This window comes from Labeo rohita, chromosome 18 (genome assembly GCF_022985175.1).
Source record: "Labeo rohita strain BAU-BD-2019 chromosome 18, IGBB_LRoh.1.0, whole genome shotgun sequence".
NCBI classification, from domain to species: domain Eukaryota; kingdom Metazoa; phylum Chordata; class Actinopteri; order Cypriniformes; family Cyprinidae; genus Labeo; species Labeo rohita.
In genome coordinates, this window is record NC_066886.1 from 11,770,416 (window position 1) to 11,895,412 (window position 124,997).

Here is a 124,997-nt window from a genome sequence, read left to right on the forward strand (position 1 = left end):
TATTCGACATTTTTGAGAGCAACATTCATTGCCCTTGAAGGTATCGGAAAGCCACGTTTGTGAAATGGACATTTGCAAATGTGGCGTTTGGGACGAGGGGTTGAGGAACGGCACGCCGAGCTGGATGGCGGTTGGGGATACTGATCAATTTTGGGGTGGGTTTGCTCAAAAAACGGCGCAACCTTAAGAGCAAATTTTTGTTCGTTCTGTTGTTTCCCAAGACGTTTTGCATTTCAGTTCAGATAAAACACTAACTTTTATGTTCAAATATTAGGTTTTGTTTTATTCTAATCTTGTCCCCCACCCCTTTTTTTCCACCCCCTTTAATTTTTCCTACCTTGAGTATGATACAGAAAGGTTCTGGTAATTGGTGCATGACCACTGGATAAGTTATAACAAGTCCAGATTTCATTTTAGAAGTCTTGTTTGTTCCAGCCTGTCGCTGCAGTGTTTCCCCTGTTTGTTTTTGAAGGGATGGCTAGGCACATGCACATGAAGCCGGGTTATATGAATTAAGACACACTTTTTATATCAAGTAAAAGATAGATAAAAGTTGTACAGTATCCTAACCTGGAAGTCCTCAATTGCAAACACTGGAGTGAACACTGCATTGAATACCAGGCTAGGAACCGGGGCAATTAATACAGTTATTATAATGAGATTGTCATAATTATCATTTTGTAATGACTTATAAGAAAATGGAATGAAAAAGGCTGTTGTAACCTTGTGGCTAATCTTCAGTGTTTGTAGATAGTGTTGTTCTTCGGAAGACACCAGTGTCTTCTTTTTCTCTTTTTGTAAGTCGATATTTTTGTTGCTGTTGTTCTTTGTATGTCTGTATTTCCGTTTTTTGCAAGGATAGGGTGAAGCAAAGCCAAACATCTCTGTGGATACATTGTACTGTTGCTAGTCCTGATCTCTAATTTTATTTGTTTTATTGTTTGTTTTGTTCTATTTTGCCAGTAAATAAATCTATCTTTTTCATACCCTCTGTGAATTTTCTCACTGCTCTTTATAAATTACAGCTGATGAGGATGTTGGCTTCATCTGGTTCCCTCTCCACGTTATCTGTGAGAATGACCTCGACCAGGACAGGGTGATTTTTGTGGAGCTGATTTTTGGCAAGGTAAAAAGGGTGTTGTTTTACACAACCATTGAGAATTTTATCCAAAGTATATTATAGACTTTTCATTAAAGTGAAGGAAAAGGATGTGATGTGTGGCCAAGTATTGACCCTTACTCAGAAATTGTGTTCTGCATTTAACCCATCCAAGTGCACACACAGAACAGTGGGCAGCCATATTGCTATTGCTGCGGCGCCCGGGGAGCAGTTGGGGGGTTCGGTGCCTTTCTGAAGGAAATCACCTCTGTTGCGTTATTGAGGGTATTGAGAGCGCTGGTTATTCAATCCCTCTCGGACCTGCGACTCTAACCATTATCTTAAAAAATCATATCAACTTGTGGAAAATGGGCATCCAATGACCCCTTTAACAACATTTATATACCTTATATGTGACCCTGGACCACAAAACCAGTCTTAAGTAGCACAGGTATATTTGTAGCAATAGCCAAATATACACTGTATGGGTCAAAATGACCGATTTTTCTTTTATGCCAGAAATCATTAGGATATTAAGTAAAGATCATTTTCCATGAACATATTTGGTAAATTTCCTACCATAAATATATCAAAACTTTGGTAATTTTTGGTTGGTAATATGCATTGCTAAGAACTTCATTTGAACAACTTTTAAGGGCATTTCAGTATTTTTATTTATTTATTCACTTATTAGGGTGGGGGGTGGTGTATTAAGCATTAAGGGACCCCCCCCTCATAAGACCCAACAAATATGCTTGGGGTGTCCCCTGGTTTTTCAATAAAAATATAATACTAAAAACAAAACTAGTGAAAATGAAATGAAAATATTCGATTGCTGTATTAAATTTAGACCTGCTCACGTTAAATCACATTTATTTTCTATGCGTTTTACAGCGTTGCGCATTATAACCAATCACACATGACTCTGTTGAGTTTAGAATGCAGTGTAGTCATTGCTAAACCCAGGTGTTTTGTTCAGATTGAACTGTCGAATTCCCTCATAAGCAACAAAGTGCAGATGTACGAAATATGTAAGTAAGAGATTTATGTATCATACAATGTATGGACAACTGCATTGATCATTTTCATTTTTTAAAATGAACGTTTAACGTTTTAGAATTAAAATATTCAAACATTTTTCACGCATTTGTGATTGTAGGTTAAATGCATTCATGTCCTGCATTGAACAGTGGGTACACGCATCTAAATGCCATTTCGGATGCAGTGTTTGTTTCCTCTATATTGAAAAGATGCCTTTTGTTGATAATGATTTCATTTGTGTGATAACAGCCTAAATGTCTTATTATTTTAAGTGATTTTATTGATTAAATATACGAATTTGACGCAAAAGATAATGCACACTTTCAGAAAAAAAGAATGGCTTTATAAAAGTTAAATGCCCACAAAAAGTAAAAATCACTTTAAACTTGTTTGAAAATATTAATTTCCTCAGCTAGATATTTAATTCTTCTTTGCTTAGTGATTGTTTGGTACACCTAATTCACTGATCATCGTAAAATAAGCTTTTTTATCTTAGAATTGGGTTTTCTCAATGATAACAAGGACAAGGCAAGGGTTAGGGTTAGTTTTTTATGGGGAGGGGGTCTGGTTAGGGGGATCCCCCCAGGAACTTTGGCACAATTCGAACACTGGTGTGAACTAACCTGTAAACCCCAAGCTCCGGCCACTGGTAGAGCCAATGTTGTTGTTTAGGATGCTCAAACAGTGGTTGTGCCGGTGTTTATATATTTCACGGAGCTCAATATATATATATAGCTGTCTATACTAGCTGTTTTTCCAAGACCAAAGTGTCTAGAAATTAACATCTCTCACGAATCTCTACCCTTCATGTGGAACTGACAGGCTTTAGTGAAAGAGGCACATTTACAGCTTACGACATTTCCAAACACGCCTTGTGTTTTCAGGCCAGAGCTGTCATGCAGCTATTACAGTTATCAAAAAATAGGAACGCATTAAAACAGGTCAAGTGTCAGCTTTGTTTACAGTATAACACGTCAGATTGTTCATGGCAACTACAAAATTAGGCAACAGCGTGTGGTTTAGTTGTCAAGATGAGTCATTACTACAGCATTTCAGTTGTCTCAGCAGCACAGACAAATGGTACACAGCTACACTGGTAGCAATGTTTTGTATAGAAGGTCTGCACGATTTGCTCAGTTATACCCAGACTGCGCGGCCATACTGGCAATACTCGGATGTAAACAACAGCATTGCATGCGTAATGCAATACTGAATATGTTGTTCTGCTAATTAATGCTGTCTAAACCACAGGAAAAAGCTGATGAATCATATAGAGAAGGACTTAGTAAGCAAGAAAGGACACAATATTTTGACAAACTAAAGTTATAATAAGTGGTAAACATATGTATGAGCAGAATTAATTAAAATATGAGCCAAATATTTCACCTACGTGACCGGAAATAAGAACAAACTTGAATGTTGCCAAGATTCTTGCCCTGGAAATCCTGGTTCAGTTTGGCCAACTACAAAGGCATTTTGTTCCTCACACAGTTTCTTACACTTTTCTTGATTTGTTATAACATTTGTCAGTCTACAGTACTCCAAAATTTTCGCAGTCTGACCAATTAGTACAGCACAAAACATGTCAATAAGTGACCATTTTCAGCAGCGGAAATCAGCAAAATATGCGAGTTTGGTTCAGTGGCGCCAAGACGAGGCATCGTGAAAACACTCTATATTGTCATTTTTGTTCAACATTATAGAAAACCGTAAAATCATGTCCAAATTTGTTCAAAACTCTTATCCAACAAAAAGTAAACATAAATGGTCAGACTGTATTATTATACCATTATACCATTCTATGAACATCACTTCAAAGGAGACACTATAAACTGCTTGTGGTGAAGCTGTGGGTGCTACCAATTCTAGAAACATTTCCTGTAGTGACACAATGAGTTTTCAGGCAGTTATTTAATGCTAACCTTCATTACAAAAGCATTTGTTTAACAAATCCAAATGTATTCCTTTAAACTGTGTTATTGTCAACATATTTAAATGTTCCAGTTTTCCTATTTAAGAACTTTCAATAGTCCAATTCATTTAATGAAAACCATAACCTATAATTATCTACAGTATTAACATCTCAAAATTGTCAGATCAACTTTTGTTTTCAGTTCTACAGGAACAAAACTATACTCTTACGATCTGTCAACAACACTCTCAGAGGTTATTAAATCATAAACGAATTAGAGATAAATTAATATTGGCTTGAATAAAGCTGATTTGCTAGTACTTAAGGTGACAAACACCTAAGTCTCGATTTATGAGTTTGTCTAGCAATCTCAGAGTTTGCTGGCAACTTGCGGATGACTGACAGCGGCGGGAAACCCGCCATCGAAGGCCGCATTCAGGACTTCATCCAGAGTGCTGGCTAAAACAAAATCCAGGTCAGCTCGCACATGGGCAGGTATCTCCTCCAGATCTTTCTCGTTGCGCTTGGGGATGATAATTCGTTTCAGATTGGCCCGATGAGCTGCCAAGACTTTATCTTTTATACCACCCACCTGTTGCGAGACAAGATATACCTTGTGAGATCACACAGTGTATGTCAGCAACTTCAGATGATGAATGGTTTTTAAATAAAATCAGTTTTCTGTGAGGTATGCGCTTGGGGCTGCTCACCGGGAGCACGAGTCCTCTCAGAGTGATCTCTCCAGTCATGGCCACATCAGAGCGCACCAGTCGCCCGCTCAACAGCGAGGCCAGGCACGTTACTATGGTAACACCGGCAGAGGGTCCGTCCTTAGTGACGGCACCTGCTGGGAAGTGCAAGTGGATATCGGTACCCTCCAGAGGATCAGCGCTGCCTACAACAACATCATTCAAACACACAAGTCAAATTGCTGTTTAACGTTCTTTGCCATCACAGGAATACGTTATATTTAAAGGGGTCATGAATGGCCTTTTTTATTATTTTGTACTGTTCTCTGAGGTCCCCTTATAATGTGTTACATTTAAGTAATAGGCTATTTTCGGTCCTGCTTTGACCTCCCTCATTAAAATGCTGTTTGAATAGGCGTGGCACATTGTAAACTCAGAAGTAATTGCCCACTGCTATGATTGGCTAATAGTTGTGCATGTTTGACAGCCTACATCCTTCATAGATGGATGGACAGCTGCTGTAATAACAATAATCTGTAATAACAGACAAAGCAATAGTGACCACATAATAAAACCAGTTACTCACACTTGTGTGGTGCGACATTACGACAGCGTCGTCTTTTAGTTTCAATCTTTCGGAAAAACCAGCAATGAATTGTTCCTTGTTTGTAAACAAATCAGCGGTAAAATGAAGTAAACAAAAGACCAAGTTCTTACAGACGTTATATAGAACTTCATTAAAATTTTTATCATCTTTAATGTTTGGTTTCTGCGTAGACCTGCGTTCGCCTCTCATTATTTACACTACATGCGTGAATAGGTGGGCGGGGCTAAACTTCCGTGGAGGTGGTGTTTAGCCACACCATTACATCATAAAATGGCACATTCCATATCCTGTCGTTTTGGCCGATTGGGTTCAATATAAGCTGTTTTTAGACTAAGTTTTGAGTTCTGAAACTTCAGGATGTTTCTATAGCACAATGACCTCTTATATGTCAAAAGATCAAGGGAATTTTGGTTTCTCAGTTCATGACCCCTTTAAAAATACATTACAATTTATTTTTAAATTGTAATAACATTCACAGAGACTTTTCAGTGTATGTCTGTAACTTACCATTAGTAAGGAAGTACGTTTTGGCATTGCTACGGAGCCAGCTGATAGCTAAATGGGCTGATTCCTTCATGACATCGCCCAGCTGTCCCGTCAAAGTCAACTGACCTTCTCCTTCCATACGACTGGCCTCCACAAACATGATCTCTCCACCCATCGGAGTCCATGCCAGCCCGATCGCCACACCTGGTAGGGTCAGTCGCTCTGAGACCTACAAACATAGACAGATCTGGTTACATACTTGTCATACATGTCGTTCCAAACCCTTAAAGGAGAAGTTCACTTCCAGAACAAAAATTTACAAATAATTTACTCACCCCCTTGTCATCCAAGACGTACATGTCTTTCTTTCTTCAGCCGTAAAGACATTATTTTTTGAGGGAAACATTTTAGGATTTTTCTCCATATAATAAACTGATATGGTGCCCCGATTTTGAACTTGTTTTGTTTATATAACAATTTTTTCCCTCAACTTCAAATATCATTTCAAAATCATCCTACATCGCTGCAGAAGTTCCGACCCAGTCTTTGCAAAGTGAACATGCAAAGAAGATCAAAAACCCTTAACAAAAATGGTAAAACAGCGATATAGGACGATTTTGAAGTTGAGGAAGAAAATACAATCAGTTTTTCGACATACCCTAACTGTCTTGAGCCAGAATACACAGAGGTCAGGGAGAGCAAGACAAGATGAGCATTTGACATTAAAAAGTATATAAATTTTATTATTTTTATGAAAAAAAAAAAAAACGGGGATTGTTAAAACTTAATTTTGAAAGTTCAAACTCGGGGCACCGTAGAAGTCCATTATATGGAGAAAAATCCTGAAATGTTTTCTTTAAAAAACAATTTTCAAATTGTTTGGAATGAAGAAAGAAAGACATGAATATCTTGGATGACAAGGGGGTGAGTACATTATCTGGAAATTGTTATTCTGGAAATGGACTTAACCTTTAAAAAGGAGTCCATGGGAAGAAAGCCTGATTTTATAAACATTTCTTTTAAAAACATGAACTTCTGTCTGTTTGTTAACTTGGTAAACAAACTGCAAAAAGTCAACTGCTAACAAGTTTTTGAGGAGAAGATGTGTGTGATAGTTCAGCAGAATTCAAAAAGGCTGACTTTGGCTGCCTCTGGTCTCTCCCTGACCTGTCCCCATAGGCATGGCAGGAATGCAGCCTCCATTACTGAGAAGAGAGAGTAATTCTCCTCTGAGAAACACAACAGCACACCACAGGGCCGGGGGCTAGCAGTCCGAAAGGTTTGTGCACAGATGAAGAACAATTCACTAGTAATAACAGAACCGCACTGAAAATGACATCTGCCTTCAATTTAAAAACTAACAGTGTTATACATTTTCTGAAGAAAATGTGAGTGGTGCTGGCTCATTCAAAAATTGTGTTGCGAATGTTGTGAATTTGGTGGTTGCTATGCGGTTGCTGAGATGTTCTGGGTGGTCGCAATAGCCTACACCCAAGTCATTATGATTTGCTGGTCTATTTGACTATATTTTAATCCTGTGTTGCAAAGCTGAATTTTAAGAAGTCATTACTCCAGACTTCAGTGTCACATGATCCTTCAGAAATCATTCTAATATGCTGACTTGTTGTTCAAGAAACATTTCTGATTATTGTCAAGGATGAAAAAAGATGCATGATGTGCTTTCTATACATTTTAGAAACATTTCCTGAATAGACACACAGCCTTCAGGCCTATTTGATACTAACCTCCATTTCAAAGATTGGCGGTCCAAGAATATCCTTAAGGGCGATGTGGTCAATAACAATTGGCATCTCTGGAGGTGCCGCTATCCCAGAATCCTGCTCCTTGTTCTCTGCATTCTGGTCTGAAAGATACAGAGATGTTTCAGGGGAAACTGATGAAAACACTGGTGGTGGTTTTTAGTCAATATATAAAAGCGATAGGTGATTGGCATTTCATAACCTAAAAGTAAGCTCCATTTAAGCGGAGATGAAACCATATTCAGAAAAGTGAATTACAAGACAGAATAAAGCTATAAAATTTGATCACGCTGGCACTTTCATTATCATGTCTATTTGAGGCTTTTCATTAAGGAAGGTGACAGACATTGAGGCCGGAGGGGAGAAAAGTGAAGAAAGAGAAAAGCGAGAAAGAGCTGTGAAATAATGGAGAATTATAGGCTGTAAAAAAAAATGCCACAGGGGTCCAGCTAAGGGGGAGAGAGCAGGTGCTATCTTCATTTTGGGAGGAAACAATAAGGTATTATAGGTTTTAATATCATACATAATAAAGAAAGCAGCTTCAGGGTGTATTTACTTTTAGCGTATATCCATGTGTCCTTTTTTTTTAATGTGAGCGTTGTGTTTTAGCCCCTGGCAAGACACACAATTATATACATACCCCTTGCTGCCCACAAGTCATGTGACTAGACTGTTAATGACATACAAAGGAGGGGCATCATGTTCTGAAGAACAAAGAAGGAAAGTGCATATGCCATTCTGAGGAAAATTGAGATATAAACTTTTTTTCACAGAATTGTGTAGTACAAACTTGCAGTTGTGAGAAAACTCAGAATTGCAAGATTTAAAATTCAAAATAAAGTCAGAATGGGAAGATATAAACTCACAATTCTGACTTTCTTTTTCTCAGAATTGTGAGTTATTGAGTCAGAATTGTGAGATAAAAACCCAGAATTGTGAGAACATATTAGTCTTTTTTTCCCCTCAGAATTGGACTTTATAATTGTGAGTTTCTATCTTACAATTCTGAGAGAAAAAGGCAGAATCACGAGAATAAAAGTCCAAATTGCGAGATACAAACTCACATTCATGAAAACAAGTCAGAATTGCAAGAAAAAGTAACTTCTCGCAATTGCAAGTTTATATCCCACTATTCTGACTTTATAAGTTTACATAACGCAATTCTGAGAAAAAGTTAGAATTGCAAAATCCAAACTTGCATTTGCAAAAAAGTCTGAATTATGAGAAAAAAAAGTCAGAATTGCGAGATATAAACTCAATTGCAAGAAAAAAGTGAGAATTGCAAGATACAAACTCACATTCGCAAAAAAGTCAGAATTGCGAGTTTATAGCAAGAAAAAATTAATTCCACGCAATTGTGAGTTTATATCACACTATTTGGTTTTTGAGTTCATATCACACAATTCTGAGAAAGTCAGAATTGCGAAATACAAACTCGCATTTGCAAAAAAATAAAAGAATTATGAGAAAAAAAGTCAGAATTGTGAGATATAAACTTGCTTTTGCAAAAAAAGTCAACATTGCAAGAAAAAAGTCAGAATTGCTAGACACAAACTCAGATTTGCAAAAAAGTCAGAATTGTGAGATATGAACTCAGAATTTATAGCCCACTATTCTGACTTTATAACTCGCAATTGTGAGTTTACATCAATTCTGAGAAAAAGTTTGCAATTACGAGAATTGCAAGATGTAAACTTGTAACTGCGAGAAAAAAAGTAAATCAGAATCAGATGGCTACATCTACAGTTGAACAACCAACTCTTTAATTTCACTGTAACTCAGGAGGTTAATGCAGACACTGAACCATAAGAAGACCGAGATGTACTGAATGTAGTGAAAGAGTGAAGATAACAGCAGGAAGCACATGCGACAGCTGTCATGATGTTCAGACTAAGAACAACACCTGCTGCAGCGAGCGGCAGATAGAGCCAGAGAGACTGAATGTAAAATAAAGCGCTCATACACTCGTTTCAAAGCTTTATTCTGGCCGCCAGGCAACATGAAGCGCAAAAGAAAACCCCTGACCCTCATCTCTCTAAATCTCATCGCACACATGGGCCGTGCAGGAGAGGACTGAGAAGCATAGTTGGACTAAATCAGAGTCTGAACAGAGCGTTAACTGGCCGTGCTATTACTTCGGTTACAGAGGAGCAGCTGCAGCGAGACGTGAAGGGGGGGGGTCTAAGGCCGTCTGTTAGCACGCTTTACCCTCCTCCACCCCTCAGGGGGCCTGTGCTTAGAGAGATTGATGACCAATATGTGCATGTGTGTGCTGAGGTTTTCAAAATGTGTGAGAATTGTTTTCCGACTGTACGTCTGATAATTTCTCAGCATGGGATCCCTATACACGCTCTTCAGTCTGAACACACTTCTAGAGTTAGTGTGTATTTGATTCAGTCTGTGTGGCACAGTGAGGGTAAGTATGTGTTATGGATTGTGCTGAAGTCAGCCGTCTGTATGTGGCAGGGAATGCTAAAGCCTTTCTGAGCCACTGTTGTCAGGAAGCAATACACGATACACATACAGAACAGCATTCCCCAATCGAATGCATCCTTAGAGTTTGCTACCCGATGCAAGACTAGTGGTCTATCATTATGGGGATTTTTAAGAACAATACAGATGCCAATATTTTAAAGAGAGGATGAGGCAAATAAATGAACAAATAAATAAAATAAAAAAAATCCAGTGATTAAATAATTAAATATATTTTTTAAATAAAATGTTTATATATTACATATATTAGATTTAATTAAACTCACTATAACTGTGTAAATATGTAGTATTGACAATTAAATAAATATTTAATAAATTATAATTAATTTAACTTAACCAATTTAATGTAATTATGGTATTTTATGAAGCAAAATGAATTATTTATTTTAACATTTTTGTAATAATTACTATAATATTACCTTATAGTTAATTTATTAGAATTTAATAGTTTTATTTTCTAAATCTAAATACTTTGCATTGACAAAATAACAACTGTTTTTATGTATTTACTGTATTAATATTTATTTTGATTGAATATTTATTTAATATTTATTTTTACAATTTAATCTCTTATTAAATATATATTTTGATAATACAATAACATAATTACCACGTTTATATATTTAATGTATTATTACAATTAATTACTATTTAATTTAATTGAAATAATTGCAACTTTATTTACATTTATTTGATTTTAAACATTTTCTATAGTTAATTTAATTTGTTAGAATTTAATTGTTTTATTATTTTAAAAAATTCAAATACTTTGCATTGATAATAAAATATTTATTTTAACATCTGTTATAAATTCAATATATTATATAAGCATTTAATATAATTTAATAATTTTAAATATATATTTATTCAATATATTTAGTTTAATATTTATTTAATAACTAATTTAATCTATTTTTTTCTAAATATATTTTTGATAATACAATAACATTATTACCATTTGTATATAATATATATAATATAATATATATATATATATATATATATATATATATATTTGATTTAATTTAAATAATTTTCATTTTATTTTAAACTCATATGAACAAATAGTTTTCGTATTGAAAGTTTTTGAATCAAGTTGAGATCAAGTTGAGTTGAGTTCTCAATGAAAGCAAAATACTCCTCAAAAAGTGTCATCCCAGCCAATCAGAACATACTTAAGATTTAATATGTAGCTATGTGTACACTTTTTTCATCCAATGACATTTCACTGTGGGCGGAGATCGCCATCGGGACATAACAAAAGCAAGCGCACACTGGGACAGTCTGTTTTATCTTTGCCCAAAGGCTATTACCATCAATCCTGAGTCTACGACTGAAGCCGAGCCGGGGGGAGCTGGTGTAATTCCAGCCGTAAACAACAATGAAGTGTGAGATGAAAAAGTCCCAGTTTTACCTGCATGTTGTTCAGTGGGGGACTCTGCTCTAGAGACCTTATGACCTTCAGCGACCTTCACAGCCACCGCTCGACAGATGGCCCCGATCTTCCTCTCCAAAGAGCGCACGCCTGCCTCCCGTGTGTACCTACAAACATGTTCACACACAAATCACTCTGTCATTACTGCCGGCACTGCTGGGCCGGGGCCACGTATTGATTGCTTTTTAGCAGATAATCATCCCAAAATTAGCAACCTCTGAGGTAATTAATTAGTTTGCTCTGCAAACATCTCTAATTGACAATCCCTGATGGACTACAGACATTTAGAAAAGAAGTTGGCAGTCTGTCATAAGATACGGTTTTGAAGGAGAGAGTGAGACAGCAGAGGATTAAGTTTACAGGAGGGGACCCGACTGGAAAGCCCCATCTGTGACCCAAGCTGGCCCTCTGTTTCACACCATAATCTCTCTTAGAGACGCTGGTTTCTCTTCTGGCCTGAATGGTACTCCCTCCAATATTCAGTATATGGATTTAAATGAAAAATGTTGTACAAACTTTTTTCAGCCTTAAGTGCTTTCTTTCATATACAGTATATATATATATATATATATATATATGTTTATTCAACATTTTTTTTTTCTGGTTCTTGTATCTGATTGGCTGAGAGTCTTTTCCAGGTGTGCGATATTCTAGTGATAACAGCACTCCACTGTTTGTATCAATCTGTTAGTGGTATTACTCACAGTGAGTGTCATGGTGGACACCCAAATCCACTGTAATATTATAAATAATACTGTTTTCATATTCATGGAATGTGGTTTTAAGAGTTTTTAAAGAGAGAATGTACTTGTTTCGACTTCAGATATTAATTGCTTGGACATTATTGGAGATGTGAGCTCAAGGGCGTCAGCGGCCATTTAGTGCTCATGAACCTGCCAACGGCAGCCTTACCTCTGCCAGTTCTTCTGGAATTCGCCCCTGGCTCTGATATCTCCATAGAGGTTAAACATGAAATATATTTCATTTTGGGTAAATCTAATGAGTCTCAATCTATTATTAGTTCAAGAGGAAATAGTTTTGGCTGAGGGCAAAGTCTCATCGCATTATATTTGACGGAAATTTAATGCTGTATAACAAAGCGCTGTTTATGTACTTTTGACTGAATTGCTTAGCAACTTTTATAATGGCTGTTGTTGTTTATTAAATATTATTCAAAAAGTGATATTTTATATAAATAGTATTTAGTATTGAGAAACTGTGTGTGTGTGTTCATGATGGTGATTTTAGTCACTGTTCCAGAGACCGAGATAAGACTGTTTTTATGAGTGAGTCAGCAGTAAAGACTTTTATATTGAAAGAGACTGAAACAGTTGTAAACAAGGAACTTATTTTTACTTTCAACAACACATTGTAAGACTCAGCCAACAAATGCACTGAGCAATACTGTTATTGGAAACCCCCATAACAGATAAAAACATAGTATGACAAAGACACTGCTTTCCTCAGCGGACATTCAAACTAATGTTTTATTGCAAATATGAGAATAAGCTGAAGAATGAACGCTGTATCAGATGCAGGTAATCACACTCGCTCAGTCCATCTCTCTCTCTCTCTCTCATAATACTCATAATGAGCTTTTTATACAGTAATACAATAAGCTTTCAATGAAGCAACTCAATGTTCCTTCGTTACTAGGTCTAAAGTGACATTTCCGAATTAGTAACAAAGGCTTGTTAAACCGTTAAAACTGAGATTTGAATTCTGTGGTGGAAGCAAATAGTTTGCACAAAAGAGGGTTGTTAAAAGACACTGTTTTCTCTTTTTTATTTACACACTTATGTCGTTGAGCTGTTGTATAAACGCAATATCACAGTCATAGCTGTGCGATATAGCTGTATATCAGCACGCTGTGATTACATGAGGCCTTGTGTTTACGCCCAAATCAAAGCCGTAAAACAATACAGGTAGCATGTTTACTTACAAATAGATGTGGATGGAGAGGTGGATTCATTTGTTAGTGTGTGAGATTAGTTCTTAATTGACAATGACTGCTCCTGTTTGGATACTTTAATCTTGTCCTAATGTCCTCCATGTTGTTTATAAAGTGCTGTTATCAGTCTGAAACCTCTTTAGAATAACAAAACGCAGAGTGTGTGTTTGTGTGTGTGTGTGTGCATACTTGCTGATGATATCCTTTGTGGTGTCCTGTGGGATCTGGAGCTGTTGCGGGGTCAGTCCGTGCTGCTCCAGCTGATGAGGGATCAGGTGCCGATGGGCGATTTCTACCTTCTCCTCCTGGGTGTATCCTAATGAGACACACATGCTGATATTCAGAACACAAATTACAATAAACTAATCAAGTATTCTACTACAAAACCATCTGCTCGGTTGTAGAATAGAGTTAATTGCATTCAAGTTAAAATAGTCAGGAATTAATCACTAAAATGTCAATGCTACGTCCTGCTGTCTTTTTTGTCCGGAATTGAACTCTGACCTGGCACCTGGAGGACCTCCATTCTGTCCAGTAAGGCAGGGGGGATGGTGGCCGTGGTGTTTGCTGTGGCGATGAAGAGGACTTGCGAGAGGTCAAACGGCACGTTGAGGTAATGGTCGGTAAAGCTGTGGTTCTGCTCCGGGTCCAGAACCTGATAAAGACCACAGTTTATTTGCACAGGTGTGCGAAGGTGTAGTTTATGGGGGGACTTGTTAAAAATACATTAACAGTTAAAATTCAGAATATTGCATAAGGAATGTTTTAACACAAAAGTTAGATTATAAGTGTGTATTTTCACCACATGTCAAATGGATTAGGCTCTAGCCTGAGAAGGTAACCATAGCAACAGTAGACTGCTCAAACCTCTTCTGTTAGAATCAACACTAGATGGTACATTAACAAAACTGTCATCATTTATTATTTTATTAAGGATTCACATATTATCATACAGTTCCAAACGAAGCAGTGTTTCCCCTGTGGATGGATAGAAAATTGAGCCTGATCTGAATTTTTTATGACAGACGAAAGTTTTGGCAACAGTGTGTAAACGTGATTGACACAACGTGAAATTGTATATATATATTTTTTAACGTGCGAAAATTTGACAAGAATTTCAGTGTGCAAGGTTTCTGTGCGTGACAAATTTTTAGGACAATGAATACAAAATAAAAGCATTTTCCTAAAAACTGTTTACACATGTGCAACAAATTCTGTGTCAGATGTAAGCAACAAATCAGATTGTTTGTGCCAGTGTAAACGCAGCCTTTGTTTCAAACCGCAAAACTCGCAAGCAGGTTTGACACAGTTCTGTGAATTTAAAAAGAACCAGTTTATAACAGTCATTTGTTTGTGAATCAGACATCAAAGCTTGTGTTGTTTTCGTTGTTGCATGAAGGAAATACTGTAAAGGTGTGGTCACATTTACCATTCTTTAGCAAATACTTGCAGCCATAATCGAGTCATTTTCACAAAGTATCCATTTCACTGGGAATTTCACTTGAGGGTTGGAAGATTTACCAAAGTTCTTGTTGGTTTTAAAGTAACCTCTGAGCTTTGCTAATGTGAACACGCCTTTAAGTTTTAATTAAATTTCACCACCTCACATGACTGTATTTGACAAAACTAAAAAAAAAAAAGTAAGCCTAAATGTTTAGTAAGTAATAACGCATCTTCTCCAAGATGCACGATTTGAGGTGTTATTCATATCTGTAGCACAAACTGTGCAAGAAGAGTTACAAGCTAGAGTTTACTATTCAGGGTTGAAAATTTAAAACAAGCTCACTACAGCTATAAACAACCACCTCAGAACAATTTATTTTGAAATGCTTCCCTAAATAAAGCATGCTTGCTCTCAGCGTCTGACAAACTAAATCACAGAGCTTTCTGCTGAGCTTGCCAGGTCACGTCCGCCCTGTGATGAACTTCCCTATATCTCCCTCTCTATCTGGAGTACAATGAAAAGGGTCACATGTTTTAGAGTACGAGATGAACGTCACTCCCCGGATGGTTTTTGAGTGGCGATCTTCTGATTACAGGATGCAGACTGCTGATCTCTGGCGAAATTGGAAAACACGTTTCTCGTCCTCTGCTGGATTGTTGTAAGAACTCATCACGCAAGGAAATAAGAGGATTACAATCACAGATATACAGATGTTCACAGCTTCATGAACAGCTGCACCACGGGAGATATCTGGATATTCATCTGAGCGAAAAACTGGCTCATGTGCATTCAAGTGAATGTAAATGGCGATGTATATGTGATACCAGTATTTCCCCTGCCATTATATCTGGCGCTATATAGAAAATAAAATTTAACTTGACCTTCAAGGGGGGCGGTTATTATACAGAGAGTAAAGTACCGAAAAAAAAAAATGGGTACCCCTGCCTCATCCATATTCCCCCCCACCCCCCAAAGCTGTGAACCTAGGGAAAACACTGTTCTTGTTGTTTTTGTTGTTGTTGTTTGGATACGGTGCACAGAAAGGACAACAAACCTATTACCTACTTCCTATGGTATGCATGCACTTACCTTGCTTGCAAACTGATCTTGCAGGCCACACACAAACAATTGCAAAAAAAAAAAAAAACACTGAAACATTTTCGTTCAGTATTGTGGCATATAATGTCATGCAGTGAGTCTGGGTAATTTCACGCTGGAACAGAGTAACCTGCCCTGACAGAAATATCTGTTTGTTTTGCACTATTCTGTCTCCAGCATATCACAATCCATTCATATTCATAAGGTCAATATTACCTTCAAACTTCAAGCTTTTTGAAACATTTTTAGGCTTAACAATCTATCATTCCATCCATTCTTTTATATCAGAAGCATTTCGTCCGAAAAGGCAAGGGAGGCAGTGACTCCTCAAAAAATTTGTAGTACTAAAATGAAACAACGCCTGTATTACATTATATAACATTAAAAAGTATAATTCAAATGTTTTTCTAAAGAAACATTGCCCAACAGCGCATAATATATTGTCATATTGTGTCATCTAAGGTGTAAATGTAATACTTTTTTTTGTTAACCTGGCAACACATCCCTTATTCCCCAAAAAAACCCAAACAAACAAAAAAACATGGTTACTATAGTTAAACCATGGTAACCACAAATGAACCATGGTTTTCCTACACTAACCAAAGTTAACCCATGGTATCTGTCGTAAAACCACCATTAATTTTCTTAAGGGATTTGTACTTGCTCTGAAAAAAATGATTCACGAACCATCATTTCAGATCAGGACATCAGATCGTGGATCGCGAATCATTCAATTTGTGAAATGATTCACGAACCCGATCCGAAGTTCCGATCTAAATCATATTATTCCCGAACCTGCTCCGGAAATCCTGATCTAAATCACATGATACGCGATTTGAAGTCCCAATCAGAATCAAGTGATTCACAAAGTTCCGATCTAAATCAAATAATTTGTGATACGCAAAGTTCCGATCTAAATCACATGATTCCCGAACCCGCTCTGAAGTCCTGATCTAAATCGAATGATTAGTGATACGCAAAGTTCCAATCTAAATCATATGATTCCCGAACCTGCTCCCGAAGTTCTGATCTAAATTAAATGATATACGATTTGAAGTCCCGATCTGAATCAAGTGATTCACAAAGTTTCGATCTAAATCATATAATTTGTGATACGCATAGTTCCGATCTAAATCATATGATTCCCGAACCTGCTCCCGGAGTCCTGATCTAAATCAAATGATACGCGATTTGAAGTCCTGATCTCAATCAAGTGATTTATGAAATTCCGATCTAAATCAAATAATTCGTGATACGCAAAGTTCTTATCTAAGTCAAATAATTTGCAAACTCGCTCCAAAGTCCCAATCTAGACCAAATGATTTGCGATACGTGATTTGAAATCCCGATCTGAATCAAATTATCCGCAATCTGTGAATAATTTTGCAATGCAATGGTTTAACTGATTCTCAGTTTCAAAAATCTCCACTGATCACAATAAGTGCTCTATAAAATCATTACAAGCAATGTCGAAATTTGAAAATGAATGGCTCTTTTAATTTGATCTGGTATTTGCTAGTGAAGCATTTGAAATTAATGATCAAAGTCACGAGTTTGAATCAACCGGAGGAGTTTCAGCGTAATTGACTCACTCAATTGAATCGGATCATCTGTTCCTCTTTTTGCATCTTCAGCCATGTTTACATGATACTCAGGGTTGCCAAGTCTTCACAACAAAACCCGCCCAACTGCTACTCAAATCTAGCCCATCTGCATTTCGAGGGGAGACCCCTAGTAAAATTCACGTTCCAGGGGGCAAAATACATGTGATTGGGGGCGCTTCAATACGCGAACATAAAAAACAATCCGCAGCAACAGTGTTAAAGTAGCCCAATTCTGCTGGAAAACCACGGACTTGGCAACACTGACGACACTGTCAGTACTACTGCTAGTTTTATGACATTAACTGTAACTTCAAATACTCTTCAAGTACCTCTTTTGGAATATTGCTATTTTCAAGGGTGTTCCAGGCCTTCAATTTCAAAAGGTCAAATTCAAGTACTTTAAGCAATTTAAGAACATTGTACGAACCTGCAGACCCCCTAAAGCGTGCATGAGTTTGGTGGGGAGTAATTAAGAATGAAAGGGAAAAAGTCACATGAGAGGAGGCAATGCCTCTATTGCGATATGATTGGATATGACCGGCTGTGATTGGTTCATTGGATAAATCCTGCCTCTTGTGCACGCTCCGGGTTTGCGAATAAGTCTGAATGAACAATATAATGGCGGTAATGGGAAGACTCATTTAAAAAAGCAAGTAATCAACTCACACACTTTGTTACATCAAAATAAGACTTAAAATGGCATGAAGTTATTACTTTGGAAGAAATATCAAAATACTTAAAAACACTAACTTGATGAGATTCATACTTGGCTTTAATAAATTAGAATATTGATTACATTGTAAACACTACAAGATTTCCTTGTAGTTTGAGACTTTGGTGAAATCAAGTAGCAGTTGTAACCTACATGTAGCTCCTCTTACCTCCAGCAGGGCAGCAGCAGGATCTCCCTGCAGGCTCTTCCCCAGTTTGTCCACCTCGTCCAATAAAAAGACAGGATTGTTTACCCCAACAGTCTTCAGTCCATTTATAATGCGACCAGGCATGCTACCTACGTACGTGCGCCTGAGGACGGAGACAAGAAGATAAAGTGGGAGGAGAAGAAAGTATAGAGAGGTAGAGATAAACGATGGAGTGACAAAAAAGATCGCTATCAATGCTCCGGTGGGCAGACAAAAGAAAAGATCACAATCATCCCACACTGCAACATGAAGCGCAACTGTTTTGACGCAGTCCCATTCAGGTCGCTGTTGGTTGTCTGTAGGTGTTACTGCTCCATGATGGACTGCGTAACAGGTTATAGCATGAATCACAAATGCAATTTGAAAATGAAAAAATAAGATGAGTAACTTCTTGATAATGTTGCTGGATGAGGCTTGAGTGCGTCTGATGTGGTTGAAAACACTAAAACTAGTATTTTGTCCTACTGAACTGACAAAAGACAGGATGCGAGGACAGACAGGATGGAATTGTGCACTAATCACAGTCATTAGGGGCTGTAAAACTGTCATTAAACTTTATACACTATACTGTAGTAAATTAATGCAGAGTCTTTTAAAGAGACGTGTAATGAACGAGACAATTGCAAAGAGTGTGTGGGAAAAGTCCAGACAGTGTAAGAGCTGTTTTTTTGTCTTAAGGACACATTTTCCATGTGTGAGGATGAGGATCTGATGTTAACCAATCGGAAACCACAGAGGCTCGCCCTGGCCTGCAGGGTGTCATGATTGTTATCACCTTCTAGTTTCTATAGTGACAAGAGATCAGAGGGAACATCAAAGAAGTCATCAGTGCAGGTCATGGTTTAAAGTTTCTCTCGTTATTGAAGAGGCACTACGTCACGTCTCGTTGGTGGGTTCATCATAGTCTGATACCTCAGTCTGACGCATCTGCACACATTTGCATTGCCGCATGCTTCACATGTTGGTTGTGACTCACCATTTGATGGCAAAACAACGCCTGATTTGCTATATTGAGTTTCAGCGTCTGAAGGATCTTGGATTAGTAACGTAACACCAGGGTTAATCACAGGAAAATCAGGGCTGGGTCACAAGGTTTTAGCAATGCACAGGAAATATTTGAAACAATCTTCACAGATTGTTGATGTTATATTGTACACACTATCATTTAAAGGTTTGGGGTTTAGTATGAATTTCTGGAAAGAAATGAATGCTTTTATTCAGCAAGGATGCAAAAATTTGATCAAATGTGAGAGTGAAGATTTTTTACATTATTACAAATAAAATCTATTTCAAATAAATATTGTTTTTTCCCCCTTAAAAAATCCTGAATAATGTATCAGTTTCCACAAAAATATTAAGCAGGTTTTCAATATTGCTAATAATAAAAAAATGTTTCTTAAGCACCAAATCAGCATAGTGACACTAAGGACTATAGAAGCCTTTTTCTTCCTGTATAAAAAAACAAAACCAAAAAAACTAAAGGTTATTGCGACCCCACAATTCTGACTTTTGTTTTCAGAGTTGTAATATAAACTTCAAATTCTGAGTTATAAAGTTTTGAGATACAAACTCATATTTGCAAGAAAAAGTCAGAATTTTGTTATAAACTCGCAGTTGAGAGAAAAAAATCCGAATTCTGATTTTCGAACTCTTAATTGCGAGTTTATATCAAAATTCTGACTTTTTCTTGCAAATATGAGTTTGTATCTCAAAACTCTGACTTTTTTCTTGCAACTGTGAGTCTTTATCTTGCAATTCTGACTTTTTTTTGGAACTGCAAGATTAAATCTTGCAATTTTGACTTTTTATTTGTTGCAAATATGAGTTTGGATCTTGCAATTCTGACTTTTTTTCTCAGAACTGCAAGTTTATCTCTTGCAATTAGGGCTGCACGATTAATAGTAAAGCTCCATCAGGTGCGTTCAGCTGGAGCGGCAATTAATACACAGAGCCGTAAATCACTGACAAGCTACGCCAAATCGCACTCATAATCGCAGATGAATCGCATTCGATTATGAGCGCGATTTGGCGTAGCTTGTCAGTGATTTACAGCTCTCTGTATTAATTGCCGCTCCAGCTGAACGCACGTGATGGAGCTTTACTACTAATCAAAGTACCGGCTTTACTGACTAAGCGCGCCTCATAAACACATTCGATTAATCGTGCAGCCCTACTTGCAATTCTGACTTTTTCTCACAAATGTAAGTTTGTATCTTGCAATTTTGACTTTTTCTCACAACTGCGAATTTATATTTTGCAATTCTGACTTTTTTTCTCACAAATGCAAGTTTGTATCTCGCAATTCTGAGAAAGAACTGAATCAATTCTCAGTACTATGAAATATAAACTCACAATTTTAAGTCATAAAGTACAATTTTGACAGAGGGAAAAAATATATAATCTTATAATCTTGCAATTCTGACTTTATAACTTGCAATTAGAAGTTCATATTGCGCAATTCTGGTTTCCACCACTGAATAAAAAATAAAAAAAGAGGTAAATTGTGACTTTTTAATGTCAGAATTCTGACTTCATTTCTCGCAATTCTTAGAAATAAAGTCAGAATTCTGACATAAAAAGTCACAATTACCTCTTTTTTATGTTTTATTTAGTGGTGGAAACTGGCTTCCATAATAGACTGTAAATTTGCCATCACAGGAATTAATTACATTTTAAAATACATTAAAATAGAAATAACAGTTGAAGAAAAATTCCCAATATTACTTCTTTACTGCATTTTTGATGAAACAAATGCAGCCTTGCTAGAGTCTTCATTTTTAAAAACATTTTTAAAAATTTTACCAACCCCAAATTTCAAACAGTAGTGTATATTTATGTGCAGTCAGGCTTTTGATTATCAGCCTGAAGTCTTGCCCACACAGCATATTCTGGCCAAGAACAGCCAACTTAAACAAGTAGGATCTGTCTGACCTGCATGTAAAATGACCAACCAGAGTTTCTACTTCAAAGCAGTCTGACACTGAGACTATGTATCATATAGCATACCTGTTTGAAGATCAGACATTGAGTGTGCTACCTTTATAATGACCTCTCACCTGTGGCCACGGATGTCAGACTGATCACAGACTCCCCCCAAGGCGATGCGATGGAACTCTCGACCCAGAGTGCGAGCGATGGAACGCCCAACGCTGGTCTTTCCCACACCAGGGGGTCCCACAAAACACAGTATGGGTCCCTTAAGGGTGCTCTTGAGCTGCCGCACAGCAAGATACTCTAGCACCCTTCTCTTCAGTTTCTCCATGGCATAGTGATCATTATCCAAGAGCACCCGCGCCGCACGGATGTCAAGGCAATCTGATTGGAAAACAATAAAAGACAACAGAGAGTTAAAATAACGCAGATTTACGCTACAATTCAGAAGCTTGGGGTAAGACATTAATATTTTTGTTTAGTAAGGACACATTAAATTAATCAAAGGTGACACTAAAGACATTTTTAATATTACAAAAGATTTTTATTTTAAATAAATGCTGTTCTTTTAATCTTTCTATTAATCAAAGTATCATGAAAAGCATATGAGATTATGTGACATCGAAGGCTGGAGTAATGACCGCTAAAAATCACAGGAATAAATTACATTTTAAAATATATTCAAACAGAAAACAGTAATTTTAAACTAAAATAATATTTTACAACAACATAACTTGTTTATTTTATTTTGATTAAATAAATGCAGCATATAATTGATGATAAATTGATGGCAAATTCGCAATATCACAGCACAGTTGCTGCAGCCCTTGATTGCACGCATGTTGTAAAAATTTTGCAAGGAATGTGAGTTTTTTTTATCAAAGACATATGCATTTCCACCGCCTGATGTAATAAGATACAGACATACGTGCAGCTGTCTCATAAAGTAAACCTAAACTGGGCACAGAATTTTCTTTATGGTTCTCACAAATCATGGATTGTCTATCCTGCATTTACAGGAGAACATTCTTGAAAGGCCAGAACTCTCTATTCCCAGCTTTCAAGCGTTGAACTAAACCTCTAAATCAGTTTTCTTCTAATGCAATCCCACCCTTGAGCGTGGAGCTTAAAAGACTGTGAAATGCACTTCATGTACATGAGACTTCCCCAACAGAATTCCAGCCTCAAGGTCTGTTACATATCTAGCAAGGGAAAATCAGAGATATGTGTGTGTGTGAGCACATTGAACCACATATGCATGTTTGCTTGATCCCTTCATGGACAGTCAGAGATCTTATTTCAAGGCAAGCTTTAGGATAGTAAGTAATGCATACACTTTTGAATGCTTTTCAGTATGCCAGTAAGTAGTTAGGAAATAGTTGCATTCCAGCAGCATATGGAATAATTATAAAACACAGAACATGCATGAATATAAAGGTATGTTTAATGCTTTTCAACATATGGTCAAACACTCTAGTTGTGCTTGGCAAGATAATTTGCTATACTTGAGTTCTCAGAGTCCTCCATGTGGCCATGGCAAGAATAACACATGTAAACAGTTTAAATCACTCTCCACCTCTGGACTGAGAGCCATTCATTTCACAAAATGTGGTCAAAGACTCCCTCTACTGGTAGCTCCCTAAAACTGTTCAGTCATCTAAAATGTAAATATTCAGTTAACTAAACTAAAAACATTCTATTAAACTTTTTTTCAACCAGTTTATCATATATATATAGAATCAGAAATATACATTACGGTGGATGGTAAAATATTGTTTTTTTTTAAAGTCTTTTTTAATCAAAAATACAGTAAATAGTAATATTGTGGAATATTATTAACATTTAAAATAACAGGTTTCTATTTGAATATATTTAAAAAAAAAAAAAAAGTAATTTATTCATGTGATGCCAAAGCTGAATTATCAGTCTCCATTACACAGTTTTCAGTGTCACATGATCCTTCAGAAATCATTTTAATATGCTGGTTTGGTGCTAAAGAAACATTTCTTATTATTATCAAATGTAAAAACAGCTCTGCTTCTTAATATTTTTTTGAAACCATATTTTTTCCCAGTATTATTTGAGCATAGAAAGTTCAAAACAGAATTTATTTGAAACAGAATTTTATTTTGTAACACTGAGACTTAATGCTCTTTTATAGAAATGTAATGCACTGATGCTGAATAAAATTATTAATATCTCAAAAAATTACTGACCACAAACTATCTTTAATATTTTAAAATGAATTATGCATGTACGGAATAATTAAATTACAGAAAAAAAATAAATAAATAAATAATCAGTGCTATACTTGGACTTATAGTAAATATATAATACTAATATTTGGTATTATATTATTTTATATTATATCAGGGATGCACCGAAATTAAAATTCTGGGTCAAATCCTAACCCAAAAATTCTAGATGCACTGAAACTGACACAGAAAATGCTTTTTAATAATTATTTATTTATTAAATAATATAATTTTCAGAGATTTTAATTTAACTCAATAATTTTAGTAATACTGAATTTAAAAATACATGCCAATAAAATAAATAGTTTTACTGAAAGTAAAACAATTAAATTGGACAGTAAATATTAATATTAAATATCAATATATTACTTTTATTTAGTTCTATGCAACAGAATCAGATTTAACTGATTTTTTTAGTGTCATTTTACCAGCGTTTCCCAGTTCAACTGTACTATGCCATATTACAGCAATTCATAAACCACAATTTTCAGCAGCCGAAATGTGGGTGCATCTCTAGTATTATATTTATATAAAATGTAAAATGTACTATAATATACTACTTTATGGTTTGATATAAATATGTTGAGCAATGCTATTTGTAAACATTCCCAAAACGTAAAAATGCATGTATGAAAAATACATTTTGTTCATTTTATTTATTTATTTTTCTTTTGTTTTCTTACCTGTAGTGCTTTTGCTCCAGGGAAGCTCTACCATCATCTCCAGGTAGTTGCGGGTGAGGGCATACTCGGGCATGGACTGTGGCATTTTTTTTAATCTGTAGGGATAAAAAGGAAACTTTCTTTAAGATGTTGGGTAGATGAGGAAGATCGGTTTGCCAGGGGCAGTAGAGGATTAGTTCATTTCCAGAACAAAAATTTACAAACAAAGTACTAACCTCTTGTCATTCAAGATGTTCATGTTTCTTTCTTCAGTCATAAAGAAATTATGTTTTTTGAGGAAAACATTACAGGATTTCTCTCCATGTAATGGACTTCTATGGTGCCCCCAAATGTAAACTTCCAAAATGCAGTTTAAATGCAGCTTCAAAGGGCTCTAAATGATCCCAGCTGAGGAATAAGTGTCTTGTCTCGCAAAACTATTGGTTATTTTCTCAAAAAAAAAAAAAAAAAAAAAATTTACATACTTTGTAAGCTCAAACGCTCGTCTTGTCTAGCTCTGTGTGAACTGTTTTTTCCGGAAAAGTTCTCACAGAGATAGATGAGACAAATAAATAAATAAACAACAGATTGTTTCCCTAGATAAGACCCTTTTTCCTCAGCTGGGATCATTTAGAGCCCTTTGAAGTAGCACTTAAACTGCATTTTGGAAGTTCAAATTTGGGGACATCATATCAGTCCATTATCCTGTAAAGTTTTCTTCAAAAAGCATAATTTCTTTACAACTGAAGAAAGAAAGACATGAACATCTTGGATGACAGGGGGGTGAATATATTATATGTATTTATGCTCTGTATTTATATTTTTGTTCTGGAAGTGAACTCATCCTTTAATGTGTTATTAATAAAAATACTGATTAAACTATAAAGATAACGACCTTCCTCCTAATACATTTAAAGAAAACACAACAGATGCACTGGGTCAGTGAAAAGTCCCTTGCCGTCTAGTACGTAGCTAACTATGAAATGTGGTTTCCTCTAAAAATTACCAGAACGAACCGTTTTAGCTCCTTGAGGCACACCCGCAGCGCTGCTTCCGGCATAGCTGCAGCCTTCACCTTCTTCTCCAGCATAGCCATGTCATCACTATCTTCATCCTCCGCCTCCTCATCCAGGGAGAACTGACGGCCTGGGAACACACCACCTTTACGGATGGCCAAAACCTTGGAGAAAGCAGAAGGTCTGTGTAATAGGACAGGAAATGTGGAGGAGGGTGTTTGTGAAGCAGAGGAGAAACACATGTTGGCCTACTCTCTTATCATCATCAGGTCTGAGTTTGCGGGTCTTTTGTAGCAACTTGAGCCCTTCAATTTGTCTAGTGAGCAGAGGAAGGGCCTTCTTAAAGCGTTCTTCCAAGTCTACTGCATCTAGCACCTGCCAACAAACAAAATGCATTTTTAGTTCGGATGGCATTCGTCATTCATCCTGAACAATAACCTATTTATTACTGCACCTGCAGTTTTTCTTTGTTGGAAGTGCGGATCATGGAGGCCAGGACATCCGGTAGGGTTTCTCTAGGGAGGCTGTCCAACAGCCGCCTGAGTTTAGCCACCACAGGCACTGACATGTCCAACATCCCAACCAGCTGGACAAAAAGAGACCAGAGGACACTGTCAATACACTGAATCAAAAGCCTACATGCAATGAATCATCTTGTAGCATCTGGCAAAGAATGAAGCCTTTATATTCATTCAGTATTTAAATGATGACTCACTGTCTTGATGACTGGTTACATTCATCCTTTCTTCAGTCATGAAAAGAATTATGTCCTTGATTATTACTATTGTCAGTAACGCCCACTAATATCTTTTTTGAAAACATTGGCTGCCATTAAGAACCTACTCATTTAAACTGTAGGCCATTACACAAAAAATATCAAATTCTTAAGTCAGTTATCATTGCTGTCAAAACATAAGAAGTGTTTGGAAAAAGTAGGTCAGTGAACCTTAAGAAAGAGACTTCAGAGAATAACACTGCTCATTAGATTATTTATTATTTATTTATTTAGACATTTATGGTACAAAATATTTCAATTTCACATAAATGTCATTCCTTTGAACATTCTATTTATCGAACCCAAATAAAAAAAAAAAACATGGTTTTCACAGAAATTTTAGGCAGCACAACTGTTTTGTTTACTAGTAACTAACTACTAACTGTACTTTTCATCAAATAAATGCAGGCTTGGTGAGCATAAAAAACACCTTTCAAAAATATTAAAAAGTCTTCATATTACATTACATTATATTATATTATATTATATTAGACCCTGGACCACAAAACCACTCTTAGGTAACACTGCTATATTTGTAGCAATGGGTCAAAATTATCAATTTTTCTTTTATTGCAAGTAAAGGTCATGTTCTATGAAGATATTTTGTAAATTTCGTAAATATATCAGATTTTAATTTTTGATTAGTAATATGCATTGCTAAGAACTTATTTTGGACAACTTTAGAGGTGATTTTCTCAATATTTAGATTTTTTGCACCCTCAGATTCCAGATTTTCAAATAATTGTATCTTAAGCAATTAAATGGAGCATAAATGGAAAGCTTATTTATTCAGCTTCCAGATGATATATAAATCTCAATTTCAAAAAATGTTACACCTATGATTGATTTTTGTGGTCCAGGGTCACATATTAGACATAAGTGTATAAAATAAATAATATCTGTGATTTCAGGAGTCTGTGGCAATATCCTGGAATTTTTATAGACTATTAACAGAATCATAACATAAACACCAACACCCGTGCCTTTATGACTGACCTGTACAGCTGCCTGATAGAACCTCTTTGACAGCTCCCCCAGCTCTCCATCAGCCTGATCTCCCTCTGTGTACTGTTCCAGTTTGTCTAGCTGTTCCACCTCGGCCACAGGGAAGGGTCTCTCTCTTAGCAGCTGGGTCACACGAAAGCGACACAACCCAGTAATGAGCAATGTGTAGTGTGGTTTCGGCCAGTTGCTGCCCACAACTTGAACCGCCAGTCCTGCTGTGCCAATACTGAGAAGACAGAAGTATAAATTCAAGTAATGATGCCTGAGATTTGTTTCCTATCAAAATCTAATTTGAGATACCTGAGTAGGTTTTATGCCATGACATCTAACATACATACACATACGGAATAGTGATTATAAATAACAACAATGACTTTAGAACTAGACATGTGACCATATATCTTCTATAACAGTAAAGACATTTTGTTGTTTATTAAGTAACATGTTGTTATTACAAGAAAAAATATGTTGTTTTAATGAGAAAAGATGTCATTTTAACGAGAAAAGAAACTTTTTAACAAGATAGTTGTCGTTTTAACGATATTGTGAGAAAAAGATGTCGCCTTAAGATAATTGTCGAAAAGATGTCGCCTTAATGAGTAAAAGATGTCATTTTATTGACAGCATCTTATTACGAGAAAAGATGTTTCTATGACATAATATCGGTATTACGAGAAAAGATGTTTTAAAGACAACATCTCGTTTTTACAAGAAAATGCATCATTTTGACAAGAAAAAGATGTTTTAACGACATCACATCTCGTTATTATAAGAAAAAATATAATTTTTATGACATAACATTTAATCGTTTTAATGACATAACATAAAATCTCAATATTACAAGAAAAGATGTCGTTTTAATAACTTAATATAGTTATTACAAATAAAAATGTCATTTTAAAGACAACATAGCATCTTGTTATTACAAGAAACGTCATTTTAATGATATAATATCTTGTTATTATGAGAAAAGGTATTGTTTTGATGAGCAAAAAGTGTCGTTTTACCAACATAACATCTTATTATTGCAAGAAAAGATGACATTTTAACAAAATAATCATGTCATTTTAATGACATAACATCTTGTTACTACAAAAAAATATGTCATTTTAACAACATAACATCTCGTTATTACTGGAAAATATGTTGTTTTTACAACATATCTTGTTATTACTAGAAATTATGTCATTTTAACAACATATCCCGTTATTACAAGAAAATGTGTCGCTTTTTTTGATATAACATCTCGTTATTGTGAGAAAAGGCGTTGTTCTGATGAGAAAAGATGTCGTTTTAACGACATAACATCTCATTACTACGAGAAAAGATGTTTTAACAACACAACATCTCGTTATTGTGACAAAATATGTAAGTTTTACAACATTACATCGCATTATTACAGGAAAAGATGTCATTACAACGACATAACATTTCATTATTGCAGCATAATTGATCGGAGAAAAAAAAATGTGTGTGGCAGCAATGTGTCACTGTACTAAACCACCAAACAGAGAGAAATTTACATTTACTATAAAAATGTCTATGGTTTTTAACATTTTATTATATTTACATGACTTTTCCAAGCTTGTTTATATATATGTATATATATATATATATATATATATATATATATGTATATGTATATGTATATGCATATGCATATATATATATATAGACATACATACACATATATACATATATATACATACATACATACATATATATACATATATATACACATACATATACATATATATATATACATATACATATATACATATATATACATATACATACATACATACATACATATATATATACATATATACATACATATATATATATATACACACATCACTAAGTCACTTTGATTTGAGACAGCCATTGATTGCTGACAGGGCATAACAGACTCACAAGGCTAAAGTCCAACTGTTGATCAAAGACGATTCTAGAAAACAAACACTGCTGCTACTAGTCTCTAACATGTAAGACAATTAATAAATGGACATGAATGTAGTTTAATATTTAATTTTGAACATCATTCAACTACATATTCTAAGGGTAAAGTTCAGTCAGTAAAAAATAGTATGTCATCCTTGTCAGTCATCACCTTTACAAACATTACCATTACAACTAAAGATTCTGGGAAAATGTAAATGTGCTACACTTTACAATACAATTTTATTGTATTATAAAGTCATAACAAATGACTATGGGACTTCCTTCAAAGTGTTTCATAACGAAACTCAATGGCAGTTGCATCACACTGGCTCTGCAGCGGGTTTTGACAGCACAGACCCACCTATGTAAGGACGGGAGCTCATCGCTGTCGTGCTCGGGGTCTCTTGTGTTAGGAATAACCCCGATGATGGTGCTTTTCAGCGAGGTTCCCTTCAGAAGTCTGCTCTTGACTAACTGCATGTTTCTCGCTGTGTCGACGCTGATTCTCATGGTCGAGCCCGGTAACAGCACTCCATCATGAGTGCACAGCAAAGGCAGCCGGCTGGGGATTTGAATACCACTGTTGGATGACATTTTGCAGCATTTAAAGTTTAAAACTTGTAGATGCAGTCAACTAAAGCGCAAGGAACGCCTTCATCGTATGACAAACCGGGACAAATGAAAACAGGAAGCTGGAACTACGGCAGGTGTTGAAGGACAATCTTAGTGTGAGAACGGAAACGCCTACTTTTTGTGAAACCACGCGGATTGCGGCCAAATGTACACTGTGTTCTTTCTCTTTGTAGTGTGTTTGTTTAACTGTACTTTGGGGAATCACATTCGCAAAATTTAGGAAAGAACGGGGAAAATTTGAAGCTGTCGGGACAAATTCTTTATGGATGTGCCTCCTCCCTGCAAACTTCCAACAGGGCTGCTATTAGACTGAAAATTATTCAAAATATATGAAAATATATATTATCCACCTTATTTGTCCTTTCTGCTAGCCTTTTATGAGTCTGACTTCCAGTCTCATTCACATCCAGCTGTTTTTATCTGTACAAATCAGCTCGTTTTGCTGCTTGATATTGCAAATTACTGTGTTTTACCGTATTATTACCGTTACCGTATTAATGTGTTATCTTAATTATGAACACATTGGTTTGTAGTGCAAACAGTTTTACCATTTACTCCACATCGTTATTCTTTCGCGTTGAAGAATAAGGTGGATATTTTATTTATATATTAAAATATTTTAAAACAATCTAAGCTAAATGCTTACAAATGTTAAAATCAAAATGTACAATATGTAAACATAGTTTAATGTGTCGCCACAACAAATGGTTTTTTGTTATTGAAGAATACTGATTTGCAAAATTCTAAACTTAGAGCTTAAATTAGCTTTTATTTTATTTCAGTTTACATTATTATTATTAATGTTATTTAAATTTTTTCTCTACTTTTTTTAGTTTCAGTTAAACTTATTTTACAACTCATGTTTAGTTTACATTTTTAAAGTTTTTCATCTAATGTTCATGTTTTATTTCAGCTTTATTTCAATTAACAAAAAAACATTTTTAATAGTTTTGTTGTAGTTTTCACAACACTCCATTTGGGGGGGAAAGGGGTTTTAACTATAAAAATGCAAAAATATTTTTTAGGGTTAGTCTACATTGCTTGTAATTAGCTATATAAAAACAACTGAGCAAATGTAGTGTTACTGTATGTGTGTGAGAGGTGAGAGTGTGTTTGTAAAAAACCAAACCCATATCTTAAAACAAACCATGCATCTGAACACATGGGGGTGATAGTGAGAGGTTTATTTTCCAAGCCATGTTACAACAGTTACCAGAACAATCTGTGGCAGGAGTCCAAATAAATAACCTAATTAAAATCTGTGTATAAAACTAATATGCAAACCTGATATCAAACCCTCTTGATCACCTTAAAAAAGCTTTTTATAGAAATGATTTGGTGCAATCTTTCAACATTTAACCAGCAGTAAAGCACAAAGAGCCTCTGGGTAAAAGCAACAGTGCCGACCAAGCCAGCAGTCAGCACAACATTTGCATGCAAATGATATGTGTACAAAAGAAGCTCCACGTTATTTAAACATCTTACCAAGAACATTTACAATGTGGCAATGATAATATACTGTTTTGGCATACATGTAAGACAAAATATATATTTTCCTCAGAAACATAAGTCACAGTGGCAAAGACTTTTTTGGAATTACCAATAGTAAATGCTACAGCGAAGAGTCAAAGCTGCTCTCCTCCACAGAGCACACATACAGTGCACACACGATTGTTTATTAGCAAAACACCACATAAATATGCAAGTTGCCAGGCGAGTGGATGGAGGTATGTTCTGAACGATGGAGAGCAATAGCTGCAGGGTCAGTAGAGTGTCTTCTAACTGGTGTGACGGCTGTTGCATTTTTTCCAAATGGGTAACACCGTTGGAGGCAGTCAGTGGCTTCACTAGGACAAGAGGCACACAAGCATGCTGCATGTCACTACATAAACCGGGTAACACCCTTTTACACCTACACCAGCAACATGAAGCCAGGATCAGATTCCTTTAGACCTCCTGCTATGTAGTTTTCTTCTCTTTCCTCCGGTTGAGGACTTCACAATCTAGAAATGAACGAAGAGGAAGAGTACGGATAAGTGGTCACATTTTTTAATGAGTTGCTCATTAGAACACCTGAATGAAATTGTTAAGATAATCATTAAAAGAAAGGCTCCCATTCTTTTGCTCTTCAAAGCAATCATTAAACAAATTATGGTTATGTTGATAATAATAACAATTATTATTATCACGTTCAGGGTTATAACCGTAACGGCATTTCACAAAGTACTGGTAGAATCCATAGACCAGGCGTGTTCAGGCTAGTAACAACATGTGGGCTTTTTAAAGTACTTTACATCCTTCAGACAACCTCAAAGCCTGAATCATGCCACCATCTCATTCATCATGGAGGGGATAAAGCCGTTGATTCAATCCCCTAGCATTTTTTCTCATTCACAAAGGCTGATGGTCGACCACAGACTCGCATCAACAAACTGCAAAAGTTTCCATCTTTTTGCTACTGTGTGCATACATTTTGGGGTTGCGTGAGGTTATCAACAAACATTTAGTGGACTGCTGGAAGAACCCTTCTTGAGGTTGGTCTCCAAAATTCCCTAAACTTTTCCAAGTAGTAACAATCATTAGATGGAGCTTGACTGTCTTACCTCAAACCCTCAAAATGCCAATGAGTAAGTACTATAATTCCCCAAAAAAATTCCACATTCCGAAAACACGTAGTCTGTGTTTCGTGGAATCGATTCAGTGGTCCTTCACACAGGTGACAAATGCAACCGATCATTATTTTGTCTACGGTCCCATAAATGAAAAAAAGTAGGTTCCATTATTAGGGCTAGGTAAGAAATATTGTTTTTTCTGGAAGTGGACTTCTCTTTTAATGTGGAGTGACAGATCGCTGTAGCGCCTCAGTTCGAGAGAAGCATGAAAAGATCATCTCCTCTGCTTTTACCAGTTTCAGTGTAAAATAAACATTAACGAACATCCAAAGGTATTGTTTGTTAAAAGAAAGAGAATAATTTACCGAAATCCGTATCCTGTCTCGTGTAATCACTCGATCAGAGTTTCAACCGTGCAAAGACATTGATATAATAGCTTATGAACAATATGTCATGCAATGTCACGTTTACCTCAGAAACATATTTGGTGACCATAAACTTGTTAGTCAGCAAGAAAAATTAATCCTAGAGGGAAGCGTTCGCTAAATATATGCACCATATAACATATTAGCTGTAATTTTTCAACCTTTCTTCAGTGTTTAATCTATGTTCGAATAAATCTGTCAAGTTTTTGTGACAGACATGATTTAAATGTTTATATTTAAAAAAAAAAAAGAATTGTAGTGGAAATATAATTATGTCATTGTAACTTTATTATTATAAAAATATTAATGTAATTTAAACATTTGTAAACAAATCAGTTAATTTTAACCTTTAATGTTATAGTAATGTAGTACCAATGGACTCTCAGAGATTTTTTTTCTTTGAGAAAATTTGGCATGTACTGTACTTGATATATATACAATAAAAAGAATACTGAATTGAATCGAAATCAAACATGAATCGAATCATAAGCTTGTGAATTTGTGTCAAAACACAGCCCTAACATTAATATATACCATTCTAAACATTTACAATTTTTACTTACAGTCATAATTGTCGTCCTCTTTTGAGAAGCACTCTTTGAATAGGCAAAGCATGGTTCGATAACTGTTGTCCAGTATTGACTTGGGTGTAACAGACTTCCATCCCTCGTAATCTTGCTCCGTCAAGCGATCCCAGATGTTTTGTATTCTCTCTGGAAGTATTCTCTTTTTTGAAACAGGTACAAAGACACGCACATTTAGATTATTATGAACTTAATACTCAAAATATATCACTCCAATGACAAATAACATCTGCAACACAGACTGGACAGGTTCAAAAGGTCAAACTGAGTTTTTTTTTTTTTTTTTTATAAAATTAATGCATGTATTCAAAAGATTAAAAAAACAGACAGCCAGATAATTTATGTGTTGCAGTTAAGAAAGGAGAAATGACATCATTGTTCTAACCTCTTCATCTTTGGGATTCAGCTGGTTATAACTCCCCTCAAAATTATTGAACAGATTCTGCAGATTGGAGAGGTATTTACGGCGTGTAGGATGTCTCTCTGGCAGCACCTTTAAAATCCTCTTTATCCCCTGCTGACTAACCCAAAGCCACAAATCCTGTAGGTCTCTCTCCTGCAGTGGTTCCTCTTCATTACTTGTATTCTAGGGAACAGAGAGTGAGAGATGAACAAGATAAGAAAGAAGGAATGAGAAGAAAAGGACAATGAGGGTAATAAGGGAGATGTTCCATTAGAATGTTAGAACGGTTGTGATTTATAGGCATGTACTGTTTTACAATGTCAGAGTCTCATAATGTCACTTTGGTCTAAGGTAACATGGTTTATGCCAGGTCAGGTCAAATTCAGTTTAGAATTTATGGTCTTGCCGATATTTAATTTTATATAAATATATATCGGCCATTCTACAGAATTGGTGCAAACTGCTGTCCCACAAGCAAAAAACACATTTAAAAAGTTAGATGTAGATGTTTATTAAGATCCTTCTATTATCTATTAAAACCCACAATAATATTTTAAATATTAGTAAGCTTTACACCCACACACACACATATATATATATATGTGTGTGTGTGTGAAGTTCAAAGAAATATTTATTTGTGAGTATTTTTAGTGAATATTCAATGTTTACTGAGCTCTGACAACTGATGATCCAAAAAAAAGTTTATTATTAATATAATAATTATAAGAACAGCTGAACATCAGTTCAGAAAAAAATATATAATTGTTTAAATAAAACATTGTTTAAATTGTTACTGCCTTGAGTTGTATTTTGGACTAAATGTAAAATGATGATGAGATTCATACTTGGTTTTAATAACTAGAATAGCCTATTAAAGGGTTACTCCACCCCAAAATGAAAATTTTGGCATTAATCACTTATCCCCATGTCGATCCAAACCCATAAAAACTTCGTTCATTTTTGGAAAAACAATTTAAGATATTCTGGATGAAAACCGAGAGGTTTGTGACTTTCCTATTGACTGCCCAGTAAATACCACTGTCAAGGACCAGAAAAGTATGAAAGACATTGTCAAAATAGTCCATCTGCCATCAGTGGTTCAACCACAATTTTACGAAGCTACGAGAATACTTTTTGTACGGAAAGAAAACTAAAATAACGACTTTTTTCAACAATTCGTCTCCTCCGCGTCACCGTAGCGCCATTTTGGAGAGTATCCCCTTGGCGCAAAGAGCGTACGCTGTTCTGTGTCAGCTGCGTTACGCGGATCCGTTGTTTACGTCCAAATTAAAGCGTAAATAAACGTAGAAAATTTATCCGTGTGGTGTGGCTAACACACCACATGAACTATTTTGACGATGTTTTTCTTACTATTCTTGGCCTTGACAGAGTTATTTACTTGGCAGTCAATAGGACAGTTACAAACCTCTCAGTTTTCATCCAACATATCTTCAACTGTGTTCCAAAGACGAACGAAGCTTTTACGGGTTTGGAAAGACATGGTGGTAAGTGATTATGACCACATTTTCATTTTTTAGGGTGGAGTAACCCTTTAAAACATTGGTACATGGTAAAAATATATATTTTATTTTGGTAGTGTATTTAGTGTAGTTATATTTAACCAAGAATATGTGACTGTGATAAAAAAAAAAAAAAAAAATTGCTTCCTCATTTCAGAAAACCACTACACACCACTGATGAGGGAGCTAATAACATAATCTGCCTTGCAGACCATTTACAGTTCAGTAAGTTTTTTTGTATTCAGTCCATTAACTCTCCATTAAAAGTCCATTTATTTCATTAAAAATGCACATTGTTTGATATATCTCTATCTGTTCTTTTATCCATTTTCATATAATACTATAATACAATAATTTACTGTATTATGAGATCCTGTCATTTTTATAATTATTTTTATATATTTTGGTGACCTGGATATGTCTGAACAGGTTTTGTGAGATTAACCACTCTATTTTTACAAATGCTGAGTCATAGACCCTTAGAACCCCTAAAACTGTGATTCCAGTCTGACTCCGTTATAAGTCACGAGTCTTAAATATCTGGTAACAAACAGGAAAAATGAGCTAATTTGTGTGGGACGTTGTGAAGAGTGAGGCGTGAAGTCATGTCAAATGAGTCAGAGGGTTAGTTGGGGACAGTGTCAGTGGGATAAAAGACTTACCAGTCTGCTGATGTTACGTAGTCGGAACACCTCCTCATAATGAACTTGAATAGTATAGTTAATGGGAAAGTTCATTTTCTGTAAATAGAAATGTAAAACCTTTTATTGGCATCTCCATGTAAAGTGCCTACAGCTGTCATTTTTCAAAATATAACTGTTATAATATATCTGTTTACCATAAAACGTCTCCTTAGGGTTACATTTAGGCTCTCCCGTACTGTATTCAAAGGTCCACAGAGTTGTGGTGCTACACACATGCAAACTGGTAATAGACAAATAAAACCTAGAGGGACAGAAGAAAAGATGGATTTTAACACAATGCATTATCTATAATGAAATGTTTCAAGAAATGTTTGCTGTTTTGCACTTAAACATTACATCAGATATGCATAGCATAACAGTATCCTTCAAAAAAAAAAAAAAATTTTATTGGTAATTAAAAAGCCTGTAACTACCATGTTAAATTTATTCAAAAAGTTTTGAAGATAGATTTAAATGTATTGATGATGATGATGATGATGATAATAGTGTTACTTTTGATTTTTTTGCTGACTTTTGCACAGTATTGCACATAGACTTGGTGCGATGCCTCTTTGAAGGCAATGATGCAGAGTTTCATAGATAAGCTGTGACAAAACAAACCGCAAACCACAAGCCCAATTTACAAGGAAAAAGATGTTTTGTAGGTTTCAAAACACACAGGGCACTGCTACAAAGGAAAATCTCAAAGCATCTTCCAACAAAAACACAACCAGACGAAAGCTGAAAATTTACTAGCCATAATTTGCCAACATAAGAGCTTCTGCAGTCCACACGTGGTCAAAAGCATGAGGCATAATATGCACAAGATGATCATAAAATGCTCTTTAAGAAGATAAAGTCAAACTCAAGCAGATTAACTGCAGTAGTAAACCTGAGGCTGATCCTGTGCCTATTTTAACTCAAGCTTTTATTGTTAAAGATAAGTGATTCTGACTGGCTAGCCCAGAGCAGAAGGACAGAGAACTGGCAGTCATCTGTCACTTTGCTGTGGATCACAGTGCAGTTGGCCTCTGTGGTTGAGCTGCACTACAGGGCACCTACCCAGAGACTGACAGTCAGCAAAGTCTCAGAGGCCAATGAAGCAGACTTCCGAGGGCCAGAGGAATTTGTCATGCCGCAGAACCTCCATGACCACTAAACCCCCACCTCCAAAGTTATTCAAAGTCAAAGTTGTTCTGGGTTTTTTGGCCTGGTATCCCCCTTCCTTGCCCTCTCTTTTACCTTATGCAACAGTCTGTCTGTTCTCTCTCTGTCTCTGGCTCTCTCCTCAACACAGGAAGTGGTGACATTAGTAGTCACGTCTTAGTCCTTCAACAGAAGCACCATACGCAGAAGCTCTCCACAAACATATGTTTAGCTTGACACTCATTTTAGAAGGAACAAATGGCCAGATACGCAAATGTTAAAACCACACTCTCAGGTTTAGCAAACGGTGTACTAATCCAGTTCACATAATTACCCACAGAAATTCTCAGATATTAGTCCTTTTTGCATAAATGCACAAGAGCCACTCTCGTTAGCTGAGGAAGTAATCAATCATTTTATTTTTTTCCTGCAGGGCCACTGAAAATAAATATTTATGTCTAGTACTGTCACATCCAAATTTCCCACACAAATAAAGATCTTTGGCACAACTTCTTGCATTGTACAACTTGCATCACTTAATTACTAGAATTTACTTACCCAGCAGCCCCCTGAGGAGCCGACATTCTGACTGGACCATGGTCCTGCTTATTCTCTGCTTGCACTGTAATATGGGTCTAAATTCCAGAGAAATGTCCTGTCTTCTTGGTCTATAAAAAAACAAACAGAATAGAGTCAGAACAAATATCACACTAGACTGAAAACCAGTTTTTGACCTTGGCATTACATGACTTTCTGTTCATACAGCTGCCATCCTAAATTCTCCTCCTGGACAAAGAGAACCAAGGATGACACATCTGAATTCGTTTACTTTCCTTTTGGATGGTAAAATATAAGACTGCTCTGGCATATTTTATTTTAATGGCAAAAAAAGTTGTAAAAACAAGTGAAGCATTGGAACACTGCTCATCTGAAGGGCTGAAGCTGTGTCATAATGCTCCTCTGTTTTTCTTCTCTAGAACTTGTGCAGCTGTGTAAAACAAATCCAGATGTTGTCTTTTTTCACTTCTTTCGAAAGGAAGAATTAAAATTCCTTGTAATCCTTAAGGGAATATAACATCTTGACATTGCAAGTTTCTGACTAATAGCCATGTGACGAACATGTGGAGCAGAATGTACATTTTTTACATTTTTTGCAGCTTTATCAGAAATGTCTTGTCAGAAATGTATCAGTTTCTTGGATATAAAAATTATATTTACACATAATAAAAATGTGGATATGTAAAGCAGAACCACATGCCGGAAAAATCGATGAAGTATAGAACATGAGCCAGAACAAATCATATCCTTTATGTAACTTCATGTTCTATCTGATATAATATTTTAACTGAAGTTTTAATTTCGCAACAAGTTAATTTTCTCTGTACTGATCACAACTCAATCTACAAGATCTGTTTGATTTTTCTCTCCGATGTAATGCAGATTCTTGACAAATGTGTGATGAATCCAATGGGTGTGTTGAAAAAAGACAGATTTCAGATGCATATAGAGATTTCATACTGTTTTTATATAAATAAATAACAAACATATTATATATATATATATGCCAAATAAGGCCAATATTCTGGTTATGCCTTTAAAATAAACATCTGAAAATACTAGAGGTGCCAAATCATTAAATCTCATTTATGTTTTGCAATACACAACATTTCAGTATTAAAATGTGGGTCATGACATTTCTTTTATTGTTCTTTACAATGTTAAATTACACACATATTTTATACAACACCAATATTTAATAAAAAAAATATTTTTAAACAACTTTGCTTACTGTATCTAACATTACCTATAGGCACAGAAGAAGAAAACTAATTTTCAGTTTGAATATGATGTGGATGGATGCATTGTCTACATGACCCAAAATTTGGATTATTTCCATCCACAGGCTTATTCGGATTTAGAAACTGGAATAGTGCTTTATTTATGGCAGTCGAGTTAATACATGTATATGATGCTTAAGAAAAGAAAAAGAAAATGAAGAAGAAGGAAATATAGCCTAATAACAACATAAGAATATGACCAAATTCGGATTAATATTGGAATTTTCTTCTGCATGAAAAGCAATGAATGACTAAGGTTAAAAAATGAATAAAAATAGTAAAAATTAAGATATTTAGTTAATATATCAATACATTAGTCAATACATTAAACAATACATCATACATCATGAATGCGATGACAGTTAATAAATTATGGTTATAGCATTCGCATGCGTGCAATCGACTTATCGACATAAAACTTTTGATGTATCAGTCAAATTTTCGTGTCCGAACATGTAAATTCGCCTGTTATCTAGTCAAATCAAATAAAAATCGATCTGTCAGGTGACCGCGCAGTATTATTGGACCTTGGCTTAGAAATGAAACGCGTTGCGCATGATTCCAGTATAAGACGCATTCACACGCGACACAATTCAGCAGCGCAATGTATAGAAATAAGCCACAAACCTTTCGATTCGATGACCTAGGTTGTCTCACTGTGAAACCATCTGCAGAGTACTTTCAGTAAACAGCAGTTGTTTGCTTAACCATGTAGAGATATGACCGCTGACACTTTCAGGCATGCAGAGTACTGACCGAAGTAGTAAATTCACCCCTTTTTCAATGCAACGTCCACCCAAAAGACTCGGAAACTCCCTTTTCTTTATGTCACCTCTTTATGTTAAGTGTCTATACACCCGCCTACAGACTTCTTCGCTCGAAAGCACCACGAGAAGAACACGCTGAGTAAAGAGCTACGGTCGATGAGACTGTTACTTTCACTTTTGTGTCCACATAAACTATTAACTCATCAGTGACTGGATTTGAAAAGGTTCAGCCTTGCTTAACTAAAAAAACGTGGAAACCTTTTCTGCTACCTTTGTATGGTCGCTCAACCAGTGATGAAGTGAAAAATAATTCGATTGAATTTGAATCTTAAACGTATTTTACATATACGTTTCAACAGCGTTTTCGGACATTTAATAAAATCAGCAATTTACAGGTCCGTCACCCTGGTGAAAAAAACAGCAAATGCTGGTTAGATGCGTTTTGATGCTGGTTTAAGCTGGTCTTCGACCAGCAACATGACCATCAAAACCTACCTAACCAGCATCTCAGCATCAAAACATACCTACCAGCATATGCTCGTTTTTTCACCTGGGCAGACCGCGCTAAATTTGTAACGTTAGCAGCAACTAGCAACAACTCCATTGTCTGTAGCGTTCGGCACGTTAAACATACCTACATATCACTAAAATAATATTTCCAAAATTATCATATTTTGTGATAACAAAGCCGATAGCCTTTTGATTAGTGCGCCGACATTTACAGCGCAACTGCGCTCATGGCGTCCCGAGTTCGATTCCCCACTCGAGGTCCTTTGCCGATTCTGCTCCCCTCTCTCCGCCTAATGCTTTCCTGTCATCTCTTCACTGTCCTAAATAAAAAAGTAACAAAAGCCTAAAAAAAACTGTAACCTGTAAGTATTAAAGCATATACTGCGCTCAACCGTTGCAGATCAGAATCAGAATCAGAAAGAGCTTTATTGCCAAGTGTGTTCACACACAAGGAATTGGTCTTGGTGTTAGGAGCTTCCAGTACAGAAAATACAAACATAGTGCAGACATACATAAAGTTAAGGTAATAGTAAACACTAATATTAAAAAAGAATATACAATAAATTATAAATAACAGTGGTAATAAAAATATACAGAAAGAAAAAAAAAAAGATGTCCATAGACAGAACTATGAATGTGCATATGTGCTATATACAAAAATTTTGTTAAGTAAATACACATGATCAGTACTGAGGTGTGTTAAGTGTGGTTCAAGTGGGATATGGCTTGGGGGAAAAAACTGTTCTTGTGTCTGGCTGTTTTGGTGCACAGCGGTCTGTAGCGTCGGCCAGAGAGCAACAGTTCAAAGAGAGAGTGGGCTGGGTGTGAGGGGTCCAGAGTGATTTTCTTAGCCCTTTTCCTATCTTTTCCTAGATCTTATATAAAGTGACCACAGGCAGAAACTGGTTCACCAAAACTAGTTATCAATGAACCATCAACAACACCTTTGTGAGCCATGTATCCATTCAAGCAGATCCAGAGTGTCTACTTTTCCCAATTTCCCTCTAAACCTCATTCACCCACGCACATTACTAATTTATTCCCTACATTTACTGTGGTTCTGTGGTGACAGGCTTGGCACAGTGGTACACTTTTAGGAATTTCATGACAAAATGTTTTTTTCGGACTCTGAAGCGCCTCATCTCGCAACACAATGGACAATGGGCATATGGGTGACCGACACACACTACACTCTGGCTTTGTGCGTAGGAACGCTTTGTCGATGGCCACAATGGACCCCTTGTTTTGGAGTACCTATAATCTCTTTTTTAGGGTGTAATCACTTGATAGTGCTATCTGCTGTCCTAACAAAAGCCAAAGCCACTCAAGACCCAAGAAAACAAATGAGAGGGATATTCCGAGTCCCCCACCCAACCATTAAAAAAACACTATTCAAACACCATCTGTCAGTGTACATTATATCACATCATTATGGAAACCCCCCCAAAAGGAAAAAGATTGACAGAAAACTTCTAAATTTGCCTCTAAACATCACCAAGTTATGAACACCCTCCATAATATTTGAACTTTTATGGCCTGACATCACTTTTTTTATTCTTTACCAGTACCAGAGCCTGGGACAGTTTTATGGGTGAGCCCCATCATCACAGACCCCAAGAGAATGTTTCTAGTCCCCCACATTCATAATAGCACATTCTTGGGGTATGTTAGTGTTGTCCAACCATCCAAGCCTGGATTTGGTGACATGAGGATACATAATTTAGATTACAAATTACAGTAATCATGCTAACAACCATCAGTCTAAGCAATTTGAGGTTACTGCAATGGTACAATGTTACATATGAGAAACCATAAAACTACTGACTATAGATACACACTGGACTGGAACGAGCTCACAGTATATAACTCGTGTTAAGTAGACCTGTAAACATTGTGTACATTGTGGCCTTCCTCATATTGCTCAATTCTCCAACTCTGTTCCACAGCATGACTTTGCAGGAATTTTGACTTGTGAGAAAAAAGTATTCATGAATTCTTTACGATTAATGGTGCAACTGAGGCGACAAGTGGACTGTAGGGGGAACATGGTACAAAATGGGTGTTCATTTCATTAACGTTGTGGGTTTTAGTGTGATCAGGATGTGACTCACTCTAATGGAATTCTTATTACAACGTTTTCACCTTCGTCATGCTCCGCTGACTACAGCAATTAAAATTAGAAAATGACAGAAGATAATTATTTATGGTACACGACCCTTGCCAAAAATAGTGATTTGCACCATTATAGCTACTGCTGTAATACACTTTATAATTTAAAAAATTACAAATTAAGTTCTGTGACAATGCAGAACTTACATCATTCAGGATTTAAAAAAGAACATCAACATATGTGATACCTATTTTTTTTGGTATTGTGAAAAGGGAAAGTTAGTTGTAACTTTAGGCCACAACAGTAGTCAACTTAAAATTTTATCAAGAGATTAAATCGATTAGTATATTTTTAGTATTTGTTAGTTTTTTATTTCTGACTGAAGGCATCACTGATACCAATATTACTGAAGTCTCAAGGATTTTTTTTCTCCTAATAAACTATTGACTATAGCCATTCAGCATTACAGTATGACTGAGTTATCACTTTTAACATTTATTAGACTTAAAAAGCAGCAATTTGGTTCAAGCGCTTTAAGGAATTTAAACACATATGAAAAAAGACATTATTTAGCAAGCCTGTAACCACCTAAATGAATGATTTAAAAAAGCATTTTGACAAATCTTAGTTTTATTGCCCGAAACCGGCTCCAGCATAAGGATAAAAGCCAGCGTTGCCAACTAATTTTTAGGGAAAGTTGCTAAAGGCAGGACAATTTGTTGCTAAAAGTTGCTAAATGACGTTTTGATGTCACTGTGCGATGACATTATTATGTAATCACAACACAAAACTGCATAGAATAGAGCATACAATTACATTTTATGTATTTTCTTATTAACTATACATTCTGAACAATTATATTTTTAAGCAGTGTGTATTGGTAGTTAGTTAGTATGCTACACTTCAAGAAAAGTCTGTAAAGTAGGGCACAATGTACTGTGTTAATTTGAAGGAATTTTCAGTATTGTTTTTTTCACAGGTTTTTAACCTGAATTTAAAATGACACATTGTATTTTTTGTTCTCAGGTTACAACTTAGAAAATTACCAGTAACTTTTCTATTTTTCTTAAAAATTTTTACTGACTAACTGACAAACTAATAACAAGGTGTTATCATAAATGAACAATTATTATAGAACAACTGCATCTAGCAAATTTATTCACGTGATATGGGAACTGTTAGACATCTTTGATTTCCAATTTTTGTGTAATTTAGAGGGAAAATGTGTCTTTTTATCATGAGTCACAGTTGCTAAAAGTTGCCAAATAGATTTTAAAAATAGCTACATTTGTTGCTAGGTGCTTTTTGAAGAAATAGTTGCTAGGGTAGTCTGAAAAGTTGCTACGTTTAGCTACAAAATTGCTAAGTTGGCAACGCTGATAAAAGCAGCCTAACATTATCAAAAACATCAGCCTAGCCTATTCTAGTGCAAGTTTATTTATTTTTAAAAACACTCGTGTTATAAGTGAAGCTATCTACACTGTATGATGAATACATCTCTTACCACACACTGCACACGTCTGCAACGTGGCAACCTGAGTAGATCGTGTCTTCGGCGCATACAGCTCTAAAGCGGCCACTCTAGTCATTGCTAAAGTTTGGCTAATCCCCCACCCTTGTCCCTACATACCGGCCAACAATTCAAATTAATTAATTAATTTAATGACATTCTATTGGACCGCGTTGTGACATCATTGCATGCCGAAAACAAATGCTGTGGCCCAAAGGAGCCCTTCCTTGTAGCTCTTGGAAAGAGATTTCACAAAAAAAAAAAAAAAGATAAATAAAAGGAAATATCTCCCTTTGGAGTGGATTTTGAGATTTGTAACTTTGTAGATCTTTTTTATGCGCAAAGATACACACCACACAGACTAAAATTCAAAAAGTAAAAAAGCATAACAGCACCCCTTTAAGTGAAATTAAAAGAATCTTCACATAAACCCATTATTCACCTATACCCTTCAGCAGGTAGAAAACATACAGAAATTAAATGAAGTTATCAAACTCTAAATACTAAACGAAGAGTTCAGATGCAAAACCCCCTAAAAGCCATCTCAGTCAAAAATGAGATGATACTGAGTGAATGCTCTCGACACATATATTATGTTATAAAATCCCAGCCTCATCCCAATCAGAAGCACCAGTACTTGCATACAAACCTATACATCAGAGCCTGATACAAATGCATTTTTTAAAGACAGACGTCAGATGGACTTAGAGGCTTTTGCATCTGAGCTCTTCAAATACAGATGAATCCTTGAAGCTACAAGTGTTACTGATTTCCTCTTTTTTTGGTTAATAGACATCACAGCAGCTGGGTTATTAGGCTGCAATTACTTTAAGAGCTGCTGCTGCGGAACGTGAAGATCTGACACGCGTGCTCCTAGCTTCATTTGCGCTTTTGCATTTATGAAATGATACAGGCTACATGCACTATGAGCACAATACAGTGGCAGACAGGACATGTATATTGGTTTTTACTGACATACAGCTTGACAACATCTCATCTGACCGCAGTTCACTGTTTCACTGAAGCTCCCTTGTCACCTCTGTACAGTTTCTGTGCTCGTATGACCAACGCCTGGCGCTGAGGCACGTCTGAAAAATCTCCCGCTTGATGTGGTCGTAAAGATGTTCTGTGACTAAAACGCACTTCTTGTCAAGAAAGAAAAAGACAGACAGCAGTTGTGAGTGGGGTGGCCAACACTAGCCCCGCCCTCACGTTAAATATTTTCAACATTGTTAAACTGGAAAAAAAAAAAAAAAAAACAAAACAAAAAAAAAAAAAAAAAAAAAAAAATGTTAGGAAAACAGTGAAAACCTGCTTTGCCTGTGGGCTCAGTTAAAGACAAACAGCAAGTCTTGTGACAAACACGGAAACGCATGAGAAAGTAAAAAAGTTTATTTACAAATTTTCTCACACTTCATGACATAAACAGCACAATTTCTTTCAGATTTTTTGGGTTGGATAATTATAGCTCTTCCAAAAAACAAAGTTAAAAACCACAACAGATTTGCTGTATCCATGTAGAGACAAAAACTAAAGCTATTTTACATTTCACTGTTTTTACAAGAGTGGGAACAGTTTTTAACTTTCAACTTAAATAGTCAAAATGTGAATGATGGAATGTTTTATGCGGACTGATTCATTCAATAAAATGTGGATTTAGCTGGATTTAATTTGCATTGTGGTAGTTACACAAACAGTAATAGACATTTTTCAAGTCTACACATACAAAAGCCACTTAAAGCTGATGCAGTCCGTTGCATGAAAACATTCCTCCAAAAAATATCTGTCACTATGCAACCGCTCAGTATGAACTAAATAAAACAGATCTTTTGTACTGAGTACAGTACCAACAGTCAATTGAAGCAGAACAAGGTCATTGACCACTGGGACTTTGACAGATCCCAGCTGGCCCCAGTTAAAGGGGGAACTTCCTTCAGCTGTCACCAAAATGGTGCTTCTATACTTGCGGTAGGAAAGTTTGGAGACCACAGCCATGGGAAGCAAGAAAAAACAATTGATTTTCTCATGGTGCGCCCGCCAGATGCGAAGACACTAGAAGGCATAGCGTGTTCGGATGTCTTCCAGTTTCTTGGACACCTCTGGAGGTGTGCGGTCCAGTTCCTCAGAGACACTTTTCTGCTTATGGGGGTCCATAGAGTTAAACTGCTCACAAAGATCTCCATCGATCACATTCTGGAAGAATACAAGCAAAGCCAGTAAGAAAGATGGCAAACCGGTACAGCAAGTTTTTTTTCCCACACACAGCGTAAGTGGATAATTAAGAACTAATTAAAAACTCCTATTAAAACTAAAGCTGTGTAATATATTAACTGCTTGTTTGTCCTTACCTTCACTGGGAAATAGTATGAGCGGAAGCTGAGGTGATCTCGACCACACAGAGGGGGAAACTCTGAGCGCATGTGCATTTCCAAGTGCTGGAAGAAATCATGATCCTAAAGACAGAGCAGACTTATTTTAACACAAAACTATGACAAACCTTTATTCCTTTACTTGAAGCACTTGATAACTGAAGTTACACATCACAGTCTCATGGACTAATGTTAAGCAAGTGACCTGAGACCTTCACTAGTTCTTCTTTAGTGGTTTTAGACTTATGAAAGACCATTGCACATTAGCACTTAAGTAATTACTGGTTATTTGCAATTTAAGGAACTGTACCTCATGAGAGGTGAACGGCACCAAGATGCCGATGCCTCCCGATAGCGTGGTGTACACCAGGGACTCTGATCCTCCAGGGATGAGGGTAGTTTTCTGCAGGGACAGCACCGTCTCTCCTATGTGATAGTTAATAATCACCTCTGCCTGTGATCGACAGGAAAAAAAAAAAAAAAAAAAAAAAACAAAAAACAGGTACGATTAAAATGGGGCTTGAGAACGCCATTTTTGCTTGTCATAGCGAAACTGGAACAAAAACAAAGCTCTTTAGGAAGATTAAGCAATTAACTTTCTATATACCAATACCCCAGAAAAGTGCATGGTGTCCTCCCAAAAGGAGGAAAAACAAAAAACAAAACAAAACAAAACAAAAAAAACAAAAAAACAAAAAACAAACCCAGAACCTGAAATTCTAGGTAGTACCAATAGTAGTAGTAGTAGTAATGCTGAGTGTTAAACATACTGTGACTTAGATGTAATTTGCAATATATTTTAGGGCTGTCATTAACAATTTCGGTAATTGAGTAATCTGTTGATTATTCTGACGAATAATCAAGTAATTGGATATTATAGTTCATTTTTTGCAATAATAAAAACAGACCTGAAAATTAAATTTAAAATACACATTCAATAGCAATAAGGCAAATATAAATTCGTTCAAATAAAGTATCAAAAGCAAGTAATCATATGGTTAAAGTAAACGTAAAAACTGCATAATGATGCACGTCTCCTGTGTTTATAAATGATTTACCTTACAAATCCGATAAAAAAGGCACACATTGTGTTCTCAGATAAACATAATAAACCCAAGCTCATAGACACTCCACACATGTAAATGATACGTTCACGTGGAGCAGCATTTACTATTAATGAGCCACTCTGAGACATGCGAACGCAACCTACATGCATATAAATTAAAGAGCATATACTAAACCTGCATTGCATATATTTGAGTTGTAGTGTTTGTGAATTCACAATAGCATTATGCTTTATAATTTTTAAACGAGTTAAATAAATAATGCAGCTTTAGAAAAGTCTAATGCTACATTTCACAGATTCATAAAATTTCATTAAAAAAAAAAAAAGTAATCAGTTTAGAGATTGTAAACAATTTCTATAGATTCCACAGATTAGTCATTATAAAACAAAATTATCCATTAGAGTAAAACCAGTCATTTTTGGTGTGCACACCAAAAACAAATTGGTGTTTTTAATTATTAAGTAGATTAATTATTCAGTAGATTAAAAACGAAGTCAAATCCGGCCACCGAACTGAATGAAATTGCATATTTTGGCGATTACTGCTGCTGAAAATGGTCAATTATTGACATTTTTAGGGCTATACTAATCTGTCAGACCAGGAAAAACATTTGGAGTACTACAGACTAAAAAAAAAAAAAAATTCCAACTGAGCTCAACTCTTCAACCAAAGAGCTTTAACAGAAGGATTCTGCTGTATTAGACCTGTGAAACTGTGTGTGTGGTCTAAAACTAAATTTAATAAACACAGCATTAGGTGAAAATACCCTTTACTTGTTACTTCATCCAAATCTTCTGTAACCTTTTTTTTTTTTTTTTTTTTTTAACTTGACTCATTCTAATGCCTTAACACACCCAGCATTTCTATGACACTCAAACAAAAACTTTTAAGATATGCTCATAAGGGTTCCAGTCAAGTAATAACTAGCCTACCGTAAAATTTTCGTCTGATGCTGAACAAGTTGAAATGTGAGTTAAATATCTAAAACTGGCCAATAAATATCCAACATGGCTGATACAAATAAATAAGGGAAAAAACAAACAAACAAACAAACATACATTATTACTGACTGATAACTGATATGGTCATTATATACTGTGCATCCCTAGACAAGTTCCACAATAATATGTTTATACCCAGTATACCCAGCCAGTCCAGCTCAGTGATTACACATGCTTTAGGCATGTCCGTCAAAGCTAGACGCAAGTCATTGGTGTGCAAATAGGGACTTTCCCTTGTGTCCACCTAAACATTTCCATGCTCTTAATCTGCACATAATGATCTCTGGCGAGAAGACAAAATTTGCTGCTGAGGTTTCAGAACCAGAGCGTAGCGTGGATTCTTGCCAAATGTTTTGGGGTGCAGGTCTGTGTGTGCGCAAGAAGAACAGTGACCGCAAAAATCAACCAGACAGACAAAAAATGAGGAACAAGCGGTAAGGACAGCTCAGTGCCAATGGTCTTTCCGGGACCTGTGGGAAAGTTGAGTAATGAGTGTAGAAGAAACTTCTACCTTTTGTGATGCTCCGTTAAGCAATCCTCTGTCCCACAATGCTTTGTTCCCTGTGGGGTCCTCATCAACATCATCGCTGGTGTTAGGAGGCAGGCGGACCTGAAAAATAAATACGAGTATGTGGTCTGTAGAAAATGTATACAGATGATGACGCCTTAATTTACTGTGTTTTTCACAAAATCGTTGAATTCTTCCTGAAAAATTCACACATGCATATCTCCACTGCAACTGCTAACAAATCACGCCACTTGAATCTGATGTTCAAGAGCTCACCTATAGTAAAACATTCCCTGGAACCAAAATGTTTATACTGACTTTGCAAGCAAACCCAGTATCTGGTACATGTGTGATACTAGTTTCAAATTTTTCAAAACCAAACAGGCGATGACACTCACAACGCAGATATTTCCAAACTTATCCGCAGCAGCCATGGTGTCATAATCGAGAAGGCATGCGGTCGTGACCCAGCGAGGATATGTATCATCTGCAAAGATGATAAGCTGGTTCTCGTTGCGTCTGTAACGCACCCAGAACAGACTTTCCTGAACATCAGACACTATCACACGCTGGCCAATGGTGTGGATGCCTGTTACCAAGTTAGGAACATGCTGCAAGAATAAGAAAAGGAGACTTGGTCATCACGGTTCAGCAGGTCAAAAACAAACAAAAGCATCTCAGGAGCAACATTTTTTCTCCTCTTTGCTGTTTCTCAAATATATACTTTATGCCAGTGCAGAGCGAAAACTATTCAACTTGTCTTTGAATAGTTTAATAGTAGTTGTCTAGTTGAATAGTAGCAAGATTATTTAACTTGAACTCTTCAGTGAAGTGCTGTACCGCTTTGTGGTCTCTGAGCTTCTGTTTCATTGTTTTTCATGTGGTTATGCATCAACAGCTAGCACTAGAGTAGTGCGTCACTTACATTACTTTCATATTATTCAACATTTTCAAGAAGAAGAAAAGCTTGTTCACTTCCTTTGTGAAAAAACTAAACTGTGATTCTGTGACTTCTCACCTTGTTTTCACACTTGCGTAAAAGTTTCTTCTTTCCCAAGTCATAGATGCGCAAGAGTTTGCCCACTCCAACCAACACTCGTCCCTGAAAGGGAGCAATAGCCAGTGGCACGTCCTCGACGGGCGTCTGTCAATCAGAAACAATGTCTAAATCAATTCAATTTCACATTTATCTTGTTTAAAAAGAAAAGAACCATTTAACATATGGCTCTGATATGCAGCTTGGGCATTAAACATCATATAAACTGGACCACAAACATTCACAACATGGCATTTTTGGGCCATGGCCAGAACACCTACACCAAAAAGTTTAATTTTGTGATCTGCTACGCTTAAATGGATTACTAGAGCACATTTAATGATTTGTGGGGAATTCCACATTCCTGAGCCCCTAGCTAACACATTGGACCAATCAGCAGTTTCATGTCAAGTCATTTCCTGTTTTGCTCACCTTGTGCAAAAACTCCAGCTTGTCCCCACCTCCAACTAGCCGGTAGGTATAAATATAACCCCCACCAACGGAGCGTGGATTTAGAATCATATCTCTGGCAACACCCACCAACACATACCAATCATCGCCACCACTGGAAAATCGACATACAGCCACACTGCAAAAGACATAATTAGCGACCAAAGTCAGAGAAAAAGGTGGGATATGGAAGAGACAAATTTAACACTGGTTGCTTTGTGTCTAAATTCTGAACAAATGGTCTGGGTAGAACGGGAAGGGAGTTTTGAATTATTTACATATTTGCAAGTCTGCATTGTCCTGTTCATCACATATGTAGGGCCCCATGATTTCCACGATGCGGAATTTACAATATAATGCGGAATGTCACTGTCAAAGTTTGGAAGAATTAATCCAAAGTAGGTCATTACACAAATCAAATCAAATATGGACTAGTTTCTGTAAATATCAAGCTGCAAATACACCATTTTAAAATGAATCCTGCATGTTCTGCATGTCTCTGTATGAATGAATGAATGAATGAATGAATGAATGAGGCAGATCTGTGATTTTTTTTTTTTACTACACACAAAGCGCGTGAGATGGTTGCAGTGATAAGTGTCTGCTGTTTCATAAATAAATACATAAACACCTACAGAACTGCTCTGGGTCTCACTTCACAAGCATTTTACAGTTTTATTTGAGTAAAACTAGCATCATATTATATAAACACACAGAACTGTAAAGGTATTCACTAGGGTTCTTACAGATACTGTAAAATGAAATTCCAGGACTTAAGGACTTTAAGCACACTTTTTTTTTTTCTCTCTCTCTCCGAGGACTTCAGAGATCTCACTTATCAAACAATGCCTTCCATATGTAATGATCTATGATTATAATCTAAATCAAATGAGTTGAGATGAATCTGAATTCTCGATTTGAATCAAATGATTCATGAAACACGATCTGAAGTACAAATCTGAACCAAATGATTTGTGATACCCACTTTGAAATAGTGAAAATCTTTACAAGCAATCTCGAAATAAAAAAAAAAAATGATCGGCTCTTTTAATTTGATCTGTTTTTTTTTTGCTAGTGAATCACTTGAAATGAATGATCGAAGTCACAAGTTTGAATCAAAGCAGTTCCAGCATACATGACTCACTCAATTGATTCGGTTCATCTGTTCCTCTTTTTGTGTCTTTAACCATGTTTACATGACATTGTCAATACTACTACAGGCTTAGCTTGCTAGTTTTGTTTTATTCATTTTATTTTTTAATTCTTGCTAGTTTTATTAACAGAAGTAAGTGGGAAAAAAAAAAAAAAAAAAAACTTTGAATTTTGCGTGAAAAGACGTTAAAAATATATGCAAAAATTAAATATTTCACAGATACATTGTCTTTCAATAATTCAAGCACTCTCAAGGTTTTTCAGGCCTTAAATTTCAACAAGTGAATTTCAAGTACATAAAGCACCTTGTACAAACCCTGATTCACAGCAACCCATCAAAATAAAAGTCCAGTTTAACTTTGAAGACATTGTGCCAGAAATGTATTACTATTGTTCAGTAGAATGTACACTACTACTAGTACTACTAAAATGAAACAAACATTTTTAAGGTATAATCACACATTATTTCTTCCAGGTTTTAATTTTAATACTAAATCCGCTTTGTTTGCCAAAAAATTAAGTTTGTTTCATTTAATAATAAAAAGATGAATGAAATTAATGATTTGATAACTAGAAAATTTTCAAAAAAAAAAAAAAAAAAAAAAAAAACATTTCATAAGGCTATTTTATGAATAAATTTAAATTAAGTAAATTAAGTTGTTTTTATGCATTCAAAGAATTAGAAATGCTAAAACTCAATTTAATAATAAAACATAGTGAGGGGAAAAAAAAAAAATTCATAGCCCTAAATATGTACACAAATACAAACTTTTAATAAACAGATGTGAAAGTGTATATGTTTTCTGACTTTAATCAGACATGTTTTATGGTTAATAACATTTAATTTAAGCATTAAAAAGGAGTCAAGATAAATTAAAACAAAACTGAATTTTGGAAAAAAGTCATATGGATTTCATATGGCTCTACATATGTTCAACATTCCTCACCTGAAAGCAGCCTCATTCTGCTCCAGCTGGACCAGGTCCAGTGTGTTGCCCTGGATGGGATTAATCATGCGTACTAATGAGGCCCACTGTCCAGAGCCTGCTTTAGGTGCCCCAAAGATGGCTTCTGGCAGGTTCTCGTTCAAGAAAGCTGCTGCCATTTCTGCAGCCAGCTCTCTTTCATCCTCTCCTGCTGCCTCCACCATTTCCTGTAGAGCAGGAAAAAATGTTTTTAGTTTTTATGCTATGACTAAAAATAAGTATGCTTCTTTTCCATCTAATTTTCAAACATTATTAACTGGGTGCTAACAAGCATACCACTAAGTTGAAACATGGCGGTTTAGCTGCCATTCAAAGCATCAGTGAGCACAGGCTCTGGTCTAGGTCACTGAGTTTAAATAAATCCCAAAGGAGGTGTGGGGTTCAGGTCTGGGCTTCTGGAGGTCAGTCAAGCGCTTCCACACCAGAACCTCTAAATTATTTTATGCACAGGGGCATTGTCATGCTGGAATAGAATTGTGCCCTCTACGAACTGTTGCCACAAAGTTGGATGTGCAAGTTTCTCTAGAATGTCAGTTTATGTAGTAGCATTACGATTCATCTTGACTGGAATTACAGGACCAAACCAAACCCCCTAATTATAAGTGGCCGCCCGCAAACCTTCGGCCACATAGCGTATATAAGAATCTTTTTGGAACAATTTGTAGATAAACAAGAGAGAACTTCATGTTAAGCAATACATCCTTTTTTACACCGCAGTTGCGGACTGTTTATTCTTGCTAGATACACTCGACTGTTAAAAGAACTGCATCAATATGATTTATCTTTGAAGGACCACCACAGTAACCACGGCTTGCACATTTCACAGTGCATGTCACTTATACGGTTCGTCAACGTGGAATTACCCTTGCAAACATGCGCTGTGATGAGGCAGCCACAAAACAGGCATGACAGACAACTTCCGACAAGAAAGCAATGAAGTTCTCACTCAGTGAATAGACCGGGAAAACGAGTGTATGAGTCACGAACGGAGATAAGGAAAACATTCCATTGGAGATGAAAACAATAAAAGCACTGTTTCTTAACAGTGCCCTGTGAGGGCCAGGTTTACCGACCTCAGCCATCTGCTGCTTGCGCTGGGCTTTGGTGGCTTCAGTGTAGGCGTTGTGGTCTGTTTCGATCAGGATCAGATTGTTCGTCTCTGGGTGAATGACAAACTTGCGAGGCGTGTACTGCAGTGGGAATGCCACTTGGTTGAAGATGGCACCCAGTTTCTCAAGAGCCAAAATCCTGAGGGATGAGACAGTAATCAGAGGCATGTAGTAAAGGAAGACTATAAAGTTTTGACATCAGGTACAGATTGGATTATTTAAGAATTCTGGGAAGTCAAATCCTCCCGTTTCCTGGCTATGATTTGGCAGAATCAGGCTTGTGCTGATAAAATAGCAGCTATTAGTAGAGACCTCAAAAACAATCAGGAAATCAACCTCTTCCTATATCACTACATGACTAATCAAAACAAATATTCTGTAAAAAAATATGATGTCATGCAGCAGCATGCCAGAAAAAACATTTGGGGAAGAAAGGGCCACAATTCTCTGAGTTGTGTTGTTAACCACCCCTAAACTAAAGCAAATATTTTAAGGTTAATCTCACCATAACTGTCAAACTGTGTCCAGGTCATATTTTTTGGGGGGGGCTTTTGATACTTTATTATTCAGATAGGGTAGTGGAGAGATGGCAGGAAAGTTTTTTTGTTAGACAGAGGGGAGCGGGAATCGAACTTGGGTCGCCATGAGCGCAGTTGGGCTGTATATGTCGGCGCACAAACCACAAGGCTATTGGTGCTGACTGTCCAGGTCATATTTTACCACAAAATGGAAAAAGGGTAAAAACTTTAGGATCAAGATTTGCTTTATCCACATTTCATTTACTTCTAAAGCAGAAAGTCATAAATAATCACATTTAAGCACTACTGAAGCCAACCACAATATGGTTCTCACAAACCTGTGAAGTTGTACAAAGTTCACATTATGAACTGTATACACTGTGTTTACCTCAGCGTGTTGGTGGAAATTGCAACGATACCCTCGGGGCACTGTTCAGAAGCGAACCCTGAAGCATACTCCAAGGTTTCATATGACAGTGGGGTCAGGTGGAAACGAGACTGGTATGAGTAACTCAGCCAGGAACGACTAGACATTGCCAGAACCTGCACAGTAAAAGGTTATGTAATGAGTTTAGCAAATTAGCAAGCTTTACACATTAGAACAGTGCACATTAGAACAGACTAGAATGTAAAGGTGACTCACAGCTTCTTGAGCCTGCATTCGGACTCTGAAAAGCTTGACGGGACGAGAGCCGAGATACCGAGTTCGAGTGTCAGACAAGTCCCCGGTCACTGGATCCAAAACGGTACGCAGTAACACTCCGTTCTACAAACAAAGAGGTGATTATGGCAAGAGAGAAGCAACGGATTGTCCAGAGAAGTCATCAAGTAACAAGACAGTCACACTGCAGCTCTTATGGTCTACTTTCAAAACACAAATGGCACATCTGAAGTATTATTCTTACCATGAACAATTAACCCATTTCATTTTTAAAAGACCATGTAACTCAAAGTGACTTCGAAGCTTTTGTTTGCTAACCATAAACGATGCCACGTATGCCTTGCAGAACGGTGCACCCAAATGTGCATCAGTGAGTTCATGCATCATGTAATCACGTAGGAAAGGTCATGCCTGGTTCGCTCTTCACCTGTGTACTCGGGTTCGAAAATGTAGGGTAGGGTGAAAAATTCATTTTTTCAATTTCAAAATCGTCCGATGTTGTTGTTTTGGCTTTTTTTTGTACAGCGCATTTGACTTTCTTTGCATGTTCGCTTTGTAATTACTGGTTGGTACTTCCGCCTACTCCCGTGTGACTTTCCAATGCGATTACATAATGTGTGAAGTAGGGGTGTGCATAAATCATGAAAAACAAGTAATTATATGGTTTTATTGAACAAAACTGTTAAAATACATAATGTATTATAAACGACATAGCTAATGTGCATTACATATTATAACATGCCTGGAGAGGGCGCCAACAGCCTGACATATTTTTACACTTTACTGCGCAATCTAATCAGTGTTTAATATCAACTCAACATTTAATTCAAATGTCCCCTTAATCTTTAATATTGGGCCATTTATTTATGATAGAAACGTTACAGCCACTGTAATTTCTTGAATATGTGGCTTCAAAATGTGTACACACAGGGCGAGGGTTTAAACTTACTTTAAAATCTCGTTAAAGGCTCCTATGTTTGCGTAGGTTTATAAATAATTTACCTTACAAATATGATGAAACAGCGCACGTTGCATTCCCAGATGAATACTATAATAACCCCAAACTTACAGCAACATGCTGAGATGGAGTTTGAGAAGCTCCACATGTAAATAACAGGGTGTGGAGCATTACTGTGAACGGTGCCACTCTGAGATGCACTTATGTAACCTACACGCATGTGAAAAATTAAAACACATATTAAACCTGCATCGCATATATTTAATTAAATTATAGCTTTTGTGAATACTTAATAGCATTATGCTTTACTATGATTTTTAATAGGGGTGCAACAATACAGTTAGTCCAGGGTTCAATACGTACATCGTTTTTAGCCACGGTTTTCGGTTCGGTTCTGATATCTTACCACCTCCGTGTTTTTTTTTTTTTGTTTTGTTTTTTTTGCAAATTAAACAAATTAACAAAATACTCTCTTAAACCTCTGTACATCGAAAAAGCGTGGTTGAGTATATGTCTGCTTATTTTTTCCTTTAAGAGAGGTTTTTTTTTTTCGATTTTTACACAAAACAGAATGGGTTTCATTCATACTGGATACTAGAGGGCGCCCTCGTGCAGTAAATCCAGATATGCATCAAAGTAGCAGCACTGATTACGTTCCGTTCTAGCTTCTCTAATGTGGATAAAGACATCGCTATTGCTGTGAGTCTGTGACTGGATAAAAAAAATATAACGTTAAACGTTTTGAACGATGAAATGTAAGGACAATAAACACTCGTCTACAATAATATATGGTTTATCGGTGTTCTTCAAGCCATCTCGTGTATTTTCATAAGCCACTGCTAATCGACATACATAGAATATGAGCATAGAATTTATCGTCTGCTTCACTCTGTGATAAGAATCCACATCAGACCACATAAGGAAGTTATTTCAAACACTCGACTGATGTTGTGAATTAAAAACAAGTTAATGTTTTTTATAACTTTTGTTTTTATGACTCTTGTTGGACAACAGGTTTAGAAAGGCTTATCATTGCATGTCATTAGAATGGAAGATGCTCTGCGTGTGTTGCTTTTTCAAATATAAGCGGGGAGGTGTTTCCTCATTTCAGAACGTGAAATCGTGGGCACACATATGGCAAATTCTGAGAGAAATAAAACAAGGAAGTTATTTAAATGCAAAACCGAAAAACCGCAATTCACAAGCGCGTATTGAACCGTGGAGGTTGTACCGAACGGTTCAATATTATATTGAGTATTGCTACATCCCTAATTTTTAAATGGGTTTAATATGTGGAAAGCACCACTTCCGATATTTCGCTGATTACTCAAAAGGAGTAAAATGCAATCGAGGATTTAAAAAAGAAATTAAATAAAAAAAATTCAAGACATGGGCACAGAAAATGTATAGATTTATACCACTTCATATAGTTAATCAACATCACATGAAGAGTGCCTCTTTCTCCTATAAAAATTACCATGATTACAAATGTGATAGTTGTTTTTTTTTGAGAATCAAGAGACTTTTGGTTCGCCGACCAAAATCATTGAAACACAGCCAAAGCACTGTTTTGCGTCTCTGAGCAACATGTCTGTGTTTCCTTCCTGAATGATTCAACTGTTTAAATGATTTGGTTCAAACGCAATGACTCATGCTTTTAATTCCACATTTAAAGTAACTTTTTATTATTTAAACTATCTTTTTATTTAATTTCAAATACCAGTATTCAATGTTTTGTGTTTAAAATATCAAAACATAATTTTTTAAGAATTTGTAACTGCAGGTTAAATGACCTACATTAAACAGTGTGTAAATACATCTAAATGCCACTAAATCTTAAATGCCAACAGATGCAGCTTCTGTTTCCTCTGCATTGCAAAGTTAAATTTTGTTGAAACTGATTTCATTTGCTTTGTAACAGCCCAAATGTAAGAATTTGACTCAAAAGAATGCACACTTTAAGGGAAAAAATAAAAAAAATAAAAAATAAAAAAAGAAGGCTTTTTAAAAGTTAAAATGCCCATAAAAGGTAAAAATCTATTTAATCTTATTGGGAAAGATTCGTTTTTCTGACCACCACACAGAATATGAAGAATATCAAAAAATTTAGGAGTCATCTTACTATAGTAGCCCTTAAGATAGCAGCACAATAACACACTCAGCAAAATATCATGTAATTACAGTTATCGATAAAATCCCAGAAAATATAGATATTGTGTGTCAATATCGCACACCCCTAGTGTGAAGTTATGGATGCAGAGCTAGTGCAAGATGAGCATTTGTGGTTGAAAAGTATATTTTGAAAACTACAAGGTCTAACTTTTAAAAATAAAACAACAAATTGTTTCCAATAAGAAAAATAACAATTTAGAAAATAAATAGGGTGAATTTTTCATTCCATGCACATTTTAATAAACATTTAGCAACTAAGATTATACTATAATCAAACCTGGACCTGACATTTCTATATTTTTACCCTAGAGCAAGAATTAGAGCTTCTCACCTGCAGGCCAATATTGAGGTATAAGAAGCCGATGGTGCCTTTTTCTCCTAACTCATCCTGTTTTTCCACTCCGCCCATTTCCACAATACACAGAGACTCGGGCTGGGCAGGAAGAGCCTGCATACTCAACGGCTGCAGACAGTCCTGTGCAACAAAGAGATTACACACTTCACACAAGTTCAATGGGATAAATGACTAGAATCCATATTTTAATGCCTAAATCAACTGATTGACAGAGCAAATTGTAACTTACGGATGGATCCAGGGAGATGATACGGACGGTATTGTCCACCAACCCAACAGCGAGAAAACGGGAACGCTGTTCACCAGGGGGCACATTTGCCAAACTCATGCACACCACATCTGCAGACATCTCCTTCCTCTCAGTGTATTCATTCAGCTGTCCAGACTGTAAAGACAGAAAGAAAACAAGAAATCTTAAATGGAAAGACATTCAAACAATAGATGAAAATTTAGATGACGATGCAAGATAAAAGCATGTCCGCCAACATACCGGGTCCATCTCAAAGTAGACCAGTTCTCCTCCAGTCAAAGCAATGACCACCTGTCTCTGATTGACTGCACATCGAACAATTGTCTTCTTCCCTGGAGTTTTCCATTCATTCACTCTTTTATCTGCACGGATGTGACGGATCCCATCAGGGTAGACCTGTAGACATCAAGAATGAAACCAAACCAATTTAAATGAGATAAGTAAAACACTCAGCAATTGTTTAATCTACTTGTTGAAAATAAACTAATTCCTTTAAAGGGATAGTTCACCCAAAAATAAGATTCTGTCATTTACTCTCCCCCATGTGGCTTATTTTCTTCTGCTGAACACAAAAGATATTTTTAAGAATGTGAGTAACAGTTTGGTAACCCACATTCTTCAAAATACCATTTCTTTTTGTTCAGCAAAAGAAAGAAACGCACAGGTTTGGAACAAACTACAAAAGACAGTTTTCATTGCTTTAACAAGGAAGCAGATAAGGTTCAATGGGACATTGTGTGCGCATGAAGGTCAGAGTGATGTCGCTCACTTGCACAAGTGCATCTTCCCCAAGCAACGAGCAAGACAGGGTGGGTGTGGTGCCCAAGAAACCAGAGTCTGTCACTTCTTCCACAGTCTCACCAATAGAAAGCACCAGGGTGGCGTTAACGAAGGACACAATGATGTAGGCATCAAACTCATCTGTGAAAAGGAAACCAAATGTGGGCTGATTTGCAACCATAAAAGGAAACCAATAACTTAGGTATGTAATGGATTACAATCAACTCAAAAATAAGACAACTGTTAGTGTGACAATATTTACACAGCTATCAATACCAATTACCAAGCAATGCTTAATTTTGTTTAGTCTGTGGTGTAAACCACTTTTTTTTTTTCCCCTTTCACAAAAAGTTTGCATTAGCAATTAAAGAAATAAAAAAAAACCCCACTTAATTATCACGTTACATCTGATGTCTGAATTTTTTGATTCGATTACACATAGACACGACCATGAAACCAGTCGTAAGGGTCAATTTTTTAAAACTGAGTTAATATTTGGATAGGACAATATTTGGCCGAGATACAACTATTTGCAAATCTGGAATCTGAGGGTGCAAAAAAAAAAAAAAAAAAAAAAAAAAACAAACAATGAGAAAAACACCTTTAAAGTTGTCTGAGTGAAGTTCTTAGCAATGCAAATTACTAATCAAAAACTACAGTAGAAAATTTCAAAAATCTCTTAATTGAACATAATCTTATGATTTTACCTAATAACGTTTGGCATTAAAGGGGGAGCAAAAAAAAAAAAACAAACACAAACACTTTGACCCATACAGTGTATTGTTGGCCATTGCTGCAAACATACCTGTGCTACTTAAGACTGGTTTTGTAGTCCAGGGTCACATTTGTGTACATGTGTGAAATTTATTCAAATGTTTAATCACGTGAATAAATGTCAGATATCATGTACGCATCCCTTCAATAAATTGTGTAAGAGCTGAAAACATTCCAAGTTTAGTGCACCCAAAAATGAACATTCTGTCATTTACTCATCTCTCAAGTTGGTCCAAACCGTTTACTTACCTCTCACAAAACTGTACAGTCAAAATGAAACTGATTGCCTCAAACACTCTAGTACACAGACCACAATATAAACCTTGCAGAGCTCGAGCAGCACGCACGAGCCAAAAAAAAAATCTAATAGCAAATCACATGATTTCTGAGAAATATCTGGCAGTGACATTTCCTGAGAGCCCAAATTACATTATGCATGCCAAGCAAACGTTGATCTAGTAGAATATGACTTTCTTACAAGTAAGAGCATGCTGCAAAAATTATGCTTCAAGAGGAGAATCTATGATGTACTTGTCTATGCATGCAAGCTCTCTTAATCTTTTAGAAAAAACACAAAGAAACCAGCTTGTGCGGTCCGGCAGCACTCTGAGAAGCCATTTTATGGCATGATTACATATCTTGATGCAGTTAGTCAAACCCTTTTAGGTTTAAAAGCATTCCAACATTTCCTTCCTGTCAGGAAAGTGACTATGCAATAGTGACGTATCTAATGGGGTGCTCGGATCTGGATTTTTGTGGCCGATCACAGTATCTGCCGATCTGATCACAGAGACCGATCTTTTTAAAGCCTTAATTTTATCATGTAGAATTTATAGCGATACTTCAATCAGGGTTTATATATATATATATATATATATATATATATATATATATATATATATATATATATATATATATATATATATATATATATATATATATATTATACACACACACACACACGTGGCAAAACATTTAAACTACTTTTCTTACATTATCACAAACATTCTAAATTAAAAAATTTAACCACAAACCCATGGGTTGACTGACTGCAACCGTGTGCAGTTTGAATTTATTCCAGAAAAAAACAAAAACAAACACAAAACAAAAAAAAACAAACAAAAAAAAAAACGCTGCAAACAAAGTTGTGAACGTGGCGTTATGTGTGTACGCTTCGAGCATGCATGAGTGCCCAGTCTCCAGGAGAGTGCGCGAGTGCTGAATGGATAAACACTGGAAAGAAATTTAAAATAATAATAATAATAATAATAATAATAATAATAATAATAATAATAATAATGCAATCTATAAACTTTAGCAACGATTCTATTGTGCAAATAAAAACACCTGTCAACTGTGCAGTTCACATATAGTCAGACACAACGTGGTGATTGGAAGCCATTTGTGCACTTTTGAGGGAGAAAGAGAACGCGCGGCCATTCACTCACGTTGTTAGGAAAATTACGGCTCACATAAGGTTTTCAAATTACTTTGTAAGTTCAGGGTTTCTGCAGGTTTTATGAGGGTAAATTTAAGACTTTAAGACCTTCTTAAGACCAACTAAAGAAAATTTAAGGAAAAAAAAAAAAAAAAATAATCGAAGGGAAGACAATACGGCAATATGTTCAAGTTTTACTTTCACTATCACTATCAAATTGACAGCAATTCAGTGTCTAGCAATTGTGTGTTATTAGTTTGTTTGAGTTTTCCCTCTTTTCCTCGCTTTCCTTCAGTTTTAAGTAGCTTGTAAATGGGGGCAGCTGCTGGCCAAATGGGTGCCCTAAGCAGAACTGTATTGTTATGCCCTCTCCCACATTATGGAAGTAAAAAAACAAAACAAAAACAAAAACACACCTATTATACAGGGTCAAAATAGAACTTTAATAAAATATAAAAGTAAATGAATAAATTGCAATTAAATTATATTATTTATAAATTACAGTTGTAGATCTAGACAGTTACCTATGACTATGATTATATTAGGCCTAATACAGTTGTCTAATTGATTTTATTATCTCAAGCATCCAGAGAACACACAGAAGAAAATTAAGCAGTTTTACTATGATAAAACCATGGTTAATTTTGGCAAGGATTGTGATGTCCACATGTTTTTGTTGAAGAAACTATAGAGGCTGTAGCATTTCTATCACAAGATTAAGTGGATATTTGAATTAAATATTTGGTCACTATTAAACAAGGATTTGTTCGTCCTGTAAGTGTAACAACAACAATTATTAGACCTTTGCAGGCATTTGTAATAATATGTAATGTACATAAATAGTTTATTTCATACTAGCCCACATTATGTATTTTAACAGTGTTATTTAATGAAACCATATGATTATTTTTAATTAACCGATCATTGCCTCACTGTCTTTATATCGGTTAATGCATTTTAAGTCATGGAAACTATAAGGCAGGTGCGTTGGTGGTGGTAAAATTATTACCGACATTAAAACGTTAACAGCCAAAAAAGTTTCTCAAGATTATGAGCGCACCTGAAAGTGATACACGGGCGTCATCTCGCCTTTTTTTGTTTTGTTTTGTTTTGTTTTCTCTGCGCCGGACCGCTTATTATGATTACAGTCCGCCGCAAACATGAGGCTAGTTGAAATGAGGGCGGGCACGGGCGCGAATGCGGGAGGAGTGGCGCGTTATGTGTGCTTAGCCTACTGTATGTGTGTATATATATATATGTATATGTATATGTCTATGTTAATATTACAAAGAACGGAAGTTTTTTTGTTTGTTTGTTTGTTTTTTTTTTTTTTTTTTGAGCAACTGCACATTTTACTTTCACTTTTAAATTAGCAGCATTAACATAACGTAACGAACTTTTATTAACAAAACAAATAATAATGTACCATGTTATATGCCTAATATAAAATAATAACTTTACACAAAGTTTAAATAGGTATACAAAACTGAAAAACACTGTGTAACCAAATAAATAAGAAACGTAGAACGTTTATAGCAAAATGAATAAGAAAGCTTGAAAGCACGGCATACACCTTGCAGGCTTAATATAAATTAAAAAAAAAAAAAAAAAAAAAAAAAAAATATACGGTTTAAATAAACAAAAATCAGTAAACACGTAGATATCACCTTAGATAAACGGCATAAGTGAAAAGGCTTCTCAAAATCCAAAATATTCTTAAAACAGGCACTTTTGCATTTCGTTTTGAAACTCTTCCGCCATAGTCTTGTCTTTCTGACCTCTCTCTTCTTGTCGGTCAGCTCCACTCACTCTACGTGATAAATAAAATCTGATCTGTGATGCGACTGCGGTTCGGCACACTGCATTGAGCAGCCGCGTTCAGTATTAATTATATTGTCTGTTCACTAACTAAACTAAAGGATTTTTATTACTATAAAAAAATTTAAATGACAGTGTGACTGACAGATGAAGCGGCTCATACCGCCATCTACTGCGTATTGTTTAATGAATATTAAGCGACCTAAACCATGTAGCACAGAAATTACGCTTTCGCTTCATTTTAAAATGAAACACGTGAGGAAACAATCCCTCACGAAAATTAATGCCATGATCAAATGAATTTAAGACTTTCTGCTCTGACTTAAGACCTTTTCAAGGCCTTCATTCACGGGAAAGCGATTTAAGACTTAAGACTTTAAGACCCGCGGAAACCCTGAAGTTATTTAATGAAGAAATACGAATTGTACTTCACCTTCTGCATTATAACCGTTTTACCCGCGCCAAACAGAGACTAAGACAGTGCCACTGCATGTCATACCAAACCTCTCACGGCAGGCGCGCCATCAGCTTTAGATCAGTTTATGAGATCTGCCTTTTTAGGGACCGCCAATCAAACATCCTAAAGCGATTATCGACCGATAATGATCGGTAGCCGGAGCACCCCTAGTATCTAAATACTATTTTATAATTTTTTCCCCTCCAGAGAAATGAGGCAGAAAATCACTTCAAACATGTCTGTATAGCTTATATGCATGCACATAATCTACATGACTTTGTCTTTTACCTTCCACATGTCTCCTGACAGTCCACACAGCATTGGGGTTACCGGGCAGTTCAGAGACAGCCATTTCTGAAACCTAAAAGAACATGCATTCTTTAAGGGGAGACACTGCAGGCAAAAACCCTTTCATGCACCTGTAAAGTTTGAGATTTTGGGCTTTTTGGGTTTTTCATAAAGTGTTTCAGACTAGTGTCAAGAAAACAACCAAAAAAGACTGTTAAGTGTTTCTTTTATAGCACTTTATCCATTTGTGTCAAAAAAATTTTTTTTTTAACAATTTTGAAATGGACCCCATCCAGTGTTTAGATTTTTGTACTAGAAATTTATGCAAATTAGCACATATTTTAGTAAATAAAGCCTCATTTGCATATTTAAACCTAACATTTTAGAAAACTTGTAATACAAAAAAAGTTGGCAATAATGTAATCAATCAACCGGGTAAGTATTAATTTAACTATTGTTAATTTTTTTTACCATGTTCACCAGCAGTGTCTTGCTCTAACACATCAAAATATAAATAGTGCCTGGAAAACCCTAGAACCCTGTAAAACCACAAAGGCCTTCTTCTTAATTCTGTGGGTGTCAAATTTCCATTTTGCAAGCATGTTGCGAAGCTGCTACGGAAACGCAACTCCTAGCAACACAAACCTCCAGTCCATGTCTCAAAACTCTCAGGGTAGATCTGGGTCCTCTGCCACACGCCACATACAGTTGCGGGGTGTCTTCGTTTGCCAAATCAGCAATCTGCAGTACAGTACATAAAAAGAAACAAAAAACAATGGCTACTGTCTATGGGTTCAACACTACTCAAGGCATTTTGGATCAGTATTTCTTCATTACATAACAGAACTGTTAGTACAAAGTAAATCAAATACTGATGTCTGACCAAATACTCTGCAATTTGGTAACTACAAAACAAGCAGTATTAGAGTCACCCAAGCAGTGATTCATTCCCAAACATCTGCTCTCATGCCAACTTACAATCCCGCTTCCTGTCAATACATCCCAGCTTGAGCATGAACATTAAATTTCTAATTTATTAAACTCCACTGCAAAAATACATATTTACACACCTGGCAGGACATGATGGGAGAAAGATTTTCTTGCTCGTCAACCAGCACAAGGTTCTTAAGTGGGCGAGGTTGGAAAAAGAATGTGTCTCCTTCCTCCAGAGGCATGGCAGAGGAAAACTCTGGCTCTTCGTCGTCATCACCCAAGTGGGCAATCTGATACAGGTAGCTAATAAACAAAAAATGTTTTTAGTTTACACTTTCAAAGAGGTTTAACACAACAAAAAAAGCTTCAGGTTAAAGAGAACATGAAAGTAGTAAGGTTACACTGACACAGTGTAGATTTCAGGCAACTGAAACTACTGCTCCCACATTCCTCCCTCTTATTATCAGCTGCAGTAATCTAGTTATTACACTGAAACTTGGGGAAATGCCACCAAATCAGAGGCATTCAGTTATTTGCAGGTGAACGAAAGAATGTGGTGGAAAATGACTTACTGGTTTCCAAACTCTGAAGAAACAAATAAGAAACCAGTCTTCAGAACACACATGGCTGCAGCCACTGGGATGGTATCAAAATACTTCATCCTGATCTCTGTCACCTAAAATATTAACAGATATGAACAGACATCCATGTTTAATTTCTTCTGCAAACACAATGCCTGAGAACCAAACGATCACACAAAGTCAAAAATCAGTATTTTGATCAGAGGTCTTTATGTGTCTCCAGGTCAATAGTCAGAGAAGAGACATGAAAAGCTCATCATTTCAATACTAATAACTGTTCAGACATCCAACATCCTCAAAACACACATGGCTGCAGCCACTGGGATGGTATCAAAGTACTTCATCCTGATCTCAGTAAACTAAAGTATGAATAGATATTTAATACAAACAGATAGCACATCGCTTTCCAGCATTTCAAATTCTTGTGTGTGCATGTATTCTGGCACCAGATTTCTCTCCAGTTCATTGGAAACACCCAATGTTATATTACCGCATTGACTTTTTGTCCTAGTAAGCATCACTTAAAAAAAACAAAAAAAAAAACACTATGCAATGCTGCATTCCATTTAAAGTGAGAACATTTTGCAGGCGTTGCACAGGTTTTAACAGCATTTTACACACCTTTTTTTGCAAGCATCTGCCTTAACGGTTTAAGCAGGTTTTTTTTTTTTCCCCTCATCGTTCGTACTTTATATTTAAAGAAACTATATATAAAAATGTGGCATGCAGTTGCTTTAAACAATAGTATAATAGTATACTCAAAACATCATTCAGTGTAATTTGTGATAATCATAAGTAATAATCGCAACTACAATTTCAAGGGAATAATCAACAATTATGAGTTTAATCGTGCAGCCCTAGGTATGGGCAGACATTTTTTTCAATATTTTATTTGCACAAAAGTAAATATTTAGCATCATCTATGTTTAGGTAATATCATGCACCCACATTTGGTGGTGGCGACATTTCATCAAAGCCTGGGCTGAAAGTTCCCAAGCTGCAACTTCAAGGGGGTTTTACCTGCACATTTTTAAGTAAAATATTCAAACTTTCCATGTTGAATTGAATGCAGCACAAGTATTTTAATGTACTCACTAGGGCTCTAGGGTGCGACCTATTTGGTCGCACGTGCGACCTAATTTTTCAATGGTGAGAGTTTTGAGGTGCGACCAGCAGCGACCATGACTGTGGTCCAACAGACACACATTAGGCCTCGTGGTCTAAACCAATCATAGATAGTGAAGGGAGTGTGGGAAGACCATTGCCGGCAATTAGTGATGGGCGGATGGCGGTTATATCTGCGGGCGCTGCGGATAATCCGCGGGTCGGGTAATAAAAAAAATGCATTCTGATTATTTGCTGGTGGGCTGTGGGTGGGCCGTGGGTGGGTGAGATAAATCAATAACGCAAATATTAACTACATTTTCTAAAATGCGAACCCTTTTTAAATGCTTTTTTCCATCAGGCAAGCAATTTCATTTGTGCGTGTGTATGCGTCTGTTCGCCTGTTCGAAAAGTTGTGACAGAAACATTCCAGATAAAGTTTGAAGGGAGTTACGCCTGTGTTAATGCTACTGAGTAGGGTAATATGCAGTGGTGTAATGCAGAACCTGTGTATACCCATTTCTTTATCCGTCAGCTTTGTGTATACCCACTTCTATATCCCCTCTGATGCGCATCATTCAGAAGTGTCCTGCATTAGCCAATATCATGACAGAACATCATTTCTAACTAAATCGTGTGTGAATAAATGCAAATATTCGCTCAAATCACCCAGTAAAGAAGGTGGTTTTTGGCTTAAAAGCACAAGTGATTATTCGCTTATATAAGTGTGCAGGGATGTGCAGATCAGCTGAATCTGCTGTTAAAAATGAACCATCTATTCATCATATCATGCAAAAATAAGAATGAGAATAACTGTAAATGGCGATTAAATGCGATGCGGTTGAAAATTTGGGTGCACCTAAGAAAAAAAGTTAGGCGCACCAGTGCAACCAGTTAGTCTAGAGCCCTGCTCAGACTTTGCCTCAACATCCATTCAAAAAAACACAGATGACACAGTTACGTCTTTAACTCTGTGCACTCACCATCTCCTCATCAGTTTCTAGAGTAACCTTAAAGATGTCTCCCTGTTCTGTCTGGGCTAGAAAGAAAAACATGGATTTGGTCTTGTGGGTGGCAGAGCAGACAAAGATCATGCCTCTCTCAGGATCATCCAGGTCATTCTGAAAGAGAAAAGCGCTGTGGTCACATCTCACATCTGTGTTTAATTTCTTCTTTAAACAGAATGACTGAGAACCAAACAACCATACAAGGTCAAAACAAATATTATGATCAGAGGTCTTTATGTGTCTCCAGTTCAATAGTCAGAGAAGAGACATGAAAAGCTCATCATTTCAATACTAATAGCCATTTAGACAACTTAAGGTGATGTTTATTGTACTCAAACAGAAAAACACAAAGGGGATGCCCACACAAACTCACCCTTCTGCGTGGGATGGGGCAGCGGATGTCTGGTTGGTCCCCAAAGTTTTTGTAGGTGATATAGTTCTCAGAGCAAATGAGCACACCGCTGGGACCATCCGAACCACCAGGAACTACGATGCATGAGAATAAGTCAGATTAACACAAGCTCATAAAAGACTTAGCTACATTTTTTCTCCTCTAAAAGCAATGCTTTCCAGGAGTCCAGGAAGATCAGATATCTAAACAAACTCTTCATCAAACAGTCAGAGAAGAGACATGAAGATATTCATCATTTCTGACACAAAAAAAAAACAAAAACATATTCAATAGTTTGGGGTTTGCAAGATTTCAGTGTTTTTGAAAGAAGTCTCTTATGCTCCCCAAGGCTGCATTTACTTGATTAGATTATACAGTAAAAACACACTGTGAAACATTACAACTTCAAAACATGTTTTCCATTTCAGTACTTTAAAATGAAATTTACTCCTGTGATGACTTTATATGAGCCATTACTTCAGTCTTCAAATATCCAAAAATTGTGAAACTTTCAGGATTGCTATAATGAATAAAAACAGCATTTTTTTGGAATAGAATTCATTTGTATTATTTTATATACAGGGTTCCCCCACCTTTGTTAACTTCAAATTCAAGGACATTTCAAGGACTTTCCAGGTCTGATACCCTCAAATTCATACTTAATGTGGAGACACATTTAAAGTGAGAGCAAGGTTACGTCATGTTACCTTGTAAGATAAAAAAAAAAAAAAAGCTTTTTTTCCCCCATTTATTTCTGCCCATATGAGAGAGCCGCTATTCTATTTGTTGTATTTCTGTTTTGCATAAAACTGAAAAATATTCAGTATACTGTATTCTAAAAGGATCTGATATTAATTAAACTACATGGATTTTATTGAAAAGAGCTCAGGATCACGTAACGTTAAGTTAACGTAATGCGTAAATGCAATGCGTAAATGCATGTAACTAACGTAAATCAAGCAAGCTATTATGCACAGAACACAAAGTGTTGGCGAAATAACACATTAGCAGAACGGAGGGAATAATACGGATTTTTTTTCCAGAAAACTTCTTGCACAAAATCTTAGTAACGCCAAACTTTGGTAAATTTAGAATCACACTTTTTTTCATATCTCAACAGCAATTATGGTGAAATAGGTGTTAGATAAATGTGTTACGCTAAAGGTACTGCAACACAGACTTGTGAATCCCTATCTAGAATTTTGACACCCTGACATTTTGAAAAGGTCAGAAACCTGTGATGAGGAAGTTGCCGTGTTCCTCCAGCGCCTCGCTGTACTTGCGCACCACATGGTTGAGGCCCAAGTCCAACTCATAAAAGGTCAGAGTCTGCTGTGTGTTTGCCGCAGCCTCTCCAGTGGGATCGTTATCTGCCTCCTGCAAAGCCATTTAACACTGTGTTAGAGATGTGTCAACAGACTGTTTATAATTGTAAAACCAGGATGAGAAAGTATAATGGCATTGGCTACATGCAAAAAAACACCCCAGTTTGCAAAGAATCTCTGTAAATATCTCTGTATTCAGCTAGCTGCTTGTGTTAACATCCAAGGCAACTCAGCATTGGTCAGGCCACTAATGTGAATTTAATTCCCCCACTAGTTTAGTGGTTCAACCTTTTTGACTCAAAGGTCCACCGCTGTCCATCACAATATTCAAAGGTCCCCCATATATAGGCTAAGATATTTCTGGTATTTCCACTGTAATTATGACAAAGCTTCTTTTAAAACTGTTTTAAGAACCACAAGTTCCTCCATAAAAAAAAAGCAGCAGTTTTTACATTTGTTTACATCCTGATTTTGTTTAGCATTTTTATTTAGATTACAATTTTAATGTTACCATAAATGCATTATTTTAGTCATACAGCAGTCCCCTTGGGAAAACAGCTCAGGCCCTGGTCCTCTGGCTAAAAGGTAATGCACTAGAAGAATGACTCTGACCTCATAGTCCATCTCCAGGCAGGCAAACATGGGGTTCTCAAAGCCCACATCCACACCAACCACATGATAGACAAGCGTATTAGCCTTGTGGGCCTCTAGAGGGGAGGAGATGGTAAGGCGGGCAGCTGCATCTCTGTTCAGGATGTATACCAACTTCTGCTTCTCTATGGCACCTGGGAAAATGGAACGTGCATAGATAAAATGGGAAAACGTATAACTGTGATTAAAGGAAGAGTTCACTCTGAAATAAAAATTAGCTGAAAATGTACTCAATCTCAGGCCATTAAAAATATAGATGAGCTTGTTTTATCAAAATTGGCTTGCTGCCATCAGAGTCAGCTAGGTAGTATTGTGAAGCATCATTAAGGCATTTTAATTTGTAACCACCGCTTCTGGCTAAAATGCCAGTCCATCATCTACTATAACACTTCCTCCACTGTAAAAAGTCCATCCTCCATTATCCTCAAATCAAAACCCATTGACATACACTACCAGTCAAAAGTTTTTGAACATTAAGATTTTTAATGTTTTTAAAGAAGTCTCTTTTTCTCACAAAGCCAGCATTTGTTTGATCCAAAGCACAGCAAAAACAGTAACATTTGAAATATTTTTACTACTTAAAATAACTTTTATATTTTAATATATTTTAAAAATGTAATTTATTCCTGTGATCTCAAAGCTGATATTTTAGCATCACTACTCCAGTCACATGATTCGTCAGAAATCATTCTAATATTCTGATTTGCTGTTCAAGAAACAATTATTATTATTACTATGTTGAAAACAGCCGAGTAACTTTTTTTTCAGGTTTCTTTGATGAATAGAAAGTTCAGAAGAACAGTATTTATCTGACTCTTGATCAATTTAAAGCATCCATGCTTAACAGAAGTATTAATTAATTAATCAAACAAAAAAAAAAAATACTCCAAGCTTTTGAATGGTATAGTGCATAATGTTACAAAAGCTTTTTAACTCAAATAAATGCTGATCTTTGGATTTCTATTTGTCAAAGAATCCTGAATAAAAAAATAAAAAAAAAAGATACCCAACTGCTTTAAAAGTTGATAAAACAAGTTTCTTGAACAGAAAATCAGCATATTACACTGATTTCTAAAGGATCACATAACATTGAAAACTGGAGCAATGATGCTGAAAATTTAGCTTTGATCACAGGAATAAATTGCATTTTAAAATATATTTAAATAGAGAAGTTATTTTAAATAATAAAAAGATTTGACAATTTGATTTTAACAATTATGTAAATGCAGGCTTAGTGAGCAGAAGAGACTTCTTTAAAAAAAAAAAAAAAAACACATTAAAAACTTATGACTGATAGTCTAGTGTAGAACTGTTGTGTAACATTTTTGCTTGGAAATAGATTTTTTTTTTTTTCTGATTCAGACAAGATGACTTTTTTTTTACTGGGAAAAAAATATATATATATTATGGGTAGAGGCCAGGAACCACCAGGAACTATGACACACAGGGCAAAAGATTAATACAAACTCATAAGAGACTTAGCTACATTTTTTTTTTACTCTAAAAGCAAAAGTTTTTTTTGCAGAGCCCAGATCAGATATCTAAGCAATCTCCTCACTAAACAGTCAGAGAAGAGACATGAAGATATTCATCATTTCTGACACAATGCAATAGAAATCATTATTTGTAATCTAAGATGCTGTTCAATAGTTTAGGGTGTGTTTGATTTCAATGTTTTTAAAGGAAGTCTCTTCTGTCTGCATTTCCTTGATTAAAATTCACAGTAATTATAATAAATTTAAATGTTTTCCCATTTCAGCATTTTAAAATTTAATTTACTCCTGTGATGGCAAAAATGAATTTATACCAGTCATTATCACCAGCCACAATTACTACAACCTGTAGTCTTTACTCGATAAAGTCTGTAGTTTTACCTATCATAACAGCTCTGCCTTTTGGGTCCACAGCGAGGAACTGCCCTGGCACGATACGTCTGCAGCCACTCTTGCCGAACGTCTCCTGGTGTATCTTTTCAAACATGTTCTTGGAGGGATGGTACTCCAAGATCACAATACGGCCAGAGTCACTTCCAACCACAACATAGTCTATTACAAAATGAGAAAAGACATCCATAAGAATTCAAATCTCTAATATGCAAAACAACAATTAGAGCCTAGCTGCTCACCTTTAGTTCCACCAGTCAACCTGAAGGCCATGAGGGAGCGAATGACACCGAACACCTCCATAGTAAGCAGCGTGTGGACCTTCCCCGTGTTGGCATCAGGACGCAGCAGTTCCAGAATTTTGCCACGGGAAACAACAATCTCCTGCTGCTTTGTTCCTAGTGAAAAAGAAACACCAAAGATTATAATAATAATAATGCTTAATTCTTGCTAACAAATCAAAATACTATACTTCTAGCTTCCCAAACAAATATAATTGAAATACTCACATAAATACATAATTTACTCACCCCCTTGTCAACCATGATGTCTTTCTTTCTTCAGTCGTAAAGAAATTGTTTTTGAGGAAAACATTTCAGCATTTTTCTCCATATAATGGACTGATATAGTGCCCCGATTTTGAACTTCCAAAATACAGTTTAAATGCAGTTATAAACAATCCCAGCCGAGGAAGAAGGGTCTTATCTAGCGTAACGATTGGTTATTTTAATAAAAATAATACAATTTATATACTTTTTAATGCCAAACGCTCGTCTTGTCTTACTCTGCCCAGACTGTTTTTGTTCCTGTTCATGACAGTTAGTGTATGTCAAAAAACTCCCATCTCATGTTCTCCCTCATCTTCAAAATTGCCCTATATCGCTGTTTTACCTTTTTTGTTCAGGGTGTTTGATCTTTTTAGCATGTTCACTTTGCAAAGACTGGGTCAGAACTTCTGCAATGATGTAGAATGATTGATTTTGAAATTATTTTGAAGTTGAGGAAGAAAACAGTAAGTTTTGACATACTCTCGAGTCAGAATACACAGAGCTCAAGGACTGCAAGGCAAGACGAGCTTTTGAGAATAAAAAGTTTTTTTGTTTTTTTTTTATGTAAATAACCAATCGTTTCGCTAGATAAGACCCTTCTTCCCTGGCTGGGATCGTTTGAAGTCGCATTTAAACTGCCTTTTGGCAGTTCAAAATCAAGGCACCATAGCAGTCCATTATATGGGGAAAAATGGTGAAATGTTTTCCTCAAAAAACAATTTCTTTACAACTGAAGAAAGAAAGACATGAACATCGTGGATGGCAAGGGGGTGAGTAAATTATTTGTAAATTGTTATTCTGAAAGTGGAGTTCTCCTTTAAGAAACTACACAGGACAAAGTGTTGTTCTGTTATGTACCTGAGAAGTTGCCATGGATGGCATGGGAGATGCCAGTTGCCCGCTGCAGGGTCAAGTTGTACAGAAACATGGCTGCTGTCACTGGACCTTCAGGCTCAGGACATAAAACTTAACCAGCACCTACAAGCAAGTCATACAAAGATTGTATAAGCAACAAAATTAGAAGTAAGGACAAAGTAGCAAGGCAAAAATAGTGTTCGTTTCGTCTAATTAGCGCAGAGACATTACGCTTATAGCACTGCATACGTGCATATACATTTCATATATGGTCTTATGGCCAATGCTGGAGTTCAGAAGATAATATATGGCTTCCAAACACAATATTTACGGTTAACATTTTGTATTTTCATTATTAGCTCTAAGGTGAAGCAAACTTATGTAAGACAAAACCAATAACTGTAGTGAGAGCAAGTTTTTGGAGTTTCACTTTACATTTTTTCGTCGAGTTACAGCATGCATGAAAAAATACTTTTCGCTAAATAAGTGTTCTTGCAATTGTACTTAAGGTGACACAAATTCAGCACATAATCTATTGCTAACGGCGATTATGTTTGCAAGCGTTAGTCAGTTGTCCATTCATCATTAGCCGGTCGGCTAACAAAGTTTAGAGTCAAAATAAAGGTTCTAATTATCATTTCTGAAAGCAAATTTTAGTATAACAAAGAAATATGGGTTATTCGCGAAATGTATGAAAACTATTTACCAAATTAGCAACCAGGATGTTGTAGATTTCAATCAGATCAGAAACTTAAGTTTTTCATTGGCCTGGTCGCTCGTTATTTCAAACGGCGCTGAAACGACAGAGGGCCTCCCAGTGCTGTGGCGCACATCAGTGATGTCCAAATACGTGCCTGTGCGAAAAGATCGACCTCAAAAAGAGAATTTGGTAGAACCGTGCTATAAAATCGACATTTTCTTATTTTTATGAAATGTTATTTTATTAAATTCTAATTGTTAAATTTGACTGAGAAGGAACATGAGCAAGCATAGATTTCGAAATGTAACATATAATGTAACCTTTTATTTATTTAGATAAGTAACATAGTTACTGTTCCTACAATAAAATGGAAACGTTTGCTGACTAAGGTCTTAAAAGGGAAATTAAACAAAGTGGCTTAACGATTATAAACACGTTTAGACTTTTTGAAGGAAGTCTCATAATGATCTATGATTTTTGGTAGAATCTAAAAGCCATGATCAATATTCATAAAGACGAACTCGGTTTTATATACAGCGCAAAATTCTGTAAATTACAGTATTGTGCTGTAAAACGGTGTCACTTTCTAATGAAAAGAAGCCACTCGAACTTTTAACTCTCTCACACACTTTTTTTGCGTGTGCGTGAGAGATATTTCAACCGTGGTTATGGAAATCCCAGAAAAACCACATCGTGAAAAGCAAAATGTTTCATTCTTTCCATTACAGTTTAAAACTATGACCAAATTTAGATAACTACCACTGTTTATTGTTTGAAATCGCAAGCTTTTTAAACATCTTAACTACCCTTTTACAGTCTCAATAAGTTTAAGTAGATGTTTCAGTGTCTATTTTTTATAACGTAGACGTTATATAATGTTTTAGTAATTAATAGTATTTATGTATTATTTTTGTTTTTAAATTTTTGTTTGTGTTTATATGATTATTTTTTAGTACTGTCACTGGTGTCACCTTATTTTCCTTTTTTTTATTTAGGTATTTACTTATTTTATTTATTTTTATTTATTTTTTTATTGATGCTTTGCCAATATTGTATGTAAAACAAAGTAGGCTGCTTTAAGAATCTGTGGTATATATTGGTCACTTCCTATTTATTACTAATTTAAAAAGTTATTCCCACACAACTTTATGTGTATCTGAGGTTGCTCAAGCAACAGACACCAGAAAATAAAACAGTCTAAAAAAGGCAACAATTACAGATCTAATCATGTGCTATTTCAATTTGTCTGTCATTTATGACTAAATCAAATTATTTTAAAATAAATTACACTTACACTACCAGTCAAAAGTTTTTGAACGGTAAGATTTTTAATGTTTTTTTTAAAGAAGTCTCATCTGCTCACCAAGCCTGCATTTATTTGTACATCAAAAACAGTACAATTTAGAAATATGTTTTTACTATTTTAAATAACTATTTTTCTATTTAAGTATATTTTAAAATGTAATTTATTCCTTTGATTTCAAAGCTTAAATTTTAGCATCATTACTCCAGTCCTTTAGAAATGTATGAATGTATAAAAAATGTATTATTATTATTATTATTTTGTTGAAAACAGCTTTGTTTTATCTGAATTTTGGATTGGATTTATCTGAAACAGAAACTTTATAGCATCAATTAATAGCATCCTTGCTAAATAGAAGTATTAATTTCTAACCCCCCTCCCCCAAAAAATATACTGACTCCAAGCTTTTGAACGGTACAGCGTATAACGTTACAGAAGATTTCTTTTTCAGATAAATGCTGCTCGTCTAAACTGTATATTCATCAAAAAAACCCTGAAATTCAGAATTCTACTCAAATGTTTTAAAATTGATGACAATAATAATAAAAAAAATGTCTTAATCAGCATATTAGAATGATTTCTGAAGGATTGTGTGACACTGAAGACTGGAGTAATGATGTTGAAAATGTAGCTTTGATCACAGGAATAAATTACTAATAAATTTTACAATATATTTAAATAGAAAGCAGTTCTTTTAAATAGTAAAAATATTTCAAAATATTACGGTTTTTGCTATATGTTGAATCAAATAAATACATGCTTGGTGAGCAGAAGAGAATTCTTTAAAAAAAAAACCCACACACACAAAGCAATTACTGTATTGCCAATAGCATGTGGAGGCATTTTCCACAAGGCGGCAGTATTACATCAAATGAGACTAGGCTGGAATGCACATTGAGAATTCATTTCATATCTAATGCCACGTATTTAAACAATTCATGAGGGAGAATAACAGCCTGAAATCTACACACACGTTTGATATCATATCTCAAAATTATAAAAACTAATTTATGTGTATGTTGGTAGTACAAAAACAAAAAGTTTTTTTTTTTTTTTTTTTTTGCTACACATAAACAGTATTTACATGTAGCAAGAGATATACAAGAATAGACGAGAAACATATATAGAATGCATTTTTAGAGAGAGAGAAAAGACATAACTTAAGCGTTGTGGACAGTTTAATTTGTAGTTATTCTCCGAGCATCCTCAATCACGGCACTTGACGGTCTGCTGTGAATACCATCTGTTCCAAATGCATCATGGGAAATGTAGTACAAAAAGGCGCCGGTCTCACACGCAACACCTGACATCACCTCACACCACTTTTCAAGTGTTACGTATATAAATGCATTAGAAAAAAATGTATGGGGTTAGTCACTTAAATAAGAGTGACAAACAAAACAACGGTTTGCAGTTTAGCACTAAATCATTTAAAGAACTACACATCCCAGTGGAATGTTAAACGCGATTGGAGAATATGGTGTGAGGGTGTCTTGTTGAGGGGGGGCAACACACACGGACTACATGCAGCATTGTGAGAATTACATTGTTGCACATTTTCCAAGGGCTTAGAGACGATAAAATACCGGACAGCAGGACAAAATCCTAGTGCACATCTGCATGAGCATACTACGTGGATGCTGGAAACGACCACCGACAGAGAATTGATGTGAATAATCATATGGAAGCTGAATGCTGCTCATTTAGTGCAACATCCACAACACTCTGCAGAAATTTACATTCCAGAGAGGAGGTGAAGTGGATGTCTTCACAAGCAAAAACTGCACCTGCTTTAACAATACACCATAATGAAGGGTTATGCATCCTAAGAGGCACTGCAAGGTAAGAAAAGCATGAGCAGCATAAAATTTGTCATTTGTGTCCATTGTGTGGAATGTAACCTGTTGTGGTCAATGCTTATGTGGTTTTCAGTCCATTAATGTCTCACCCCTCCTTTTTTATTTTTAAAGCAGTCAGTCCCAGATTGTGTAGCTAGAGCGGTCCCTGACCCGCATCTCGCCCAGAGGCACTCAAGAGGGACCCGTCGCTTGCCCCTTTGTGTCCGAACCCATCTCATTTATGTGAGGGTCTCATTCCACTCTGAACCCACCCTTACCGATCTGCCAGCGTTGCTTAGATACAGGAAAGAAAGAGGGGTAGTAAAGGATTTTCTTGGGGTTGATGTGATGGGGTGACCTAATCAAGTCTTTGTCTCATCCTAATGCAGTTTGTTCAAAGTAGACACAACTCAACTCCAAAGATGTGGATGTAAACTCAATAAAGTGAAAGCAAATAAGCAGTTTGTTGTCTAGATAAAACAAAAATGTATTTAAGATCTATTAACAAATCCTATTTTTCTTTTTTCAAGGAAGCTTATTGGGTAGAATCACTGAGTAGAATCACTATAACTTAACATATTTAACATGACTGTACTGTATAAACAATGTGCTTTAAAAATTTTCATAGATTCTCACAGATACATTGATGGGTATTAAGCTAGATATAAGCTAGATGTTTTTAATTTGTCTTATGTAGAAATTCTAATAAGCTGCACCCATTTAAAACTTATTTATTACATGTTAATAACACCATGGAACCTAAAAGACATTTATATTCAAATATAGGTCGTAACTATTTAAAGTGTTAGCTTATTTACTAGTATTTGAATTATATTCAATTATATATGAAACAAAAATAACTTTGGTAGATCATTATGTCATTTTAGACTGCAAGTCTATTTTCGGTGATGTTTGAGACCATTTTGTGGTGTGCTTTAGCTGCTTAATCATATAATATCTCACTGTAAAAACAGTAAACAGCCTCTGCTGCAGCACTTTTAATTAATTTCTGATTCTGTCATGACATTCAGTTTGCCTTTTGCTAATTGGTCTCTTTTCAGTGACAGAATTTGAGAGAACAGTTGCTGTTTGGACTAATTATGTGATTGTGGTAATAACGATCTTTTTTGGGCAAAGTTATTTTTTTTGAATATTGCTGATGGATTTACTTTAAAACTCTTTCCACTGCTAGCAAATTCCAGATTATTACAAGAAACATCAAGTAACACATTAAAAAGGCATGATATTTTAAACGAGAAAGACTGAAATAGTATTTTCTTGTAAAATATATGTGACCCTGGACCTCAAAACCAGTCATAAGGGTCAGTTTTTTTAAATTGAGATTTATACATCATCTGAAAGCTGAATAAATAGCTTTACACTGATGTAGGTTTGTTAGGATAGGACAATATTTGGCTGAGATACAAATATTTAAAAATCTTAAATGTGAGGGTGCAAAAAAAAAAACTAAATATTGAGAAAATCGCCTTTGAAGTTGTCCAAATGAAGTTCTTAGCAATGCATATCACTAATCAAAAATTAAGTTTTGATATTGCCTAATATCCTAATGATTTTTGGTATTTAAAAAATCATTTTAACTCATGCAGTGTATTTTTGGCTATTGCTACAAATATACCCATGCTACTTAAGACTGGTTTTGTGGTCCAGGGTCACATATTCTATATTTAACCTACCGAAAAAAAATACAACCTCCAAAAAATATTTTTTTGCACTGGCATAGACACATGCAGTCAAAATGAATGTTTTGCAGCTCACTCTGAATCCACAGAGCAAAGAGCCAAGCTCAAGTTGAGTTAAATATGAGGAGTTAGACATCCTGTGTAATTTTTTTTCATCCTGTGGAAGACCATCTATTTCTTATTATATCTGCTGTGACATTATGTGCAGCGACTTGGTGCTGAAACCATATAATGCATAAATCATTGCATTTAATATTTTAATCACCTGATGTGTTTCTTAAACACGCATGTCCTTAAGCTGAAAATACAGTTTGATCTGTTCTAATATCGCTGAGGTATAAAAGAGAGGATACAGAAAAGAACTTTGTGTATTGAGACAGACTGTGAACTTGTCTTGTTTAATAAGCAACTGCTCCATTTGACAGATGTTCATCATCTTCTGTAACTAGGCTAACATAGTACCTGGGGAATTTCAGGAGCCAGCAAAAGTCCTGCTGACTTAGCTTTAACTAGGTTAACACTGCGTACAGAGCGAGCACGCTGTCAAAGAGTCACATATGAGAGCTTTTAAATAGGTTACACTATGGGAAACCTTTTTCTATCAGGGATTCGAATTGGTTAATTCACAGAGCTGTGACAGCAGGGTTACCTGAAATCCACTTCTGTCTACCTGAATGGCTCAACTCAGCATTTATAGTTACAACTTGCAGCAGTTTACCATTATGTGTGCATCTTAATTTGGAGATCACATGGATTGTATGGAAAATAACAAATAGGGAACCTGCTGCTAAACACAATGGAGTTATCTGTAGATCTGTATTCCTATGTGTGTGTGGTGCATGCATGAGCTCTCTGGGTATTTTTTTTTCCCTAAGAGACCTGCTCCCAAACCCAAACAGATGGACGACTTTTCTTTCAGATGCTCATCAAATCAGATCACTGAAAATGTAATGGTTTTTACTAACAGTAACAGTCTCAAAATATGTTTTGAGTTCAGCCTAGATAGGAAGAAAACATGACACTCTCAGCTTTCACCATTTAACCCTTGTGCTGTGCTAAAAACCCTGACCAAAATGACTGCATTTAAAAATGGCTTGTAAATCTTTTATTATGCTATATTATCACCAAATCTAAGATTCAGTTTTTTTTTTGTTTTTTTTTGTTAACATGTTTCTTTTCAATTAGTACAGGTTTTGTATTTCCTTTTGGAACCAGTTGTCATAGGCCTCATTTATCTGAGCTTATGCACCTCAGTTTTTGAGTGAAAAAAGCGTAATTTGTGGATCATGTTCACTCAAAAGCTGTGCTATTTCAAAGAAAACAAGTCAATACAATACAATAATATAGCATAATGAGAAGTTTATAAGCAATTTTTGTAGGCTGGTTATGTTTGACCAGGAACACCAGAAGTGTAAAAATGTGAGAAAAAAAGCACAAAAATTTGCATAATTTGTAGATAATTTTGGCAGTGTTCACTTAAAAACTGTGCTTCTTAAATTAAGTCAAAAAGAAAATTGAATCCAATATTTGGTAATACTATAGCATAATGAGAAATTTATAAGCTATTTTTTTGTAGGCTGGTCATGCTACTTAAAAGAAAACAATTTAAAAAGAAGACTGAATCCAGTATTTAATAATAACTTTTGTTCACTCAAGCTGTGCTAATTATAAGGAAACCAATAAGAAGATTGAGTGCAAAATTTGTTAACAATATAGCAAAACTAGACATTTACAAGTAATTTTTTGTAGGCTAGTCATGTAAAAAGACCATTTTGTGCCAAAAAAGCACAAAAATTATCATCATTTTGGCAGTGTTCACTCAAAAAACTGTGCTACTTAAAAGAAAACAAGTCAAAAAAAAATTTGAATCCAATATTTCGTAATAATATAGCATAATGCCATATTTATTAAAAAAACAAAATGTGGGAAAATCCAAAAAAAGTACAAAAATGCTCATAATTTGTGGATAATTTTGGCAGTGTTCACTCAAAAACGGTGTTACTCAAAAGAAAACAATTCAAAAAGAACACTGAATCCAATATTTGATAATAATGTAGAATAACGAGACATTTTTTGTAGCACTTTTTCAAGCAATTTTTGTAGGCTGGTAATTTTTGACCAGGAACACCAGAAGTGTAAAAATATGGGAAAATCCAAAAAAAAAAAAAAAAAAAACTTTTGTTCACTTAAAAGCTGTGCTAATTATAAGGAAACCAATAAGAAGATTGAATACAAAATTTGTTAACAATATAGCAAAACAAGACATTTACAAGCTATTTTTTGTAGGCTGGTCATGTAAAAAAAGATGGGAAATTCCCCCCCAAAAAGCACAAAAATTATCATACTTTGTGGATAACTTTGACAGTGTTCACTCAAAAAACTGTGCTACTGGAAAGAAAACAAGTCAAAATGAAAATTGAATCCAATATTTGGTAATAATATAGCATAATGAGAAATTTATTAAAAAAACAAAATGTGGGAAACTTCAAAAAAAGTACAAAAATGATCATAATTTGTGAATAATTTTGGCAGTGTTCACACAAAAATTGTGTTACATAAAAGGGAACAATTCAAAAAGAAGACTACATCCAATATTTGGTAATAATATAACCATAATGATAAATGTAGAATATTTTGTAGGCTGGTCATGTTTGACCAGGAACACCAGAAGTGTAAAAATGTGGGAACATCCAAAAAAATACAATGATTATCATATAATAATTTGTGGATAATTTTGGTAATGTTAATACCAAAACAGTGCTACTTAAAAGAAAACAATTCAAAAAGAAAATTGAATCCAATATTTGGTAATAATATAGTATGACAAGACATTTATAAGCAGTTTTTGTAGGCTGGTCATTTTTAACCAGGAACAGCAGAAGTGTAAAAATGTGGGGGAAAAAAAAAAGATGAAAATAAAATCTTTTTTTATTTTTAAAAGTAGAAAATTATAACATTTTTAAAAGTTTATATAACCTCTGTGAGTAAAGTCAGTGAATTTTACTTCAGTGTGATAACATTAACTAGCATTTTTGGGCAAAACAAAATCCTGGGCAAAAAAAAAAAAATGACTGAAACACAACATGAGGGTTAACCACATTAGATTGATTAGATTACTGCAGTGTGACTTTGAGCAAGCACACAAAACTGCAGCTTACCTCATTTACTAATTGTAAATTAATCCAAATGTTAACGAAGTAGCTCTGGGGTTTATTTTAATTTTGGAAATTGACAGATTTACGAAAGGTAATAGACGTACAGCCTTTCAATCTGTCAGTGCACTTTCATGACATGCAGATATAGCGTGAGCAACGTTTCACTGAGGTAGTGAGGTAAGGGTTAACTGTGCCAGCAACAAGGGCTTCTGCTCTGGTGTTCCGGAGCCAGCGTTGCCCCTGGTTTTCCTCTCGATCGATGGGCTCTGCGACAGGCCTTGGCATCTGGCCCCAGTCTAGGTGGCCTGAGAGGATCTCTACTGGATGAGTGAGGGAGAGAGAGACATTTTTGAGCTCAGGAGAAGAAATACTTTGTCACACAGGAAACGTGATGAAAAACATCATTAAAAGAGGACGGCACTGAAAGAAAGAGTGATTGAGAGAATGGAGAGGTAGAATTCAGAAAATGGCCACAGGAGGCTGAAAGAACATCTTTTTCTCTACTTGCCAAGCAGAAAGAGATACTGTAGATAGAGAAGTAGATATGAGGTACAGCCACAGATGCATGGATAATTCATGAATATGCTACAGGGAAACAGCAAGGAGATGTGAGGCGTCAAACCTGTGCAACGGAGACAAGGTCAGTGAGGAGCGGGTAATTGAGGTCAGGCTGACCACATGTTGTATTTGTTTGTGGGGTTTTAAGAAAGACTTCAAAGATCAGCTTGAAAGTTTCATTGTTTAAATTGCTGCAAAAAAAGTGATGCACCATATTAAAATTATGGCAAACACAGATAATATGGTAATTATGAGCCAAGCACTGAAGGTGCAAAGGCACCTCTTGTATTCACTTAGATTTCTTCTTCTGTTTCTGTCGCACTTGAGTCTATGGCAACACACAGAACCGCTTGTTGGAAAGTCATGAAATTTGGCACAGATTGAGGACAGTCTCAACTTTAACCATAGCAAGTTTGGAGTCTCCAACTCAAACTCTTTAGCGCCACCACTTGTCCAAAGTTTCACTCATGTTTAAGCTAGGAACTTTTAAACCATAACGTCTAGAAGGAAAATTCATTTTCTCTGATTTTCACTAAAATTGCCTCAGATCATCTTCAGACCATGCTGGCAAAAAGCTATGGAATTCAAGTTGATAAGTCAAACCATTCTCGAATAACCACCAAATTTGACTCAACCACCAAATTTGACTCAGATCATCTTCAGACCATGATGACAAAAAGTTATAGATTTCATGTCGATATACAAAGCGGTTTTCATTTAACATACCAACGAATTTGCTGGAAAGATGCCAAACTGCATCTGAGGCTGTGTCTCTGCAAAGCTTTGACATATTTACACCAAACTTTGCATGTGCCATTGTCACCTGACCTATGGTCATGAGTAGGGCTGCAACGATTAATCGAACGATGTCGTGAGGCGCGTTTAGTCAATGAAGCCGGTACGTTGATTAGTAGTAAAGCTCCATCACCTGCGTTCAGCTGGAGCGGCAAGTAATACACAGAGCCGTAAAGCACTGTCAAGCTACGCCAAAATCGCGCTCAAAATCGAATTCGATTTTGCGGCCGATTTGGTGTAGCTTGTCAGTGCTTTACGGCTCTGTGTATTACTTGCTCTGTGTACTGAACGCACGTGATGGAGCTTTACTACTAATCAACGTACCGGCTTCATCGACTAAACGCGCCTCACGACATCGTTCGATTAATCGTTGCAGCCCTAGTCATGAGTGATGAACCGTTCATTAACCATTAAATATTAAATTTCCTCAAAATGCTAATAACTTTTGATTTTGATTGCATTAGCCTATTGTAATGAAACTGGTCTCAAAATATTCCTTGGGTCATGCCAACAACATACATACCAACTATGCCATAGTTGGCCGAACTTCCTGTCCACCGTTTAGATTTTTGTTGAAAACCTACTTTTTGACTCCTCAATGACCATTGGTCCAATTTTCACCAAAATCAAGTCAAATCATCTTCAGACTGTGCAGACAAAAAATTACAGATTTCGTGTTGATAGACAAAACTGCTTTTGTATAGCATTGCAACAAATTTGAGGCATGATACCAGACTACGTCTGAGGCTATATCTCTGCAAAGCTTTGGCCTTAATTACTCATTGCTGGTGTTGGTCTGATGCTTCCTATATATACCTACCTCAGGGGCGCTTCCTCAAGGGAGGCAGTGTCTCCTCAAAATATTGGATGAGAATCGTATAAATCACTTGTTTTTCTAAAGTAAAATTGTGCAACAGCGACACCAGCAGGTAATGTTACAGCAGGTGTTCCTGTCTCTCTCGCCTCGTGATTTGATTGGATATGACTGGTTATGTTCGGCTGTGATTGGTTCATGCGATAAATCCCGCTTCTTGTGTTCTGCACATTTGCGAATCAGTCTGAATGAACAATATAATGGCATTTATGGGACGACTAATTTAAAAAAGTAAGTAAACAATTCACACACATTTAGGCATCACAACATAATTTACAGTAGGAAAAATTTTTTGACATTTGCTATTTGAAAATACCACTTTTATATTTTATTCCCTATAAGCAGATAAAAACATATTTAGAACAAAAAAAAATTTATTATTTAAGATTTGATTTTAAAGAATGGTCTTTGGATAAACTTAGACGTGTTGCATCATTGCATATTTAAGTAATTTTAAGCATAACCCTTGTTCCAGTTAATATTTTATTTCATATTTTCCAGCAGCCAATATTTACAATATTGATAGGTCACTTGCTTCACCTGTGCTGATGCCAGAAATCAAAGTCAATGTTCTTGAATAGAAGCTTAGACACACACACATTAGAGCCTGAAGCAGAGATGGGGGTGCTGAGTCAGAGACTTGGGCAGCTGCAGCTGTTAACAGCTCCCACGGCACACAAACACAAATTTCTGGTGATGCAGTTTATGCGAGAATAAGGCATGGTGACTGTACCATCCATCGCTGCTGTTATAAACGGATCTCTCCTGTCTCTCCTATACAAGCGTTTTGAACTCCTATTACAGCATGATGTGTTTTCTGCTTCTTTAAGATGAGTTCTGCTCTGCTGTACATTCTAAGATTGAAAGCTACAAAATTTCCCAGGCCTTTGAGATCCACGAGGGCTTTGTAGAGATGTGTCTATGGCTTATCATGGCTGACTGGTAGCATCCCCTGTGGATCTGGTTTGAGAAGAAAGGCATGATGAAGGGTCAACAGTTGCTCCAGGAGAGTGCAACTCATGAGGGCATGTTAACTCATTGCCTTTGGGCACAAGTACAATTCATGGGTACGGATTGCTTAGCTGTGCTGTTAACAGATTCATTGCCTCCTCAGGGCAGTGTCCCAATTAACATGGATATGAAAGTGTTTGCAAGTGATTTTGATGTCTGTCAAATCAGATTGCATGACATTTTTTTATGTTAGATTATTATACATTTGGAAAATGGATGCTTTTTGTCTATGCCCAAGATAATTGTGACATTAAGTTAATCAGGCAGAAACTTGTTTGGATGAGTCAAAATAGCACCTAAGGTTATATCTAGTTTTACTTTCATGTTAGGTGCACAAGGCTAAATTAATTTTCCCTTGAGAGGGTGTAAAATAAGACAAAACAAAAGAGAATTAAATAAAAAAGCAATAGGCCGTACTTTCCAAAAGGCAGAATGGGAAATAAACACGACTGAAGCTGAAGGCTATACATGAAATGAATTTGAGACGTAAATTTGATTAGAGACGCAGGCATCTCTCATTTCATTTTCCATCATTTTGGTTTGAGGCTCAAGTGGATTGAAAGGTTATAGTTTTTTGTGATTAGTGTGACTCAGAGAAAGTTATGAGACATTAAATTGTAGTAGCCTAAAGCCCTTCGGTTAAAAAGTTTCAGTGAACTCTGTAATCTACTGTCATGACCACAGTTTTGGATTATTTATCTGGAGAATAAATTCTGAGAGAATAAATCAAAACAATGATTGATGACATACACCAGCAGTAAAAGAGGTCAGCTTGATGGCCCATTTATTATTAGGCCACATTCCCAGAAATTAAATGCAATTCCTCTAGCAGTTATAGAGAACGTCGACTGAACTAATAAGAATCATTGAATGAAGGCTTCTGAGTGCAGAAAATACATTCCACTGACACCAGATTACACTGGAAGAAAATGTTGATTAAAATAGCTAAATCTTACATTTCAACGACTTTTTTTAACAGAAAAAAAGAGGAAATGACACCATAATCATACTTTTTTCCCAAGAGGGGCCTAACAAGCAATAATGTATCCAGCTTTAAAAGGGTTTAATCCATTAAACATGAAATTAGATTAAGCCTTAGGGCCAAGCCGTTGAAAATGACTATTTTATGATTAGATTAATCCTCAGCCGGGAGAGAGTGCGTGTTGTGTCAGTATGTTAACCCTAGAGTCACTGGACAGGCATCGCTTTCCAACCCTGCTTCCAATCTGATCATAGACAGCACAAAATTGGAGCCGTGGACTGTTGAATATGTAAGATCAACCTGTCCAGCAGCGCGTCGGAGAGAATGCAAGCCCACCCAGTATGTGAATGTCTGCTCTTCTCTTTCAATTACATTTCCATTGCAGCCAGCTGTGAGGTTTCGTTGCCAAGGCAACTCAGACACCCACTCTACAGTGTTCGGCTCACCCTTGCTGAGCAGGCACATTGGTCAAGACCCACTAAAAGCGACCGAACAACAAAAGAGAGAGGGAAAGAAAGAGTAAGCTCAGGTCAGTGGATGTTTTTGTGTGTGATACCGGTGTACGGCTGAAGAAGGAAGAAACTGAGAATTCTGTGTTAGCGTTATCGCATGAATTTGTCCTAGAGAATGTATTACAAACATGCGTTTGTATACATACGGACTCAAGAATATGAGTGTTAATGTTTTAAGCGCAACCGTGAGAGCAGATAATAATAATGGTTACATATCTCAGTTGCCTGCTGTTTATTATGAGTCTAGCAACTGTGTGCTGATGGCTTTATAAATGAGAAGACTGTCATTTTGAGATATTGGATGGGGTAGGAGGATGTGATGCTTGGTGAGAAAATGAAGCATGAATTGAATAGACTAGAAGCATAATTCAGCTTTAAGAGGATTTTGCCTTTCATTTGAGATTTTATAGCCTATATATATGGTGTGCTGACTTTCATACTTTTTTAAACAGGTGCTATAGAGGTAATTCACACTTATATGCTGATTCTGAGACACTCAACAATGCTTTCTTGACATTTTTACATTACAAAAGTGGCACTGAAGTGGCATATATGTTCATAAACTTGTGTAAACAAAAATAACACATTACAATCAGTTCAGTTACATTCATTTTTAGAATCAGAATTAGCTTTATTCGCCAAGTGTGCACAAACACACAAGGAATTTGTTATGGTTTTTTAAGGTGGTCCTGGTACATACATACATACATACATACATATCTGACATGAGAACAGAGAAAACATTTATATAAAATAAAAACTTAAAATAAATAATAATGTGTATTTGAAGCTTGTATCCACCTTTTTTTTTCAACGTGGTGTCAGAAGCAAGCCTATGAGGGTATAGAGGGTTTGCACTTAAATCACAAATTGGTTAATTACCCGGATACACGGCCATACTGGCGCTACTCAGATGTAAACAATAGCATGGATTGCATGGTTAATGTACTACTGAATACATTGTTCTGCTAATTTATACTGTCTAAACCACAGAAAAAATGTGTGGAAGCTGCTAAATCATATAGAGAAGGACTTAGTAAGCAGAAAATGGCGCAATATTTTGACAAACTAAAGTTAAAAGGTGATAAACATATGTACAAGCAGTATGAATATTGATATTAATATTGACATTGATATAAGCCTAATATTTTACCTACCTGAATGGAAATGATAAGAACAAACATGAATGTTGTCAAGATTCTTGCCCTAGAAATCCTAGTTCAGTACATTCCGTTTTTTTTTTGCACTCTTCTTCTTGATTTGTTATAACTTTTGGCAGTCTATAGTACTCCAAATGTTTTTCAGAGTCTGACAGATTAATACAGCCCAAAACATGACAATAATTGACCATTTTCAGCAGCAATAATCAGCAAAATATGTGAGTTTTGTTTGGGTTAGTGGCATTGTTTACATTCAGTGCTGCCAATATGGCAGATTGATGACGCGTTGTGAAAACACTTTACTGGAAAATAACAAGAAGAAGAAGAATATGCAATAAGCGTTTAAACTTAATTATGTGTTCATAATTAAGATAATACATTAAAATAACATGGTAAGACACATTAATTTGCAACATCAAGCAGCAAAACCAGCTGTTTTGTACAGCTAAAAATAGCTAGACACGGATGAGACCGGAAGCCAGACCCAGAAAATTTACAAATGCCCATGTCCATTCTTACGGGGAAAAAAAAGGTGGATAAAGAACAGTTAATGGAAAATGTGAAATTATCAATAAAAAAATCCAGAACTGTTAGTTAATTGAATAACTTTTAATTAACCACAAAAGTTTACAAGTTAGACTTATAAAATAATGAGGTAATAGTATCAACACTACGTCAACAAACCATAAGTACTGTAATTTTTTGTCATGCCCTGGTGAAAAAAAACAGCATATGCTGGTAGCTATGTTTTGATGCTGGGATGCTGGTTAGGTATGTTTTGGTGCTGGTTTAAGATGGTCCTTTGCTGGTTTATGCTGGTCATGTTGCTGGTCAAGGACCAGCATAGACCAGCAAAGGACCAGCTTAAACCAGCACCAAAACATACCTAACCAGCATCCCAGCATCAAAACATACCTACCAGCATATGTTTTTTTTCACCAGGGTGTGGTGTCACATTTACACATCCCAAACTTTAACTTAATAAGTCGGATGTCGTTGAATAATTCGCACGTTAGGCTATATCAACCACTTATTAATCCAAACGACAACATTTTAGCTTATTTGTGTAGAAACGTAAAGATCGGAATCGAAAAGATGACGAGAGCGCATAAAAGTCGAAACATGGGCGCGTTCCCGTCTTTCAGAACGTCAAACCTGCTCGCGCTCCCGTCAGCTTACGTCACTACTGGTAAGAGAAACAATCAGCTGGATGAACGAAGTAGCAGAAATCAACACTATTAGACTGCTACTGCAGCCTCTTTCGCTGTTTCTCTCTTCAAACTGTGGGCGTCTAAAAAGAAGTAGCGTGTTAAGGATGAGAACGTCTCAATCAAAGAAGCAGGCATTTACTGCTAGCAGAGAAAATGAATTCTGAAATTCATTTTTCTAATTGGAATGGAAGGAGAGAGCATTATGTGATCTCGGGCGGCTCACCCACGCATGCAATCACAATCGCGTGATTTAATCTGCGGCCACACTGAAAGCAGCAAGAGCCACCTGTCTGTTTGATATGTCGATATCCTCTTCTAAACCCGTGATTGAACTGTTGGCAACGAACAGATATGTTTAAAACATAAGTGCGTCGCTGTCAGAGGTATATCTTTTGAGCATTTCTTTCAAACGTGCATCCAGATTGATGTGTTAATTAAAATATGCAAGCATGAACAAATTGGCTGGTGTTATTTTGTGAAAGCTGTGAAGTTAATGTTCTTTCAGAGGTGCCTGAACTGGCATCTCTGCTCCACATATTTAGCTCTGGTAATTGAACTCAGCAGATGCTCTACAGAGAACGTTCAACAGAAATCGGGGGTCACAAGAGAGACCCAAAGATAGAAACACTTCAACTGTGGTGCCTTCACAAAATGTGTGTGAGGGACAGATGAGAAGTCAGTGAACGACTTTTCATTTTCATAGCCTTCGCTGATGTCTTTTCGATATACTGGTGATACTCTGATGTAAACAGAAGCATAGATTGCATTGAAAATGTTGTTCTGCTAATTTATGCTGTCTAAACCACAGAAATAATGTGTGGAAGCTGCTTAATCATATAGAGAAGTACTTAGTACACAGGGAAGGGCGCAGTATTTTGACAAACTAAAGTTAATGTGATAAAGATGGGTACGAACAATATTAAGCCTAATGTTTCACCTACCTGACTAGAAATGACCGGAAATAAGAACAAATGTTGTCAAGATTCTTGTTCCTCAGACATTTTTTTGCACTCTTCTCCTTGATTTGTTATAGCTGTTGGCAGTCTGTAGTACTCCAAATGTTTTTCCTGGTCCACCTGATTAATATAGCCCAAAACATGACAATAATTGATCATTTTCTGCAGCAATAATCAGCTAAATATGAGAGTTTTGTTTGGTTCAGTGGCATTGTTTACATTCATTGCCGCCAATATGGCCGATTGATGATGCGTTGTGAAAACACTCAATTGTGGTATCCAAAAGTTTTGGACTTCTAGTGAAAATGCATCTATTTTTCTTTTCTAGTTTGGTTTGATATTGTTATTTGCAAATCATATTATCAGGGATAAACTTTGATTCAAGCTGGATTGAGATTTATTTTGTTTGTCTCCCTTTTGCCTTAATCACAGCAGCTCTTGATCTAAACTTGTTCTTTAATGGAAGCATTGAAATTTGCTCTTTTGTGCAAAGAAATTCACATGGTCAGTGTCAGAAATTTGCTTGTCTGATTGGAGATCTAAAATCATGCATAACCTCAAATAATTTGAATTTGATATAATTTGTCAACTTTTTTCCTTGGTTTAATGTTTTTTAAAATCCTTTCAGCGTGCCTCAGATTTTAGGAGTCCTTTGTACATTTGTAGTTGTAGTACAGCAAAACACCATAGCATAATTTTTTTTAAAACATTTTTTGTGTATATTGTGTATAGTCATATTGGTGTAATTTGTATTAAATATGTAAAAAAAAGTCTGGCATTTTGGCATGTAGCAGTGTGAAATATTTGTTTTTTAATTATGCATGCCAGTATTCTGTGCTTTTTGCCAGTTTTCTGCAAATTTGAATATGAAGATCTGTCTTAGAATTTGTGCATACTAAAAAAAAAAAAAAGTGGGAAAATCCACCATTTTCTTCCCGTCTCGTTGAGACCTGCTATTTTTAGCTGTACAAAACGGCTCATTTTGGTGCTTGATATTGCAAATTGGTGTGACCATATTATTTTAATGTATTATCTTAATTATGAGCACACTGGTTTATAGTGCAAACAGTTTTACCGTTTACTACATGTTGTTATTCTTCTCATCATTTCTCTATAGCGGCTAATGAACCGCAAGTCTCACTCATAGGCTTATTTCCGCATTAAAGAAAAAGGTGGATAGCCTTGTGGGCAGTGCAATGACATATAGTGCCATTGCGCTTCAGCCATAACGAGTTAGAGTCCACAGCTCACAGACCTTTTTCCAATCCCATCACCCTCTCTCTTTCCCACTCTCTGTCTGAGTACTGTCTTATAATAAAGGCAAAAGCCCAAAAATAAATCCTAAAAAAGTAGCTTATAATAAATGGATTATGAATTGCACCCCTGTCTTGACATGCAGTACCTAATTCTACACTTGTATGTTTCCCTGTAGTTTGGAAGGTCAACCTAAATCAAGAAGAGCAGCTGTAGACACCAGCAGCTGGATTTCACCACCATTCTGATGCACTGCACCCGCTCGGACTGACGGGTTTTCTCTGGCAGCAAACTGGCAGAGAGAAAGAGGGCTCACACAGGTGGGCCAGCAACAGCAGCAGCATCCCAGAGATTATAGATTTGGAGATTACAGGACAACAGCAGGTCAGGGCACATTGCCTTGTCGAAATCCGAGTTCTCCACCTCACCAATTTCGTTAAGAGCTGTCATTGTGAAATTGGCAAGCGAGTCCTGCGACGCAACACATTCTCACATACTCGGCTGATCACGTACTCCACTAGCTGCTAGACAGATGCAGTGTTAGAAGTATAGCAGATAGACTGATGCCATTTTTTCTTTAACCCAGCTCCTTGCCTCTCATATCCCTTTTTTGCTTGAGCCGTGATTCTTTTAATCATCTTCATTGTCTTTTCTTCCCGTTTTAATTTGGTTCATTTTTATTATAATAACAGAATGTCCTAAAGTGCTGATCTAGACTGGAATGTTCAGACCCCACATTTGGAAAGTCAAACTGTTGGAACCAGAGGTTCCTCATAGTTAAATCTGCAAGTTCATTTCATTGAAGACACCGTGAAGACCAAGGGACAGATATCTCCACACTTAAAGTAACTCACAGGATATGCAACTACTGCAGAATGAATGAGATGGAAAGATTTCGGAAAGTGTTGTAGAGCTATTCAAGATGTCTGCAAAAGAGTTTCATTACAAGTCTGTGAGAAAGCTCCACCCTTTTCCACCTCTGGCTGTGAAGTTCGGCATGGTGGCTCGTTAGACGGAGCGTACGGACAAACCGGATTACAGTGACAAACTTGGACTCATAGAGGACTGTAATGGAACAGACACGGATGACAGCCTAGCTTGTCTGGCACTGAGATGTCAAAACCACAGAGGGGGCTATTCCTCCAACTGTCACTGCAGGGAGAATAGAGCCGATCACACACACGCCTACAAGCAGACTGATTTTTAGAGGTGAAAGACTGGTGTGTGTTTGAACCGTGGCAGTATAGACAGTTCAAAAGCGTGAAAGAGAGAGCTGGAGGAGATCCCATAGTGTAGGGGGAAGAGAGCGAAAATAAAGAGCGGTAAAAGGCTGCACGGCAGAGGTGACACATTGAAAGGGAAGACTGACAGACTGGAGATCAGCGGTGGCAGTTCACAAGCACACGGTTTTGTGAGACTCGCACACTTTTGGGTTTAAAGCCTGTGTTGCTCAGTACGCCGAGTAGTACTGAGTCCAGGTTGGGCACGGTGGCAGGGGCCGGTTCATGGCAGTGGGGCGGGCGCATGCCGTCTGTGCCTCCGCAGCGAGAGGGACGCTTAGGCTTGGGATGGGGTTGGGGTTGGGCCGCATGGGCACGGGCTCAGAGGACGGGTGAGCTGAGACCCTGGGTGCCTGTCGGAGGTGGACCCGCTGCGGCGGCGGCAGGAGAGCGCGGGGGCATGCGATGCTCCCTTCGCTTCTGCGTGGTCTTGGGATCCCTGGCCCTCCTGTTCCTCACCTCGCTCTTCTTCTCATTCTCCCTGAGAGGAGGAGTCGGCTTGCCTTACTTGGAACCTCCGGGATGGGAAGAGTCACACAGGGTAAAGCTAGTGCCCAGCTACGCCGGTTCCCACCGGGTCGCCCCGGCCGAGAGCTCCCAGCAGAAGACATGTGCCTGCTCTCGGTGCGTGGGCGACCCTGGTGTTTCTGACTGGTTCGATGAGAACTATGACCCAGACATCTCGCCTGTCTGGATTCGGGACAACATCCAGCTGCCTTCAGACGTGTACTACTGGTGGGTGGTAAGTGATCTTATGGTTACTCATTGATGCTTTTAGCTTTAGGAACTCTTTCAGTCGTTGTTGTGGTTCAATTTCGTGAGATGCTTTTGACCTCATGCATTAACTAAATGGAAAAACTAAATGAAATGGCTGCAAAACTGTCGCATGTGAACTCACGCTATCCTTAATTAAAAAAGACCCAATTTTGTTGTGCTTCTCCTTTAAATGAGAAAGGTTGACGCTCTGCAGTTGTGCTTATGCATCATGTTTAAGCGACAAGAAGCACAGAGGGCGTTTTTATTAAAAAGAACATGAGTAATATCTGGGGAAAAAAAAAAAGTGTGTCAGCTGAAAAGTGTAAGTCTGTAATACTTGCTTAGAGTGAATTAAAAGCAGGAGGGTGCCAGGCTGCATTAAGCAAAAGAAGCAGGAAGATTTTGGGTTGAAGGGTGGGAACATGCTTGCACTTACGGAAACTACTGAATTTTACATTTTCTGAGGAAAATGTAAGTAGTGCTGTTAGAAAGCGGGGGTGTTCTAGGTGATTGCTAAGGTGGTTGATTACTCATAAAAAAAAAAAAAAAGAAAGTAATTAATTGTTTTGGGTATAAGTATTCAAAACTAATTAACTAATTATGTGATTTGTTTTGTTATGAAACTTACATTGGACTGATGAAATTAATTAAGTTCCTCTTCCTTTCATTCAAATTCAAATACAGCATCCTGTAGGCTGTAAGCAGTTCAAATTAAATTTAAATGTAATTAAATCAGGAGTTTTATTTCTGATTTTTGCAAAAAACTTCTATACAGATAAAGATGCACATATAACTTATATGAATATACTGCTGTTTGAGAGGGGTTGTCAAGACTTTGATGTTTTTAAAAGAAGATGGTGTTTATTTGATAAAAAATCCATTAAATCCATAATACGTTGAAATATTACAATTACCTACAATTACAATTAAATTTAAAATCTAATTTATTCTTGCAATGTTAAAACCAAATTTCCAGCAGCCATTACTCCAGTCTTTAGTACCACATGATCCTTCATTATCAATGTTTGAAACAGTTGTTTTTAGGGGTTCAAGCATGTAGCGTTGAAACCCTATTGTAATTATTACAATGGCCAAGGATCGGCAATCTCCACGTAAAACTGAGCATGCAGACCAAACCATAGAGACTTGAAACTTGGAGGGATGGTAGTACTCACACTGCCCAATAACGTCACCAAGGCTCGCTCCAGTTGGGCTGAAGTGGGGTGCTACAGCGCTCAAAAGTATGAAATTGCTCATAACTCCTAAACCGTCAGTCGCAGGCTCAAGTGTCTAATGTAGTTGGAATCCTTTGTTCATGCTGGACAAAATGCATCAGATTCGATCGTGAGCCTAGATTTTTTTGAAAAAACTATTTTTGCGAACTAGTCCTAGGTTTTTCACCTGAACGAAACCAAACCAGTGCAGAAAGATTCAATGGAGATTGAATATCAATATTTATCAAAAAAAGTTGGACTTTCGACTCACCATTGCAAAGGGACGCCAAAATGTTATAAAGGGGCAGGGCCACTTTTAGTAAAAAGCCTATAAATCCTGAACAGAATGTGATATCTTTGCCAAACTCAGAACACATTTGGGAGAGCTCAGTCTGAGGTCCAGGACACAAATCACGGGGCTTGGCCACCTGTTGGTGCTATAAGAAGGAAAAAACATAAAACTGGCTATAACTACACAACCATTTGTCCTATCAACATGAAAATCGCTGTGCACGGGTCTTGGTCCAAAGTGCCACAAGCGTCTATAAGGACATTAGCGTATCTCAAAAAACCGTGGCCACCATTGGTTTCATTACATTTGTGCACCTATTAGACAAGGTTAACGGAGGCCAGTTTGTCTCACGGCCCCAAAGGTCTGTGAGAAATTTGAAAGAAATGGGCCACTGGGGGCGAAAAGAGGCTTGTCCAAATTTACCCAAATGCTATAAAGCCTACAGGAGAATGCAAAACGAAATCTGCTGAGCACATGCGACAAGTGATTCTAAACAAGCATGCAAAGTTTTAAGGAGATCAGACCACAGTTGGTGCTATAACAGTCATAAAAGTTAAAAAAACATAATATTTGTTACTGGGTTGCTAAATAATGTCTTTTTCATGTTTAAATGGCTTAAAGTGCTTGAACCCTGGTAATCGCTGCTTGCAGCTATATTTTTTTAAAATATATTTTTGAAAAAAACATTTAAGAAAATACTGCTAAAGAGTTTAAAAGAACAGCATTTATTTGAAAAATTTATTTTGTGATCAATTTAGAGCACCACTGCTGAATAAAAGTATAGATATCTGAAAAAAAAAAAAATTAATCTCTTTAATCCAAAACCTCTGAATGGTAGTGGATAACTTTCTGTTGATGACAGTCTTGTATTAAACACAGTGGCTGTTGTTATTTGATCAGGCACGGAGAAAATTCAGTGGCTGGAATCCGTACCCAGAAAACATCAGCCAAGAATTATATAGGTGCAATGGAGACCCTGGTAAACTCTGCCAATTATTGGCAGCAGGGACCATGAGTAGAGTGAAAACAGGGAAAGATAGAAAAGAGGGTTGGTTGGAAGGAAGCCATGTCATAGATGGATGTCCGTAAAATACAAAAGAAAGATTTTAGGTCTGATCTTGGTTTTCAGAACATTTTGTTGGATCTTTTTTTTTCTATTCATCACAGCAGAGGGCTTCAGTGGCTAATTGGCTGCTTGGATGTTTATTTTAGTATGCATGTGTGCACAGGCAGGTGTGCAGATGGTTTGAAGTTAAAAGATAACTGCCCAACCTTATGTTGGTTTCTTTTTTTCCCTCTCTTCTCTTCCCTCTGGGTCTTGTACAGATGTTGCAGCCTCAATTCAAACCCCACAACATCAAGCAAGTTCTACAGAGGCTGTTCCAGGTCATTCCAGGCCGTTCCCCGTACGGTTCGTGGGACCCTGCCCGCTGTCTGCGCTGTGCCGTGGTTGGGAATTCGGGCAACCTCCGTGGGGTAGGTTACGGTCCAAGGATTGATAAGCACGACTTCATTATGAGGTGAGTCTTGAAATGCCACTGGGAAAAGAAGAAGGGAAAATAAAATAGTCTTTCAAATGATTTAAGATTATGAAAATGATTCGGTCTTGTTTTGAAACAAACTGGTGCTCTTGAATTTTTTTATGTATAGTTTTATTTACTCCCATAATCATCTTTCAACAATTAGACAGACCTGCTTCAAAGTTGCAAGTTTGTGACCCTGGACCACAAAACCAGTGTTGGGTATATTTGTTGCATACATTACATTGTAAATACATAAATACATTGTATGGGTCAAAATTATCGATTTTTCTTTTATAACAAAAATCATTAGGATATTAAGTAAAGATCATGTTCCATGAAGATATTTTGTAAATTTCCTACCATAAATGTATCTCAACCCAATTTTTTAGTAATATGCATTGCTAAAAACTTCATTTGGACAACTTTAAATGCAGTTTTCTCAGTATTTAGATTTTTTTTTGCACCCTCAGATTCCAGATTTTCAAATAGTTGTGTCTCAGCAAAATACTGTTCTCTCATAACAAACCATACATCAATGAAAAGCTTATTAATTCAGCTTTCTGATGATAACTGATAGATGTATAAATCTCAATTTCAAAAAATGTACCCTTAAGACTGGTTTTGTGGTCCAGGGAATTTTTAGGGAACATAAACCTAGAAATAGATACTAGCTGCTATAGAAAATTTGTTATAAGTAGTAATTTCACAAAATTACATACTTAAAGGAGAAGTCCACTTCCAGAACAGTAATTTACAGATAATGTACTTACTCCCTTGTCATCCAAGATGTTCATGTCTTTCTTTCTTCAGTCGTAAAGAAATTGTTTTTTGAGGAAAACATTTCAGCATTTTTCTCCATATAATGGACTGCAATGGTGCCCTGCAATGGAACTTCCAAAATGCAGTTTAAATGCATCTTCAAACGATCCCAAATGCGGTTGTAAATGATCCCAGCCAAGGAAGAAGGTCTTATCTGGCGAAACGATCGGTTATTTTAATAAAATTAATACAGTTTATATACTTTTTAATGTCAAACGCTGATCTTGTCTTACTCTGCCTGGACTGGGTCAGTACTTCTGCAGTGATGTAAGATGATTTTAAAATGATTTTTGAAGTTGAGGGAGAAAATACGATCGGAGTTTTTCAACATACCTTAACTGTCTTGAGCCAGAATACACAGAGTTCAAGGAGAGCAAGGCAAGATGAGCATTTGAGAATAAAAAGTATATAAATTGTATTATTTTTATGAAAATTACCAATTGTTTTGCTAGATAAGACCCTTCTTCCTTGGCTCTGATCGTTTTCAACCCCCGCAGTTAACATGCATTTTTGAAGTTCAAAAACGGGGCACCATAGCAGGCCATTATATGGCGAAAAATGCTTTTCCTCAAAAAACATAATCTCTTTACGACTGAAGAAAGAAAGACATGAACATCTTGGATGACAAGGGGATGAGTAAATTATATGTGAATCTTTGTTTTGGAAGTGGACTTCTCCTTTAACCTTTTAAAGCTGCATTACGTAAGTTTTGCCTCTTTGGCGCCATCTCTGTTTGAAAACCTGCAATTGCAGTTATTTGCGGAATTATTTTCTTTAGGCTACGTGCTTTGTGCATCAGCATGGGTCCTCAGCATGGATAAATCTAATGTTTTGAGTTGTATAGACTGTTCGACGCCTCATCAATCGGCCATATTGGTGGCACTGAATGTAAATAATGCCACTGAACCAAACGAAACTTGGAAAACTGCTGAAAAGGGTTAATTATTGTCATGTTTTGGACTGTACTAATTTGAAGTAATGTAGACTGCCAAATGTTATAACAAATCAAGAAGCGTACAAAAAACTGAGGAACAAAACTGAATTTAAACTGAACCAGGATTTCCAGGTCAAGAATCTTGACAATATTCGTATGATTCACATCATTTCCGGTCAGATAGGTGAAATATTAGGCATCCTAATTAATACTGCTTATATGTGTATTTACCACATATTAACTTTAGTTTCTCAAAATAATGCACCCCTTCCTGCTTACTAAGTCCTTCTCTATATGATTTAGGAGCTTCCACATGTTTTTTTCCATGGTTTAGGCAGCGTAAATTAGCAGAACAACATATTCAGTAGTACATTAACCATGCAATCTATGTTATTGTTTACATCCAAGTATTATATCTGGGTAACTGGCCAAACCGTGAGGAAGTGCTAACCCTCTATAAAACATTATAAGCTTACTGTTGTGAATTGAGCTAAAGTAAGGAGATGTATTAATGTATTTGCTCAATAATTTATTTAGGATCATTTTAACTAAAAGAAGTTACGTAATGCAGCTTCAAGAAATCAGTCAAGTAAACAAAAGAACAGCTAGAGCTCTAAAAAAGAGTAGACCTTTTATAAAGTCCATATTTAATCATGTCAATATATTTATAGTTTTATTTATCTTATGAAACTGTTTTTAAATCAACAGTATTTGTCTTTTAGTACACAATAATAGTTCTGTTTTCTGGGACGCTGATCACAGTCAGATATGCTGGATTGACATTTGCAATTGCAGGTTTCAGTTGAGTGAACATGGAAAAGAGCAGAATGTGCGTATTGCTGCTTAAAGAAAAGAGTAAAATAATGGCCTGGGGGAGACGTTGAAGAACAGTGTATGTTTAGTAGAGATCAGAGAGACGGAGCGGCTGAAAGAGACGGAGGTATAAATTGAGGTGCTATTTCAGTCAAGTCTTTATTGATTCAGCTCTGAGATCTTAAATTAATCCCGTCCTCCTCCGTATCCATCTCTTTCTTCTGCCCCACAGCAGCTGTCTCCTCATCTCTTTATTTGTTTAACTGCTGTCTGCTTTCATTTTGACGCCGTTTAAGAGACGGTCTGAGCTTTCTGCCTCAGTCAAATGAGTTTGCTGTTGCTATTTATTGGCTCATATAACTTTCCACTGGCTGAAGCGATTTTTATTATATTAACTAAATAGTACTTTGCTTGAAATCATTTAGCATAAATCTTTCTGTATTACATACTGTAGTGAATTTTTAGTGAGAACAATATTTTATTTTTTACCAGAATAACACTTCTTGCACTTCAAATAAAAATTATCTTTATTGTAAATGAGTATTGTGGTTTCCAGTTTAAGCCTTGCTCTTTCGTTTGTTAGAGATTGATGATATAGAGTGTTTTCACGTTACGTCACCAATCCGGAAGTCGGCCATTGCGGCGGCATTGAGAATAAACAGTGCCATTGAACCGAACTGAACTTGTGAAATGGCTTGGCGAAAAAACGGAGAAACGAAAGTAATTCACTATGTCAGGATAAGAAATAAAAGTTAGAGTCATCAGTCTGCGACAATGAAGGCAGATCGTATGGATGTTTACCACCTATTATAGGGCTGGACAATATCAACTGCCCTGAGGCCCGCACACGTCGTACATTCACTAAACTGCATTCATGTTCCAAAGTATAATTTGGGTGGAAATGTTCCGGTATTATTATATTTAGTCTGCAAAAGGCCGTTAACAGCTGAAGACGGACATAAAGAGGAGAAAATACTGGGCAGATCAATCCCACTGTTCACAATGTAAGAAATATTGGAAGAAACTCCTAAACAATGAATTGGGGGTAGGAGTTTATATGAATGTGTCTTTGAAGGGAACTGTCAGTTTTCAGAAATGTTTACATGGTGTTTTCTTTTCATCTAGCATCTGTATAATGCATTATAAAGCGTAGCGCATCTTTGTGTACAGCAGTAACCAAGGAAACACTATCGCTGCTTAGCGTTGAGCACTTTATTATCTTAAGTTTGTCAAAATAAAATGACCTTTCCTGCTTACTAAGTCCTTCTCTATATGATTTGGCAGCTCCCACACAGTTTCCGTGGTTTAAACAGCAAAATTAGTAGAGCAACGTCTTCAGTGGTGCACTAACTGTGCAATCAATGCTTTTGTTTACATATGAGTATCGCCGCAATGGCAGCGCATCCGGATAACTGGACAAAATGTGACGTCGGTGCAAACCTTCTATAAAAGAAAAAATGCTTGAGATTTGATTGGTAAAGTATCTTGCTTTTGAGAAAAGCTTTGAGCCTTAAGAAGATAAAGTGAGAGAGAGAGAGATGGATATGCACATTTGTTGTTTTGCATTAAAATCTGGAGGACTGTTGCATCTAAAGCTTTTTAAATCCTGCTGTCTGAATACAAGTTTAAGATTCTAGTGTTGCAAAACCTTGGTGATGTTAGGTAGTTTTCTGAATCTGAGTGAGTGTAGAATACAGATTGAATGAGAAAGAAAGGTTTTTTCTAATCAGGGCATTTTGTTGAGAGGACATGAGCTGTGAAATGGAAGCACTGACATCCATCGGGGAAACAGACGTGTCTCCTGAATAGACACCGACCCTGTCTGCGTTCCCGTCTGATCCACACCCTCTTCCATCATCTTGTTTGTCTCTCTCTTGTTTCTCTCTTAAAGGAATATCTCACCAAAAACGAAAAAATTGTGTCAATTATTCATCCTCGTGTCATTCTAAAACCGTATGATGTTTTTTTGTGGAACACAAAGGAGTGTTTTGAATAATTCCCTGGTTATTATTTTCTGTATAATTACAGTGAATGGCAATGTTTCTCGCTGTGTGCTTTTTTAGCCGCTTGCTGTCAACCTGAATGCACTTTCTGTTCGTTCACTTTATTCCATCATGGGGAAATAAATGAAATGCCAAAGTAATAGGGCTTGTTTGAGTGAAAGTGAGGGAGCGTTTTCACGGTCTAATTCAGTTGGATCTGTGTGTTCCAGGATGAACCTGGCTCCCACTGTAGGGTACGAAGAGGATGCCGGCAGCCGTACCACACACCACTTCATGTACCCAGAGAGTGCCAAAAACCTGGCGGCCAACGTTAGCTTTGTGCTAGTGCCCTTCAAGACTCTCGACTTGTTGTGGATCACCAGTGCCCTCTCCACAGGCCAGATCCGTTTGTGAGAGCAAGTTTTTATTTAAATCATATTTATTTATTTAAATATTTTTTCTTTTCTTATTTTATTTATAATAATATGGTAAAATAAAGTCATAGGAGTGTGATATCCCTATTCAGTTCAGTTTTCAGACACTGTAGATTTAATGACAGCTTGGTTGCCAAAGTCCTGAATTTAATTTTTTTTTGTTTCAGATTTTTATTTTAAATAATTTTTTTTATAGTTTTATTTTTATGTTTTCTTATATTATATATATATATATATATATATATATATATATATATATATATATATATATATATATATATATATATATATATATATATTATGTATGTGTATTTTTTTTTTGTGTGTGTGTGTGTACTTGTTTTTGTCATTTTACCAAATGTCCCCACAATGATAAAAACCTGAGATTTTGACATGACATCTTTTCCCCAGTAAAAAATTTTAAAAATAGTAAATGATGTTTATCTGAAAGTTTGCAAACATGTTTTCTGTGAGGGCTATTTTAGGGTTAGGGTTGGGTTAGGGGATAGACAATAGTTTGGTCAGTACAAAATCTATAGAAAGTCTATGGAAAGTCCCCACAATTCACAAAAACAAACATGTGTGTGTGTGTGTGTGTGTGTGTGTATATATATATCAGGAAAGGTCCTTGAGGCAGGATTCAATCTTGGGGCACCCGAAACACAACTGTGTTATATGTCGGCACTGTAGATTTAATGAAAGTTTGGTTGTCAAAATCCTGAAATTATTTTTTGTGTTTTTATTTTATATTTTTATGTTATATATATATTTTTGTTATTTTCTTTTTTTTTAATCACAGTCCATTTTAGTTGTTTATTTCAGTTTTCAGACACTGTAGATTTAATGAAAGTTTGGATGTCAAAATCCTGATTTAAAATGATTTAAATTTTTAAAAAAAGTTTTTTAAAATAGTTTTCTTTTCTTTTTTTCTTTTCTTTTCTTTTTTCTTTTTTTTTCTAAACCACAGTGTATCATTTATTCTCTAACATTCCATCAGTAAATTGGTTGTTTAGTTCAGTTTTTGGAAAATATAAGTGAGTTAAAATTGATTGTCAAAATCTTGGATTTTGATTTGTATTACTAATTTATTTAAATCTTTATTTTAAAATATTTTCTTTTATAAAACCCTTTCTTCTTTTAAATAATCACTCTGACAAACCAAAAAATGAGAAATCCACACACCACTTGAACTTGCTTAGTAAATAAATTCAACAGGCAACAGGAAGGTCTGTAGACTAAAATGTTTCTTATTAAAGTTGTTTAGTTTACTAAGCAAGTTTGAGTGGTGCATGGAATTTCTAATTTTTTGGTTCATTTTCAACATTTATTGATGCACATGCTTCAGATTTGGGTGTGTAAGTAACTATATGTTTAAAAGATATACTGCAATATAGTACCTCCTGATAAACATGATAAAAAATGTATGTGACATCCCATCAATAAATTACTTCATTTTTCATTCACGATGTGGATTTAATGAAAATTTGGTTGCGATTACCTGAATTTTGAATCATAGCTATGGTAGCTGCAGTGTAGCCAATGAGACATTCATATATTCTGTCTGTGAGCACACTGCAGTGTTCTTTACCCAGAAATGCATCATTCAAATCACACACACCGCCACACATCACAGCGCTTTGTCAACAACATTCTGTACTTCACTGAAAAAAGTTAGCAGTGGTTCAACTCACTTTTTTTATGCCAGAAGTGGGAGGACTTATAACTTTATCTTTCCAAATCGTTCTCTCTCTCTCAGCACTTACGCTCCAGTGAAGCAGTTTCTGCGTGTGGATAAAGACAAGGTAATATATTTCCATCCTGTCTCTCACAGATTTATATTCTCTGAATTAAGACAATCTTTAGACACTGAACGATAGAACACTATCAATCTCACATTCAGACTTGCTTTGTTTTCTCTGTGCTGCTATAAATCTGCATATGTAACAAATAATGTCTTGTAGGTTCAGATATTCAACCCAGCTTTCTTTAAATACATCCATGACCGCTGGACATGTCATCATGGCCGCTATCCCTCCACTGGCATGCTTGTGCTGTTCTTTGCTCTACACGTGTGTGATGAGGTAAGACGTTAGGGTATATAATATAATACGGTAGTATAATATAATAGTGCATGTAATTCATACACGACGTTTGTAAATTTAAATTTTAAAATATTATGTAATATAGCAATTTTTTATTTCAAAAAAGTAATTTGTTCCTGTGATGGCACAGCTGAATTTTCAGCGGTCTTCAGTGTCATCCTGATTTGGTGCTCTGGAAATATTGCTTATTATCAAAGTTCAAAACAGTTCTCCTGCTTTATATATATATATATTTTTTTTGTGGAAACAGGGATACATTTTTTTTTTTTTTTTTTTTTTTTCAGGATTCTTGGATGAATACAGTTTAAAAAGAACAGCTTTTATATGAAATGGAAATCTTTCATAACAAAGTAAAAGTCTTTACTGTCACTTTTGATTAATTTAATGTGTCATTGCTGGACCACAAAACCAGTCTTAAGTAGCACAGGTATATTTATAGCAATAGCCAACAACACATTGTATTGGTCAAAATTATTGATTTTTTTCAAAAATCATTAGGATATTAAGTAAAGATCATGTTCCATCAATTTATTTTGTGAATTCCCTACCATAAATTAATTTGGACAACTTTAAAGGTGATTATTCTCAATATTTTCTTGTTTTTGCACCCTCAGATTCCAGATATTCAAATAGTTGTATCTTGGCCAAATATCGTCCTATCATAACAAACCATATATCAATTGTATCAGCTTTTATTAATTATTAATTTATCAGCTTTCAGATGATGTATAAATCTCTATTTCAAAAAATTGACTGGTTTTGTGTATTTAGGGTGTGTATTTAGCTTTTGTTTATGTTTTAAGATTATTTTATGTTAAATAAATAAATAAATAAAATTTAAATCACATATAAAAAAGACATTACATAATATTTAGCAAGCCTGTAACCTTCTAAATCAATTATTTATAAAGGCATTTTTGGCAAATCCAGGTAATTTACCATAAAAATAAAATGATTTTTTTATGTTTATGGTTGTTATCCACCTTATTTTTTAATGCGGAAGTTAGTTGTTTTCTGGTAATGTGTTAGACGTTTGGTTCATAATCCACCATAGGGAAGTAACGAGGAGAATATCGAAGTGCAGTAAACGGTAAAACAGTTAGCACTACAAACCAGTGTTTTCATAATTAAGATAATACATTAAAATAATATGGTAAAACACACCAGTTTGCAATATCAAGCAGCAAAACAAGCTTTTTGTGCAGCTAAGAATAGCTGGAAGTGGATGAGACCGGAAGCCAGACACAAAAAATGTACAAATAGCTACAGCCACTCTTATGGGAAAAATAAGGTGGATAATGCATGCTTGTTTAGAATCATCTGTCGCATATGCTCACTAAGTTTCATGAAGTTTTGAGTTTTTATGAAAGATTTATGGGCTTGCCTTTTTTCTAAACTTATTTTTGCCACCTAGTGGCTGAATTCTTTCCAGTTACAGCAGTTTTTATACTTTTCTCTAGTATAGCGCCACCAAGTGGAGAAAATCTTACATACGTGTTCCTAGTTTGGTGTAAATATCTTTTTGCATTCAGGGGTTATAGTCATTTTAGTAAAAGAAGCTCCGCCCCTTACAAATGTTTTGGCGACAGTGAGTCGAAAGTTTGACTTTTTTTTTTTTTTTTATAATTGTTAATATTCACTCTCCAGAGAATCTTTCTGCACTCGTTTGGTTCCGACCGGGCGAAAAACCTAGGACTAGTTTGCAAAAGTAGTTTTTTCAAAAAATCCAAAATGCCTGCAAATTTTGCTAATGAATTTGATGCATCTGTTGAATCCAATGTGTCTGTCATGAGCCAAGGATTCCAACAGGATCAGGCCCTTGAGTCTCCGACTAACAGTTTAGGAGTTGTCAGCGATTTCGTTCTTTTGATCGCTTTAGCACCACCGTCAGGCCGATTGGGGTGAGCCTTGGTGATATTGTAGATGGTGTGAGTACTACTATCCCTCCAAGTTTCAAGTCTGTACGACTTACGTTTTGGTCTGCACAATCAGTTTTCGATGGAGAATGCTTATCCTTGGCCACTCTATAGGGTTTCAGCGCTACGCGCTTGAACCCCTAGTAAGTTTAAATGTTACATTTTATTTAAATTTCAAAGCTGTGATATTGACTGTGAAATTGTTTCTGTGTCTCCATAGGTGAATGTATTTGGTTTTGGGGCGGACAGCAGGGGAAACTGGCACCACTACTGGGAGCAGAACCGCTATTCTGGGGAGTTTCGTAAAACAGGTGTCCATGATGCAGACTATGAGGCCCAGATCATTGACAAGCTGGCCAAGGCTGGCAAGATCTTAGTCTTTCCTGGAAAGTGAATCTGGGCACCAGGTGCAAAGAAATGGACCAACTGATGGACTACCATGAACAAAACCACCCATTATCCACTTGACACACTTAGTGTGCCTGTTATACGTGATCAAGAAGTAATTTTTCATGATCTTATTACCATTCAATGCTGTCCCGAGTGGACAGGATTCTGGGCAGCATCCCCCATGATGCGGTGGTTTTGAGAGGAGACGCTAGTACTAAATGTACTAATGTGCTTTTCCTTGCAAGCCTACCTCAACTAGGACAAGGAACTCGACTTGGCAAGGACTACTAATATCTCACCACTAAACAGCATGTTAGGTATATGTGCTGGGAATGGATTTGGCTTATATTTATGACTTTTGTTGAGTAGTAATGATGCAGGAACTCTTATCTCACGCCGAAGCCAGCTAGATGAGTGAGACCAACAATCACCATAGTGTATCATAGTACTCTAGTAGTTCTCTGTGATTCATTAGAGATAGTTGACCCAAAGAATGAAAATTGCCATCCTTTACTCAACCTCATGTCATTTCAAACCTGTATGATTTACTTTCTTCTGCAAAACACACTAGATATTTTGAATGTTTGAACTGTCACTGGGGTCCAAAGTTGTTTTTGCACCATTATCATCACAGAAGAAAACGTCTCACAGGTTTAGAATGAAATGGAGTCGAGTAAATTATGACAATTTTCATTTTTGGGTGAACCTTCCCTTTAAATAAAAGCTTGGACATAGTGGCGGGTCGTTTCACTAGTGTTATAGCGTTGCAGTTAGACTCTTCACGTCACCAGGCGCATGTGGCCAAGTGGAAGTTTAGTTCTTGCTGTTAAACTGAGCTTTATTTTGTCTTAGGAGATATTTTATGTTTCGTTTTTCGTGTTTGAAATGATCATGCTAACAGTTTGCGATCACTGTGTGCTCACAGCAGTATGGACAACTTTTTGTTTAGTTTTTGCTAGTTACGTTTGGATACTGATCGTTCCTCTGGTCTGAGGAGGATGAACCGATACTTAACAAGAGGAGCTGAAACCACTGACGCAGTCCAATATGAACACATATGAGCAATATATTAAGTACATGTGAAGTATGTTTAGAAACCAACTCTAATAAAGGTGTGGTGATTGTTCTAGAGATGCACTGTGAACAGTGGTAGAGCTTCATTGTTGACTCAGCGCACTACTCTCTTAAATTTAGCATAATAGTGTTATATAATGGAAAACGACAGAAAGAAGCATTCAATTGTGAGAAACTTATGACTGCTGTCAGACAGATCTTGAAGTTCTGGTGGAATTCACTGATAAGCCTTTTCTTGAAGGCATGTAGACACTCCTTTGCTGCTGTTCAGTCATTTACCATCAACAGTAGGTAATTATTATTATTTTTTTTATATTTATTGTAAAATTTTGTATAGTTTTGCCTTGTATAACTTATTACATTATAAATGTTTAAGACCATACGAAGGATAAGCAGAAAGATCCGCTTGACTGACAAGTGCTTTCTACGGAGCCCCTAAAGGGACATAGTGATGGGAAAAAAATGCAATATGGGAGTAAAATTGTATTTCAACGCTTTTTGCATTCCCCTGAGAAACATTGTTCTAGCTAGCAAATTGCTTGCATTTCCCTGAGAAACTTTGCCTTACCTTGCAAAAAGTTTGTTACCCAGAGAAACTTTACAGTAGTTCTCAAAATATCAAAGATAAATATTATATAAAATATAATAGAGTACTTAGTTTGTGAAGGTTTTATGAGCAAACAAAAGTTTTGTTAGGGAACACAAAGCTTATTTGGGAAAAGTGAACATTTTGCAAGCTAAAGCAATTTGTTCAAGCTAACTTTGAAAATTTTGCAAAATATTTGCGTTCTAAGAAAAAACTTCTGAGTTGGTTGTGATTGAATTACCTTGCAAAATATTTGTGTTTTCAATAGAAACTTTCAGTTAATTCATAAGATGTTTGTTACCCAGAGAAACTTTGTGTTAACTTGCAAAATCTTTGTTACCCAGAGAAACTTTGAGCATTAGTTTGCAAGCATTACAAGCATTAGCTTGGTTGCAAAACTTGTTTGTATGTGAACTCTTTAAGAAGAATAGGAAGGTTTTGTGTGCAGACAAAAGGGAACGCAAAGTTTCTTTGGCAAAAGTGAACATTTTGCAAGCGAATGCAAAGTTTGTCTAAAGAAATTTGCGTTACTTTGCAAAATATTTGCGTTCCCTACAGAAACTTTGTGTTAAATGTTTGTTACCCAGAAAAAACTTTACTTGGATTATTTGGATTCTCCCATGAAACACTGCTCTAGCTTGCAAAACGTCTGAGTTAGTGTGTGAACTTTCTAAGAGGAACAAGACAGTTTTGTGAGCAAACAAATTTTTTGTTAGGGAACACAAAGTTTCTTTGGGAAAAGTGAACATTGCAAAATTTGTTACCTTGCAAAATATTTGCATTCCACAAAGAAACTTTGCATTAACTTACATTATGTTTGTTACAAAGAGAAACTTTTGTGTTATTTTGTAAAATATTTGTAAAAAAAACTTTGCGTCAGCCTGCAAAACTTGTGTTTGTTTGGTTGTGTTTGAACTCTCTAAAAATTAAAAAAGGGTTTATGCTTTATTTTGCAAAATATTTGCTTTCCCCAAGAGAAACCTTGCATTACTTTGCAAAATATATGCGTTCCCCCAAGAAACTTTGCGCAAGCTTATTTGTGTGTGAACTTTCTAAGAAGAACCGGAAGGTTTCGTGAGCAAACAAAAGTTTTCTTAGGGAACACAAAGTTTCTTTGGGAAAAGTTAACATTTTGCTATCTAACACAAAGTTCCTCTAAGAAAATTTGCATTACTTTGCAAAATGTTTGCGTTACCCAGAGAAGCTCTGTTAAATTGCAAAATGTTTGTTTTACCCAGAGAAATCTTGCGTTAACTTGCAAAATGTTTATTACTGAGAGAATCATGTTACTTTGCAAAATAGTTGCGTTCCTCCAAGAAACTTTGTGATGGCTTGTAAAACTGAGTTTTTTGTGTGTAAACTTTCTAAAAAGAACAGGGTTGCAAGAAAACATGTTTTGTTAGGGAAAAACAAACATTTTAAACATTTTCCAAGCTAACGCAAAGTTTCTCTCGGGGAAATGCAAATTATATTTCTATGCCTTTGCATTCTTTTGTAAATGTTTTACTTTGCAATAGCTTGCAAATTGTTTGCATTCCTCTAAGAAAATTTCCGTTAGCTTGCAAAATGCTTGCATTCCCTTGAGAAACTTTGTGTTAGTTTGCAAAACTTTTGAGTTGTTTGTTTGTGTGCAAACTCGATGTCCGGAAAACGTGAAGGTTTTGGGGAGTGAACCTGTTTTGTGAAGGAACGCAAAGTTTCTCTGGGAAAAGCAAACATTTTGCCAACTAATGCAAAGTTTCTCTTGGAATGGATTATGTGTTTCAATGCTTTCGCATTCTCTTGCAAAATGTTAGCATTCCCCCAAGAAACTGTGTTAGCTTACAAAATATTTGTGTTTCCTCCCAAAAAAGTTTGTGTTCTCCCAAGAAGTTTTATATTTGCTTGTACAAATTTTGAAAAGTTTGCATCTGAACTCAAAGCTTCTCAAAGGAATGCAAAGGTTTTGCAAACAACTCAAAAGTGTCTTAGACGTTTCTTGGAGGAACGCAAATATTTTGCAAACTAACACAAAGTTTCTCTGGGAACAGAAATTATATTTCAATGTTTTTGGGTTCTCATGCTAAATGTGTTTCCTCGAAAAACATTGCATTCAAACACAAAAGTTCTGCAAACACAAAAGCACTGAAATATATTTTTACTTCAAATCTCACATTTTTTTTCCCATCACCATGTCCCTTCACAGGTCTGTAGCTTTCTGCTTCGGCCTAGTCTAAGTTTCAGGTGCAGTAGTTCTTTTTCAAAATGTAGACATATCAGCTATTTCAGTGTGTAAACGCACACACGTTACATGCTTGCGTGCCTTGTCCTCGCTTCTGGACACGTCCTCTCTCCAGAGCACAGCTAACCTCATTATAAGATGCATACACATGTGCTATTGTTCCTTTAGTCTTCTTACAGAGCATTTATTGACACACATTCACGCTCACACAAATCTGGGCTCTAAAATAGGGCACGGATCGTCTACCCACCAGCTGTCCTCCACCCACACACGATTCACGGCTTCTCCTGTGCTCCACAACCTCATCCTCTTGTCTGTTCTACTTTGAGCTAAGCTGAGCGCCGTGCCTTCGGGATCAGGGTGGGAAAAGCTCTCTCACCTGAAAACCTTCTCCCCTCTTGATTTTTAAGAGCTACCTACCTGCATTCACTGTCACTTCGGAAAAGTCTCCTGAACCCTTAGAAAATCCAGACCTGTGGCACACCAAGTGCTTTTATACATTGTCAATAAAGCGTAAATGTCTTTTGACGGTTACATACCGAGTGATTATTAAATGTAACAGTGCTGCAGTGGCTTTATTATATTTAAGCCTATTCTGAGGGATTATTTTTGGGCGTTTCACAGTGAAATTCTAATATCACAGATACGTAGGATGGCTGCCCTCTCATAGGTGAAATATTGAGATGCGCAGTTGGTCACCAAAGAGTTTTATTCCATTACTAATCCACTTGTTTGTTAGGTGTTTATGTATTGTTCAGAAAATACGGATTAAGGAAAATAAGTTGGCTTGTGATGTTCTTGTATTTCTCTTAACAGTATTCATTAATCCTAGATGGTACTAGTTGGCGAGGAGGGATGCTTCTCTTCTTGTTTTCGTGCCACAGGAGGATCGTAGCCTGCCGAGAGATATTCAGGCAAACCTACTCAAACAATTCATGAAAGACTACATTATGTCCACCTTCTCTGTTCTCTCCATTTGAAATGTTATGTGGCCAAATTGCATGACGAGACCAATTCCAAATTGGCTTGTTTCTTTATGCTCTTCTTGCCAACGTTCTCAGCACTAAATTATCGGTCTTTGTGGATCCTTATTGTCACACTGAGAGAGCTTTTTCTATGGCTTTGTATCATCTTTTGCTCAATTGTTTGTAGGATTATAGGATGCAAAGTTGAAGGCTCTAAAGTACTGAGTGAGATGAATATTACAGAGCCTGTTATTTTTTTTCTTTGCTGCTTTTTCCACGATCATACACATGATTGTGCCTCCAGGATAGACTGAGTGAATGATGCAATTTTGTTTTTTTGACTTTTTGAAAGGCTTTACGGTAGATTCCCCTATACCATTTGAAGAAATAATAAAATGACAGCAAAAAACCTGAGATGAAGTTATAAAATGAGGCTACAGTGTTTAGACTTAATGTTGAATCCTGTTCTTCATGAAGGAACCCTCTTCAGCACAGACTGTACATATCCTCACTGTGCCACTGTGTTTGCTCCTCATTAACTTCTCATTAGTGTTGATATAGTGACTATTGGTCAGTGCTCTTTCTTTCCTTTCACAACCTCAGTCTTTGTGTAATTATGGACTGTTTTTATCTTTATGCTACTGTAAGAAATAAACATGTTTAAAAATCTCATTGTGTCCAAGGACGTTTGTATACTAGTAAACAATTTTGCTCCTCGTCACATCTGCTTTATTTGATGCAGTACATTTTCATTGCAACTTAAGTATTTAAATCATGATTTCATGGAAATAAAGTATATGTATATGTTTTATTAATATATGAGCACACGCACGAGTCATTTTACTCTTGTAAACAACTTTTTTACAATAATTTATTAAGGCGCGTTCACAGTGCATCCGGGTTCTACGTCAGAACGCGGGCTTCTGTGGTACTGTTGTAAAGGCGCGTCGATGACTGACAGGGAAGCAAAGAAATTGTCGTTATTTTTGTTTTCCTTGTTCACAAAAAGTGTTTTCGTAGCTTTATAAAATTATTTATTAGTTCATCGAAAATATTTTAATTTGCGTGCCGAAGATGAACGAAGGTTTTACGGGTTTGGAACGACACGAGGGTGAGTAATTAATGAAACGCAACACATTACAACAAACATATTGTTTAAAATGAAAAGGTTTAAAGAGTTCAGAATGTATCATACATAATAATGTTATAGTCATATTGGTTCAAAATAAGTTAGCATGGTTGAGCACCTGTAACCAATAATGTAATAATAGTAGTATGATAACTATTAATCTCTAATTAACCTAAATTTTATTTATTATAGAGGGTTTGCACTTGTGTCACAATTTGGTCAGTTACCTGGATGTGCAGCCATACTGGTGATACTCGGATGTGAATGTACTACTGGTTATGTTGTTCTGCTAATTTATGCTGTCTGAACCACAGAAAAAATGTGTGGAAGCTGCTAAATCATATAGAGAAGGACTTAGTAAGTGGGAAAGGGTGCAATATTTTGACAAACTAAAGTTAACAGCTGGTAAAGATACATACTAGCAGTATACTAGCCCAATATTTCACCTACCTGATCGGAAATAAGAACAAACACGAATGTTGTCAAGATTCTTGCTCTGGAAATCCTGGTTCAGTTTAGCCAACCACAAACATGTTGTTCATCAGACAGTTTTTTGCACTCTTCTACTTGATTTGTTATAAACTTGTGGCAGTTCATAGTACTCCAAATGTTTTTCCTAGTCTGACCGATTAGTACAGCCCAAAATATGACAATAATTGATCTTTCAGCAGCAAAAATCAGCTAAATATATGAGTTTTGTTCAGTTTATAGTGCCATTGTTTGTTTAATGCCACCAATATGGCCGACCGATGGCGCTTTAATCACAATCATGTTTAAATGAACACCACTCCACAGAATAATGAAGTCATTTATGCATTTGAAACTTTATTACCTTTAACAAGTGACAGGTGATTAATGGCTCATTTTCCCAAAACAGATGCTACAAGAGCTAGTTAAAGGTTAACAGTTGACGAATTTTCCTGAATCATTACGACATCCCTCCCATTACAGAGACAGACCAACAATCCTACAAATGTAATGGAAAACCTTATGATAAAAATAGTGATAATGACAATAATTTTTCTCCTCATCAATGCTTAGGATGATAACAGTGGCCATGAGGGTGATTTTAGCTAGTAGAACTGTGAATCTAAATGTATTATTCCAATCACAAAGCATGCACAGCCCATGTGCTTGGACGGCTTGTTGGATCAGTTGACACATCTGCAATGCTCCAATTTACCGAGAGCAGGTGCTATTTTTTTCCCTTCCTATCCATAATTGACAAATGACACATTTCTGTACAGTTTTTACATTTTCCAGCCTGGAATGTCCAGTTTTGAAAATTCAGTAAGCAGAGCTGGAACAGGACAGGAGGAAGGTTAAGACCTAACTAAAGACCTCTTTAAAGATTAAACCACACCTACACGGCTATCTCTCTTTCGCCCTCTCTTTCCTTAATTTTCACCCAGTTTGAGGCGGGCAAATTCATTTGCCAGCTGCAGAGCTTCCTGTATGGAGTTTGTGTTTCTACCCGTGGCCTGGGCGGACATGTCTTTACCACCTCCTTTTCCATCCAGCAGAGGGCACACTTCCTGAACCCACTCACTGGCCTTCAGGCCTCGGTTTGCAACATCCTGAAAACACAACCAGAGCAAACTGGTGATTTTTAATTGACACCATACATATGCATTATTGTGTCTAGTACCATGCAAGTCAAAGTAATATTAAACCAGGATTAAATGTGAAAACAGAGAAAAGCCAAGTTATTACTTATATTTCTTTAATGAATTTATAGTTAAAAGCAATTATTCGACATTGAAATCATTTGTATATAAAAGTCTTCACTGTCCCTTTTATTCAATTTAATGTGTCCTTGCAGATTAAAAGTATTTATTTCTTTCACAAGAAAATCTTATGTTTCAAAGTAGATATCATGAAATATTTCAAAAGAGCCCTCAGCCATCTTACAGAATAAGCAATTCTCTCTAACATGTTTACCTGAGGCACTTGGCACAAGCAGATAATTTTCCCAGCATCGTTGTCCACAGCAAATAGCATAGCAGCAGTCTGTGGTGAATTTGTCTTCAGCAGCTTCAGAGACTCATTCAAAGCCTGTGGACGCATACAAATCATTAAGCCTTTCACTGCAGACAATTACAAAATTGAATTCAGTTCAAGTATAAGCTTGTAATTCGAAAAAGACAATGAAAGTGTTACCTTTGCAGATGCTCCATTCTCCATCTCCATCACGATCAGAGGTTGGTTGGGGTTACTTTCGATGATCTCCTTTGTCTTTTCCAGGACCTAAAATTAAAACCACAATGTGTTTGCAATGGAGACTTTCCAATAATCTCAGTAACTAACTATCAGATATCTGAATCATCTTCTCTTACCCTCTTCTGTACATCAGCCTTGCTGGCACGGTCCAGGTCATCCATGATCTTCTTAAGACCTTTCAGGGAATCCCTCATCTCATCCTTGCGCCACTGAGAGATGACTGCAGTGCCCAGGGACTGAATATATGCATGCACAGATTCAGTTTCACTTAAAGGGCATAATCAGACACCACTGATTCTAGACAGGCAAGAGTTGAGCTCACCTCTGTCATATCAGCAATCTCTTTCTGAATATCTTTATTGGGATTGGTCTGAGCTTTTACTTTCTCTGCCATGGCATCTAGTTCCAACTTCAGTGCATCAGCTTTCCTCTGGGCCTGACAACACAAACATCAGTCTGTCAAGAACTATTAGAAATGAGAATCTAGGAACTTAAAGAGACAGTTCACCTAAAACAACTCACCCACAAGCCATCCTAGGTGTATATGACTTTCTTCTTTCAGAGAAATACAATCAGAGTTGAAAAAAAAAATATTGTTCCAAGCTTTATAATGTCAGCGAATGGCTGTTGAGATTTTTAAGTTTAATAAAGTGCATCCATCTATGGATAAAAATCCAATTGTATTCCTCTGAAAGAAGAAAGTCATATACATCTAGTATGGCTTGAAGATAATTTACATTTTTGGGTAAACTATCCCTTTAAAAATTCTGCTTCCAATAATTTGGTCCTACTAAAAAAAATAAACTTTTTTAAACTATTGTTCTGAATGTGTATTTACATGAATGATCAGTCAATAATTAACAATAATTAACTCTCACAATTATAAAGCACATTTTTGTGAGTCTTCATGGCTGATTCGTTAAATAGAACTGGCTTAAAAGAATCTTTTGTTTGTCAATCACACTACACTAGCCAGACTCTGTGTGCAAACAGCAAGGACACCACAATAGACATATTAAATCCTTGTATTATGTCACATCTTTCTTTCATACCATACTCAAATCAGACAGCGAAAACCAGTTCTAGATTCCCAACCCTACATCAGATGCTAAAAAGTATCAGTTAAAAACAAAAGTGCATATTTATGTTGGCCCCGTCTCCTCTAACCTTCTGAGCCTCTGCTCCAGTCACTGCCACAATCCTCCTGATTCCTTTAGCGATGGCCTCCTCTGATACGATCACAAATGGTGCAGCGTGACCAGAGTTCTGCAAGTGCCTATGGGTAAAAATGATCAAACGTAAAACTCATTAGGGCTGAAGGAAATACATTGCTTTCTTAAACATTAGTTCCATTAACAATCAAACAAAAAAAAAAAACATTAGTAATCAAAATTTTCCACGAATATGAGTTCTGAATACTACATAGAAAGTTGATAATTATATTCATATTCCTGGAAAACTAGATGCTGGCCTATTTATGCAATATTAAAAGTTTATAATATTAAACTTTGATGTTCTTACGTTCCACCACAGAACTCGATGGAGGTGAGTGAGCCTGCAGGGCTGTTTGGATCGGCCAGCAGCTCCTCCACTGGGACGCCAATAGACACCACTCTAACAGGATCAGGGTACGTCTCATCAAACACTGCCCGCAGACCCTGGATGGCTTTAGCTGCTGCAAGGGGGGCATCCAGGGCATAGACCGACTGAAGAAAAACATACAGAGCATCTCAGTGTTTTCAAGGACACGTAAGCTCTATATCTGTATTCAACTAACTTATTGAAAAAGAGCTTTGCTGTTCTGTTTTCAGAATATCTGCACTGTGAATACATGCAACATGAATACAAAGTGTTTGATTAAAAAGTGCAAGTCTGATGAATGGGTCTGACCTTGGCGTCACGAATCATGGTTGAGGCAGTCTCTTCTGTGCGCCGCACTTCATCCGTAGTCATTGCTCCTTTAGCTGTGAAGTCAAAGCGCAATCTGTCTGGAGCAACCAAAGAGCCCCTCTGATCTGCCTCTCCCAGCACTGAACGCAAGGCAAAGTTAAGGATGTGTGTGGCAGTGTGGTTACTCATGATGGGCCTACGACGAGCCTGAGAGACAGAGAGAAAGAGGGGAATGGTGTTGCATTCTATGTAACATCTTATGTGTCATGTCATCTCTTTTTTGTCTAAACCAGATGCTATAAAAGTTTTTGAAGGTAGGGCCCTATGATTAAAACATGGAGAGAATCGCAGAATCCAGTCCCCAAAATCAATGACAGAACTGTAACATACCTCGTCCACATGTAGAGTTAGGCGGTCTCCAACCTTCAGTGTGCCGTATACCGTACCAATATGCAGCACGTACCCTCCACGCACCTGAGTATTCTTCACAGTGAACTCCATCCTCTGAAACAGCACAATAAAACATGACAGCACCATGAAGCATAACTAAATCATGCAGTTCGGCTTCTTTGTACAAGCACTCTCAGTTTCTTACATCCTCAGCAGAGTCGTTTTCTCGGAGCATGTAGCCTTCGTCAAAGCTCTGGCCACCCTGCTCGGCGTAGAAAGAGGTTTTGTCGAGCAGCACTCCACACTCTTGACCTGTGGTCACCTCATCAACGAATGCACGCTCTCGCCTGAGAGCCAGCACGGTGCCTACTGCCTGTTCAAACTCTGAGAGGGACACACAATGTCACAAGCATGAAAACCTACTCATAATCAAATCGTCAAAATCAAGAGGAATAGCAAAGGTGTAATTTGTACCATAGTTGCCGTTATCATCTGAAGTGTACTTGTATTTGGGGCTGTCATCAGTGGCAGTGACACCTTTGTTTCTGAGCTCTTCAATGGCGTAGATGTCCAGCATGATGTGGTCTTCATCCCCAGAGCCTTTACCCTGAGATTTCAACTGTGTGCACAGACATTTTTAATTAGACTTATTTTCAGTTAATATTGGATATATCTCAGCTGATACAGGATTTTAACTATTTAACCTATTTTGACAACTAGATTGGCTTTGCCGTAAAGGGACAGTTCACCCAAAAATGAAGATTCTGTCATTAATTACTCACTCTCATGTCGTTCCAAATCTGTAAGACCTTAATTTTCGGAACACAAATTAAGATGTTTTTGATGAAATCCAAGAGCTTTCTGACCCTGCATATACAGCAGTGCAACCGACACATTTCAGACCCATTTTCATTTTTGGGTGAACTATCCTTTTAATCTATTCTATTTTGTAAATGTAAAAAAAAACATATATTAATAAATAAAACAGTCAAAATAAAATAATAAGCTACAAGTGAATTTTTGTACCACAACATTATAATTGAAAGATGTTTTTTTTATTCTGAGAGCTATGATTACATTTAACGGTGCTCTTAAATTAGTGCTTTTAAACACAGATATCGGTGCCACTGAGTTCTGGCAGTGTCTTTTATAACTGTGAAATTATCCTGTACTAAATAAAAATTGCACTGCATAAAAGAATGAACTCATTTAAACCTGAGCAGCTTTCTTCTCATCCTCAAAGGCCTGCATGTCCACTCCCATTCCTCTTTCTTCTGCGATCAGAGCAGTGAGGTCCAGAGGAAAACCATAAGTGTCATACAGCAGCCAGGCTGTGTCACCTGCACAAAAACAAGAAAAAAAATTAAATACCAGCTTTAGAATGTAGATTTAAAGTGGATTTTAGCAATAAGGGGAAAAAATTAAAAGAGATTTGAGGAAAAAACGCCCTAATTCAATCTCGTGAACGTGCGTACAACAGTTAGCAGAAGCTTAGAAATATGGTTCTAAAGTTTTAAATATGCATATTTTTGTGTGGAGTACTTTTTATGATGGATGGATGCACTTTATTGTACTTAAAGGATTTATTTACTTCCAGAACAAAATTCTACAGAATTTACTCACCCCCTTGTCACCCAAGATGTTCATGTCTTTCTTTCTTCGGTCGTAAAGAAAATTGTGTTTTTTGAGGAAAACATTTAAGGATTTTTCTCTATATAATGAACTTCTATGATGCCTGTGTTTAAAACAATTTAAAAACATTTTCTTTACTGAAGACATCAACATCTTGGATAACAAGGGGGTGAGTAAATTATCTGTAAATTTTTGTTTTGGAAGTGAACAAATCTATCTAAAATCTTGAAACCCACTGCCATAATAAGCTTGGAAGAGCCAGGACATTTTTTAATATAACTCAGATTGTATTCATCTGAAAGAATAAAGTTTTAAAGCTTCTCTTAGACTTATAAACAATTCTGATTATAAATTTAGGAAAATAGATGACGAGTGTTTTATTTTTAAAAGCATGTTACAAAACCAGTTATGTTTTTTTTTGTGTTATTCTGTGCTTTACCTGGTATAGTCTTGCTGTCTCCAAGACTCTGGATCTTGCGGTCCAGGATACGGCGTCCCCTGCTAAGAGTCTTGAGAAACTGTGTCTCCTCCTCATTGATAATGTCTTTTACCATATCAGGATCCTTGCGCAGCTCTGGGAAAGCATCACCCTGTAGAGAGCAATGAACCATTAAATGGCCATCAGAGAGATGTTTCTAATTAAAGAGCATTTCAATGTTTCAGCAGCTGCCACTTTGTATCACTGTCAAAGCTGCGAACAGGGAATACTAGTGCACATAAAATCAGGAGGAAGTAATATTGTGTCTGAGAGGTAGAGACCTTACCAGTGACTCAACCACCACATCTACTAAAGAGGCAAAGAAGCCCTTCTGTGCACCCAGCTTCTCGTGAGAGTATCGCACAGCACGACGCAAAATCCTCCTCAGCACATAGCTGCAAACACAAAAACAGGGTCACATACATATACATTGACTATATGTGACGCTGGACCACAAAACCAGTCACAAGTCAATTGAAAGCTAAATTAATAAGATTTCTATTGGTGTATGGTTTGTTAGAAAAGGACAATATTTGGCTGAGATACAACTATTTGAAAATCTGGAATCTGAGGGTGCAAAAAAAAAAAAAAAAAAAATTAAGAAAATCACCTTTAAAGTTGTCCAAATGAGGTTCTTAGCAATGCATATTACTAATCAAAAATTAACGTTTGATATATTTGCCGTAGAAAATTTACAAAATATCTTAATGGAACATGACCTTCACTTAATATCCTAATGATTTTTGGCATAAAAGAAAAATTGATAACTTTGACCCATACAATGTATTATTGGCCACTGCTACAAATATACCAGTGCTACTTATGACTGGTTTTGTGGTCCAGGGTTATATATGTCAATTACTCTGCACATAATAACACAATCATCTCACCCCCTGCCCGTGTTGTCAGGTCTGCCACCGTCAGACAGTGCAATGGTAATGGTGCGAGCGTGATCAGCCAGGACACGGTATGCCATGTCAATACCATCTGTATCTTCTGCGCCCACCTTTCCTGTGTATGGCCTGGCACCTGTGCCCTGAGAACCAGGAAAATTCTTTTTAGTTACATGCAAAAGAGAATTTAGTCATGTCTCTATGCATTTCTATGAGTTTACCTTCTGAATGGCTTCAAAATAAGGGATGAACAGATCAGTGTCGTAGTTGGACATCTTGTTTTGCAGTACAGAGACCAAGCGCTCCAGTCCCATCCCTGTGTCAATGCTCTTCTTGGGCAGAGGCTTTAGCACAGTTTCCGATTCTCTGCAAAGAGAAACCATATGCATATGCATGATCAATGCATATAATGAAGATGATCAATGCCTGCTTCTACATTGCTGCCTTTTATTAAACTATTTACCATTGTTACCTGTAGTTAGCAAGGTGAAGTAGTTTACCTGTTAAACTGGATGAACACCAGGTTCCAGATTTCAAGCACATTAGGGTCATCCATATTGACCAAGTGGGCGGCATCTCTGCCTCCAATGCGATCATAGTGGATCTCACTGCAGGGTCCACATGGACCGGTGTCCCCCATCTCCCAGAAATTATCTTTCATACTCCCTGGCAGAATACGGCTCTCCTCCATTCTGAGACAGAGTGAAGATAAACAAGAAATATTTAAACAACATCACATCAATAATTTAACAAACCTTGTACAAATTCTGTACTCACCCCAAGTCCAGCCAGATCTGCTTGCACTCCAAGTCAGGCTCTAGGCCTGCGTCAGCATGACCACCAAAATAAGTCACATAGAGTCGTTCAATCGGTATGCCAAACTCTTTCGTCAGCAGCTCCAGTGCCATCTCGCAGGCCAGGTGCTAGAGACAGAGTGAGCAAGAAAGAAATAAAGGAATGCAATGTTTTCCATTTATAATTTCATCAGCACATAAAGTTGAGGTCAAAAGTTTATATAAACCTTGCAGAATCTACAAAATGTTAATTATTGTACAAAAGGGATCATACAAAATGCATGTTATTTTTTATTTAGCTCTGATCTGAATAAGATATTTCACATAAAAGATGTTTACATATAGTCCACAAGAGAAAATAATAGTTGAATTTATAAAAAAAAGACCCTGTTCAAAAGTTTACATACACTTGATTCTTAATACTGTGTTAATACCTGAATGATTCAAAGCTGTGTATTTTTTTTGTTTAGTAAAAGTTGTTCACGAGTCCCTTGTTTGTCCTGAACAGTTAAACTGCCCACTGTTCTTCAGAAAAAAACATTAGGTCCCACAAAATCTTTGTCAGCATTTTTGTGTACTTGAACCTTTTCCAACAATGACTGTATTATTTGAGATCCATCTTTTCACACTGAGGACAACTGAGGGACTCAGTAAATATCTTATGTGAAACATCTTATTCAGGTCAGTACTAAATAAAAAAATAACATGCATTTTATATGATCCCTCTTACTTTGGTAAAATAATTAACATTTTGCAGATTCTGCAAAGTGTATGTAAACGTTTGACTTCAACTGTAAATATTGCAAATAAAGAAGCATCAATACTATAAAGAAATACACCATGATTTTACAGTATGTAACATTTCTATTCATCTCTTACTTTGAAATAATCTCCAAAGGACCAAGAGCCCAACATCTCGAAGAAAGTATGATGGTACACGTCTTTGCCCACATCATCAAGGTCATTGTGTTTGCCGCCGGCACGAATGCACTTCTGTGTGTTTGCAGCACGATGGAGTCTGGCCATAGGGTGGGACGGGTCGATGGTGTTCAGGAATATGGGCTTGAACTATAAAAACAATTTATTTTCTTTAACCAATTAGGCACTTATGTTATGTCCATTTTTGTAACTAGGTTCAAATCTCCATACCTGGTTCATCCCAGCATTGGCGAAGAGCAGAGTGGGGTCATCAAGTGGAATGGTGGATGAGGAGTGCACGTACTGGTGCTCATGGCGGCGAAAGAAGTCTATGAACTTCTCACGGATCTGTGCAGCAGTCAGTGAAGAGTCCATGCTGGTTGCGTTTTTCTCAGGGGACTAGAGATACATACAAACACAGTGAGTCAGAAACCGGTTATACCAAAACAGCGGGTGGAGAAAACATGCAGCTGCTTTGCGGTGCTGTTAACCGCCAACAATTAAAGAATCTGTTATGGACACCTGCGGCCTATAAGAACATCATGCACACCTCACGACCACCATATTAATACTGAGACATGTGAGGGAAGAATCTATTTAGTGAGGAAGCAAAGCTTGCAGATCCACTCTGACATGCAGAGAAATTAATCTAAAGGCAAAACACAGACTAAATGTTTTCTTTATGTGGGTAAACGGAACCATGATTGTTTGAGCATTAGCAATAAATATAAAAATGTTGATTAAAAACCTTGATTAAATCAAACACTTAGCCTGGAATTTAGAAACCATTGTCCTTGTCAAAAATGATAACGGAAGTTCCTCAGCAGGTGGAGCTAGTATGCAGCAAACAAAAGACATTCCCTGGAGTAATTACAGCACCACTCCCATAACAACTAATCCAAAACATCAAGACATCTTTTCCAAAAGTCAACTCATAAACACTCAAGCCATGCATGCCAGAAACCGCATCTGTTGACAAAAACGTAGTACACTGCTTCAACATGTACACACCGAGAACCATAATTTCCTTGCCATAATGACGTGGACTTAAAAATAGAGCTAAACTTGATCTACAGTCAAGCATCTCAGCAATAAGTACCAACTTTTTACTTGTCCTGTCAATTTTTACTGTAAAAAATAACAATAAAAAAATGCATATAATTTATTAATGAAATTACTAGTTGTGAATAATCACATCAAAATTAATTTGTTTACATAATATGTATGTGTGAACTGTATTTATATATATATATATATATATATATATATATATATATATATATATACTCATATAATTTATATTATATAAACATCATATTTTTCCTATATTTCCTATATATTAAACTCTATGATAGAGATTCATAACACATCTTTCTTGAATAAAACTACTGACATTAGAATTTTCAACCTACGCTAAATTATGCTTCCATGACACAAGTCATAACCTTTTTTTTAAGGCATAATTAAATCATCAAACTTTGACAATCATCACAAAAAAAAAAACCCACACTCAGTGACATTTATAGATTCAAATAAACCATCTTTCCTGGATGAAATGCTGATATTTATTTATTTTACTAATATAAAGTACTATGATTTCCAGCCAACTCTGAATTATGCCTCTAAGGTTAATACAATTCATAATTAATTAAAATTTGACATTCAAAGTCACACACATGCATCATGAAAAAAATTCCTTACGATGAATCACCTTGTTATATTGCCTAATTTCTAAGCTGGTTTGCAGGAGAGCTTGTGCTAAATGTAAATCTACTGAACATGCAGTACTCACCGCAGTTGCTCTTATTTATTAGTCTTATTTATTAACAAATTAATATCCCTTCGAACCCTAAGATTAAAACTCTTAAAGGAGAAACCTGGAAAAGACTGCTGCAAATAACTCAAAAACAAGCAACACACACCTGGCAAATCAATAGACCATCTCAAAAGATTTTTTTTTTTTCAAAGAAATAAACCAAAAAGAAATGCAGACAGGACTCATCCTTATTCTTAAGCCCTGATTATAAATGTAAAACAATACTGCATCTGGCAATGCTTCATGAAGGACCATAAGAATCAGGCACTTGACATGATGCACCAAAATTAGTGAGCAGAGCAAATCAACAAACCAAGGCCTGCACACACTAAGCTTCACCTTACAACAGAAGAAAGCTTTGGCACATAAAAAAGTGAGATGAAGAGCCATAGATGATGCTCTATGATCCTAGAGGAGGTAATATATATTATATATTAATATAATGAGAATATAATATCTGCAAGATCTCTTTCTAAAGTATACAGAGCCGTATGAACGTAAATGACATTACAACTTCCACATGTATATGAAAACTGGAATCTGATTTTTTACAGCACTGCATTAACTAGTACACTGACATAGGCCGAACCCCTATAGATCACAAGTATGATGCAAGCTAGTGCTGACTTGCACATCAACATCTCCATCCGGATTTGCATTGTAGTCAATATAATATAAGTAACACAATCATTATAGTTATTTACAAAGAGTGTTGGATGATTCAGTGTTTCAGATTTATTTTAAAACCGCATGTTTCCCCTAAGCACGAGACAAGGCTAAGCTGACAAGCCAGTCATGCACTGAAACACCATTTATTTAGATTCATATGGTCCCGCGATACAGGTCAGAAAGACATGTAATAAAAAACAATGACAAATAACGTAATAAAATATATGGAAATCTAAAGAAACTTACGAATAATAATCTTGTAACCGGGATCAGCAGCCAGTCACACTACTTCCCACGCCGGTTGAAAGTAAAAGAGCGTAGAAGCACCGCCCACAACGTAGATGATTGGTTCAGGAATATTGATGTTTCAGTGTACGTCGTTTCTATTGGTTTAGGATGCTGTCGAACAAAACAAAGACGAGCCTGGATATGTCAACCGCGGAAAGGACAGAACTGGATGATGCAATGATAAAGTAACAGTGCAGTGATATTTTTATTTTTTAATATTTTTATTATTTTCATCTTGTCTTACAAACGTGATTTGCAACCATTTTTATTGTTTTCTCTCTCCTGGTTTGTAAACATTTCTTCTTCCAGAATCAATCAAAGCGACACCATTGCTATATATATATATATATATATATATATATATATATATAGCCAGTGTTTAAGAAAATAATTATGCGTGTTAGCCTAAAAATGTAAATATTGATATTTTAGTGTACGTAGTTTCTATTGGTTTAGGATGCTGTCGAACAAAACAGACGAGCCTGTGTATGTCAGTCGCGTAACGGACAGAACTGATGCAATGATAAAGTAACAGTGCAGTGATATTTTTATTTTTTAATATTTTTATTATTTCATCTTGTCTTACAAACGTGATTTGCAGTCTTTTTTATTGTTTTCTCTCTCCTGGTTTATAAACATTTCTATTATTATTATTATTATTATTATTATTATTATTATTATTATTAATAGCAGCGCCCAAATGGATTAAGAGGTAAAATATCATGATGCACTGTGACAGAAGGGTAGATGATTTTGCACAATACAAAGCAAGACAAACATTAAACATTTAATATGAAACAATGCGACAAAAATAAAACAGTGTACTTTTGATTTTGTATATTTGGTTAGCAGGGTAATCAGGTTATCAGTACGCATTTCCTCACAGCAGATGGCGATCTTGTTTATGCATAAACTCCACATTGCCATTTTCAAAAGGGATCAACATTAGTAGAAAATAGATATTAGTTTTAAGCCATATGAAAAAGTTGATCATTCACATGACAATAATGGCACTTAAACTTATTTACTCAGAAAAACAGCCTACCTGTAATAAATGTCACCTGGTTGCTAGTTAAAGTTACTCTTTAGCTATTCTAGTTATCTATGAGGTTACCTTTTTTCTTAAGTTCCCAGTTCCATTTGTCAAAAGGTACAAATGTAAGGTCAAGTGTGCAAGCATACATTATAATATCTAGTTAAACCTAAAATAACTTTTCACTGATTTTTTATTTCCACTACCAGTCAAAAGTTTCTGAATAGTAAGAGTTTTAATGTTTTTA

At 36.3% G+C, this 124,997-nt stretch overlaps 6 protein-coding genes and 2 non-coding genes across 17 annotated transcripts in view; 2 read left to right on the plus strand and 6 right to left on the minus strand.

The window, feature by feature from the left end:
• Positions 1 to 986, plus strand: part of siah1 (siah E3 ubiquitin protein ligase 1) — a 20,243-nt gene extending 19,257 nt beyond the window's left edge. For both annotated transcript variants that reach the window (XM_051134763.1, XM_051134762.1), the window contains exon 3: positions 1 to 986. This exon is cut by the window's left edge and continues 1,113 nt beyond it. The gene's annotated coding sequence lies outside the window, so the exon portion shown is untranslated.
• A 3,046-nt stretch (positions 987 to 4,032) lies between these two features.
• lonp2 (lon peptidase 2, peroxisomal) lies at positions 4,033 to 29,825 on the minus strand. The gene is made up of 15 exons (XM_051134760.1): positions 29,486 to 29,825; positions 27,175 to 27,409; positions 25,858 to 25,989; positions 25,656 to 25,778; positions 25,404 to 25,567; positions 24,409 to 24,503; positions 21,596 to 21,854; positions 18,501 to 18,642; positions 13,978 to 14,128; positions 13,663 to 13,789; positions 11,502 to 11,629; positions 7,580 to 7,698; positions 5,856 to 6,063; positions 4,763 to 4,947; positions 4,033 to 4,644 (listed from the first exon to the last, which is right to left on the minus strand). Exons 1-15 carry the CDS (start codon positions 29,716 to 29,718, stop codon positions 4,423 to 4,425), a joined length of 2,523 nt encoding a protein of 840 aa, XP_050990717.1. The 5' UTR covers positions 29,719 to 29,825; the 3' UTR covers positions 4,033 to 4,422.
• A 1,099-nt stretch (positions 29,826 to 30,924) lies between these two features.
• il34 (interleukin 34) lies at positions 30,925 to 43,960 on the minus strand. 2 transcript variants are annotated; one of them, XM_051135799.1, is made up of 7 exons: positions 43,860 to 43,960; positions 37,689 to 37,798; positions 36,140 to 36,246; positions 35,964 to 36,041; positions 33,764 to 33,964; positions 33,358 to 33,520; positions 30,925 to 31,760 (listed from the first exon to the last, which is right to left on the minus strand). In XM_051135799.1, the coding sequence occupies exons 2-7, from the start codon at positions 37,726 to 37,728 to the stop codon at positions 31,717 to 31,719; spliced, it is 633 nt and encodes a 210-aa protein (XP_050991756.1). In that variant the 5' UTR covers positions 37,729 to 37,798; positions 43,860 to 43,960; the 3' UTR covers positions 30,925 to 31,716. The 2 variants fall into 2 exon arrangements, with proteins under 2 accessions (XP_050991756.1, XP_050991755.1); XM_051135798.1 differs by lacking the exon at positions 43,860 to 43,960 and adding an exon at positions 39,596 to 39,918.
• Positions 43,961 to 45,235: 1,275 nt separating this feature from the next.
• sf3b3 (splicing factor 3b, subunit 3) lies at positions 45,236 to 74,124 on the minus strand. The gene is made up of 27 exons (XM_051135179.1): positions 73,997 to 74,124; positions 73,294 to 73,413; positions 72,130 to 72,285; positions 71,879 to 72,049; positions 69,966 to 70,138; positions 69,264 to 69,405; positions 68,011 to 68,123; positions 67,614 to 67,751; positions 65,518 to 65,621; positions 65,083 to 65,248; positions 64,658 to 64,753; positions 64,013 to 64,085; positions 59,227 to 59,378; positions 58,698 to 58,853; positions 58,437 to 58,592; positions 58,184 to 58,327; positions 54,705 to 54,827; positions 54,450 to 54,604; positions 53,508 to 53,682; positions 52,396 to 52,601; positions 50,279 to 50,435; positions 49,829 to 49,954; positions 49,209 to 49,421; positions 48,814 to 48,912; positions 46,545 to 46,688; positions 46,214 to 46,318; positions 45,236 to 46,058 (listed from the first exon to the last, which is right to left on the minus strand). Exons 2-27 carry the CDS (start codon positions 73,361 to 73,363, stop codon positions 45,918 to 45,920), a joined length of 3,654 nt encoding a protein of 1,217 aa, XP_050991136.1. The 5' UTR covers positions 73,364 to 73,413; positions 73,997 to 74,124; the 3' UTR covers positions 45,236 to 45,917.
• Positions 68,211 to 68,294, minus strand: LOC127181266 (small nucleolar RNA SNORD111). The gene has a single exon (XR_007829754.1). It is a non-coding gene; the product is annotated as a small nucleolar RNA SNORD111 (small nucleolar RNA).
• Positions 71,529 to 71,608, minus strand: LOC127181265 (small nucleolar RNA SNORD111). Its single transcript, XR_007829753.1, has one exon. It is a non-coding gene; the product is annotated as a small nucleolar RNA SNORD111 (small nucleolar RNA).
• Positions 74,125 to 76,627: 2,503 nt separating the features above from the next.
• st3gal2 (ST3 beta-galactoside alpha-2,3-sialyltransferase 2) lies at positions 76,628 to 107,568 on the plus strand. Of its 7 annotated transcripts, none has more exons than XM_051135369.1 (9): positions 76,628 to 77,135; positions 86,592 to 86,735; positions 91,478 to 93,321; positions 96,168 to 96,361; positions 101,143 to 101,322; positions 103,103 to 103,148; positions 103,308 to 103,427; positions 103,733 to 103,798; positions 105,585 to 105,702. In XM_051135369.1, the coding sequence occupies exons 3-8, from the start codon at positions 92,824 to 92,826 to the stop codon at positions 103,754 to 103,756; spliced, it is 1,062 nt and encodes a 353-aa protein (XP_050991326.1). In that variant the 5' UTR covers positions 76,628 to 77,135; positions 86,592 to 86,735; positions 91,478 to 92,823; the 3' UTR covers positions 103,757 to 103,798; positions 105,585 to 105,702. The 7 variants fall into 7 exon arrangements, with proteins under 7 accessions (XP_050991326.1, XP_050991325.1, XP_050991320.1 ...); XM_051135368.1 differs by lacking the exon at positions 103,733 to 103,798 and having other exon boundaries at positions 76,635 to 77,135; positions 91,478 to 91,619; positions 91,992 to 93,321; positions 105,585 to 107,568; XM_051135364.1 differs by lacking the exons at positions 76,628 to 77,135; positions 103,733 to 103,798 and adding an exon at positions 82,140 to 82,626 and having other exon boundaries at positions 105,585 to 107,568.
• A 4,966-nt stretch (positions 107,569 to 112,534) lies between these two features.
• aars1 (alanyl-tRNA synthetase 1) lies at positions 112,535 to 123,777 on the minus strand. 2 transcript variants are annotated; one of them, XM_051135480.1, is made up of 22 exons: positions 123,676 to 123,748; positions 123,100 to 123,168; positions 121,176 to 121,343; positions 120,906 to 121,094; positions 120,010 to 120,155; positions 119,733 to 119,924; positions 119,454 to 119,598; positions 119,230 to 119,375; positions 118,626 to 118,734; positions 118,301 to 118,451; positions 117,445 to 117,569; positions 116,704 to 116,848; positions 116,435 to 116,613; positions 116,230 to 116,343; positions 115,840 to 116,046; positions 115,471 to 115,655; positions 115,117 to 115,225; positions 114,272 to 114,385; positions 114,066 to 114,185; positions 113,890 to 113,976; positions 113,671 to 113,784; positions 112,535 to 113,306 (listed from the first exon to the last, which is right to left on the minus strand). In XM_051135480.1, exons 2-22 carry the CDS (start codon positions 123,148 to 123,150, stop codon positions 113,127 to 113,129), a joined length of 2,976 nt encoding a protein of 991 aa, XP_050991437.1. In that variant the 5' UTR covers positions 123,151 to 123,168; positions 123,676 to 123,748; the 3' UTR covers positions 112,535 to 113,126. The 2 variants fall into 2 exon arrangements, with proteins under 2 accessions (XP_050991437.1, XP_050991438.1); XM_051135481.1 differs by lacking the exon at positions 123,100 to 123,168 and having other exon boundaries at positions 123,676 to 123,777.
• Positions 123,778 to 124,997: the final 1,220 nt, after the last annotated feature.

Coding starts and splice junctions, on each gene's coding strand:
- lonp2 (XM_051134760.1), bottom strand. CDS start 29,718: ATGTCATCCAACAGTGGTATTCAAATCCCCAGCCGGCTGCCTTTGCTG. Junction 25,990..27,174: donor TCTATCAGGCAGCTGTACAG/GTCAGTCATAAA, acceptor CTTTTTGTCCAG/CTGGTTGGGATGTTGGACAT. Junction 25,568..25,655: donor GACCTGATGATGATAAGAGA/GTAGGCCAACAT, acceptor GCTTTCTCCAAG/GTTTTGGCCATCCGTAAAGG.
- il34 (XM_051135799.1), bottom strand. CDS start 37,728: ATGGTCCAGTCAGAATGTCGGCTCCTCAGGGGGCTGCTGG. Junction 36,042..36,139: donor CCCTAAGGAGACGTTTTATG/GTAAACAGATAT, acceptor TTCTATTTACAG/AAAATGAACTTTCCCATTAA. Junction 31,761..33,357: donor AGAGGACGACAATTATGACT/GTAAGTAAAAAT, acceptor GTTCATTTCTAG/ATTGTGAAGTCCTCAACCGG.
- sf3b3 (XM_051135179.1), bottom strand. CDS start 73,363: ATGTTTCTGTACAACTTGACCCTGCAGCGGGCAACTGGCATCTCCCAT. Junction 48,913..49,208: donor AGTTTGGAAATATCTGCGTT/GTGAGTGTCATC, acceptor TTTATTTTTCAG/GTCCGCCTGCCTCCTAACAC. Junction 46,689..48,813: donor TTAACGGAGCATCACAAAAG/GTAGAAGTTTCT, acceptor TGTCGATCACAG/GCAGAGGTGATTATTAACTA.
- st3gal2 (XM_051135368.1), top strand. CDS start 92,824: ATGCCGTCTGTGCCTCCGCAGCGAGAGGGACGCTTAGGCTTGGGATGG. Junction 96,362..101,142: donor AAGCACGACTTCATTATGAG/GTGAGTCTTGAA, acceptor TGTGTGTTCCAG/GATGAACCTGGCTCCCACTG. Junction 103,149..103,307: donor TGCGTGTGGATAAAGACAAG/GTAATATATTTC, acceptor AATGTCTTGTAG/GTTCAGATATTCAACCCAGC.
- aars1 (XM_051135480.1), bottom strand. CDS start 123,150: ATGGCTCTTCATCTCACTTTTTTATGTGCCAAAGCTTTCTTCTGTTGT. Junction 121,095..121,175: donor CCAATGCTGGGATGAACCAG/GTATGGAGATTT, acceptor TTGTTTTTATAG/TTCAAGCCCATATTCCTGAA. Junction 118,452..118,625: donor ATGTGGTGGTTGAGTCACTG/GTAAGGTCTCTA, acceptor TGCTCTCTACAG/GGTGATGCTTTCCCAGAGCT.